The sequence below is a fragment of the Heloderma suspectum genome, chromosome 11 (assembly GCF_057233095.1).
Source record: "Heloderma suspectum isolate Gila_16-S chromosome 11, 16-S_ref, whole genome shotgun sequence".
Classification (NCBI taxonomy): Eukaryota; Metazoa; Chordata; class Lepidosauria; order Squamata; family Helodermatidae; genus Heloderma; species Heloderma suspectum.
Window position 1 is genome coordinate 18,760,668 of NC_139468.1, and position 133,663 is coordinate 18,894,330.

The 133,663-nt window shown below is 47.0% G+C and overlaps 2 protein-coding genes and 1 long non-coding RNA gene across 13 annotated transcripts; 1 reads left to right on the top strand and 2 right to left on the bottom strand.

Moving 5' to 3' along the window:
- Nucleotides 1-13,930: 13,930 nt before the first annotated feature.
- Nucleotides 13,931-66,499, bottom strand: LEO1 (LEO1 component of Paf1/RNA polymerase II complex). Of its 4 annotated transcripts, XR_014785346.1 has the most exons (17): nucleotides 65,469-65,650; nucleotides 64,319-65,110; nucleotides 61,397-61,501; nucleotides 60,312-60,406; nucleotides 58,312-58,457; nucleotides 52,732-52,816; nucleotides 51,394-51,488; nucleotides 50,591-50,725; nucleotides 48,648-48,783; nucleotides 45,948-46,134; nucleotides 44,370-44,467; nucleotides 40,177-40,384; nucleotides 40,005-40,070; nucleotides 38,997-39,057; nucleotides 24,138-24,198; nucleotides 17,422-17,549; nucleotides 13,931-15,105 (listed from the first exon to the last, which is right to left on the bottom strand). XR_014785346.1 is itself a non-coding variant. In XM_084817078.1 (13 exons), the coding sequence occupies exons 2-13, from the start codon at nucleotides 65,551-65,553 to the stop codon at nucleotides 40,277-40,279; spliced, it is 2,067 nt and encodes a 688-aa protein (XP_084673204.1). In that variant the 5' UTR covers nucleotides 65,554-65,661; nucleotides 66,420-66,499; the 3' UTR covers nucleotides 36,908-40,276. The 4 variants fall into 4 exon arrangements, 2 of the variants coding, with proteins under 2 accessions (XP_084673204.1, XP_084673205.1); XR_014785347.1 differs by lacking the exons at nucleotides 13,931-15,105; nucleotides 17,422-17,549; nucleotides 24,138-24,198; nucleotides 65,469-65,650 and adding an exon at nucleotides 66,420-66,499 and having other exon boundaries at nucleotides 35,886-39,057; XM_084817078.1 differs by lacking the exons at nucleotides 13,931-15,105; nucleotides 17,422-17,549; nucleotides 24,138-24,198 and adding an exon at nucleotides 66,420-66,499 and having other exon boundaries at nucleotides 36,908-40,384; nucleotides 65,469-65,661.
- A 472-nt stretch (nucleotides 66,500-66,971) lies between these two features.
- On the top strand, nucleotides 66,972-75,301 carry LOC146337100 (uncharacterized). Its single transcript, XR_014785351.1, has 2 exons — nucleotides 66,972-67,134; nucleotides 75,178-75,301. It is a non-coding gene; the product is annotated as an uncharacterized LOC146337100 (long non-coding RNA).
- On the bottom strand, nucleotides 72,412-121,298 carry LOC146337101 (tropomodulin-3). 8 transcript variants are annotated; one of them, XR_014785348.1, is made up of 11 exons: nucleotides 121,224-121,298; nucleotides 102,049-102,245; nucleotides 100,525-100,681; nucleotides 88,672-88,794; nucleotides 85,976-86,065; nucleotides 83,704-83,834; nucleotides 83,507-83,614; nucleotides 82,809-82,952; nucleotides 80,918-81,062; nucleotides 74,912-75,311; nucleotides 72,412-74,790 (listed from the first exon to the last, which is right to left on the bottom strand). XR_014785348.1 is itself a non-coding variant. In XM_084817082.1 (11 exons), the coding sequence occupies exons 2-11, from the start codon at nucleotides 105,937-105,939 to the stop codon at nucleotides 75,277-75,279; spliced, it is 1,179 nt and encodes a 392-aa protein (XP_084673208.1). In that variant the 5' UTR covers nucleotides 105,940-105,959; nucleotides 121,224-121,288; the 3' UTR covers nucleotides 72,412-75,276. The 8 variants fall into 8 exon arrangements, 7 of the variants coding, with proteins under 7 accessions (XP_084673208.1, XP_084673209.1, XP_084673211.1 ...); XM_084817082.1 differs by adding an exon at nucleotides 105,891-105,959 and having other exon boundaries at nucleotides 72,412-75,311; nucleotides 121,224-121,288; XM_084817083.1 differs by having other exon boundaries at nucleotides 72,412-75,311.
- Nucleotides 121,299-133,663: the final 12,365 nt, after the last annotated feature.

Here is a 133,663-nt window from a genome sequence, read left to right on the forward strand (position 1 = left end):
AAACAGTACTCTGAACGAGTGAAACCAGCAACAAAATGTGGCAGCATGTGGAGTGTCCCTGTTCTGGATGCCAGCCATGCCCGCTTCCATGATGCTCCATTCCATCCCCCCCGCCCAGCATTCCACGGCCACTGGGCACGCTCAGTCCTCATCGTGCTGCTGTGGGTCTCCCCATCCCCTTTAGGTGCCTCAATTACTATGGCGTAATCCAAGTGTCAGTGAAACTAGTTTTAGAGAAATGGTTGGAGGCCTTTAAAACCTGGGCTTTCTGCTTATATTTCACTTCAAGCTACAGTATGCTGACATTTATTGTGTTTTTGGCCCCACCCCTTCCTTTGGCCCTCCCACCACTGGGATGTGGCCCCCAAGAGCCTCTCTGAAATTCGGCCCTAGGGCTGAAAGAAGCTCCACACTGCTGCTCTATACACATGGAAAGCCGCCTTATCCCAGCTCCAGTAATGTGTCTGCCTAGCCCAGTATTGTCTCCTTTCAGCAGGGCTCCAGCAGAGATCTTTTCCATCACCTCCTACCTGATTCTTTTAACTGGTGGCCCTGGGGATCAAACCGGGGACCTGTCACAAGCAAAATGCACCCTATCGCTGGGCTAAACGTCTCCAGGTCCAACATTTCTTCTTCAGGTGGTTCTTGCAGGGCTGTGCATCTGGATTTCCACTGGCATATTTCCATATAACATAATTCATATAATATATTCATATTGTATTTTATATTAAAGGTCTGCATGACCTCCTGACCTAATAATGACCTAAAGTTTCTAGTTTAGTTTGTCAGAAAACATTTAGAGCTCCTGGAAGCCAGCATCTGCATCGGTACACAAGGTCTGTTGTCTGTTATAATAGTCAAAAGTTTGCTTTGTGTTGGAGACACAGCTTGCTAAACAAGATTATCCGATAGCTTCCAGGAACACTCTTGTGCTCATGGATTGCTGGTTGAATGAAAGAGTCCACACTGTTTCCTGCCTGGGAAACCACTGAACTTTGTAGCTGCCATTGGTTGCATTAATTTGGACTGTTCGAAAACATACATCCCAACTTTTGAACTGTATTTTTAAAATTTAAATATTATTTGGGTCAACACAGGATATGTACATTTCTTGCTTGAGCATACTAACACATCGAGCATATTTGCGAACCATTGCTCTTTTGCACTGAATGCTTCCTTCCGTTAGAAACTTCTCATGTATGTAATTCTAAAATATGATATTAAACTGGTTTTCTATTATGCACAATATTGTATTTTTAAAGGTTTTTAACCTTTGCAAATTGCCCAGAGAGCTGAGCTTTCGCTATTGTGCGGTATAGAAATGCAATAAATGAAATGAATGACATCAACATTAACTTTTCTTGTTTTGCAACATAGGTCTGTATGACATGACTAATGACATGACAACCCATGGTGAAACAAACTGTGGGTTATTTGGGAGCAAGCTGGCTCCCAACTACTTACCTGCTCCTGCTGCACAAAACAACCCAGTTATGCTACGTCCTCGGGCTGTTTAGCATGATGTGCGGATTATGAGTTGTTGGGGGACAAACCATGGATTCAGTTCTGGGTTGTTTGCCCTATTTGGCAATTTGAGAAACTGTCCTGGGCACCACCACAAAATGGCTGCTGGGGGCCGTATTGCAAAGGACAAGTAACCTGCCCAAAAGACTGAGTACAAGGCGGATGTGTGCGTGCGTGTCTGAGCCCCAATAAACTAAACAGCTCCTTTGAATCCACAGTTTTCAGCACCAACAGATCTGTATCTCACAGCAATCCCAGCTGCTGGTAAGGAAAGGTGTTACCTTATTTTAAAAAGCGGGAGGGGTTGGGCATCTTGGTGGGCATGAAGAAAGGTGTCCAGGCCTGCATTGGTGCCCACGGACACCATGTTACATTCCCCCTGGTATAGATTGTTGGTTTTAAAACTTTATATGCAGTTCTGAGAGACATGGCCTGAAAAGCAATAGGCAAGTGCAATCAACCAACCCATGGTACCAGAAAACAGGATAATCAGTCACTCAGAGGTACCAGGGACAGTGCATGCAGTAAGGCACAGAAGAGTCCTTGGCCCAGTTGGCCAAGCAATAGCATAACAATTCCACGCTGCCAGCCAACACGCCCATGAAGGGCTCTGCACCATTCCTCACACCACCCCAAGGCAGCCCTTACCAGAGATGTGTATTCCGCACAGGCTGTTGCTTGCTTCGTCAAGAGAAGCATTCCTCCTCAGGGCGAAGAGCCAGAGCGCGACAGGGAGCACATCACGTTGCACCATCCTCCTTTGGCTTGCTGGGCATGTAGCAGCCTGGCACGGAGAGGAGTGCTCTCAAGAAGCACACGGAGCTCTTCAGTGCAACGTGACTTTCTCAGGCGCTTCTGGAAATCCATCCTGAAGAGGGAAAGGGCTAGCGGAGCACTTTGGCGGGATGACGAGCTGATTGGATGCAAAGGGAAGCCAGGGCTCCTGTACCTTTAACAGTGGTACTGGAAAGAGAATTTCTGCAGGTAGAGATTGCTATGAGGAGCTGAGGGAAGCTGATTGCATTCCATGTTGAAAACCCACTTATTAAAGGTACAGGCACCCGAGGAAGCTGCCTTACCTTATCTACCAAGTTGGACAGTTGGTCCATCTAGCTGCTACAGGGGTGGGCAACGTGTGGCTCTCCAGATGTTGTTGAACTGCAGCTCACAGCCCTAGCCAGCAGAGCCAAGGGCGAGGGATGATGGGAGTTGCAGTCTAACAATATCTCGAGGGCCACAAGTTTACCACTCCCGGGGCTTTTCTACAGGAGGCTGTTTTATCTGCTGTATCTATTTTCGGTTTTATCAGAGAACTGAGCTCTGAGCTCAGCACAAAGAGCTTTTCCTTTTCTGCTTTTCCGCTACATGACTTCTAGGTGGCACCATGGTATAGAGAAATAATGTAAAAACACAAGTGGAAAAAATGTTTTCTTTTGCCTTCTCAAATAATACTGTGTTTTCTCCGCTCTAAAAAAAATCTCCAGAAGTGCTCTTTAAAAACAGAAGTGAAACTGGGGGTTATGTCATCATCTGAAGAACCCATAAACAACTGTGAGTAGGGAAGGATGAGTGCACAATAAATGCCTTGTGTAGAAAAACTCCTGACCTAGTTCACTATTATCTATAGCAGCCTTCCTTGATTGGGTGTCCTTCAGATGTATTAGGCTATAAACCCCATGGTTCCTATGGAATTTGTGATGGAACTTGTAGTTCAACACACCTGGTGAGCACCACGTTGAGGAAGAATGATCTACATTGACTGGCAACAGGTTCCCAGTGGGTCAGACAGGGGTCTTCCCCAACCTTACTTGGAGATGCTGGGGATAGAACCAGGAACCTTTTGTATGCAAAACAGTCCTCCTGTTCACCTTTGCATCTAGGTGACCTTAGGGAAGGATCCAGCTTTCATTGCTATATTTAGGCCAGGGATGGGCAACTTGTGGTCCTCCAGATGTTGCTGAACTGCAGCTCCCATCATCCCTAGCCAACATTGCCAATGGTGAGCGATGATGGGAGTTGCAGTCCAACAATATCTGGAGAGCCACAAGTTGGCAACCCTTGATTGAGGCCCTGTGGGCAGTATCAAAATTAAGCCTTCCTTAGCAGGGGCTCCCATGCCTTTAAGCATACGAGACAGGCAGAAATTCAACTGATGCAACGTTCCTCATCACTGAACCTCGATGAAGGTAAAAGCTACATCTGTTGAATATCTGCCTGGCCTGCACATGCTTAAAGGCACAGAAGCCTCTGTCAAGAAAGGCGGAAGGAACTGCAGACAAAATCAGTTGGAACAAAACAGCACAGGTCTGGTTTGGCCCAACTTCATTTGTTGTCCATACTTAAGCCAGGAGAATTATAATTCCTCTGACATCTAGGGTTGCCAGCTGCTAGGTTATTTTTCTGGGAGGGCTCCTGTGCCTTTCAAGCTGTCAGAAATTCAACTGGTATTTCCCATCAGCTGTCTCTGTGTTATTAAAAACGTCACCTGCTGGCTTTCTGATGTCATGCAGCAGTTAAGGCCCAGAAGCCTGAGGACAGACCTGGCTGAGTGGCAGGCTGCACTCAGCCAATCTCCTTGTCCCTTTGGCCAACGGAACCAGACAGGGCATCCTCCATGCCAGGGCCGGCGTCAAGGGTAGGCATGGCTGGGCTCCTGCTGTGGGTCCACACCCCAGCAGGGGCCCACTGACAACAGCCCCCTGGAGTTGCTCCTCCTCTTCACCACTGCAGCCTCTTCACCTGCCTCCCGCTCTGGCCCAGGCAATGGTGGTGGTGAGGAGGAGAAGGAGCAGGGGAAGCCACGGCCGGCTTGCTCATTGGCCCTCTGCCAAGCAAGCAAGCAAGCGGCAGCAGTGATAAGAGAGAGAATGAGGAACAAGAGCAGCTGGAGACCACAGTGGCGAGAAGGCCAACTCCCTGGGGGAGGGGGTCCATGGAGGGCGTCTTGCCTGAGGGCCCTCCAGCACCTGGAGCCGACACTGCGTAGCTCCTCACCACCTGTCCCACACCTGAATGAGCAAGCGGCCCCCTGCTGCAGTCCCCCGAGCTGCCAACGGGTCGGATAATACTGGCCTGGCCTGCCTGTGTGCCTTCAAGAGGAACCTGAGCGGCAGAAACAAGCAGGTGAGGCTTTACGCAGCAGATGTCTAAGCCTGATCACGGGCTCTTGTGTGGGCATCAAACTGCTGCTGAAGCCCCAATTACAGAGACCCTTCCAGAAGTGCTCAACCTTTGTGGCGCCCCATTTGCCCCTTCCTTTGTGCATCACGCAGGACCCTGCCGCTCCCCCTCCTGGCGCTCCTGGGACTCCTTGCTGGCTCTTCCCATGCCACCCTCTCCCTGCCTGCCTCGCTGTGATACCCAACGTGCTGTGCAACTACAAAGCTTGGGGCATAGGCCAGCTGTTTGCATGTTAAACCAAGAGTGGGGAATCTTGACCCTTCCAGATCTTGTTGGACGCCAACTCCCATTATCCTTGTCCATTGGCCATGCTGACGGGGCTGATAGGGGTTGAAGTCTAACACCATCTGGAAAGGTCAAAGTTCCCCACCCGCATAAATGCCATCTCGGTTCGTAAAGATGAGCCCTTCATTAACTAACCAAGAACTGTTTGCTTACCTGCAGTTCACACACCCACTACAGTCATGGTGTGTACGATGTTAAGTCAAGCAACTGAGGGATGGTTTCCACTTGTGTTGGCCCAGCTCCGGTGTTTGCAAGACCAGCCTGATGCTCAGAAATTGAAGAGGAGATGCTTTTTCCTGGCATGGCAATACAATAATGGGGAAAGCTTTACGTGCTTTATTCCTGTGAGCTGTTATACAGGGTAAAAGAGCAGGGCTGGCAGAAATGAAGGAAGGAAGGAAGAAAAAAAGAAAGTGAAAGAAAGAACAGTTGAGAAAGTAGGGACAGGAGCAGGTAAATGCAACTGACATCATATCCTTTTAGTGACCAAATAATGTGGTTTGCTTACAAGTCAAAACCCGCGTTATTTATTTAGACCCGCAAGGCTGCCTAATCTGGCCAGAGAAGCCTTTGCTGGTGGAAAGGCCCCCTTTCAAAATCAGCACCCTCTTATTGTTAATCTGCCCTTCTTTTTTAATTATTTTTCTTTGGAGGGGGTGTAAGCTGCTTGAATGCTTTCCCCTGCTAGGCACTGAAAAGGGCTGCAATACTCCATGCTCATCAGGGAACTGCTCATATCTCTGATCAGCTGTTGATCGGACATAAAAAGTTCTTTCCTGGGAGAGGGGGGCAGGGCTTGGGGTGAAAGCTGCTGAGTGATTCAGTCCTGTTTAGAGGTTCAGCATACGAGGCTGAAATCCCGCATCCTTACTGGGGCTTTCTGCTTCCAGTTTCTTTGTGGGATTACAATGGGCTCCTTTACACGGGGGATAAGTGACTTGAATTGAAAGCTTGCTTTCTCGGCAATGTCCCATATTTTCATTATACAGCACCGTCTAGTGGTTGTATTATAGCACAATGCCATCATTACACACTGCTGATATCTCGCATTAATGTTTTTTATCAGCTTATCTCCGAGCTTTTAAAAAGTGGGATAAAGCTCAAGAAGCACAGGAGACAATCTGGAGGTTGACAACATCAGGTAAAGGACCCACAAACTTCCACGAGTGGCCAATCATGAACATGCAATAAAAGCCTTGTGTAGAAATGCTTTTTGTTCTGAGGTTTGTCCTGCAGGGGACAATCAAAAGCAAGTCTTGACAGCAGTTCTGCAAAGACCAATTGTGCCGATTGGGCATACATCTGATGGAAGGAAATTCCAGAGCCAAGGGGCTTCCAGTGAAAAGGCCCTGTTCTTAACTATGGTTGGTTTTACTTCAGTGCTTTGGATGCAGCTATGAGCAGGTGACTGTGGGTGTGTGTCTGTGGATTGGAAGGAGAGCTATGAATCATTCAGAGTTGTGGCAGCTACTGTCCTCTATAGGTCACTCTGGACTCCTAGGAGACCTTAATTTACATCAAGCAGCATGCTCACGCTGGCTAGTTCTCTTGTGGCACATTTCTGTGCCCCAGCAGAGTCTGGAAATTACTGCAAAGGGAAGTGATTGATTGCCTGGAAAGATGTTACAACGGCCAGAGGATGGGGTGATGGAGAAGACTCCTGAAAAATAACAAAGACCTGTTTAACTGCTCATTTGAGCTTGGACAACAAGAAACTTGAGAATCAATCCTGGCTGCGGGGGAGCATTATGGCTGGTAATTTTTTTCTCCCCCAGGAAATATTTTCTCACCCCACCCCCAATTAATGTTAATTTGAAACATCTGGTTTTAGACAAAGTTGGTCTTTTGCTGGCTATGAGCTGAAATCCCTACTTTGCAATTGCACCCCCTTCTTTCCCCTAAAGCCTTTATTTGTGATGATTAAATGGATTCTCTAAATTACGAAGAGGGAATGGGGGAGTGTTTGCTCTTAATTCAGAGCCCCTGTTCCCCCACCCCACCTCCTCCTCCTGTCCCTACGGACCAGTTCTGGCACACAGCTCACTTCGTAAGCCCTTTGCATCTTCCTGTCACAATTCAGCAGAGAGCCGCAGATTTATTTGAAGTGCATCCATGAAAAGTTTTCATGCTCAGGGTCTTTTCAGTTCTTTGATTTGAACCATCCAAGAAGGTGAACAGCAAAGCAGAGCTTCTGTGTCAAGTGGAGCTGAGAATGTGTTTCCAATTTCAAGGTTGCCCAAAGTCATGGCAGTACATCAGCCAGTGGAGGCTGGTGGCTCCAATGTCAGTGGGGCAGTGGATCCACTCCGGGTTTCAGTCAGAACTCTAAAGGAACTATCCAAGATGTGGAAGCTCTGTTCTGACTGAAACCGAGAGCAGATTCACCGCCCCACTGACATTGGAGCCACTGGCCTCCACTAACATCAGCTTTCCTCAGTCTGATGCCTGCCAGTGTTGGACTATAAATCCCAGCATGCACCATCCAGCATGTCATCTAGTATCCTGTTTCCTAAAATGACCAGCCAGACCTTTCTGAGAAGCCCAGAATGCATGAAGACAACACAACACAACCCATCCCTCTCTTTCTTTGTCCTCTGAGTGACTGCAATTCAATGGTACACTCCTTCTGAACATGGAGGTTTCATTTGGCAATACCGGTGAATAGCCATGGATAGATCTGTCCATTGCAAATTTGTCTGATATCCTTTTAAAGTCATCCAAGCCGACGGCCATCACCATGGCTTCTGGCAGTGAATTCCGTTAATGAATAATCCATTGTGTGAACAATTTTTCTCTCTCTTATCTCCTGCACATCAATTTTATCGGGTTACCCAAATTCTTGTATTATTACAGAGGGTTTCAGGCAGGGCCAGCCCTACCATTAGGCAGAATGAGGAGGCCACCTCAAGTGGTGGATGCTGGGTGGTGCAGAGCAGCAGCGCGGTTTGGGGGCTCTGTGTGCCAAGCAGCTTGATCTGCTGCCTCAAGCCAGCTTAGTGGCTCAGGTGTGTGGATGAGACTGGCCCATCACTGAGACTGAATTGCTCATCTGGTTGGGCTGTGTAGTGGTTAGAGTGTTGGACTGGAGATCCAGATTCTAGTCCCCACTCAGCCACCAAGCTCTCTGGGTGACTTTGGGCCAGTCACCGACTCTCAAAGCATCTCTTGTTGTTGTTGTTGTTCAGTCGTTCAGTCGTGTCCGACTCTTCATGACCCCATGGACCATAGCACGCCAGGCCTTCCTGTCCTGCGCTCTCTCCCGAAGTGTGCTCAAGTCCATATTCATTGCATCAGTGATGCTATCTAGCCATCTCATCCTCTGCTGTCCCCTTCTCCTTTTGCCTTCAGTCTTTCCCAGCATCAGGGTCTTTTCCAGAGAGTTTTCTCTTCGCATTAGGTGGCCAAAATATTTGAGCTTCAGCTTCAGTATCTGTCCTTCCAATGAGCAGTCAGGGTTGATTTCCTTTAGGGTTGACTGATTTGACCTCCTTGCAGTCCAGGGGACTTGTAACAGTCTTCTCCAGCACCACAGTTCGAAGGCATCAATTCTTCGGCACTCAGCCTTCCTTACAGTTCAGCTCTCACAGCCATATGTTGCTACTGGGAAAACCATAGCTTTGATTATACGAATCTTTGTCGACAAGGTGATGTCCCTGCTTCTTACTATGCTGTCTAGGTTTGCCATAGCTTTCCTCCCAAGGAGCAAGCGTCTTTTAATTTCATGGCTACAGTCACCATCTGCGGTGATCTTGGAGCCCAAGAAAATAAAATCTGTAACTGCTTCCATTTCTTCCTTTTCTATATGCCAGGAAGTGATGGGGCCAGATGCCATGATCTTAGTTTTTTTAATGTTGAGTTTCAAACCAGCTTTTGCACTCCCCACTTTCACTGTCAACAAGAGGCTCTTTAAATCGTCTTCACTTTCTGCCATTAGGGTGGTATCGTCTGTGTATCGGAGGTTGTTGATAATTCTCCCAGCAATCTTAATTCCAACCTGTGATTCATCCAACCCGGCGTTTCTCATGATGTAATCTGCATATAAATTAAATAAGCAGGGCGACAATATACAGCCTTGTCGTACTCCTTTCCCAATTTTGAACCAATCGGTTGTTCCATGTCCAGTTCTTACTGTTGCTTCTTGTCCCTCGTACAGGTTTCTCAGGAGACAGGTAAGGTGGTCTGGTACTCCCATCTCTTTCAGAATTTGCCACAGTTTGTTGTGATCCACACAATCAAAGGCTTTAGCGTAGTCAATGAAGCAGAAATAGACGTTTTTCTGGAATTCTCTTGCTTTCTCCATGATCCCGCGAATGTTGGCGATTTGATCTCTAGTTCCTCTGTCTCTTCGAAACCCAGCTTGTACTTCCGGTAGTTCTCGGTTCACATGCTGCTGAAGCCTAGCTTGTAGGATTTTGAGCATCACCTTGCTGGCATGTGAAATGAGTGCAATTGTATGGTAGTTTGAACACTCTTTGGCATTGCCCTTCTTTGGCATTGGAGTGTAAACTGACCTTTTCCAGTCTTGTGGCCACTGTTGAGTGTTCCAAATGTGTTGGCATATTGAATGCAGCACTTTAACAGCATCATCTTTTAGGATCTTAAATAGCTCAGCTGGAATACTGTCATCTCCGCTAGCTTTGTTGTTAGTAATGCTTCTTAAGGCCCACTTGACTTCACTCTCGAGGATGTCCGGCTCAAGTTCAGTGACCGCACTCTCATGGCTATCAGGGACATTCAGATCTTTCCTGTATAGTTCTGTGTATTCTTTCCACCTCTTCTTCTCATCTGCTTCTGTTAGGTCCCTGCCTTCTTTGTCCTTTATCATGGCTGTTTTTGCACAAAACGTTCCCTTGAGATCTCCGATTTTCTTGAAAGAGATCTCTAGTCTTTCCCATTCTATTGTTTTCCTCGATTTCTTTGCATTGTTCATTTAAGAAGGTCTTCTTGTCTCCCCTTGCCTCTCCAGAGAGTTCCTCTCTGGAACTCTGCATTCAGTTGGATATATCTTCCCCTTTCTCCCTTGCTTTTCGCTTCCCTTCTTTCCTCAGCTACTTGTAAAGCCTCATCAGACAGCCACTTGGCTTTCTTGTATTTCTTTTTCTTTGGGATGGATTGAGTTGCTGCCTCCTGAACAATGTTACGGACCTCCGTCCATAGGTCCTCAGGCACTCTGTCTATCAGTGGCAAGGGCTCCTTGGAGGCCTCTCTCAGTCTAATCCAGTAGCCAAGTCCAGACACAGACAAAGGGATTCCTTTCAAAGCTTTATTCTTCTTTTACAACTTAACAACTATACCGTTTGCAACTAGATCTGAGCAGCACAGTACCTATGCCCTAAGTTGGAACAGTTGGTCCCCATTTGAAAGGGAATTACTGGCAGACCCCTGAACTTAAGGACTAGGGAGAGTCCCTCCCCTTTTCCCTTGGATCCTCTGGGCGCAGCCGTTGTTTGCGCATCAACCGGGCACTACGCCTCCTTTTCGCGCCCTCCATCTGGCGCCAATATCTGCGTCTGCATCGCACGTCCACCAAGTCTGCTATCCGCGCTTCGTTACTCCCTGGACTGCTATCTAAGCTAGGAATGTTGGTGGGAGGAATCTCCGTCAGCTGTTGGCCCTGGGAAAGAGGAGCGTGCTCCCCTCCCAGGAGCGACTGCTCTTCCTCAGAATCAGAACTACTCTGGGATTCTATGGGCTCAGTGTCCACCCTGACAATCAGGTCTAATCCCTTAAATCTATTTGTCACCTCCACTGTATGTTCATAAGGGATATGATTTAGGTCATACCTGAATGGCTTAGTGGTTTTCTTTACGTTCTTCAATTTAAGCCGAAATTTTGCAAGAAGCAGCTCATGATCTGAGCCACAGTCAGCTCCAGGTCTTGTTTTTACTGACTGTATGGAGCTTCTCCATCTTTGGCTGCAAAGGACATAATCAATCTGATTTCGATATTGACCATCTGGTGATGTCCATGTGTAGTCGTCTCTTGTGCTGTTGGAAAAAAGTGTTTGCTATGATCAGCGTTTTCTCTTGGCAAAACTCTCTTAGCCTTTGTCCTGCTTCATTTTGTACACCAAGGCCATGCTTGCCTGTTATCCCAGTGATTTCTTGACTTCCTACTTTAGCATTCCAATCCCCTATGATGAAGAGGACAACTTTTTTTGGTGTCAGTTCTAGAAGGTGTTGTAGGTCTTCATAGGACCGATCAGCCTCAGCTTCTTCGGCCTCAGTGGTTGGGGCATAGACTTGAATTACTGTGATGTTGAATGGTTTGCCTTGGAGTCGTACTGAGATCATTCTGTCGTTTTTGAGATTGTACCCCAGTGCTGCTTTTCCCACCCTTTTGTTGACTATGAGTGCTACTCCATTTCTTCTAAGGGATTCTTGCCCACAGTAGTGGATATGATGGTCACCTGAATTAAATTCGCCCATGCTTGTCCATTTTAGTTCGCTGATTCCCAAGATGACGATGTTCAATCTTGCCATCTCATGTTTGACCACCTCCAGCTTACCTTGATGCACTGATCTTACATTCCAGGTTCCTAAACAATATTGTTCTTTACAGCATCAGACTTTCTTTTCACCACCAGACACATCCACAGCTGAGTGTCCTTTCGGCTTTGGCCCAGCTGCTTCACTCTTTCTGGCGCTACTTGGAAATTCCCTCTGCTCTTCCCCAGTAGTATACTGGACACCTTCCGACCTGAGGGGCTCATCTTCCGGCATCATCTCTTTTAGCCTTGTGATACGTTCCATGGGGTTTTCTTAGCAAGAATCCTGGAGTGGGTTGCCATTTCCTTCTCCAGTGGACCACATTTTGTCAGAACTCTCCGCCATGACCTGTCCGTCTTGGGTGGCCCTGCACGGCATAGCTTATGGCTTCACTGAGTTACGCAAGCCCCTTCGCCACAACAAGGCAGTGATCCTTGAAGGGGCAGAGCATCTCTTGTTGTTGTTCAGTCGTTCAGTCGTGTCCGACTCTTCGTGACCCCATGGACCATAGCACGCCTGGCCTTCCTGTCCTGCGCTGTCTCCTGGAGTGTGCTCAAGTCCATATTCATTGCATCGGTGATGCCATCTAGCCATCTCATCCTCTGCCGTCCCCTTCTCCTTTTGCCTTCAGTCTTTCCCAGCATCAGGGTCTTTTCCAGAGAGTTTTCTCTTCGCATTAGGTGGCCAAAATATTTGAGCTTCAGCTTCAGTATCTGTCCTTCCAATGAGCACTCAGGGTTGATTTCCTTTAGGATTGACTGATTTGACCTCCTTGCAGTCCAGGGGACTCGTTGCAGTCTTCTCCAGCACCACAGTTCGAAAGCATCAATTCTTCGGCGCTCAGTATCTCTGCACCAGCCTAAAATCCCGCATTTAAAACAGGGCTTTCTGCTTCTGTTTCACATGCAGGATTATGTGAAACGGAAGCCCTATGAAGAGAGACTGAAAGAACTTGGGCATGTTTAGCCTTGAGAAGTGAAGACGGAGGGGAGATAGGATAGCATTCTTCAAGTACTTGAAAGGTTGTCCCAGAGAGGAAGGCCAGGATCTCTTCTCGATCATCCCAGAGTGAAGGACACGGAATAATGGGCTCAAGTGACAGGAAGCCAGATTCCGGCTGAACATCAGGAAAAACTTCCCGACGGTCAGAGCAATACAACAATGGAACCGATGACCTAGGGAGGTGGTGGGCTCTCCCACACTGGAGGCATTCAAGGTGAGGCTGGACAGTCATCTGTCAAGGATGCTCTGACCTGGATTCCTGCATTGAGCAGGGGGCTGGCCTCGATGGCCTTGAAGGCCCCTTCCAACCCCACTATTCTATGATCACAACAGACTCCCTTTACATGTGCTTCTCCCCCCCTTCTTCTCTCCCTTATCTGAGCCTTCCATATGTTTCATCGGTCTAGCTCTTCTGTTTGTTTCCTTTTTCCTGTTTGTTTCCTCTTCTGATGTTTCCTTTTTCATGGAGGGAACTCATGTGGAACACAAGTGGAGTAATTTGATACCTCATCATCTCCGATCTATTTAAAAATGGAATAAAGGTCATTTAGTGCAGGAGACGCCCTGGAGGTTGACAACATCATCTAAAGGGCCGGCAAACGTCCGTGAGCAACCGATCTCAATAGCAAGATAAAAGCTCCGTGTGAAGAAGCCCTCAGCCTGACCTACCTCAGGTGGTTGTTGTGAAGATAAAATGGGGAGGAGGAGGACTATGTGAGCTGCCTTGGTTTCCTTGCAAGAGGTAAAAAGACGGGATATAAATGTAATACATACATACATACAAAAATAAATGCATAAATAAAATGGGATGGAGGGCACCATCTTGTCCTTCACCTCAGGCAGCAAAATGACTGGGGCTGGCCTTGAATAACCCCCTCCCCGCTCCCTCTCTTTCTCATCCTCTCTCTCTGCTTTCTCCACGCCATGCATCCTCCCTCTCGTACGTCCCTGTCAAGATGCGAAGTTGGACCTCCTCAGCTTTGGCTCTCTGAATCTACGGAACCGGCAGCCCCTCAAAGACACCTGCGGATGTCTGTATCCTTGCTGCCTTTCTAAAAACAAAGCAACGGAAGCTGTCAGAAGTTCCACTCAGTCCTTGGCTCAGACGCGGACGAAATGGCCCAGGTGAGGTTTCTGTTTAACACAGATGCGTCACTCCCAGGCAATGACGGCATACGAAGGGCTGTCTTTAGGTTCCTTTTCATTCTTCTGCCTGCGCACGGCAGCAAACTATCACACACCGGGAGTTGCAACAGACGCTGAATCAGAAGGGAAGAGCCCAGGAGAGGAACTGGCATGTGACTGAAAAGAGAACACACCGACTTCTTAGCCTGCGTGCTTTCCGGCTCCTGCCTTGCCGCCCCGCCTCCTTCCCTGTCCAGTAGAAAGAGTGAGGATTTCATGTTAAGTCTGGCATGAGCAATCACGGACATGCTTTGTTTCTATTTTTTAGTTACAATTTGATTATTTAGTTGCTATATTTCTCGGCTGCCTTTCGGCCAAAACACTCAAAAGGATTTCACAATTCCTACATAGCAAATGCGCATGTCATGTATACAGATGAAGAAATGTGACAGTGCTATGTGTGCGCTTTTTGCAGCTGCACCACACTACATCTTACCAGCAAGTACCCAGGCTGCAAAAACATCCTACCACAACCTGGTGCCCTCCAGGGGTTTTGAACTTCAACTCTTATCCGTCAGCATCAGGAATGCTGGGAGTAGTCCAAAACAACTGGAGAGCGCCAAGTTGGGGGAGGCTGTTATAGGATTATGTCACATTACAAACAACAAGTTAGTTTCATTTAATTCCTATTCAAAAGTGCATGTAAAGTTTGAAGCAGCCTATCTGAAATTATTAGTTTGAAATGTTTTTTTTAACTGACTCAGTTGATGTTCTCTTATATTTGAAACTTGATCGTCAGCACCTTTACATGGATGTAGGTACTATTCATTGCAGTGGCATTTACTTCCCAAAAAATTGGGTTAGGATTGCAGGCTTAAAAACCACAGGGAATGAAAAACACAATTAATTTGGGTTTAGTTTCACTTGCCTCTTTGTTTTCAGAGCTTTAGCACTTTCAATTATCTATATCTATATCTCCATAAGGACTAGAATCTTGACATTCAATAAATAAGTTGCTGCTGAGATTCTTGCAATTCTACCAAGAGCTTGAGGTCCACACAAGCATAACTACCAACGCCTTGTTTCCCAACACATACAGTGCAGTCCTGTACAGGTTTATCAGAAGAAAGATCCACTGAGTTCAATGGGGCTTACTCCCAGGTAAGTGGTTATAGGACTGTGGCCTTGATTCTGTACGGGGAGTCTATATAAAGTTCCTGGCTACAGTAAAGGCAGAAGTGGGACATTTGAGGGGTGCCTTATTGTCTCTTCCTGAAGCTTCAGTTTGCTCAAGGTCTTTCGATAAAGATCTGATGGTCTCAGTTGTTTGTTCACACCCAAGATACAGATCTTTTAAAGTTTAGCTAGCACAAACAAATCCTTCCAGTAGTCATTGGTATGAATAGAAGTCAAGGTAATAAAGTTTGCCACAGTTTCAAAATCCGCTTATATAGAACGACGTGCCCTGTTGGGGCTGGAAGGAGCATGAAGATCATTGTTTCTGTGGCAAGAGATAAACAGGAAATGATTCAGCCAGGTATAACCGATACTTGGTGTCCAACATAGTTAAGCATAAATTATACATGAAACAAAGTACTTTCCATTTCCAATTCGCACAAAAGTCCCCCAGCACTTCTAAAGGAAACGTATCATATTTCAGGCTATGGTTCTTTTCAGGGCTTAATTAAAAGGGGCCAGGGGAGAGATGTTCAAGATCAAGGCAATCGGGAAACACCACCCATTTGGACGGGAAGCCTGTTAAGAGTTCCAAAGTGAGGAGATTAGGAAGCTGTTCTGTTCCAAGTCAGATCCTTGGTCCACCTAGCCCACTATTGTCAACACTGACTGGCAGCGACTCTCCAGGGGTCAGGTAGGGGTCTTTCCCAGACCTACCTGGAGAAGCTGGGGATCGAACCTGGGACCTTCCACATGCAAAGCAGGTGCTCTACCACTGAGTTACAGTCCTCATCTGGGCTCTTTGCAGTTGTGCAGTAGTGATGAAAATGCCTTCTGCACCTGCTCAGAAACACTCAAGCTTGTTCTTTTTTAAAAACAAAAATCTTTTTAAAAAATCATATACCATAAATAGTTGGGTTTGAGCCCAAGTGCTGAAAACAGGCTGAAGGCCAAACTGCACAATTCTCAGGGGATTGGTAGGGTGGCCATCTTTACAGAGGACAGTCCTGTATTTGAAAGTATCCTCTGTTTGAAGGGTTGTCCAGTCCAAGCCTAAGTTAAGGCACCCTAAGAAAGGAGACATTTTTCTCCTTGTCTCATAATACTAGAACCCAGGATCATCCCATGAAGCTGACTGGTGGGAGATGCAGGACAGATAAAAGGAAAGACTCCTTCACACAGCACAGAGTTAAACTATGGAATTTGCTACAACAGGATGTAGCAATGGCCACCATTTTGGCTGGTTTCAAAAGGAGGTTAGACAAATTCATGGATGAGAAGGCTATCAGTGGCTACTAGTCCTGATGGCTATGTCAGAGGCAGTGAGCCTATGTACACAGTTGCTGGGGAACATGGGTGGGAGGGTGCTGTTGTGCTCACTTCCTGCTCGTGGGTTTCCTGTGGGATGCTGGTTGGCCACTGTGTGAACAGAATGCTGGACTAGACGGACCCTTGGTCTGATCCAGCAGGGCTCTTCTTGTGTTCTTATGGGAGCAGAAAGGGGCCTTGAAGTTGCCCATCAAGAGTCAGCACCTTGACAGTAGATTGAGCAGGCACGTCGCTCATGGAGTCACCATCATCCCCACTTTATCTTTAAACTGGACAGCCTTTCACACCGTGGACACATTCAAATAGAGTTTATTGTTTGATTGAGATTTTGAGAAGCTGCCTCGAGTGCCCTTTGGCAGAAAGGCATCATGCAAATCTTTCAACCATATCAAGAACTTCAACCCCAATACAGATCTTATCCTATATAAGCCTTCTCACCTCACATCTGCTTCCTGGAGCGAATCCTAGGTGCTCTGCTGGGCTATTGCAGGTTAATTAATTAATGCTCATGCCAGCCTGCTTTAAAAAGACAAAAGGCGCTAGGCGCGCACCTGGCACTGCTAATCACCATGGTTAATGAAGCACCTCTTGCCCTGGCAAAGCGCGTCAGGCTAAGGGGTTATATCAGCTGGGTCACTTCAGGCTAAGAAGCATCACCAGCCTTTGAGATAAGCGTCCAATGAGATCCAACGAGATCCCAATGAGGTGCAAGTGCAACGCTTTGCTGTATTTACAATCTCGCGCTGCAAAATGGCATGAGAAGCCCATCATAATTGAACTTTTCTCAGCATGGGCACTGAAACATCAGACAATAGGGTGAGGCAAGACACTGGGGTTCTATCTAGCATTGGGGAGAATTCCCCCAGTCCGGCATGGCAAAAGCAAACAATTTCCCCCAAGCTTGGAGACAGTTCCTTTAGTCAGGGACCAAACTGGACTTTGTTGTGCCCACAATAATATCATTGGCAGCATGGCAGGGTCTCATCCAGGGCCCTTGGGCAAGACACCCTCGGTGAGCGCCCTCCCTCAGTGAGTCGACCTTCTCACTGCCAGTGTTGCCAGCTGCTCTTGCTCTTCATCCTCTCTATCATCATTGCGACCACTTGCTTGCTTGGCAGGCAGAGAGCCCGTGAGCAAACAGGCCGTGGCATATCCTACTCCTCCTTCTCACTGCCACTGTTGTCTGGGCCAGAGCAAGAGGCAGCTGAGCAAGCAGGTTGCAATGGTGAAGAGGAGGAGCGAGTTCAGAGGGCACTTGTCAGTGGGCCCCTACTGGTGTGTGGGCCCTTTGCAGGTGCCCAACCATGCTTACCCTTGATGCCAGCCCTGTTGGTCCTGCCTTCCTTGCCCCATAGATTTCACTGGGTCTGTTCTAAGCATGATTAAGTTTAGATACAACCTGGAGAGAGGGCCCATGTGTTATGTTGATAAATAAATGCCCTGTAGATGCAAAAGACAACATGTTTATTTCATAAAGACTTATGACCATTCCTTAAGTATTAGGAGGGCATAATTATTTCCCCAAAATATCTAACAGAGCCAGCCTTCCAGTAATGAGACTTTTCCCAGCACGTCTATTCAAAAATTATTCTAAATGGAAAGTTAAACACACACACACTCCTATGAGATTAAGGGGGAGAAAGATGATACAGTTCCCAATGGCTAGACAGATGGGGGAAAAAAATCAAATGAGATTTAACTTGGAAAAGTGCCAGTTGATATCATACATCTTGGGGAAAAATAATCCCCAAACAGAAAGATATCTAGGAGAACAGAAAGTGTGTGTGTGTGTGTGTGTAGGGCGACTATGTGTTCTGCTTTTTAGAGGACAGGCTTTTCTTTGAAGGTGTCCTCTCTTTGAAGGGCTGCCCAGTCTAAGTCCAGTTTAAAGATAAATAACTGTAAGAAGAGACAGAGACCGTAACAAGGGAGAAGAAAGAGCTGGGCCTTAAAGTTGCACATCAATAGCACCTGGACCACAGACTGAGCAAGGCACACGGGTCACCCAGTCTTCCACACTATGGTGCGATGTACTGTATTTCTATTTAAATGACAGTCATTACTTCTAATCTAAATATGCATCTATACCTATAAATCAGCATATGTAAATTTCACACAGATCTGTGTCCTCTGTTTTGGTGACACATTTCCTCTTTTTCCACAATACCCTACGGATGTCTGGGGATATCTAGAAATGTCTTTTAACTGAGGGTCAGACTAGACAAGATGCTGCAGTTCGGTTGATTAGTTCGATTAGTTTTGTTGATTAGTTTTGACTGAATGCAGGAGGGGGCACCGGGTGCCTCCAAGCAATTCACCTGGCCATTGCCTTACAAAGTTTCCTGAATGTCAGAGGTTCATCAACTTTGTATTCAAACAAACCTTTCAGCTCTGCTTGATATTTAAAGGGTACACACCCTGCTAAAGGCATTTATCCTCTGCATATAGAAACAAAGACTTCTGTTTGGTCTGCAGGGGAAAAAAGAGCTCTTTAGCACACACCTGGACATCACACCCAACCAAAACCATGCCTCTTTTCTACACACGTGTGTCCCACACTTGCATTTCTTGAGTACTCCCTGGCAGAACAGCATCAAGCAACGTGACTCCTCTCTGTTGCACTAAGCTTCTGAGTTTCCACCTTAAAGTTAATTTCACCCTGCAGGTTGCTTTAAGGCATTCATTGGATTGGTGACTTCATCGTTCTTGGGTTATTGCTAGCAGCTGGGTGTGGCAATGATGCTTTTTAAAAAAATCCTGAAAATAGATGTTCAATCAGCCTCCAATTCTTTGCCATTTCTTAAAATGGCAAATCCAGTCTTCCCCTTTGGTGACCTCCATATGGTTTGGACTACAACTCCCAGTATTCCTGACCACTGGCCATGGCAGCTGGGGCTGATGGGAGTCTACATTTTACGAATGTTGAACTGGTGCCTGAGTTTTTCCTCCTCCCTCCTCCTCCCTCTTCATTTTGTGTTGTGTCTTTTAGATTGTAAGCTGGAGGGCAGGGACTGTCTTATTTTGTTATTGATGTGTACGCCTCTGCTCTGTCATTAAACTATGGTCCTTTGGGGGGAGGGGGGAGTCCAGAAAAGAGTTAAATGAGCATTATCATGGAGGAGAAGGCTATCAGTGGCTACACATCACCTCTAATGTCAGAGGCAGTATGCCTCTTAACGCTGGGGAAGACGAACCAGAGGATGCTGTTGTCCTCACGTCTGGTTTGTGGGCTTCCCATTGGGGCATCTGGTTGGCCACTGGGGGAACAGAATGCTGGACTAAACAGGCCTCTGGTCTGATCTCTCCTGGCTTGTCTTATGTGCTTATGAGGCACAGGCCTTTTGCTTACCTCACTCTTTGTGTGAGCTTTGCCTTAGTTAGCATAAGACTGCGCTGATGAGGTTGAGGGAGGAAAGTGAGGCCAACTGGAGTGGAAAATATGGCATTCCTGTCAACTGACCTCGTCTGAGTTAATGACATTCACTGGAAGGGTTGTGGAAGTAAAAAAAATCCCCCAATCCAAACAAAAGAGACCTGATAGTCATTTCTTTGGGCTCATATCAGCCAGTTTACAACACGCTAAATCAGGTTTTTTTTTAGGGCTTTATGGAGGAACAGGGAAGATTAGGGGAGGCTGTAAACACAGAATGTTCTTGTCCTTGTGAAATTTTTAGAACCATGTGACCACTTTTTAGCAGGGAAATATGGGTCTTTTGTTTAAAAGTGTTGTGTGGAACTCTCCCCCACACCTCCCCTCCACCCAAGAAATGTTGGTATCAGCCTCTGCAGAAACACGTGAGACCTACGTGTCAGATACTGATCTGGGAAGATGCCAGTTTGGTCATGCAGAGGAAAGCTGCCTGCCCTTACCGCTTGGCAGCAGCTGGCAGTCATCCCTCCCTGTCACGTGCAACAGAGCATACCCTGGGTGCTGAAATCAACAGATTCGAAGGTCCAAAATTAGATGCAGGGCTGAACGCAGCAGAGGCAGCTTCAGAATATACACTGACACAGCCTCCCTCAACCTCTTGCCCTCCAGAAGTTTTGAACTTCAAAACAAACAGGGATGGAGCACAGACGGAGTTGGGCCCATGCAACCAACCCTATCAGTGGTGGCCTCAGAATGATGACTTGCAGAACCAGGCAATTAGAGGATTCTTGGAAAAGGAGCTTTGAAGAATTGCTATGTTAAATAAGCAGGTGCATTTCCCAGTTGGTTAACTTTACATTTCTGTTGCATTCCAAAAGGAACCGCCCAGAGGCAGATTTTCAAAGTGGAGAAATTAGAACAGATTTGGATAAATGGGAGCCATGTGGCAGCCACTTCAGTGTCCTTGTAACTGCCCATAGGGGTTACCAGGTCTCCAGCATCCAAAAGCCTGAGATGCAGACGATGTTATCATCCCCACTTGTCAAAAGTTCCCGGCGCTTTGACCCTGTGAGCCCTGGCTCCACTACACCAACTGCTCAAGCGGGAATGTTGCCACAAGCAGGAGGCTTGTTGATTTCATGAGACAGGGCCTGGCAGTGTCACAGGGAGGGAGGGACGGATCTGTCAATTTTGGTTTCTGTTTCTCAGTTTTCTAAACTTAAGTGTGGTTTGCCTCAAGCTTTGGGAATTTCTCCAGTCGTAAAAGCTCAATTTGTCCCAAAGTTTGAGAATTTTTGTTTAAATTTTGCATGAAAGTTCACAAGCATTTTGGGGCACATTCCTCCTAATTTATGCATTTTGTATTCCTTTTTCCCTAATACATACATTTTATGCAAGAATTTATTTTCAACATAGTGCATTTATTTCCTCCAATATACACATTTTGGTACGCATTTTTTAATTATAGAACTCCATTGCAAAATTTGGAGAAATGCAGATTTTGAAGCTTAACTAAGTTTCAGTTCGCATAGGGGTTCAAATGCACAACATTAGGTAAATTTGTATTAAAATATGAACTGAACGAATTGCTCCCCCATCCCTAGAGGTCTGCCAATTATTGAAAGAGAATGAACACCAAAACCTAAGATCTAGCAACCTGCACATGTCTAGTCTCCTCTGTAGTCTCCTGCCATGCAGGGAAGCACAGTGATTATGCTTTTACTTCTCCAGATTCTTGGCTGGCTGTGAAGAGGTGGTAAATCCCAGCTTCACCACCTTATTGGAGGCTACAGGAGGCTGTCTTGCCACGTCATTACAGGGGCAACATGGTATGATTCCTTGCAGCTCTTGGCCAGCGCAAACCACACCTGTATACTGGAATCCCTGTCTACTGAGACATGGGAGAGATCATGCCACAGTTTGCCCTTGCTGAGTAATGGGCTCCTGCTATGGAGCAGACCCCTTGGTTCTACCTACAGTTAGCTGTCCTACCCTCTGCCCCACCAGCCCCCATGGGCACCAGCCCCCACTGGCTGGCTCTTAAATTAAGTTGCTTCTCAAACTGTTTAGTGGTATCGAGAGTTCAGACTGAAGTGAATGGTCCAAACAGACGTAGGATGAATATATTATTTCTCACTTCCTTTCTGTGAGAATTGGGCCAGTATTAAGAGAAAAGGTCAGAAAAGGATTCTCAGCTGACTCATTCACAAGACAAGAAAGGAGCGTCCTTTTAAAACCAGAAGGGCTGGGTTTTTCTTTTGTCTTGTCCTTAGTTTAACCATTTAATTTGTCTGGCTTATCCTTTGCTTTCAGTAAGATTATCCATTCAAAGCTTTCTGATGGTTACATAAATGGAGACCAAGAAAATCCGACATGAAGCCAAGCAAGCTAGGTATGTATTGGTGAAAGGATTAGTGCCGTGCTCAGCCAAAGCGCACGTTTTAAACCCAAATAGCTTATTACATAAAATGTTTTTTCTCCCGCTGAACCTGGCGAGAGAGGGAATTGGGGGCATTCCATGGAACAAACAAGAAAAGCAACTGCTGAAATATTTACTAGGTTCAAGCCAGGAGCCTGTTCCGTCATCTGAGGGTCAAAATAAGGGGAGCACTAACTGACGCCAAGAGATTCTGCTACCTCCAGCCTTTGAGAGGATTTTGCTATAGAAACACAGCCAGGGCTGGCTCAGCTTTGGGCAGGTGCACTTGAATGTCAAACGGGGGGATGTGTTCTCTAGTTCAGGGGCCCTGAAGCCAGCGGCTTGAGGCAGAAAGTATAACCTGAAACAGCATGCAGAAAGTACTGGTCTCTTGGTAGGGTGGCCGCTCACACCTTGCCAAAAAAGAGGAAACGCATCACCAAAAAAAGATGACAAAAAAAGGACACGAAGGTGGAAAAAGTTTTCTAATTTACAGGTATAGGTAGTAAATTAGATACGATGACTGTCGTTTAAATGGAAACGCAACACATCACACCATAGCGAGGAGGACTGCAACACAGGGACATAGGAAGCTGCCTTACACTGAGCCAGACCATTGGTCCATATAACCCAGTATTGTCGACACTGACTGGCAGCAGCTCTCCAAAGATTTCAGGTAGCAGTTTTTCCAGGCCTACCTGGAAATGCCGGGGATTGAACCTGGGACCTTCTGCATCCAAAGCAGAGGATCTACCACTAAGCTCTGACCCTTTCCCAGGTGACCTGTCTACCACTTGAGTCTGCTGTCCAGGTGCGAACTATTGATGGGCCACTTCAAGGCCCTGCTCTCTCAGCTTCTTATGTTCTTTTAATCTTTCATCCAGACTAGGATTAGAAAGCCCTTCCAATAGGGGACCCCTTCAAATACAGGGCTGTCCTTTGTAAAGTAGGACACATTGCCTGCCTAACAGATAGGGTGGCCATGAGGGAAGGGCCGGGGTGTGGCCTGAGGGGACAATATTTAGCCAGCTACCATGCAGAAATAAATGGTAAATTCTCCCAGTGGTGAGATGTAAACAGTGGGGTCCGCCAGGTAGGGGTGCACGAAAGTCACTTACCTGGTCTTGCAGCTTGCTTCGCGGTGGGGGGGAGGCGCTTCGCTGCTCCCCCCGAAGTTCAGGCCGGGGGGGAGGCTTCCCACCTCGCCTGGCCGCGAAATAAAAAGTAAAAACAAAAAACGCCCCCGTGATAGGCTACATGACGATTTACGTAGCCTATCACGGCTAGATCTGCAAAGTCAGCCGTGATAGGCTACGTTAATCGTCACGTAGCCTATCACGGGTGACTTAAAAAAAAAAAAAGCACGTACGCAAATGGCGGCCCCCATAGGGAGCTGCCATTCGCGTTCCTTATTTGGTCGCTGTAGTCAATGTAAATCTTTACGTAGACTACGGCGAAAATAAGGGCAACACAAATAGCGTTGCCCTTATTTTCGCCGTAGTCTACATAATCTTTATGTAGACTACAGCGACCAAATAAGGAACGCGAATGGCGGCTCCCTATGGGGGCCGCCATTAGCCGTACGCGCTTTTTTTTTTTTTTTAAGTCACCCGTGATAGGCTACGTGATGATTTACATAGCCTATCACGGCTGACTTTGCAAATCTAGCCGTGATAGGCTACGTTAATCGTCACGTAGCCTATCACGGGGGCGTTTTTTAAAAAATTTTACTTTTCTTGGAATGGCAGCGGTGACAGCCAGTCGAAAGACTGGCTGCCGCCCCCGCCCCTGACGAAGACCTGCCGAACCGCCGCTGGGAGGGACATTCGGGAAAGGTAAGTCCCATCCCGGGGGAGGTTGCGGAGAATTTCTCCCCGAAACTACTTCGGGGGGCCGAATACGTTGGCACTCGGCCCCCCGAAGTTTCGGGGAGAAATTCTCCCCCATCCCTACCGCCAGGTATCTGTATCAGGACCAATGCTTTTCAACCTGTTCAAAAATGACTTGGAATTAGGAGTGAGCAGTTAAGTGGCTAAGTTTGGTGATGACACCAAATTATTTAGGTTGATTAAAACAAAAAGGGATTGTGAAGAGCTCCAAAAGAATCTCCCCAAACTGGGAGAATGGGCATCAAAATGGCAAATGCGGTTCAATGTAGCAAGTATACAGTGATGGATGTTGGGGCAAGAAATTCTAACTTCAAGTATAAGCGGATGGGATTGAGCTAGCAATGACTGACCAAGAAGGAGATCTTGTAGTTGTGGACAGCTCGATGAAAAAGTTGACCCAATGTGCAGCTGCTGTGAAAAAGGCAAATTCCATGTTAGGCATAATTAGGAAAGATATCAAAAATAAAACTGCTAATATCATACTGCCGTTATACAAATCTATGGTGTGACCCCACTTGAAATACCATATACAGTTCTGGTCACCACACCTAAAAAAGGATATTGCAGAGTTGGAGAAATGAATTTGCATGGAAAACATTTTGCATCACACAGGCTTTCCCACAGCCATATCAATTAGCAACTGCAAGAGGTGCATAAACACATCTTGCACAAGGGGATTAATAAGTTGCCATTGTATAGTTTTATCTGGTTAGGAAACAACCAAGTTTTTAATAAACTTCAGTTGAAAAGGCTAAGCTACAATGTGGTTCAAAGTTTGAACTGCATGATTGGGAGAATCACATGGCACCATTTTTGCAGGTGGTGGTGGAGAAATCAGCTGTTTAAATGCTCTTTGTATCAAACACAAAACTTTCTACATATATAAAATTTAACATACCAAGGAAAAGGCTAAACTAGAAACTGTCTTGCTCTTGAGAGAGAGTTTTCTATGTCCAGAGAACCACTTAATATTGAGAGCATGTAGTTCCCCCACCCATGCACTCACCCACTTCAGGGTCGACCCTACCATTAGGCAGAGTGAGGCAACTGCCTGAGGTGGAAGATCCTGGGAACAGCAGAGGTAACCCCCTGGCTATCATTCCCCTCTCTTGGAGGACAGCGGCCCCGGTGCAAGCCCTCTTGCCGCCAGAGGCAGCAGAGAACATATTGCCGCTGACTCACTGCGTCTGTCTTCCCTTTGCTGCTGCCACTGCCCACCCTCTCTTTACCTGGTCATGGGGGGAGCCACGTGGCTGAAAGAAGCAGCTGCAGGGCTCTCGTGAGACCCCCGCAGCCGCCTCTTCCAGCTGCGTGGCTCTCTGGATGGCAAGGCAAACAGAGAGCGGCTGGCTGCTCTAGAGAGCCCTGCCAGCTACTCTCTTGCTGCGGCAAATGCCGCGACGCGAGAACAGCTGCTGCGGCTCTCGGAAGCACCTGCTGGAGGCAGTGGGCCCTTCTGGGGGGCGTGGTGCAATTTGCTGCTCCTCCTGCTCTGCTGCCTGATGCAGATGCCTCATCCTGCTTCATGGGAGAGCCGTGTCCTCTGGGGAGGGGCCGTAGCTCAGTGCTAGAGCACACGCTTTGCATGCAAAAGGTGCCAGGTTTGATCCCTGGATGCTCCAGGAGGGAATCCAGCCTGAAACCCTGGAGAGCTGCTGCCAGTCAGTGTTGACAGTACTGGGCTAGATGGACCAAGGATCTGACTCAGTAGAAGGCAGCTTCTTATATTCCAGTCCTCGGCCCTCTAAGGTAGCGGGCCGCTCTCACGTGTGGTGGAGGGCCCATTGCCAGTGTGGAAGTAAGATTCAACTGGTGGTCCAATCAGCTTCTGTACATGGAATGGGGGCAGGGGGAGCACCATCTTGTCATTTGCTTCTGGCAGGAAAGTACCTCAGGCCAGCCCCGCCCGAGCCACCTCCATTCTGAAATGGTAGGATCCAGCAGTAGCTGCACCACATGATGCAACACCCTGATTCTACCTTTCAGCTCTCATTCACGGCTGCTACTTTGGAGACGTGACTGCAATTCAACTTTCTGGCAAACCTTGGGTTTTTAGGGCTGCGCGGTATCTGGACTAAAGATGCCTCCAGGATATCCTACCACAGCAACAAGTCTAAGCAGCTGTGGCGGAAGAGCTGCTGGAGAATACACCTACCGTCAGAGGTTCCCATTTTGAGAAGCAAGCTAAACAGATTTGTGGTCTGCCTGTATCGCTTTAAAAACAAGACCAAAACAAAACGAAGGCCAAAAAAGCAACCATGTATTTGTTTACTGCAGAAAAGAGTTCCCTCTTTCCACTGCAATGCCTGATATACCGAGAGTTCTGCACTTTCTCTCCCCATTTGGACAGAATGTTCTATTGTTAGATCAGATAGGAGCAAATAATAAAACTCTCTCTGGGCCATTTTAAACAAGCTTGCTTCTCTTGCTATTCAGAACAAAATCTTGCAAGAACTCAAGATGGGGACAAGGTCTCCAGCCAACCACCATAATATTTTCTCTAAAGACAGTTCACGTAACAGTGTTTGTGGCCATGATGTGTGGGGGACAGTAGATGTTTTGCTGCCTCAGGGGAATGACCAGACAGCCCCCCACCCCCAACCATTTGCAGAACCCAACCAGACTAACAGTTTCGTCTTATTTGACACTGTATGACGAGACGCTATCCACCACACCAGAGAGCACACAGCTCTGTCACAGAATCATAGAATCATAGAATAGTAGGGTTGGAAGGGGCCTAAAAGGCCATCGAGTCCAACCCCCTGCTCAATGCAGGAATCCAAGTCAGAGCATCCCTGACAAATGGCTGTCCAGCCTCGTCTTGAACGCCTCCAGTGTGGGAGAGCCCACTACCTCCCTAGGTAATTGGTTCCATTGCCGTATTGCTCTAACAGTCAGGAAGTTTTTCCTGATGTTCAGCTGGAATCTGGCTTCCTGTAACCTGAGCCCATGATTCCGTGTCCTGCACTCTGGGATGATCAAGAAGAGATCCTGGCCTTCCTCTCTGTGACAACCTTTCAAGTACTTGAAGAGTGCTATCATATCTCCCCTCAGTCTTCTCTTCTCAAGGCTAAACATGCCCAGTTCTTTCAGTCTCTCTTCATAGGGCTTTGTTTCCAGTCCCCTGATCATCTTCGTTGCCCTCCTCTGAACCCTCTCCAGCTTGTCTGCATCCTTCTTAAAGTGTGGTGCCCAGAACTGGACACAGTACTCCAGATGAGGCCTAACCAGTGCTGAGTAGAGGGGAACTAGTACTTCCCGGGATTTGGAAGCTATGCTTCTATTAATGCAGCCCAAAAGAGCATTTGCCTTTTTTGCAGCCACATCACATTGTTGGCTCATATTCAGCTTGTGATCGACAACAATTCCAAGATTCTTCTCGCTTGTAGTGTGGTTGAGCCACGTATCCCCCATCTTGTAACTGTGCATTTGGTTTCTTTTTCCTAGGTGCAGAACTTGGCATTTATCCCTATTAAATGTCATTCTGTTGTTTTCTGCCCAGCACTCCAGTCTATCCAGATCACTTTGAATTTTGTTTCTGTCTTCCAAAGTATTAGCTATCCCACCCAATTTTGTGTCATCTGCAAATTTTATCAGCATTCCTTGTACCTCCTCCTCCAAGTCATTAATACAAATGTTGAAGAGCACTGGGCCCAGGACTGAGCCCTGCGGTACCCCACTCGTTACCTCTCCCCAGTTTGAGAAGGTCCCTTTGATAAGCACTCTTTTGAGTCCGATTCTGTAGCCAACTGTGGATCCACCGGATCGTTGTTTCATCTAGCCCACTTTGAGCTAGTTTGCTCATCAGGATATCATGGGGCACTTTGTCGAAAGCTTTGCTGAAGTCGAGGTATATGATGTCTACAGCATTCCCACGGTCCACAAGGGAGGTTACTTGCTCAAAAAATGAGATCAGATTCATCTGGCAGGACTTGTTTTTGACAAATCCATGTTGGCTTCGAGTAATTACTGCATTGTTTTCAAGGTGCTTCCAGATGGATTGCTTTATCATCTGCTCCAGAATTTTCCCAGGGATTGATGTCAGACTGACTGGTCTATAGTTCCCAGATTCCTCCTTTTTACCCTTTTTGAAGATAGGAACATTAGCCCTCCTCCAGTCATCTGGCACTTCCCCAGTCCTCCATGATTTCTCAAAGAGAATAGACACCGGTTCTGAGAGTTCTTCTGCCAGTTCCTTTATTACTCTAGGATGCAGTTCATCTGGCCCTGGAGATTTGAACTCATTCAAAGTAATTAGGTGTTCCTTGACCTGTCCTCAAATACCTCACTGCCACTGCTCTGCGCCCTGCAGTCCGGTCCTGGGTGAGGGACATTAGTATAGGTCAGGGATAGGCAACCATTTTGGCCTGTGGGCACATTTGGCAATTTCAAAAACTGTCCTGGACACCACCACAAAATGGCTGCCATGGGAGGTGTGGCAAAGGAAAAGGAACCTGCCCCAAAGACTGAGTACAAGGCAGAGGTAGGGGCAGAGCCCCAACGCACTAAACAACTCCTTTGAAACCACAGTTTTCAGCACCACCAGATACCCATTTCATAGCAATTCCAGCTGCCGGCAATAAAATGCGTTGATTTCTTTTAAAAAGTGGGATCATAGAATCATAGAATAGTAGGGTTGGAAGGGGCCTACAAGGCCATCAAGTCCAACCCCTTGCTCAATGCAGGAATCCAGGTCACAAGATCCCTGACAGATGGCTGTCCAACCTCGTCTTGAATGCCTCCAGTGTAGGAGAGCCCACTACCTCCCTAGGGAATTGGTTCCATTGTCGTATTGCTCTAACAGTCAGGAAGTTTTTCCTGATGTTCAGCTGGAATCTGGCTTCCTGTAACTTGAGCCCATTATTCCGAGTCCTGCACTCTGGGATGATTGAGAAGAGATCCTGGCCTTCCTCTCTGTGACAACCTTTCAAGTACTTGAAGAGCGCTATCATATCTCCCCTCAGTCTTCTCTTCTCAAGGCTAAACATGCCCAGTTCTTTCAGTCTCTCTTCATAGGGCTTTGTTTCCAGTCCTCCGATCATCTTCGTTGCCCTCCTCTGAACCCTCTCCAGTTTGTCTGCGTCCTTCTTAAAGTGTGGTGCCCAGAACTGGACACAGTACTACAGATGAGGCCTAACATGTGCTGGGTAGGGGGGAACTAGTACTTCCCGGGATTTGGAAGCTATGCTTCTATTCATGCAGCCCAAAATAGCATTGACCTTTTTTGCAGCCACATCACATTGTTGGCTCATATTCAGCCTGTGATCTACAACAATTCCAAGATGCTTCTCACTTGTATTGTTGTTGAGCCACGTATCCCCCATCTTGTAACTGTGCTTTTGGTTTCTTTTTCCTAGGTGCATTAATCCCTATTAAATGTCATTCTGTTGTTTTCTGCCCAGCACTCCAGTCTATCCAGATCACTTTGAATTTTGTTTCTCTCTTCCGAAGTATTAGCTATCCTGCCCAATTTTGTGTCATCTGCAAATTTGATCAGCATTCCCTGCACCTCCTCCTCCAAGTCATTAATAAACATGTTGAAGAGCATTGGGCCCTACTGGGAGGGGTAGGGCATCTTCGTGGGTGCCAAGAAATGTGCCCAGGGGTGCACTGGTGCCCATGGGCACCATGTTCCCTACCCTCCTGGCTTTTTTTGCTTTTAAAGATGGCTTTTTTTAAAAAAAGGTCAAACTCTTGGGAGGCCAGATCCATGAAGAATAGCTAGAGAGAACCTCCATGTTCAGAGGCATTATGCCTCTAGGGTGGTCGCTTTCGCATCGCCCCAGAGAGGAAATTCAATGCCAAAAGAAGACACAGAGTTGCATAAAATTTGTACATGCTACTTTATAGGTATGGAATCAAATTTAGATATGATTACTATAATTTTAATAGAAATAAAATCCATCTCACCAGAGGGATTCTGACCTGTGTGCCTGCTCAGGCTGCTGACCAGTTACTAAATGTTGATGGGCGACTTCAAGGTCCCTGCTCTGCTCTACTGGCTTCTGATGGTTCTTTCTCTTTATACTGGACTTGGACTGGACAGCCCTTCAAACAGAGGACACTTTCAAACAGAGGCCTGTCCTCTGACAGCCCTTCAGACAGAGGCCTGAAAAATAGGACACGTGGCCACCCTATACGCCTATGAATATCACATTATGGGGAAAACTGACAAGGGACGGCAGTCACCTTTCTGCCCTGCTTGGGAGCTTCCCGTTGGCATTTGGTTGTCTGCTATGGAAACAAGATGGAAGGGGCCGTAGCTCAGTGGTAGAGCAGCTGCTTTGAATGCAGAAGGTCCCTGGTTCAATCCTCAGCATCTCCAGGTAGGACTTGGAAAGAACCCTGCCTGAAACCCTGGACAGCCTTTGCTGCCAGTCACTGTCGACAATACTGGGCTAGATGGACCCTTGGTCTGACTCAGTACGAGGCAGCTTCCGACGTTCCTAAGGTGCTAGGCTAAATGGACTTTCAGTCTGATCCAGCAGGGCTCTGATATTATTTTTGTTAAAGCCGAAGCATGGAAGCTTGATCTCGTTCCCTGAAGCACATGCCTTAGCATTTAAGGCAGCCTTCCCCAACTGGAGGAGCTCCAGACGTTTTGGCCTACAGCCCCCATAACCCCTGACCATTGGCCAGGCTGGCTGGTGCTAATGAGGTTGTAGGCCAAAACAAGTAGAAGAAATCTACTTTGTGTGCACAGAGACAGACAGAGACACCTATAGCTCTTTCACATCAGCGTGAGATGGTGTAGGTGTCTGGGCTGCAACTAGTTTTGTCAAGGGCCACTGCTGGCCCTACTAGTCATGCCATCCCACTAGCTGCCATGTTTTCCTTTCCTCTCTGCTTCCCTTCCTCCTCTCCCTGTCAGATGTTTCAAGAGTGCAAAGGAGCACTGGCTAACAAGGGACACATATGTGTATAGTTCCACAGGGAAGGAAGACTAGATAGAGAGGGGCAGACAGGCAGAGTCAAGCTTGCTTTACTCCTTATTGGCAAATTCACAAAAGCTACTAACCCATCTGCTTAAAATGTAAGGTATTGTGGTATATCAGCAGTCATGGGGAGAGGAGGGGGAGAAAGAACAAACCCTTTTCAAGTGTACAGAAATTTCCCTGCCCTGTCACCTACACATAGTTTTTACTCACTACAGGCGACTAGGTGAACTGGATAAACCATAAACATGTCTTCTATTAACCAGTTCATCTAGTTGCCTGTAATGAGTAAAAATTGTGTCTAGGTGACCAGGCAGGGAAATTTCTGTACTTGAAAAAGTTTGTTCTTTCTCCCCATGACTGTTGATATACCATAATACCTTACATTTTAAGCAGATGGGTTAGTAGCTTTTGTGAATGTATTGGCAAAGCTGCCTTCTTGCCTGCAGACAGCAAGGAGCTCTCGTTCTGACCCTTAATGCTGAAAGCTTCCAGCCACTTATAAATCTAAACTCTTGAAGCATATTTTATAAGATTTCCATACAGGCTTTATACATGTCTAGACTGACACCCCCCCCCCCGGGTTTCTAATGCTATTTCCATAGAAGCATAATCTCAAACCTGAAATTGTCTTATGCCTCATGTGGCTTCAAAGTATAGTTTGCAACAATTAAATTAAGCCCCTGGAAAGTATGCATAACCGAAATTGCTATGCAATTAACATTCCCCATTCTCCCAGTAATGCCCAGTTATCTGTGGCCTAGTTATAGCATAAAGGAGGTAAAAAGCTTCCATGCATGCCTATTCTGAAAACAGACTCAGCTGTTTCCCAATAACAGACACTTTCTGAATGACAGAAAAGAAAAAGCTGTGTTTTAAGAAGCAGCTTGTAGTCTCCTTATGCAACCTCCATGAGATCATATTTAATTCAGACAGTGCCCAAAGTTCCATTGTATTTATGTTTTCAAAAGAGAGGTATTTTACACAGACCATTTTCCAAAAAAGTAATCCAAAGAAGCCCCCAGCTTGGAAATGAGTGATGTTGTGTGCCGATATAAATTCTGAACAGAAACAATTGAGAACAATAGACCCCTTCCTTGTATTAAGCCAGCCACACACTTGGTCCATCCAGCTCAGCATTGCCCCTGCCGAATGGCAGCAGCTCTCCAGGGTTTCAGGCCAGATTTAATTCCCAGCTCTACCTGGAGATGCCAAAGATCGAACCTGGGACCTTCTGCATGCAAAACAGGTGCTCTGCCACTGAACTACAGCCCTTCCCCAAAGTACCTTGACAACAGGCTTTACTTACTTCTCAAACAAAAGCTTACAGCAGGCATGGCCAACTTGTGGCCCTCCAGATGTTTTGGCCTACAACTCCCATCAGCCCTAGCCAGCATAGCCAATGGCGAGGGATCATGGGAGTTGTAGGCCAGCACATCTGGAAGGCGACAAGTTGCCCACCTTTGGTTTACCGAAACAGGGATGGCTTCCTTGGTGGAAACGGTGCCCAAAGTCAAATGCAGAATGGGAGGTAGTGTCACTCAACCTCTACTGCTGGTGTGTAGTTCACCAAGCCAGGGAGGAGACAATGGGCCAGTCTGGATGTAATGCTAATCCACAGATTAGTATTATAAGAACAAGCCTAGCCTCCCCCAGACTTAAGCACTCCCCGCTCCCTCATCTCCCGGTCGTGAGGAAGAGTTTGGAAACTTCTGTGCCCGTGTTTGATTAACTGCAGTTTGCTGTGTTGTCCAAACCCAGACAAACTGTGGGTCTTACCTATGGCTAGTGGAAACTAGCCGGCTTCAAACCATGGTTTATGAAGCAGTCTTGTTTCTACTAACCATAGTCCGGATTAATCACAGTTTAGGGTTTGGATGACACACTAAACTGCGATTAATCTAAAATGGAAGGGGAAGTTTCTGAAGTCCTCCTCGCAGTCATGCTGGCGGACAAGAGGGGAGGGGAGAGCATGTAAGCTGGGGGCAGGCTAGGCTTGTTCTTGTAATGCTAAACCATGGTATAGTGTTACATCTGAATGCACCCAGCAACACTTTGGAGGAAACTCTGAACTTGCATTCAGCCCTCAAGCTGAAAGAAGCTCAACACCCCTGTGTCAGAACATCTTTCCAGACCTTTTCCCAATCACGTACATATCATAGAGGTTCCAAAGGTGGCAATCTATTCAGGTATAGGTTAAAATATCCATGCCATTGTTGGTGCCTTTTACAATCTTATAAAAGGGCCACTTGTTTGTGACAAATTGGAAAATATCAGCATATCGCGTAAAAAATCTGGAATGCACAAGGCCAAGCTGCCCAGAATAAATGTTGCTTTGGCATTTGCTATTTTTTCCAAGCCATCCTATGAAGGGACGTGGAGTGGGGGCGAGGGAGAACAAGAGCTGCCACACTGAAGTTATGCTTTGTTGGCTTGCGATCTCGTTGCTTCCTCCAAGACACACAACTCCCCATTCAAAATGCAACATGAGCCACCGGAATCTGGGGGAAAAATACAGGGAGAAAATGGCGGTTCTGTACTCTTCCAAATGGTTAGCATTTCACCGGACGGAGCTGGTATGCTGAGGCAGAGGGAGTGTTGAACTTGGACTGGCACTGAAATTCAGTCCAATTCAGTGATGCTTGGAGATCATAACTCCAACAGCCTTAGACAAATAAAAAGATTTTCTCGTGTTTTATCGCTTTAGAACGCATCACAGATGGGCAATCGCATGCCTTTGCTTAGACAGGATGTTCTGCCATCTACACGTCTCGGACAAAGTACAGATTTCACAGCCTTAAGGAAGTTACCTCGAGTTTTCTGCATCTTATCTAATCATTACCCTTGTGCTCCAGATAAACAACATCCTCAACCATCCACGGTCCCATCAAGCCATGTCACTTTCACCCCATTTGCATGACATGGATCCCTGTTTTAACCTCCAAGTCTGGAACCAGGAAAAACAAAGGAAAAAGGAAACAAACACTAGAGCACAGCTACAAAACATCAGAATCACATCAGTTTTGTAAGCCAAAGGTATTCAAATTGTGGCTGCAACTGTCCACAGTGCCTGCTAAGAGCCAGTGTGGTATAGTGGTTAGAGTGCTGGACTGGAACTCAGGAGACCTGGGTTCTAGTCCCCACTCAGCCATGAAGCTCACTAGGTGACTTTGGGCCAGTCACTGACTCTCAGCCTAACCTATCTCATAGGGTTGTTGTAAGGATAAAAAGGAGAGGAGGATCATGTCTGCTGCCTTAGGTTCCTTGCATGAGGAAAAAGGGTGGGATATAAATGTAATACAGAAATAAATAAATAAATAATTGTGAAACTTTTAACTGGAGATGCTAGGAGTTGAACCTGGGACCTTCGGCACTGAAAGCACACCCCTCCTCTATGCAATGTGCAGCTTCAAGGAAGTACTGAGTATGTTTCAAGGCACACTCTCAGATCATATGAGCCCAACAGGTTTGGCCAGCATTCTGGGTGAACTGAGTGTGTACCCTAGAACAAGGCTGGGCAGAAGGTAGATCTGGATCTATTGGTAGATCCCTGGGTGATCTACAGTAAATCGCAAAGGATTTCTGACTCCCAATTGTTTAACAATAGCAGCAATAAAATCACTCTACCCCCTGCTCACAATTATACTGCTGAAATAAAGAAAGGCTGGGGTAACCGGGAGTGGATTTTTGGGCTCCATTCAATTCTGGTACTCATAACAAATTCCTGAGCTCAGGATTCTTTAATTCTCAGCGTACGTCTTTTGCATCAGGCTCCAGTTGACAGATCTCAGGGTTCTAGGAAAAAATCAAACTAGATCCAGCGAGCCTGAAATTGCCCACTCCTAGAATACATCCCAGAATCCTCTACAAGGCTCTGCGTGGAGCATTTCCTGAAGCTAGATTTGTCAACCACTGCTGTAAGTTTAGCAAACCTGAGAGTATGAACAACAATATATCTCTTCTCCCCCACAGCTTACGTAAGTGTTCAGAATGCCCAGGCCTTGCCAGGCAAGCAGGAGCGACGCTGCACTGACCAAGACCGGTCTGCAGCTTTTCTGTAAGCTTTTCATGTTCAGGCAAGTGTAAAGAAGTGTGGCTTGAATCAAAAAGAGAACATGAGGAATTTAAAGTTCCATGGTCCTTCCGCCAAGGATTACCGGCAGAAAGCAACAAGCAGAAGTTTTTGCCACTTGAGAAAAGAGAGATGGAAAAGGGGTTTATTAATTATAAGACTAAGCTCCTTCTACCAAGCAACATTCAAAGCCTTTTAAAAAAACACGTTCTCCAGATTATTCTACTGACTATGTCTTTGGCTACAGACTGACAGCTTTATTCTAAAGGCCTATTCCAGCCTTCCCCAACCTACTGCCCTCCAGGTGGGCTGAACTGTAACTCCCATCACCTCCAGGAAGTATGGCCATATCTGGAAGGTATCATGTTGGGGAAGGCTGGCCAATTCACACATGATGCAATGGCCAAACCCAGGTTTGTCACCGAATGTACACTCCACTGGGAGGTATGGGCATCATGCCCATTTTTGTAAACACAGGTTTGTCCTTACTTAACATCTTCTGGTATACACTAACAGCAGCAAAAACCGTGGAATAGGGAATTGGATTGTCCCATTTTGCCTAATTGATGCATCGCAGCTTTAGCGTCTGTATCTGAAGCATCTATGGATCTCAGGTTACACCTTATTCAGCAAAAACTCTTGTTCCATGCCTATAGGACACCACAATGTCTCTTTAATAAGGGCTTGGCTATGTCAGCTAATTGCTGGAGGGGTGGTACAGCTAATGCTTCTTTTAACCATATGTTTTGGCAGTGCCCAGTAGCTGCCTCTTTTTGGGAGGAGATTATTATATGGATACACTTTGTATTGGAACCCTCTTTAATATTTACTGATGTACTTGTCCTCTTAAATTATCTACCTGCTTCCTTGAAGTTAATGCACAGTCAGTGCAAATGGATTCTCTGCGCCCTTTTGACAGCTAAAAGACTGATATTACAACATTGGAAGGATAAATGTTCACCTTGTATAATGCGATGGATTGAGGACCTAACAGCACTTTCAACATTTGAACAGGTGGTATACAGATGCCAACATTTGAATGGGTGGTATATAGATGAATGGACACTAATATGAATGTTAGTATTTTTCTTGACATTTATGTGTAATTCTTAGAAAGGTGGTATTTTCATACACACACACTTCAAATACATGCATTGAAATAGATAGATTCACTTCTATATAGCTACATTTTTTCCTTTAGTCTTTTTTGTTTTGTTGAAATTTTAAAATAAAAATTAATTAAAACATCAACATCAACAATAAACCTCTGTGGAATCAGGCCTAAAGCATGGCTAGACACAGAATGGCTGTGCTCAGTTATGCATGCAGCAGTCTATTAACTTTATTGTTTTAATGGAGTTTAAAATTGGGGCAGGATTGCATCCACAGCAATTAGAATGTATTGCTACCTTAACAGCATAATCCTATACATGCCTACACAAAAGTAAATCCCACCGAATACAGTGGGGCTTACTCCTAGGTAACTGTGTAGGGCTGCAGCCTAAGTATTCCTAATTTGATGCCACTTTAGAAAAACAACCTTACATTGATTGATGTATTTTGTGTAAGCTGCTGTAGAAATATTGTTTAAAGGATTAGATATAAAATAATAAAAATGGAGTACAGAAGGAGAAAGAGAGTGTGTGTTTACACAGTAATTTTATACCAGTAATTAACCCTGTAATTTACTATGTTTACTTTCAATGTTATACCAGTCAATTGTCCTAGGTCAATTGACATGGCTTGCAAATAATGAATTAAAAAAAATCGTGGGAATAATATCCTAAACTACAAGATTCAGGAGATCTCTATAACTCCCCCCGCCCCCCTGGCTATAATTGCCAAGGTTTCTGAGTGAGAAGGAATGACTGTAATACTAGTATGCCTGCAGCGGAGCAATGGCCTGAGAAAGACAGGAGAAAAACACAGAGGAGAAAGCAGGACATGAAGGTTACAAAAATGGACCTCTGTGGATTCAGCTTTGGGCTACAACTTGAATATAGGAAGGGGGGAGTCTAGCTTCTAAAAAGATTGAACATTAGGGTGGCCACGTATATATCGCAAAGAAGAGGAAATGTATCACCTGAAAAGACACAACAGTTGCCTAAAATTTGCAGATACTAATTTATAGGTATAGATGCAAATGCAGATACGATCACAATAATTAAAATAGAAAACAATCCATCTCACCACAGTGGGGAAGACAGTGACTCTACAACCTGTGTGCCTGTTGACGGGCAACTTCAGAACTTCTGTTCTCCCTTCTTAGGGCTCTTTTGCTTTAAACTGGACTTGGACAGGACAGCCCTTCAAACACTTTCAAAAAGAGGTCCACTGACAGCCCCTCAAATAGAGGACTGTCCTCTGTAGAAGAGGACACCAGGCTACCCTATGAAGATTATTTGTGTACTAGAAACGGAGGGTTAAGTAGCACACGCAGCATCACCGTGCTACGTCATGCCATATCAAGATAGCATTGTCTCCTACTCACCTGTAGTAAGACTCGCCTCCAGGTGAGTCGCTAAGAGCTCGCGGTTGCTTTCTTTTAGGCCACAACTGGCAAACCTAGGGACACCTGGACAGATGCTAGTAAAACCGGGCGTGGGTAGTAACTTCTGTGGATTGACTGCAAGGCTGACTTGCAAGTTCTTTGGTTGCCACCACCTTCCATTATGCATATAGGGTTATCGATGTGCATATTGTTTTATAGAGTATCACAAGCAAAAAGCAGGTCTCTGTCCCCAAAGAACTTACAGTCTAAATTTAGACATGGCAGATGGGGGATAACAAATGGAGAAGAGCGAGGCAAAGGAGACAGCAGATGAATATGCACAAATGTGGTAGCCGTAACACAGTGGCAGGCATCAACCTCCCAGAGAGAAAGAAAAAGAGTTAAAGAACAAAGGGGATTTCCACGTCCTGAGAATCATACCATTAATAATATGTTCCTAGCCCTTATGGCTTTAAAAGTGTGCAAGAAATGTCTATGATAGGTAGGGAAACTGTGGCCCTCCAGATGTTGTTGGACTCCACCTCTTACCATCTGTGACCATTGGCCATGCTGATGGGTGATGGGAGTTCAATAATTCCCAGGTCTATGAAAGTGCGGAAGTCAGAATTATGGGTCTGATAAACCAAAGTCACCGTGTGCAATTGCCCTGTGTAGAAGTTAACAGTGTCATGGAAACACACAAACACATCTAGAAGCAAATGCTTTTCAAAGCTAAAACTGTGAGCTGAAATCAAAACTGAAAACACTCTAAAAGCCAATGAAATATGCAACACTCACAAACATAATCTCCCACTGATGTTAACAGATTCCCCTGTGCTCACACACAGCAGACTTCCAACATGGAAAGGTCCTGGGAAATTCTCTGATAAAGCAGGAATATTGTACATCAGCCTATCCCAATCTGGTGCCCTCCAATTACGTTGGACCACAACTCCCACAATCCTCAGCCATTGGCCATGCTGGCTGAGGATTGTGGGAGTTGTAGTCAACACATCTGGAGGGCACTAGGTTAGGAAAGGCTGATGTATATTAATCTACATCAGGGTTGGGCAGAAAAGTAATCTCCAGTTGTTTTGGACTTCATCTCCCAGCATTCCTGACCGTTGGCCATGCTGGCAGGGACTTCTGGGAGTTGAAGTTCAAAACATCTGGAGATTTACCGCCTTCTGGCCACCCTAATCTACATTACATAACGAGAGCATGCCTTCTTCTCAGCCGTCTTCTATTCCGACAACAGGCGCAAAGCAATAGTCAAGTAAACTCATGAAGGGGAAGAGGATCTGTCTTTGCTGAGGTCACTCTGCTAAGTAGATTATCAGGTCAAAATTCCAGCAAGTTATAAAGCAGCATTATTTTTGAGAGACAGCGGAAGAAAAATCCCTAAGGGGACATGTGAACTTTTAAATGGTGCTGCAGTAACTCACAGGAAAGTCACAAGGAGAGTTTCTCATGTGTTTTAACTGCTCACAAGTTTAGGGCAAATTAATAATAAAAAAAAGAAAACATGAGTGTGTGTCCATCCAGCTTCAATGCAAAAAAAAAAAGTGTGCGTGTGTGGAGGGGGGCAAAAGCAACGTTTTGGACAGGCTACTGCGGGATGGTGAAAATTCTTCTTGAGAAAGCCAGGGCGATGATTGTGGTTTGGCATAGAGATGAGGGAGTTGAAAGAGCTTTGTTTCTTTTCAATTACCATGGATAGAGAGGGCTGGGCTTTAAATACGGCTTTTCTTGGTAGGTTGAGGTTCTCTTGGCTGGAAGACAAAGCAATAGTTTGGGCATTTCCACTCCTGCCTCCCTATAGTTTACGGCAGTGGCCTTTCCAGAACCCACACTTAACCTCAACATGTGTCCCACTTAATTTTTTTTAAAAAAATCTTATTTGGGTCTTTACTATATTTTGTTGGTTACTTTGGTCATTAATTTCATATCGACAAATGGGGGTCTGAAACAAAATGTTGAAACATATCCCCAGCCCCTTACAGGCCCCCAGATGAAAAAGATACAAGGTCTAAACTAAAGGAACCAGGAAATTCCAACTCCAGACAATACAGTGAGTTACCGTAGACTCTCCTATCTCTATAGCAGCCTTCCCCAATCTGCTGTCCTCCAGATGTTTTGGACTACAGCTCCCAGAATCCCTGACCACTAGTCATGCTAGCTGTGGCTGATGGGAGTTGAAGTCTGACACATCTGGAGGGCACCAGGTGGGAAGGCTGCTCCGTAGGGTCAGCATCCTGCCATCAACATCCTCTGCGTTTCAGAAGCCTGCAGGTCCTTCTCATGCCGTTTTGGGAGTTTAACATGTTCTTCTTTAATGGACGCACATATAATTCCTTAAAAGCTAGGGAGTCCCCACCCCCACATATGCAGCAACCACCACCTTATTTTTGAGTGGGATGGATAGATAGCAGTGGCTACTAGCCCTGATGGCTATATGATACTTCCAGTATCAGAGGCAGTAAGCCTCTGAATACCAGTTGCTGGGAAACGTGGCTGTGAGGGTGCAACTGCACTTATGTCCTACTTGTGGGTTTCCAAGAGAGGCAGGTGTGTGCACATACACAGAAAACATGCCTGCAGCATGTGGGAACCACTTCTTACAGCTGCTGCCAAAATCAGCGGCCCCACACCTTTTCCTCCCCCTGCTCCCTCCCCCGTCACATTTGGCAACGCAGAACACACAATGACACATGCTCACGCCGTGATCCAGCACCAACTTGGATTTGATGAATCCAATGTTTTCAATGGCGAACGACAGCCAGGCCTAGTAAAAGAAAAAGGTCCAACAAGAAGCTTTATTCATTTAGGAGTACACATATTTGTGCACGTTTCTTTTGTCAAAAACAAAAAATCCTCAGGGGTATACTTACATCTTGGCTGCAAAAGAACAGTACAGTCTCTCTCTCACTCTCTCTCTCTATATATATATGTATAAAAAAATCTACTGTCAAGTTTTAGACTTGCTTGACATTATGCATCCTCATCTTCATCTTCCTCATCACTGATCACATATTTCTTATGCTTCTTGCTTGACTTGTCATCGTCTTCTGCCTTCCTTTTACCGGAAGGCTCGCCCTCCTGCAGGGAAACAGATAAGTTTTAAGCCAAACTGAGCCTTTCGTTTCTGTAAGAGACAAAAATTCCAATCTGAAATCAGCCTTGCTCCAAGAAATGCTCCCAAGAAGGAGAAGACGCCTCCTCTGGTTGGGCTAGGCAAAGATGACTCTTGGAACGGCTTGCACACAGCTGATCTGAAGACACAAGTGGGATGGACTGCGGCTGATGAAACAGACAAACTTACAGCACAACCCTAAGCAGGCTGACTTAGAGGTTAAGGTCCTCTGAGCCAAAATGAGATTTAATGTCTAGTACACTGGTCCCCAAACTTTTTGGGACAGAAGGCACATTTGGAGTCTTGAGAGAGCATCGTGGGCATTCTTACAAAGTGACTGCCGTGGAGGCGGTGGCTTGCCCATTCATAACATGGCTGCCGTGGTGGGCATGGCCGGACACAAAACACTCAGAAGGCAAACGGGTGAGGTTAAAAGGAGCTTGCCCAAGAACCTAAGTCCAAGGCAGAAGTGGGGTCGGAATGTTAAAACACAGAACTGCCATTTCGAACCCAAATAAAGATGGTGCTGGGGGGCAGCACTGTGCTTTGCAGCATGCCAGCCTCCCAGTTCATGGGCACGCCGGGGCCCAGAGGCACCATGTTAGGAGACCCCAGCAATAGTAGGTACATTTAGGGTGCAATCCTATGGGGATAGGCGGCCGCCTCCGAACTTGGAGGTGACTGCCTATCCAATGCAGGGCAGGAGAAGCATGGAGGGGATCGTCCCCTCCATGCTTCAGCCACCCTGCATTTGCAGCTAGCTAGCCCATTTCGGCTGTCTAGCCGTGGGAAGGCCGAGTGGGGGAGGAGGCTGCCGGACAACACAAAGGATGTATCGTACCGGCATTTCCGCCTTCCCTGCCCTGGACCACCCCCCAGAACACCTCATTTTTGCTGCTCCACGCTCCTCTTCCGAGCGTGGAGGGTGGGGCCATTCCGAGCTGCCTGTGAAGCAGCGCGGGAAGCGGGGATGGTTGGTTCTCTGGGAACCGACCTTGGAGCACAGGCTCTGAGGTCGATTCCCAGAAACCCACATATCCTATGGCTGTCTAGCCGCTGACTAGCAGCCACAGGATTTCTTCCTTAGGGTTGCAGTTTAGTTAGGGCTTGCAAAGGGAGAGAAAGGAAGTAGCAGAATGCTCCCTATATAAAACACATTGCAAAGCTAGATCAGGCCCAGGCTCGAAGGTATGTGGGCAATACTAGGTCCTAACTCAGAAATCAGTTTGGGGAGGGAGGGGGCTTAATCAGAAGCCAAGGGAGGAGCCCCTCCCTTTTTAGTTCTGTACCTCCTATGGAACAGAAAGACCATGTAAATAGCAACTTTCCCACCCTCCGCACCTAAGGGGGGCAAGCGCCCTTGCGAACAAAGACATATCGCAGGAAGAGCAGGGGGCAACACAGGAGCGCTGAGCACAGCTTCTGTTGTGGCAGTGGAGCTGAGCACAGGTGCCAAGGATTTGAACGAGATGGCCAGTTCAACTATCCACGCTGAAACAAGTAGAAGAGATAGTTCATACGGCAGGAAGAGAGATTTCACGCATGGAAATCAAAGTAAAAGTGCATCAAAGCCATGAAACAGGCTACAAATGCAATAAAAGAAAATAAAGTTTTACAAAGCTGAATAAATGGAGGGTGTGTGTGTGTGTGTGTGTGTAAGACACTCCCGGTCTGGGGCACTGTTTGGTCTAGGGCTGGCCCCCGATTCAATGCGAGATCTATATACATGAATTGAGATCCCACTTTGCTTTACCAATGGCCCACTGCTCTAAATAGGTTTGAATTCCTGAAAAATGACAGAGCTCTTCAAATTGAATGAAGGCCATGTGTTGCCTGTCTCCACCCATCTCCTGGCTACCTCCAGTCCAGCTGAACTGATCTTGGTACAGAATTCTTCTTTTGTACTTCTGCCCAAATTCACTTCTCCACTTTGGAGCTCTTCCTGGAAATCTTTGCGAAACTCGGAAGCCTGTTTTACCCTACCCAGCCAACGCCGCTGGCCTCCAAAGAGTTATCCTCCGGGTCATTTTGGAGACCAACAACTTACCTACGGTTAAACGAGATGCAAACAGAAGCAGAAATGCCTGAGCATCCCCTAATTTGTAGCACATGCTGAGGTGCTACTCTTATTATTTATGTGTAAGCGCCCCCACGTGGTGTAGTTGAACTTCGGCATTCAAACTTAAACGGCTTTTAAAATGGAAGGCAAAGAAGAAAAGCAAAGCGTCAGCACAGGTGGTCCATCCCGTTCTCTTTTATCTACAGAGAAATGAGTAGTTCGAGACAGCAGAAAGAATCCTGAAGCCCAGGGGAACTGCTGATGATTTTGCTTTGATCAGCAGACCCTTCCCCTCCGCCACATCACTACCCGCTTTTGAAACCGCCCCCAACTTCAAAAGACGTTTGTTATGCAGCGTGGGGTGGGGTGGGGGGCTCCTGCTTGGGAAACACAAGATCACAGCCCCCTTGACATACTAGATCCTGGTCAGGAAGCAAAAACCTGCAGGGATCTGTAATTGCAGCATTAAATGGACGTTTTCCAACCGAGGCGGTACCTATTTATCTACTTGCAATTTCTTGCTTTCGAACGGCTAGGTTGGCAGGAGCTGGGACTGAAGACGGGAGCTCACTCCGTCACGCGGCACTCGGGTCTCGGACTGCTGACCTGCCGACCTTCCGGTCTGCAGTTCAGCGTCTTAACCACTAAGCCACCGCGGCCTCCACAAACTTGCTATCTTACACCAAATATTGCAGTCTAAAGATATTAAGGGTGTTGATAGGATTTAGGAGAGAAGTTTAGATACCCTTCTTGTGACCTGTGTGAATGCAAAACACAATACCTCCTCCCATGCAAAACATGCCATTGAAGTAGTTCACACAATACAACAACCCAGATTATGGGTTCAGAAAGAGTTGTTATTGAATCGTGGTTTGTTGTTGAATCATGGGTTGTTGCGTTGTGTGAACCCAGCCATGCTAACAAACCATGGTTCGTTAGCCACGAACGGCCCATGAAGAGAACCCATGGTTTGTTGTTGGACTGTGATGGAGTTTTCAGCCTGAATCATTGACTGATAGTGTTACTCTTCTTCTGCCCTCTGCTTTGTGTTTTAATAGCCTGGTGCTGCTTTAATTAGGCTGAAGGAGTTGGTTATGGGTAGCCTGGAGAAGAGACAATTAAAAGGCAGTAGGATAGCCATCTTCGTATATTTGAAGGACTATCACATAGAGGATGAAAGTAAACTGCTTAGCGATTTTGTTATATCAAGCGGTATACAAATCTTATTAATAAATAAAAATAAAATGAAGCCCTTTTGTTCTCTGTAGCTCTGGAGGATAGATCCTGAACCAAAGTGTTCAAATTGCAAGAAAGGGGATTTCAGCTAAACATCAGGGAGGACTTCTGCATGGCACGAGTTGTTTGACACTAGGACAAACTGCGTTGGAAGTGTGGAGGACTCCCCTTCATTAGAGGTTTTTAAGCAGAGGCTGCATGGCCTTCTACCTGGGATGCTGTAGCAACGGACTTCCTGCATTAGCAGGGGGCTGGATTAGATGACCTTTGGGGATACATTCCAACTCTGTGATTCTACTGTTTTGTTGATACTGGTTTTCTTGTGATTTCATGAATATGCATTTTCTCAATTTTGTACGCTACCCTAACTGCTTTTGCTAGAACAGAAAGGCAGGGTAAAAATATTTTTAAAAGGAATAATTACATTAAATCCTGAATATTCCCATTACATGGTATTCCCAATACATTACATGGGTGAAACAGAAAAACCATGCCCTAATCTCACAAGACACCGATTCACAGATGATGAGTTTGTTGGAGCTCGACTGATCTTTGATATCAAGTTCACAAGCATAGAGTGTTCTGTACATCAGACCAAAATTACAGCAAACATAACCGCATTGCCACCCGAAAGAGACCCCTGTGGCTTCTCTTACCTCATCACTGTTCAGCTTCTTTGCCTTAAGCAATCTCTGTGCTTTATCTTCATCTGAGCCTTCATCACTATCTGAAGAATAAATCCTAGCACGCTCCTCTGAAAGGGAAACATATGCATTACTCCTCAAGAACAAAGCTACAAACACAATCCAGCAAGTGAAGTTGACCGTAGCTTAGAAACGTGCCATTTGGAAGCATGTTCAAATAAAGCAACCCTGGGCCACTCGCTACACAGGATGGTTTCCCGACATGGAAAACATGTGCACAAGCAAGTTGTTATCAGTGACATGTATTTGCTTGTGACCATTGACTGGCCACTGCAAAAACAGAGAAGCAAATGTTCTGTGTGAAAACAACGTGCACTGTGCAAACGAAAAGAGAAAAGCTGGCTAGGGAGTTAACAAAGCAAAGCAAACAGCTGATAATGATGCCACCAGATGACAAGCTGGCCCAGACACTGTGTGATAAGATGGTCCCCTGACGGTGGCGGAAAGCTCTGCCTGCCCCAAGTCCTCCCAATGGGGGCAAGCGTGGGGCAGGCAAAGCCACTCCAACTGAGGCATGGTGTGGAGGAGTGCTCCTTCACCCCACGCCTTGGTCCGGGGGGCTTCGGTGCCCATGGGCTTTCCCTGGCTAGGGAAAGCCCGCACACATCAAAGCTGGTGAATGAGTCCAGACATCAGGGATGATGCCTTGTTGTCCTCCAGCCTGGGGAGGGGTTGGGGAGGGGTTGGGGAGGTAATCTGCCCGCCCCACCCAAAAACAGTCCAACACCCCTACATTCAATTCATTGAGATCAGCACTGTATCTTCCAGCAGCGGCCAGCTCAATGTGCCATGAAAATCCACAAAGGGTGCAAGATGCTGTATATCCACCCCTTCTCTTTGGGTCCCCAGCATCTGTCAGACAAAGACAGACTGTCACCCAAGATGGAGATGCACTTCCCACCACTGGTGGACCAGGAGATGGTCTGAAGGCAAGTGATGCAGCAACCTTGTTGAAGCTAAGCAGACCCAGGTCTGGTTGGCACTTGGATGGGAAGCCACCTGGGAACCCCACGGATGCCACCTTGAGTTCAGTGAAGGGTGGGTGGGATACAAGTGGAATTTTTTAATGGAACAGTCAAATCACATACACCTAGTCACATCTAGTAACTTTTCAGGGCCATTTAACAACCTATGGGAAGGAATCCAGGCAGGCCAGGCATAGTACCATTGGTAGCTTTCCCTGCTTCAGCTGGGCTGGGTGTTTTATTACATGGTTTTCAATGCACCCACTGGAATTTATCAGTGTTGTGAGCCACTTGGAGGACTCCTCCAAGTGGGATGCATGTCTACTAAGGGTGCATGTTTAGATGGAAAAATACTCCAGCCAGCCTGCGCTGGGAGTTGTGGGACTTTTCTCTGTCTAAACACACATAGGATTGCACCTTAAATGCATTAAATAAATTATTTTCGGAAGGAATTTTCTCACACTGCGTTTCAATACAGATATCCCTATCTGTGGAAAGCGGACGTTTAAATCCACACATCAGATTTGATTGAGCGAAACAAGGACTGCAGGCGAGGTGGGCGTACCTCTTATCCCGCCTTTATATCTGTTCTTTATGGCCGCCAGGCTGATGGCCTCTTCCCCTTCATCCTCTTCGTCGTAGCGATCAGGCTCCAAATAGCTGGCGCTCAACCCCCGCTGGTGCTGCTTCTCCCGCATCCTCCTCTGCTGGGACTCTCTGCGAATAGAAGCGCGCAGCCTCTCCTCCTCTTTCTGTGGGGGAAAAGAATGTGGTGTGTGGGTGTGCTGAGGGAGATTTTGCACGTGGAGCTTGGATTCCGCATTGCACTGCACCTCCTTGCAGCGGTTAAGGCTCCTTCCAAAGACCCTCCCCCTCCCCGCCCTGCCATTTTAAAGCCTCGGGCCTGGTTCGACTACCCCTGCAGCAGAGTGCGTGGAAGAATCCCAGTGTGGGAGAGTGGACCGTCCCACTTCAGACTGCAAGTGAGGGCTGTCTTTTCTTACTCACCTTCGAATGCTTCCCCACATTAAAATTCCCTGTCAGTTAAATAAGAGAGGTTTGCCAGGGCCCTACGTTGTATTCTTTCTGGTGCCAGGTGAAGACCTTTTTATATTCCTGGTATTTTAGCATTTTAGCTTCCCAATCATTTTCTCTTCCTACTCTTTTCCATAATCTTTTATGAACTTCAGCACACTCCGGAAGAGAGCGGAGGACAGGAAGGCCTGGCGTGCTCTGGTCCATGGGGTCACGAAGAGCCGGACACAACTGAAGAACAACAAATCTTTTAGCTCTGGTGTTTTAAATCTGTATTTTAAACCGCTGCATTGCTGCTAGGTTTTATTCTGGTTGTACTGTTCTATTGTGCTTTTAAGCCTTCATATTTTATACTGTTTTACGCTGCACCTTGTGGTTTTAATTTCTGTGAACCACCCAGAGAGCTTCGGCTATTGGGCAGTATAGAAATGAAATAAATAGATCTAATGCAGCAGTGGGACAGATTCTAGCACAACCCTGGGGCTGGTGTCAGGAGCCGGCATTGTTGGGCACCCGCCATGGCCCACTGTGGACCCCCAGAGCCTCCTGGCCTGCTGCTGCTGCTCCTCCTCCTCCCTGTAGCAGGGAGACAAGCGAGGAGAAGGAGCACCATCCTCCACTTGCCTTGTGCCCTCTGGGCATCTTTTGCGGACTGGGATCAGAGAGGGAATGTGAATGGGCAGTGGTGATATTGATGAGGAGGAAGCCGGCCCACTGCCCAGCCTGAGCCCTGCCAAGCTCATTTTCTATTTGCAGGGAGGCTTTTCGTTTTAAGCTCGCAGATCCTTCACGAACGTCATTCCCACACATTCGGCCTGAAGCAGGATAGCCCATTCTGCCTCTTCAGAACTCTGCTGCAGGTGTCGACTGGGCCTCCCTGAGTTCAGCAATGCATATGATTTTGAGGAGTGCATTTCTCCTTTAAGATCTGACACAAAATTATGCAGATCAACCCCATGCCACCCCCACGGGCTTTGCCTAGGTTCAGTCTGACCAGCTACAACGCTTCGGATCGAAAAGGAATCCCTGCTCCCTCCGACTCGCTGCCTAGAGACAAAGCGAGGAACACAGGAGGCTGCTTCACACCAAGTCAGACGGTGGATCCATGTGGCCGCAGCCTCTGCTGGAATGCAGATCCCAACAGGTTTCGACCCAGGTAACGCAGTCCTCGGCTGAAAAAAAGGTTCCCTTTCTTTGGTCTGCACCAGGGCTGCAGAACCTCTTTCAGCCAGAGGGCCAGATTCCATTTCAGGGGCTGCAATCCAGTGGAGGGCAGAGCCAAAAGTAAAAGGGGCAGGGCCAAAATGCCCCCAAATATAAGCACGTTAAGCTCTTCCTGCCAGCCACTAAGCCTTCGGAGAGGCATTTCAACCTTTTAGAATGGAGAAGGAATCGCACAAAAGCCGGGAAATCACCAAACAATTGGTGGCCAGGGGGGAAGGGGCGTGGCCGTCTGGGCAATTCCAGAGAGCCAGATTTAGCCCCTGGGACTGAACTTCTGCACCCCTGGTCTACACTGACCAGCAGCAGCTCTCGAGGGTTTCCGACAGGGGTCAGACCTACCCGGAGATTGAACCTCAGCCCTTCTGCGCACAAAGCCACTGAGCTATAGTCTTGCGAGGCTTAGGAAAGCAGTGCTGTCTTCCCTGCACGGTAGAGCTTGGCTTGTTTATCTGAGTCAGCTGGAGTTTTCAGCACTCTGTGGCCTGGATTATATAAACTGATCCATGTGTTGGAGAAGGAATCCAGTGGATGAATGTTTTTGTTTTTACACTAAATGCTGCAGCCTGAGTGCCAGAAACTGCCCATTCTTGCCTAGCGGTACCATAAAATGATTCATAACAATCGACTGCCAGGCTCAGATATTCAGTTTCATGGCATATGAGAAATATGCCATTGCTCTTATTTCTTCTGCTGAGATCTGATTATTCCTTGCTTCTCCCCTTTCCCCCCCTGCTGTTTACCGGCTCTGCCTGACTGGACTTATTCACTCCATTTGTTCCAAGCGGCCCATCTGTCACGCACAGAGAGGGCAATATAGGTTATGTCCTATGGCGGTTCAGACTCCTTTCTAGCACGACAGCAGCAAGGACTCCGTAGTGTTTGAGCAGCAAGTCCAAAGGTCCAGATGAGCCAAGCACACCAATAGCATTTTCAGAATTTGAAGGAGAAAAAAACAAAAAAGAGCAGCTTACGAGGCGAGTTCTGATCCCCACCCACAAATCTGTACCTTAATCATTTCTGTGCGCTGGGACTCTGGATCACGGCCAGCCATTGGTAAAATGCGGATTTTTTGCGTCTTTGAACATCTGTCCGCAAGTGAGAGTGTCATCTTTCTGTGCGTGGCGCTGTCTGTGGAGTGAGGCCTGTTGAAGAATTGTTCTCAGGTTAAAACACTTCTTTCAGGGAATGTCAATTCTGAGTGAATAACTACAGCCTGCCATTAAATAAATACCACTAAAGCGTTGGTGGTGGTTGGAACCTGAGGCCCTCAAGGTGCTGTTAAACTCCAACTGCCATCAGCTCTAGCTAGCATAGTGAGAGATGATGGGAGTTGTAGATTCAAGTAGATCTGGAGGCCCACAGGTGCCACCTTTGCATTAGAGAAAGAACGCGTACCAGCTCTCCATTAAAAAAAGCCAAAGAGAAAACTACCACAGAATCACTTTCCAATTGACGTTAGCCCTCAGCTGCTACCAGCATCCCCTTGCCCACCCTTTATTCACTGCTTCTCAGTACAGAAATTATTATCCTTCAACCTCAGTCCCCTAAGGAAGAAAGGATTTAGTTAATTCCATTCTGTGTTTTGCAGAGAGCTTCGGCTATTGGGCGGTATAGAAATGAAATGAAATGAAATAAATAAATAAATAAATAGGTTGTAAGGCGTCTTTCGCTCTGTCGTCCACTCATTGACAGAACTGGATTTTTACCACCAGAATTTCATTCTATTTGTGCTAATTTGCATTAGTGCTTATGCGCACCTGTGCTAAGGTGCATTAGTTAATGCGAATTAGCACTAATGTGCATTACTTAATGCGCATTAGCACATTTGTGCAAATCCTGCCCCACTCAGTGAAAAACCAGCCTGCAAACTTATCAATCCACGTGACTCAGAAAAAGCTGGTCTGCTGTGGAATCTGCAGGTTGAATTCATAGAAACCTGAACTCACTGAATCCGTTGCGGATTTCCCCAACATCCCTATCAGTCCTCTGATCACCACACCGCCTTCTGTTTCCTTCCTCACAACAGGCACAATCCACTAAAGCTTCTTCGTTTCAAGCCTTTCCAAAATGCATTTGCAGTTCTGCTAGCTAGAGCAGGCTGATGCACAACTGCGCAACTCTGATTCATTTCAATGAAATCCCTAGCGGACTGTGCCCAACATGCAGAGTGACCATAGCTCAGCAGTAGAGCACATGCTGTACATGTGGAAGATCCCACGCTCAAGTCCTGGCATCTCCTAGCAAAAAGAGGAAGTAGCATGATGGGAAAAAGTCACAATAGGCAGTAATGGGCTAGATGAACAAACAGCCTCAAGATTTGGATGCTCTGCCTAGAACGTTAGATAAACTAAGCAGTTTGAAGGAGTTATTTTTAGGCAAGGATGTTCTCACAGAATTTTGGTTCTAGAGCCATACCTCACCAGTAGCTCTACATGCACAAAATCCCAGATTGAACACTTGGCATCTCCAGATAAAGGATCTTAGGCAGAAGGATGGGCAAAAGCTTCTGCTTAACACCTTGCCAGTCAGAGTTGCTCAACCAATGGTTGGTATTTATTTATTTACAACATTTATATACCACTCCACATCTAAATGGGTTTCTAGAGCAGTGTACAATAATAGAAGCAGTAAAACAATATTAAATGTGTTTTAAAAAAACCCCAATAAAAACATGGCTGGCCAATCAGGGAAGGCTTCTTGAAATAAAAAATGTGTTCAGCAGGTGCTGGAAACAAACAATACTGGTGCCTGCCTGACATCCAGAGGCAGGGAGTATAAAGCAGTTATGTCTGGGCTTTCAAACTGAACAGCTGCAGCTCTTAGCCTGGTGTGTATCTAGGCCCTAGGCAACAGTGAATGTTAATGTTAAGCCACCTTGTGTCCTGTTTCACATTGATCACCATTCCATGCTGGCTGGTGTCTGGAATGCAATATGAGCCAAATGCTTACCTGAAGGTTAGTTTCGTCTTGAACACAGCCTGCCCCTGAAGACCCGTTCCTTGTCTGATGAAGAGATGGTTGTGATCGCCCTGTAAGGGGGCTTTATACACGTCGAAGACTTCATTCCCTAAATGCAGTGACATGCTTCAAAAGGAGAGGGGAATGGTTCCCATTAGTGTACAAGCCAGGGGCCTATTTGCTTTGCTTATAATTGGAGGAACAGTAATTACGGTAAAGCCAACAGCCAACTTCTGTTGGTGTATTTAACGGCCCATTATAGCCACATCTTTCCCTCAACTGTTTTCTTTCACCGTGACCATACTGCTCCAAACCCTTTCCCCTGTGTCTAGTTTTACTTAGGCAATAAGCCTGAGAGCAGGAGCCTGAAACATTTTTTTTAATGGACAGTGCCAATTTTATACAAGAGATCTAAAAATATATCATGATCTGTTTCTAGGACCGAGCTATCCCATAAAGAGCCACAACAGCATCTGCCTCAAGAGGGTAAAAGTCTCAGAGACAACCCCTTAAGAACCACAGACATTTTTAGACAGACATCACAACATTTGGCAGAAAATGTGAACGTCTCTAAAGCTTTTTCCTCTGAAGCAGTGAATGGCAATTCCTGATATCCCCAGTGAATGGCAATTCCTGATATCTCCAATGATGCGCCAAAGCCTGATATACAGGGGCCAAAGAAGTGAACCTGGGGGAAATATATGTGAATGAGAACTCGGATAGGACCTCTAAACTGCGCAACACGCTGCTGCAGTGCACAAGAACAGGCCAAGCAGTATCAGGCATAAACTGACCTTCCGTCAGACCATTTGACTATCCGAGCGTTGCTTTCCCGAACTTCGCTTCCTTCCTCATCTCGCCGCGTGCGCCAACGGATAGTGTTCTCCACCTGTTGGGACACAAAGTTGCCATGTGTACAAAGTACTTCGTGAATAAGCCGTCAGGCCTCTGCTTGCAAGAAATACAGTGGGGAGTGGGGACAGGGAGGAGAGAATACTTGCAGGAATGCCATCGATGGCTATTCTGGCAAATTGCTGAATTCAAGTCTACACTATTTAATTAGTTGCACTGTACCAGTTGAAAATCCTTAATATGATGCCCATGGGACAGCAAGAGAGTCCAGTATTCTGCGAGGGAAGGGTGGCTCTGGGCCTTTTCTACAAAACCTTGACACAATTCCACAGTCCTCACAGTGAAGCTTAGAATAAGTATGTGTAACTGAACCAAATGGATGTTTCCCCTTGCCCATTTACTGTCATCTCCATCTTGCCTCCCCCCTGCCCTGTTGCTTCCCCTGTGCCTAGTTCTGGATTGTAAGCCCCTTGGGCCGGTGACTTACTTTCTTCTTGCTATGGTGTAATATGTGGTGTGGCATTTGGGCATCAGGCCCAACCTCTGCCTTGTACTCAGTTTCTTGGGCAAATTATTTATCTCTGAGCCTCAGTTTGCCTTCCATGAAATGGGTATCTGGGAAATGGGTATTTTGATCTGCTTTATGGGGTCAAATAGGTTCAAGCCCAATCTTTGCCTTTAAATTAGTTTTTTGGGCAGGTTACCAGTCCTTTGATGACTAGCCTGGCCGGCATGGCAGCCATTTTGTGACTAGCCACACTTCTCAGGCAGCCATTTTGTGATGGTGCCCATAATTTTTTTTTTTAGTTTCCAGATGGATCCATGGCCCGTAAAAGGATGGTGATCCCTGGTTAATATTATCATGCACTTGCACTGTCATAGTGCTATAGATGTCAGGCCAAATCTGGATTCTGTATACCTAAGAAGAGTAATCTTTTGCATTTATATAGCACTTTGAATACTACAGTACTTCATATCCATTTATCACAGCATTCCTTGCAACAAAGCTGTCAGGTAGCTTGGTCCCCATACTGCTCTCTCTCTCTCGTTCTCTCTCTGTATGCGTGATTGCTTAAGGCCACTGACTTGACCATAGAAGTGAAATCTGAACTGGGGATTTCCCGGTTAACCATTTCATCTTTAGCATTTATGCTACACCAGCTCTCAAAGAATAATTGACATCATTTGCAAGTCTTAAAGCAGGATGATGGTTTCAGGGATTAGTCTGTGTGTGTGTGTTGGGGAGGGCGGGGAATGACATGTTGAATTTAAAGCTATACCTTCAGCTTTAACCTTGTTCTGCCTTCTTCATCAAGCATCTCTTCATCTTCAAATTCATCCTCATAATACTGAGGATCAAACGGCCTGCAATAAAGTAAGAGCATGAGAAGAGTCCCGTTGGATCAGTCCAAAGGTCCATCTAGTCCAATATTCTGCTTTCCACATTGGCCAACGAGATGCTTTGGGGAAGGCCAGAAGCAGGACATGAGCAAAACAGGGACCCTCCTGCTTGCGTTTTCCAGCACGTGTCCTCTGATACTGGAGGTAATATATAGCCACCGTGGCTAGTGGCCATTGATAGCTTTTTCTTCCATGAATTTCTAATCCCCTTTTAAAACCATCTAAGGATGCATCCTATACATGTTTAGACAGAAAAAAGTCCTACAACTCCCAGCACTCCCCAGCCAGCCTTAGTTTTCAGCCATCACCATGCCTCACACTAGTGAATTTCATAGGGCAATAGGTTACCATACAAAGTTTCCCTTCAGCGCAGAACAATTATTTAATAAAAGGTATAGGATCAGGACTGGATTTTCCACATAAAAAAATGTGTGCATGGCAGTTAAGTTCACATCCACACCTCTCTACTTTATCCTGGTGTGTGTGTGTGTGTGTGTGTGTGTGTGTGTGTGTGTGTTAAGTTTCACACACTCGAAAACCCAGTTAATATCTTCCACTAAGACAGAAGATCTCAAAAGGTGTCACATTTTGAGTTTCCTTGATAGAATTCTATTTATTTGTTTAGGAGACATATATCCCACCTTCCTGTTCGACAACAGGCCTTCAAGGCGACTTACAATATAAAATAACATTCAGGTACAAGCCCCTTCATGGATCACTGCCTTGTTGTGGCAAAGGGGCTTGCGTAACTCAGTGAAGCCATAAGCTATGCCGTGCAGGGCCACCCAAGATGGCGGAGAGTCATGGTCATGGCGGAGAGTTCTGACAAAATGTGGTCCACTGGAGAAGGAAATGGCAACCCACTCCAGGATTCTTGCCAAGAAAACCCCATGGAACGTATCACCAGGCTAAAAGAGATGACGCCGGAAGATGAGCCCCTCAGGTCGGAAGGTGTCCAATATACTACTGGGGAAGAGCAGAGGGTATTTCCAAGTAGCGCCAGAAAGAATGAAGCGGCTGGGCCAAAGCCGAAAGGACACTCAGCTGTGGATGTGTCTGGTCTGGTGGTGAAAAGAAAATCCGATGCTGCAAAGAACAATATTGTTTAGGAACCTGGAATGTCAGATCAATGAATCAAGGTAAGCTGGAGGTGGTCAAACAGGAGATGGCAAGATTGAACATCGACATCTTGGGAATCAGCGAACTAAAATGGACAGGCATGGGCGAATTTAATTCAGGTGACCATCATATCTACTATTGTGGGCAAGAATCCCTTAGAAGAAATGGAGTAGCACTCATAGTCAACAAAAGGGTGGGAAAAGCAGTACTGGGGTACAATCTCAAAAACGATAGAATGATCTCAGTACGACTCCAAGGCAAACCATTCAACATCACAGTAATTCAAGTCTATGCCCCAATGACTGATGCCGAAGAAGCTGAGGTTGATCGGTTCTATAAAGACCTACAACACCTTCTAGAACTAACACCCAAAAAAGATGTCCTCTTCATCATAGGGGATTGAAATGCTAAAGTAGGAAGTCAAGAAATCACCGGGATAACAGGCAGGCATGGCCTTGGTGTACAAAATGAAGCAGGACAAAAGCTAATAGAGTTTTGCCAAGAGAACATGCTGATCATAGCAAAGACTCTTTTTCAACAGCACAAGAGACGACTCTACACATGGACATCACCAGATGGTCAATATCGAAATCAGATTGATTATGTCCTTTGCAGCCAAAGATGGAGAAGCTCCATACAGTCAGTCAAAACAAGACCTGGAGCTGACTGTGGCTCAGATCATGAGCTGCTTCTTGCAAAATTTCGGCTTAAATTGAAGAACATAGGGAAAACCACTAAACCATTCAGGTATGACCTAAATCATATCCCTTATGAATATAGAGTGGAGGTGAGGAATAGATTTCAGGGATTAGACCTCACAGACAGAGTGCCTGAGGAACTATGGACAGAGGTCCGTAACATTGTTCAGGAGGCAGCAACTCAATGCATCCCAAAGAAAAAGAAATGCAAGAAAGCCAAGTGGCTGTCTGATGAGACTTTACAAGTAGCTGAGGAAAGAAGGGAAGCGAAAAGCAAGGAAGAAAGGGGAAGATATATCCAACTGAATGCAGAGTTCCAGAGAATAGCAAGGAGAGACAAGAAGGCCTTCTTAAATGAACAATGCAAAGAAATCGAGGAAAACAACAGAATGGGAAGACTAGAGATCTCTTCAAGAAAATTGGAGATCTCAAGGGAACGTTTTGTGCAAAGACGGGCATGATAAAGGACAAAGAAGGCAGGGACCTAACAGAAGCAGATGAGATTAAGAAGAGGTGGCAAGAATACACAGAAGAACTCTACAGGAAAGATCTGAATGTCCCTGATAGCCATGATAGTGCGGTCACTGAACTTGAGCCGGACATCCTCGAGAGTGAAGTCAAGTGGGCCTTAGGAAGCATTGGTAACAACAAAGCTAGCGGAGATGACAGTATTCCAGCCGAGCTATTTAAAATCCTAAAAGATGATGCTGTTAAAGTGCTGCATTCAATATGCCAACAAATGTGGAACACTCAACAATGGCCGCAAGACTGGAAAAGGTCAGTTTACATTCCAAGTCCAAAGAAGGGCAACGCCAAAGAGTGTTCAAACTACTGCACAATTGCGCTCATTTCACATGCCAGCAGGGTTATGCTCAAAATCCTACAAGCTAGGCTTCAGCAGTATGCGAACCGAGAACTACCGGAAGTACAAGCTGGGTTTCGAAGAGGCAGAGGAACTAGAGATCAAATCGCCAACATTCGCTGCATCATGGAGAAAGCAAGAGAATTCCAGAAAAACGTCTATTTCTGCTTCATTGACTACGCTAAAGCCTTTGATTGTGTGGATCACAACAAACTGTGGCAAATTCTGAAAGTGATGGGAGTACCAGACCACCTTACCTGTCTCCTGAGGAACCTGTACGAGGGTCAAGAAGCAACAGTAAGAACCAGACATGGAACAACTGAGTGGTTCAAAATTGGGAAAGGAGTACGACAAGGCTGCATACTGTCACCCTGCTTATTTAACTTATATGCAGAGTACATCATGAGAAATGCCGGGTTGGATGAATCAGAGGTCGGAATTAAGATTGCTGGGAGAATTATCAACAACCTCCGATATGCAGACGATACCACCCTAATTGCAGAAAGTGAAGAGGATCTAAAGAGCCTCTTGTTGAGGGTGAAAGAGGAGAGTGCAAAAGCTGGTTTGAAACTCAACATTAAGAAAACTAAGATCATGGCATCTGGTCCCATCACTTCCTGGCATATAGAAGGGGAAGAAATGGAAGCTGTGACAGATTTTACTTTCTTGGGCTCCAAGATCACCGCAGACGGTGACTGTAGCCATGAAATTAAAAGACGCTTGCTCCTTGGGAGGAAAGCTATGGCCAACCTAGACAGCATAGTAAGAAGCAGAGACATCACCTTGCCGACAAAGGTCCGTCTAATCAAAGCTATGGTTTTCCCAGTAGTAATGTATGGCTGTGAGAGCTGGACTATAAGGAAGGCTGAGCACCGAAGAATTGATGCTTTCAAACTGTGGTGCTGGAGAAGACTCTTACGAGTTCCCTGGACTGCAAGGAGGTCAAATCAGTCCATCCTCAAGGAAATCAACCCTGAGTGCTCATTGGAAGGACAGATACTGAAGCTGAAGCTCAAATATTTTGGCCACCTAATGCGAAGAGAAAACTCTCTGGAAAAGACCGTGATGCTGGGAAAGACTGAAGGCAAAAGGAGAAGGGGACGGCAGAGGATGAGATGGCTAGATAGCATCACCGATGCAATGAATATGAACTTGAGCACGCTCCGGGAGAGAGCGCAGGACAGGAAGGCCTGGCGTGCTATGGTCCATGGGGTCACGAAGAGTCGGACACGACTGAACAACTGAACAACAACAACAACAAGATTAAAAAAGAAAGAACGAAAGAAAGCACTGATCAAAGTGAAATGGTAACTAACTGTGCATGGCAGCTGCATCTTTAGCACATGGAAAATGGTTGTGGGGGAGGGGGTGGAAGAAGAGGGGAGGAAGCTATATTTAAGAACTGCAATTTGAACTCGTGGCAACTCTTTCTTCCCCGACAAACCCTGTTTAAAGGGAGGGTTTCTATCCTTATCTTATACCCTTAATAGGCATGTGACTGAGAGAGACAGAGAGGGAGGTTATGGGCGGAAACAGAAGAGAGAGTATGTAGAAATTAGATGAATTGTCGGAACAGCCAATATTACCTCTGGGCACTTAGTCGTAGTACTGCACCCAGAGCTTTCTTTCCCACTGATCTACTCCTATGAAGCTGTGGGAATAAGATCAGAACTGCTGGATTGGACCCTTCTTCCTTAGCCCCAAGGTCACTATGACACTTCCAAAAGGATCCCTTTCCACTGCTTTCCTCTCCCACTGGACTCCCACAAACTTAATCTTCTCGAAACTCCAAATAATGAAGGAGGGACTGTGACCTGGTTTCCTATCTCTGTGAGGCACTAACACAGGGTTTATTTAGCACGCCTAGGATGACTGCTTTTGTCTTTGGCTGGGGCAGAGTAGGGGATGAATCAAAGAAACAGAGGTGGAGCAGAACCACACAGTCCTATAGCATGTGTTAAGATCCTGGTGGGATGGTCTATTCATTTATCACCATGGACAATTAATATAGGGAAGGCACTAGCCCAAGGATCCACAAATGTACTCGCCAGCTTGCCACCGGCAAGTGCATCTTTTGCTCTGCTGAGAAGACATAAGAACCTAAGAAGAGCCCTGCTGGATCAGACCAAGGGCCCATCAAGTCCAGCATTCTGTTCACACAGTGGCCAACCAGCTGCCTATGAGAAACTGCCAACAAGACATGAGAGCAACAGTACCCTCCCGCCCATGTTCCCCAGCAAATGGTGTAAATAGGCATATTGCTTCTGATACTGGAGGCAGCATATAGCCATCGGGACTAGTAGTCCTTGACAGCCTTTTCCTCCATGAATGTATCCAATCCTCTTTAAATCCCTCCAAATTGGTGTCCATCACTCTGTCTTGTGAAGTGAATTCCATAGTTTAACTATGCACTATGTTTAACTATGTGCTGAAGACAGGACTGAAGAGTGTGCCACCACTCTCCTGTGCCCAGAGAAGCAGGAGGACCCTCCTTGATGCCACACTGACCCCAGAAGCACAAGAGAATGGCAGCAGCTCTCGTGAAGACTGCCCTGAGCCTTGGAGACTACATGCAACTTTGTCAGTGTCTGAGGATTCATACATGAGAGGAGCTCCCCATTCATCTCAGCTCGGATAAGACCAGGGATGGGTGACTTGTAGACTAAAACATCTGGAGGGCCACAACTCCCATGATCCCTCCCCATTGGCTATGCTGGCTAGGGCTGATGGGAGTTTTACTTTGGAATTTGCAACCACAAGATGTGTTGTTGTTTTTTTACCTGGGTTCCACACTGAGGAAGTTGGGAAGCTTCACGAAATACAAGTCGTTTCCCAAGTCTGTGTTCACTTTTGGAATCTCTACTTCTATCCGCGTTTCTGGAATAGGCTCTTCCTCCTGCTGATCCTCATTCAACCCATTCTCATCCTAATGAAGTGGCAGGGTAAGCAGAAGAGGGAATAAAAGGAAGCAAAAAGGAACAACAACAACAACAGCAACAACAGAACTCCCATGCTATATTCCATACACTCGATTTAAGATACTGATGTATGTAATTGGCTAGACCAGCCTCCCACAACCTGGTGCCCTCCAGATATGTTGGACCACAGCTCCCATCAGCCAGTATGGCATGCTAGCTGAGGATGATGGAAGCTGCCATCTGACACATTTGGAGGGGGCCTGGTTGGGGGAGGCTGGAGTACACAGAGCGCACACATCATCAGAAGTACCTCTGCTCAGAATGTTAACCTAAGGAAAGAGAGGAAGGGAGGCCAGCAGATCTCCCACTAGCCAAAGGACCAACAGCAGCTGCGTGCTTTCTTTGGATCCCTCCAATCTAGCCCATAGGTGGCTATGTGCCAAACGGGCACTGGCTGATGTGGGGAAAGTCCCCTCATCCTTTTGTGTCTACTGAATCGTCACCAGAAAACGAGGATCATGGGGGCCATCAAAAATGCTTGTTTTCTAACCGTGTGTGTCCCTGAAAGACAGCTACCCAACAAGTGTCCATCTTCCTCTGCAGTGCTCATTCCACAGTGGCGTATCTGGAGGGTTCCAGGGGGCATGCTCTGTTTATGTGGGGCAGTGATGAGGTGCAACAGACCCGGCCAGGGTCTGGTGTGAACTGCACGAGCGCCCTAGAATAAGCCCCAGAATGCCTTGCAATACGGAGGGGCTCTGCTGAAAATGCACGGGGCTTCTTTGGTTAGATGTCGACGTGAAAAGGGTTCCTTCAAAGGTGGTGACCAGGCGAGTGATTAAATACAAGACAACCCTTGCCTAAAAGCAATACTTGTATGACTTTTAGTCAAGGGTATAGGCTAGTATAGCTGAGTCCTAGGCACATTTACTTGGAATTAAGTTCTGCCGAGTTCACAGTTCCACTTGCTCCCAAGTAAGCATGCCTAGGGCGTGTGGCCTAAAAGGAGGAAAACATTTTATCTTGGGCTATGCATTCCCAAACTGGATATACTTATCTAGCAACACTTTGCAAAAGCATCAAGAATGTTTATGGGGTTGTAACAAAGAATACAGCAGCGTACGGTAGTCTTATTACTAGAGATCTACCAGACTGATTTTGCTCATTTTTGTTTTAAACTGAAGATTGAGCAGTGTAGACATGCAGAAAATTGAAACTTCGAAAAAGTTCAAAGCTCAAGCTTTGGGCAGCTTGGGAAGGGGGAAGGGAGAGGGGATGAGGCAAAGGGGAGGTTAATGCATATGCCCCACACTGTGCATTTAATGTAACATGTGTGTATGCACATGTAGTCATGCTTACTCCTGGGAGTGCTTAGAGTGCTGGGCCAATGAAAGGACAGGCACAGGATGTTGGAAAAGGGGCTGTAGAAAAGTTAGTTGGTGACAGAGGAGGAGAAAGAGAAGGTGAGAAGAGCTGAAAGGATACCAAATGGAGAACAGAGAGAAAAATCTTACATCATGTGTTTTCGACCTCAAACCTCAAGAAACGGTAAACTATCTTTTTAAAAAGAACGACTTTTTTTGTTTTCACCTTTGCCGGTTTATTTGTAGTATATTTATTTTAAAAGTGTAAAGTTGTCCAAGTTGCAAGGGAAATGGGCAAACTTATTTTTATCCAGTCATTCTCAGACTACTAGCCCCTGTGGCGACACATTAGATTTGCACTAGTCCGATTAGATGATGCAAAAACATGAAAGGATTAACATCTTAGGAATCAAGTTGTCAGCTTGATGTTCCAAGTTAAATCCTACACTGAGCGGATAGTGCACTGCCCTCACCCCAAAGACTGACAGATGTACTTACAATAGGTTGCCCTGGTGTTGGGGGTTTGTCTTCTCCATCACTCCCTGAAGAGATGTCATCTGCTCCTCCAAACAAATCCATCGCATCCCTATTATCTTGACCAGGAAATTAGACAGAAAGGTTATTATTTTGTCTCTTTCAGATGTATAAGGTAGGTTGGGAAACAGGAGAGATCAGGCCGAGGTTTTTAAAAATGTACCTTATTTATAAGTATCATAGAATCTGGAAGGGACATGAAAGCTACCTATCCTTACACAGAAAAATGTAGGAATGTATCACATACAAAACTAAAGATGACAGACAGAAAAGCCAGAGTGGTGAGGGGGTTAATGTTGGACTTTGATTGGAGACCTAGGTTCAAATCCCAGCTCATCCACAAAGGTTATTGGGAGATACTGGGCCAGGCACACACACACCCTCACCATAACTTACTTCACAGGGCTGTTGTGAGGATTTTTTAAAAGGGGGTCATTTACTGCATTTACATCCTGCCTTTCCTTCAAGGAGCTCAAGGTGGTGTACCAGCTTCTGCCCCAGCCTTTTTGTCCTTATAGCAACCCTGTGAGGTACGTTATGGTGAAACACTTGTTACTTGTTTTTTACTTGTTTTGCTTATTTTTTAAAAAGGTGTCCCTATCTCTCTTTCCTTACTAGCAGAGTGATTTTTTTTTTTTAAACCCCATACCTTGACTAAAGTTAGCTAAAGCCCTCAAGGAGCAGTCAAAAGGTTTTCAGGTGCTGGATCCAGGCCACAGGCCAGCATGTGGCCAACCCTGATTTCAAAGAAGTCTTCTGCTAAAGCATTTGACATCCTTTGAGCCCTTCCTAGAAAGCAACTGACAACAGATGACCACAGATCTTGCAGTGAGAACTCTCGCGGCAAGAAACACCGATGACCATGGCTCAAACCCACCCAGAGATTGGTTGCATACATCGCCGCTGCAGTTTTCAGGTTACAGCTTTTTGCTCTGCCCCACTGGAGAGATGTTCTCCAGTGGGGAAGACCAAAAAATTGTAAGGATAGCTTGAAGGCATTGCAAATCTAACCCCAGCTCAAGCGGAAGGCGGGAAGAGGTGCTGCTTACCTTTTTGCCCTTCTGCATCACTATCCATTTCGGAATCCGAAGCAATTGGTTTCTTACGCTTCATCTGCAGGACTTCGTCATCACTGTCACTGCCTCTTGCAGATTCTGGGAAAAAAAATATCTATCTTTTAACATTTCAGTGGGAACCTCTACGCTTCCTAATATTGCATATTTTACTAAGGGCACAATCCTATGGCCGCTAGTCAGTGGCTAGATGGCCATAGGATTGGTTGGTTCCCAGAGAACTGCCTCTCTGCCCCCTCCCCCACCACCTCATAGGTGGCACAGATTGTCCCTGGGCTCTGTGCTTGTAAAAGCAGTGCGGAGTAGGGCAAAAGGGGGCAGGGAGTGTGTAAGTGCTGGTACGATGCTTCCTATGCATTGTCCGGCCTCCCCACCCCGCGCTCCGCTGTCTAGCCGCGAATGCAGGGTGGCTGGAGCGCGGAGCAGACAATCACCTCTGTGCTCCTCCTGCTGTGCATCGCATAGGTGGTCGCCTCCGAGTTCAGAGGTGTCCCTCTCTCCACATAGTTTGCGCCCTAAGTAAGGGGTGAAGAACCACAGCCCTGCGGGCCAAATCTGACAAGCCTGGGGTCCCAATCTGGTCTGCTGGGGTTCCTTAGATGGCCCCTTTCCCCCAACTGCCAGTCATTTGGTGGCTTCCCAGCTTCTGTGCCATTTCCTTCCCATTTTAAAAGGTTGAAATGCCTCTCCTAAGGCTTGCTTACTAGCAGTAAGAGCCTCAAACTGGAATATATGCTGGTGTTTTTTGTACTAGCCCCACCCCCATTTTGCCCCATTCATCACTGGAATGTGGCTCTTGAAAGCTTCTACAAAACTGAAGTCAGGCCTTGAGCTGAAAGAGGTTTAACAGCCCTGATCCACACCCTGAATAAAACACGGGCCATGTTCATACGCGAGTGAGTAGGAACAAACTGCAGCAAGACCCGGGCTTCTGCCGCACAGCCAGGGGGAAAAGTTCAGAACTTCCACCTTTGCTTAACTGCAGCGGCAAACTATGGTCAACGTTAACTATGGTTAGTCTAGAATAAGACAACTTCAAACCGCCGTTACTGATGCTGGCTTGTTTAAACTAGCCATAGTCGAAACTAACTACAATTTCAGCTCTGAACAGTGCAGCGAGTGGTAGTTAATCAAAAGCAGATGCAAAGGCTTCCCAGCCCCTCCTCCCAGCTGCATGGGAGATGGAGGCGGGGGGTGGGCATGAGAGTCATTTCATTCCTTGTCAATTCCCATCATGCTGAACTGTGGCTTAGCATGATGTACAAACTCGGCCATAGTAGAGCAACATCACTTTGAAGAATAACACAGGCACTTCTGGAAGCCTGCTAGTACTGTTAAAAAAAAAAAAATCTTGGTGCCACACGGAGATGATTGGGGCAGATGCAGAGGTTTGAGCATCTTTCACTTCAAGGGTGGGCAACCTGCAGCCCTAGAACTGTATGTGCCCATTAGCCTAATTTCAAAAACCCTCTGCATGTGAGCAATTCAGTCCCTTGGCAAGAGTGATCTGTCCCTTCCTTGGCAGCTAACTTGACAGCGAGGAGGAACAAGAGAGAGAAAATGGGGAGAAGAATGAGAAAAGGCCTGAACTACTCCTTTTGGTTCTGGCCTGCCCACTGCTGACTTCGGCCCCACCCACCATCTGGCCCCTGGCAAATTGCCCATAAGGGAATGTGGCCCCGGCAGACAGAAAGATAAGGCCCCCCTGTGCCTACTTGGACACGAAGCTTCCTGGGTAGGCAATTCAGCAAGTCACCATTTTTCCATTGAAACCTACCGTACTGGGATGCAGCGAGAATAAACTGATGCTATCATAACCTACCCTGAGACTCTGGGAGAGTTTGTAAACAGAAAGAAGAGTGGTCAGCTATGAAATCCAAATCCGAAGACGTTCTCTTCAAGAACAGGCTACAGAACACTTAACTGGGGCAAAGGAAAATTGCGATCTTAACCTTCGAGACAATTAGGAGGCTGTAGCTCAATGTTTGAGCACCTTGTAGCGAAGCTTATGTGTGAGTAGCTGGTTGGGAGGGGGCGGGATGGGACGTGGCTGGTTACCAGGGAGACAGGAGAGAATGCTGGGGAGCTGTGTCAGTTGGAGTGGGCAGTTGGGAGAGGAGGGGAAAGGGATAGGCCTGGGGAAAATGGGAGCTCTAGTGTTAACTCTGCTTTGAACATATGAGTTATTTATGCTGTTGTTGGAGAAGGCTATCAGTGGCTACTAGTCCTGATGGCTATATGCCACCTCCAGTATCGGAGGCAATTATGCCTGCTGTTGCACACATGTCCTACTTCTGGGTTTCCTGTGGGCACCTGGTTGATCACTGTGTTAACAGAACGCTGGATTAGATGGACCTAGATGGACCAGCAGGGCTCTTCATATGTTCTTATTATTATACTGAGTCTTTTTCATACTTCTTATTCACCCAAAATACTTTGGTCCTATTAACATAAGGCAGTAAAGCTGACCCAACTCCTTTTTTTGAGAAAAGCCCAAGAGTGTGCTGTTTTCTAGACTGAACCCACACTGGTAGGGTTTGAATTCCTCCCCCACCCCTGGGAACTATTTATTTTATAACCTCTTTTGCATTCAGAAGGTCTCTGGCACCTCCATGGGAAGGCTGAGAAACATCTCTGTCAGAGATGGTGCAGAACCTCTGCCAGTCAGTGTAAAAATGCCCATCAGCTCTTTTGGACTACAACTCCCAGCATCCCTGATCATTGGCCATGTTGGCTGGGGCTGATGGGAGCTGGCTTGGCCTACAACTCCCATCAGCCCTAGCCATCTTAGCCAATGAGGAGGGCTGATGTGTGTTATAGGGTAAAACATCTGGAAGGCTACAAGTTGCCCACTCCTGGCTTAAAGTCCTAGTCCTGCATGTTCCCAATTTATCCTACCAGATTTATGCTCATGCTCCTCTTCATCCTCCGAAAGCCTACGCTCTTCATCGTCGGAGTGCTGGGGCCTCTCGTCATCAGAGTTCTGTAGCTTCTCCTCATCCGAATGCTGTGGCCGTTCATCGTCATCGTCCGAGTTCTGCACATTTTCTTCATCTGAATGCCGGGGCCTTTCGTCTTCATCGGAATTCTGTAGCTTCTCCTCATCAGAAACCTGAGGCCTCTCTTCATCATCCGAGTTGTGCATTTTCTCCTCGTCTGAGTTTTGCAGCCTCTCTTTATCGTTGGAAATCCGAGGTCTCTCCTCGTCATCCGAGTTCTTCTCCTCCTCGTCTGAATGCTGCAGCCTTTCTTCATCATCAGAGTTCTGGAGCTTCTCTTCATCGTCCGACTGATCGCTTTTGTCTTCCCTCCCCCATTTTTCGTCCTCCGAGTGTGCTTTTTCAGATCCTTCTGCCTCGGAGTGGTGGCTGCCTTCTTCCGACCTGTGATCCTCATCCTCATCCTCATCGCAAGCAACTTCCGAACCACTGTGCTGGTCCATATCCGACTGGTTATCTTCATGTTCAGAGTGTCCTGAGCCTTCAGAGCGATTGTAGGACCGTTCAGACCGGTTGTCGCTGCCACTGTGGTGAGAAGCACCATCATCCTCACTGTCATCACCAAACAGTTCTTTATTACTTGGTTTTAAAGCCTCTCGGTCATCATCTCTGTCACTCTCACTGCCAGATATATTACTAACAGAGCCAGCATTCTCCTGATCAGAATCTGAATCAGATCCAGAATCAGAATCTGTTAAAAACAAACGAACACAAATATTAACCAAACGGGGAAAAAATAGACCAATACCATTTTACTGATAGTCCATCTGCCTGAATGAAGCGAATTCATCAGACAAGAAATTAACCAATGTATTGGACTAGTTTTGTTTGTCTGAACTACTGGCATCTATGAAAGTTCATCATAACAAAGCACAAGTCCAGTGACAGTTCCAATTACAATACAATATAAAAAGAGAAGGAATGGTGATTGAAAGATAGATGAAGTGGTGAAAACATTCCCGAGGGGGTCTCCTACTTGGGGCTGGGTTATTTCTATTCTATTGCATTAAGAACTACTGTTATAGGCCAGCTGGTAAATAGTGGCTCACCTAAGCCCGATTCAGGCGTTCTGAAGCTGAACAGAGCAAACACGCCAGGAGAAGCAGCACTCCAGCTCCGCTGCCCTCTGTCCATGCATTGGTTGCCCTCAACTCATGGAAGGCGACACCCTGAGGAGCAGAGCCACCTGTCTCTGTGGCGGTTCTCCAAGCGAGGCGTATTTTCCAGCATTCTGGAAAACGACTGACAAAGGTATGTATGGGACAAATATGCTAGTAAAAACAGTTATGCGCTACTAACTTCGGTCACTAGTCGTTACTGACCCCCTCAACAAGAACCAACGGGATTAGGGTGATCCATGCTGGCTTTTTTGAAAAAGGGTGGAGGTGAGATAAGCAGGTATGCTGCCTGAGATTCTTGGAGGAAAGGAAGGGAATAGTAAGAGTAATAAAATAGGAGTGCCATCCTATGCATATTTAGACAGAAAACAAGTCCTAGAACTCCCAGCATTCCCCACGGGAGCGCTGGGAGTTGTAGGACTTCTTTCTGTCTAAACATGCATAGGATGGCACCCTAAGGGTTGTCTCCCATGTTAGCCCTACTTACAGCCATTACAATGAACGGGGCTTAAGCTAGTCACGACTAACCGAAGCCCCAATCATTTCAATGGGTCTACTCTAAATAGGGCTTACATAGGATACAACAGGTCGAGTCACCTCTTCCCCCATTCCCCGATGAACAAGGCTGGGTTGCGATAAGGCACTCTGCACATGCCGAGATGAACTGTTTTCTTTCAGGAGAAGACGCACTGAGGCTACGCTCCGAACCCGGGCAGAAGGAGAAGCTTCGAAGGAAGGGGGGGAAGTGTGCGGGGGGGGGAGGAGGGGAGCCGAGGATGCCCCCCGCGCATGCGCGATCCGATACCCTAGCGCGCGGCGACGGCCCCCCAACCCAACCCAACCCAACCCAACCCAACCCAACCCAACCCGCCCTCGCGGCACCTTTCTGCTCCGGCTCGGTGTCGGCGTCGCTGCCGAACAGCTCCTCCATGTCCGCCATCCCGAGAGGATCCGTATTCCTCAGGCCCGCCCCGCGGACCCGGCGGAAGACCGACGCTAGGCCGGAAGAGCGCGTCGCCTACGTGACGCAAACAAGCCGCGACTCCAACGCACTAAAAGAGGAGGGCCTCACTCATAGGCGGCCCTGTCCGTTTTATTTTTTTTTTAAAACCCAACACTTTTTTTTTAAGCCCTCCTACACAGATAGAAGAATTAAAGCGACGTAGTCTGAAGTTCCGGTAAAAAGACAAAGAAGCCGCCATTAGCCGGGGTTCGGCTCAGTCGGTGCCGCTCTACCCGGTGTAATCTCTATGGTGGGAGCCCCCTACGCTGGCAGGCGAAAAGCAGGCCGGAAGTGCCCCTGCGGGCGGCTGAGAGGGGTTGCGTAGAGATAGGCGCGTGTAGAGCCGCGCTACGTACGGCTGAAGACGATTCCTAGTTCCTTAACCCCCCGCCCCCAAAGCGGAGGTGACGGGTACCGTTCCGTTCATGAATATTAGAGAAGGGGAGGAAAACGAGCAGCTCACCGCTCAGGGCTCGGCCTCTCCACTCTCAGCCTCAACGCGGACCCCCCCCCCATCTCTCCCTGCACTACCTCTCACGCAGGGATGTACAGATTTGGTAAAATCTGTTCCGTCTGGGTTTCGCCGATTGCCAGGTACCTTCCGTCCTGCCGTCCGCTCATTGACAGAATCGGGTCCCCGCCCCCCCACCCCAGTTTCCCAACTCTGTGCGAATTTGCACTTGCAGAAATGTGCAAATCTCTCCCCCCCTCCCCCGCGCAAATCCCCTCCAAATTGCGCATTTTCATGCTTTAGCCTATATGGGGGAAATGTGTATTTTTGGCCAGTGTTTTTTTTGAGTTGTACGTATTTCTCTACGAATACATTTGCATAAAATTCCGGAAAGTAAAAAACCTGGTTCGCGCGTCTGTGGAATCCGTGCAACTTGGGAAAGGCAGGTCCGCTGCAGAATATGTGGGTCAGATTCATAGAAACCTGAACTCATTTGATTCCACTGTGGATTTCTCTGGCATCCCTGGCTCTCCAGTTCAGTTCAGTTCCACCTTCCACTGCAAAGCTCTGCTCCCATCCCGATGCACAGCAAACAAAACTGTGCAGTCGGATGCTGGAAAACAAACTGCACCTCTCTCTCTTCATTATCAACTAGCCTTAACTACAGCAACAGTAGCTTTCATCTAGCCATTCCAGGGAGGTCTCTGCTCACACCCCATGGCTAATTTCAAGGTGACTGTAGAACAGGTGTGTAGAACCTCTCACCCCTAGAGCCAAATTCCATTTGGGAGAAGATGGGGGGGGGCATTCTAGTGCTGGGTGGGGCCAAAGGCAAAGGGGCTGGGGCCAGGAAACAGCATATTTTAACTCGAAGCATTTACTGCCAGTAACTAAGCTTTAGGAGAGGCATTTCAATGGGGGAAAAACTGCACAACAGCTGGGAAACCATCAGACCATCAGTAATTTGGGGGGAAGGGGGTGGGGTTACCTGGGGGAACCCTGGAGGCGGGGATTTAGCCCTCAGTTCTGCCCCCTTGCTCTAGCACTTCTGTCCCTCTTCTTTTGGAATCCCTGTACCTTTCAAACCCTTTTAGGAATATATCAAACTATTTCACTCTAGTGAGGATTTAAAAAAAAATCAAATACATTCTGAAGCACTCCCACATGTAGAGAAGCTCAGCCTTCAACAGTGCAAATTTTTTTCCAGAGGGGTAGCTGTGTTAAGTCTGTTGCTGCAAAAACAACAAAAAAAGTCTTACAGCACCTTAAAATGCTGGAGGGAGCAATCTTATGCGGAGAGGCGGCTGCCTCCAAACTTGGAGGTGACCGCCTGCCTTTCCAATGCATGGCAGGAAGAGTGTGGAAGGCATCTTCTCCTCTGTGCTCCAGCTGCCCTGCATTTGTGGCTAGAAGGCCAATTTCTGCTGTCAGCTGCAGGACCTCGGAGTGGGGGTGGGGAGGCCGGACGACACATAGGAAGTGTTGTACCTTCACTTCCACACTCCCTGCCCCTGGAAATGCCCCGTTTTGTCTCTGTCCGTGCTGCTGTTGTGAGCCTGGAGCCCGGGGATATTCCGCACCACCTACGAGGAAGCAGCGGAGGGTACAGGGAGGCAGTTCTCTGGGAACTGACCTCGGAACGTAGGCTCTGAAGTTGGTTCCTGGAAACTGACCAGTCCTATGGCCATCTAGCCGCTGACTAGCGGCCATAGGATTGCGCCCTTAAAAAGATTAACAAATTTATTAGGGCATATGCTTTCATGGACTAGTCCATGAAAGCTTAAGGCATAATAAATTTGCTAGGCTGTAAGGTGCTACAAGACTCTGTGTTGTTTCTGAGCAAAATTATGTAACTTGTCAAAGCATCAGATATCAAGGCGAGGACTTGGAAAGAATATCCTTCAGAGCATAAGAGGCTGAACATCATGTACTTGTTAATAACTGAATGGGTTTTACCACAACTGGCCTTCATAGAGGCCAGAGTACTCTCTGTGGGCTGTCAGCAAGACAGAAACACACACACACACAGGCTGAGTTGTCCATTTTCCTCACAAGGCTGGTCGTTACTTCCCTGGAGATGCAGACTTCTCGACCAGTCACTGTTCCTAGAAAAAGATAGTGAATAGTCTGCTCTTGCCAGAAATGGTATCTTTACAAACCAGGAGTGGTGGTTTGAACTCAAGTGTTTTGGTACAGATCATAGTGTGATTGAGGGTTTTGGCTCATGTCTAGGGATGTACGAAAGTCACTTACCTTTTTGAAGAGTGACATTCGCGGTGGGGGGGAGGCGCTCCGTCCCTCCCCCTGAAATTCTCTCCGGCCGGCTCCACTCCGCGGAGATTCTGTGGAGCCGCCGGCCGGGGCCACCCGCAGCCGGACATCCGGCCTCTGGGCAGCCTGCAAGGACGCAAATGGCGGCTGCTGTAGCCGCCGCCATTTGCGTCCCTGTATTTTGCCGTGATAGGCTATGTAAATATTTATGTAGCCTATCACGGCAAAAAAGGAGAAAAAAACAGCGGACTCAAATGGCGGCCGCTGTAGCCACCGCCATTTGCGTCCGCTGTTTTTGTTTTTTGTTTTGCTGTGATAGGCTACGTAAATACTTCAGAGGCGTGTTGGGTGGTGACCCGAGAGAGGGCCTTTTTTGGTGGCCGCTCCTAGACTATGGAACTCCCTCCAAGGGAGGCTAGCTTCACTCTGTCAAAGCCTGCTTAATTCAAGAAGGCCTTGGACATTTAAGTGGGTCTGTTGGGCTGTGTGCTGTTTTAAGGTCTTATTTTTTTCTGTAATTGTTAAATTTTTATTGTACTTTAATGTATTGTTTTAATCAATTTTAATTGCGTAAGCTGGCTTGTCATGTTTTGGTAGAAAGACAGGGTACAAATCATAAAAAAAAATTCAAGCATTTCAGAAAAAACAAAACACATATGGTAATCTGTACTGGAAGCCTAGAAATGCTGGCATTTGTCTTGTTTGTAATGACCCTTGAACTCTAATTTCTGACTGATAAAGGATTGCTTTCCAAATCATGTGAAATAACCCCACATGAAAAAACACCCCCCAAAAAACCTTTGTGGAAATACTTTGGAAAATTATCGTTGGGATACTTTTATTACAATAAAGACAGCATACAGTGCTGACATTCTGATATTTTTCCGTTCATGTTTCTTCAACAGAAACTTCAGCCAGAACAGACTCTATAGTTTGCAGCTTACAAACGTATTATTTGTATCAAAAATAACAAGAGAAGATAACATTTGTAAACAGTATGAAGTGTAAGCACATTATTTTGTAGTATAATAGGGAAATATTTTATTCAAAGTCTTAAAAGTGGAACCTAAAGACAATCAACAAAATATGAGGTTAATTATGAGGACAAGTGCATATTTTGAAACAAAAACCAGTCCCCCGCACCCAGAAGAACCATTCATCAGACTGTTTAAAAAAAAGGCACAAAAGCTTCACCACTTGGGAAACCGGCCCAGTTTTGTATTGATTTCTGAACCATCATCATATGTAGAGTTACAGCCCAGGTGCCCTTAAATGCAAGCTTAATGAACTTGAGTTTTCCAAATATTCAAAATCATATTGGATTATAGTTCCCGACTCAGAAGCCTTCATTTTCTATAGAAGATGATATAAAAAGATACACACACACAACCAGAATTGTTAAAGCGTCTCCATGTCACCTTGCAGATATTCCTTCCGTCTGTCTCAGAGGGACTGGTTTATGGCTTAAGTAGTTCCATGATCTCTCCTTGCTCAGTGATGGAGCAGGTTTGTTGAGAGTTAAGGATGCCTGCTTCTCCCTACTTGGACAATGCTGATGTTGCTGGACTCTTGCAAGCTAGCTACCAAACCATGCGGACCACTGGTTTTTAGGTGCTTCTATGCTCAGACCACCACGATGCAGGCGGTTAAATCTAGAGAGGGATGGACAACTTGTGGCCTCCACATATTGTTGGACTACAACTCCCACCATTCACCACCATTAGCTATGCCTTCTAAGGCTGATGGGAGTTGCAGTCCAATATCATCTCAAGGGGCACAAGTTGCCCACACTGCATCAAGAGCAAGGGTAGGAGAAGGTAGATCTCCAAATATTTGGGACTTCAACTCCCAGCATTCCTGATGATTGGCCATGCTGGCAGGGGCTTCTGGGAATTGGTCCAAAACATCTAGCGATCTACCTTCTGCCTACCCCTGCTCTAGAAGGTGAAGGAGTGTTACATCTTAATTCTTTCCTTCGTCGTTAACCAAACTCTTCATGCTTGTAGTCGCAACGCCAGCAAGTCCAGAATCTGATCTGTCAAATGCGACAAATCCTGCTCAGCTGACAATGTCGACTCCACCCCGCCCCAACAGAACAGAGGGGAATATTGACTGATTTGTTTTTGACAACTTTTTAATAATATTAGGCACTATAGAAATTAAAGAACAACCCACCCAGGAGAGCTGATGCACAACCCCTGTTGATCCTAACGTGGCACATGTGAGCTCCCAGACCAGCCCCGCTGAAATGAACGAAGGCGATGCAGTAGCAGTGCTGGGTGGATCCTCCCACTCCTGGTTGTGGACAGTGTAATACAGTACAAGCGGCTGTCATGCTTTGGCCAAGGTAGTATAGCTCCACCTTTTTGAGAGAGACAGGGAGCAATTCTGCCCATGCATGGGTCATGATTTCCAATGACACGTGCACACAACATACCCAAGGGCAGACTGCTGCCCTTTCTAAATGTAAGTTGAATCCAGTGGTGGCCGCTCCACGGATGGATTTTCAGCCCTTCCCCCGGCAGCCCAGTGCCCACCCTCCACATCTGCTCCTGTGGGTCCTCTGACCCACCACAGCAGATTGGGGAGGGCATTGGGTGGGGAGCGGACCTGCAGGGAGGAGGATGAATGGCTGAAAATTGCCTCCCTCCCTATTCCGCTGGCGGACATGATCCGCCAGCAAAGTGACTACTACTGGATATAACCCTATATATGCATGCAGAGGATGGGCACTCAACTTGTAGGATAAAAATAAAAAACATACACCACACGTTGTAAATCAGGCCTGTGAGTTTGCACTCCCTGGGCCCTATCAGCATGCCTGCCATTCACTGTGGCCTTCCAGGTCTTTCAGAACCCTGTTTTTGTGATCTAGCAGAACTGGGTCTATCCAGCATCTTGCATGCTGTAAATCTGAAAGGCCTTTTGTAAAAAGTTGAAAGAAAGAAAGAAAGAGAAAAGGAGCTGTGTAATTTTTGGTTTTTTTTCAGAATAACTCAGGCCAATATTTTAAATAGTTACATCATATTTACGCCCTTAGAACTTTTCAAATGCATTTGTTGATACCAGGGCCATTTTTGCCTTGTTGCTGCGGCTGCTGAAGGGATTGTTTTTAAAGTTGTACATAAAATAGATTTGGTTTGCAAATGTTTTCTTTTTTTTTTTAAACGAACTAACCAAGAAGGATTTCTTAGGTGGGGACAGCAGAAGCAAAAATATTAACATGGTTCATACATGCATCAAGTTGGAATGCAAACATCCTTTTGCCCTATAGTAGCTTTCCTCACATCTGCCACCCTCTAGACATGTTGGACTACATGGCTGATGATGGGAGTTGTAGTCCAACATATCTATTACGGTGCCAGGTTGGGGAAGACTGCTCTGACCTATACAGGAACGCACAGCTTTTGCTCAGGTGCTCAGTGCATTGACTTGGGAGAAAGTCCCACAGATTCCAATGGAACTCCCTTCCAGATAAAATGTATGCCATTCCTCATCCTTATTTGAAGAGGTAATGTTATAAAAAAAATAGCAAATCAGAGTCCAGTACCAAGTGATTATGAGAATGTATGCAACACTTCTATCTTTAATCGAGATGCTTGCATCACCCCCTTTTGTTCTGTCCTGTGCAATTTAGTTTCATGCTTGTCAAATAGCAGTCAATGGCCCAGTTCGCACGAAACGCGGCTGTTTAATAAGCCACAATGGCTCCAGTAACCACCCTGCATATGCCGGGGGCATGCCCCCTGATTTCCCCTCACTTGTTACGTCCGAACCCGGCGAGGTTGGGTGGCTTCGGTGGTTAACAAACTACCAAGCAACCCTACAACACAGTGTGAGTTCTGGGTGGTTTGTTAACCACCCCAGCCACCCAGCCTTGCCAGGTTCATACATAATGACAAGGCATGCCTGGCCGGGGGAATTAGGGAAATCAGGCAGCATGCACAGGGGTGGTGAATAACCCACCATAGCTTATTAACCACCCACACATGAGTGAACCCAGTCAAAATGTTTTGCGGTAAATGAAGGAAAAGAAATGCCATGCTTAAAATGGGGGCAAGTTTGTTATCCAGTTTTTATGAAGACAGAACTCTGAACCTAAATGGATTTGGAGGTTACTCGTGAATCGTATTCCATATACAAAATGGGTGCAGTCCACCATACGCTGTTCTACTGCTTGTGTTCCATGTCCTTCACCATGGCATAGGCCTAGCCAGATGGTTTGTTTCCAATATATACCCATCTCAGGTCATATATTGTGGAGTCATCCCATGCATTTCAGCCGTGCACTTCATTTGCAAATTGCCAGGTGCTCCGCAACTGTTTTAAGACTAAATGTTCCTGTGCGTGTTAAGGATGTTGCAGAATAAGGGCTGGTTCCAGGGTTGAGGGGGCCCTTGGCCTGCTAAGTCGGGGACCCCCTCTGGGTGTAGGCTTACCTGGAAGCAGGGGTCAGCCATTAAAAATTTCCCACAAGGTACCAGCAAATCCATTGTCACCCTGGGGGATTGTGGGAAATTAAAGCGGTTACCCCCAAGTGGAGTCAATTTAATTTTACCACAATGCCTTAGTGGCATGCTATGCCAGGTGCTCCAGGGCATTGTGGGACATTCAAAATGGTGGCTTATCTAACCCAGCTGGCTGGCTCAGGGCAAGCACTGCTGATGGGCCTGGCTGAGGTGCTTCAGTCACAAGCCCTGTCAGGTGCCTGACGGTGCGGAAACTGGCCTCTGTAGAATGTGCGACATTTCTAGAAAATGCACTATGCCATGCTTGTCAAAATGCACAGCCCCGGGAACATACGCAACATGGCCGCCATGAGAACAAGCCACACAAATAGGGCTTCCAAAGCACCCGGTAGACTGCTGCACCATGCTAGCTCGCTGCTTCATGGCTCTGGAGCTATGAGTCTGACACGCCATCACTGACATTTAAACAATAGCTCTCTATCTACATATCATCTTTAAATACCAAGGAACATAAACCAACATGATGCTGATGAAACTGGAGGGCGGGGGGGGAGGTCTATAAATACATCCAGTTCAGACATAACAGAACAAAGTGCTGAAATGTCGGGTTCTGCAAGTTAACAGAAAAATACAAGCCAACCAAACACCCTCAATTGCCAAGGCTGTAGGCTTAAGGCACCCCATCTCTGTGTTAGTCAGCTTAGCTCACCTCCAGGAAGGTAAAAAAGTAGAAGAACCCCTTAAAGTGGAATCATCTTCTCTTAAAAAACAAAGTTTCAAGCTTAATCTCCATTATCAAGAAAGCGTTCTAAAAAATGGTCAAAGTTACGGAGAAAAGGGGTATCTGCTGGAACCTTGATTTATCATCATCATCGCATACAAACAAGGTGGATGAAGTAAGTAGTCAAAGCCTTTTGTTCTTCCGTTGAAGGACACCCCCCCGGTGCTGCCCCCAGCATCTAAAACATTGTTTTCAAAATATACAAAGCCCTGGTGCTTAAAACAGCGACTCCAGGTTTCCTATCAGAAAAACTTACTCCCTATGGGTTTAAACCAGTCCTCCCCAACCTGGCACCCTCCAGAGGTGTTTGGACTACAACTCCCATAATCCCCAGCCAGCATGAACTGTAGTCCAACACCTCCGGAGGGTGCCAGGTGGGGGAAGACTGGTTTAAACCACTGATCATTGCCTGCATATTATGTGGCAATGATTGCAAGCTACTCCACAGATTTCAGAATGGCCATTTTTCTTTTCTGGAGGACCGCCCCCCCGGTTTTGGAACGAAAGAGTTTTCAAGAACCGATCTTGGGTGGATGGGGGTTACAAAGTTGCAGACATGGTGTGGATATCACGCATATCGATATAAATTTACAAACCAACAAAAAATACACCCACGAACAACACACAACAGGAATGGCGATTCCAGTCTTTTCCCTTCTACCCAGGTAAGAAGAAATCTTGGGATTGCCGGAGCCCAAGCGGAGCAGAGGCACCTCGAGGAGCTCCGAATTCTCCACACTGTGCGCATCTGGCAGCGGGAAGGTTTATTGGTGATCTCCTTCCACTCTTCTCTTGCGAACTGTGCCCCACGAGGGGAGGGAGAAACACACACAACAGCGGTGTAAGTTTATATCACGTTTCAGTTATTAGGAGGATGTGCATTAATAGTCAGGAGCTGGAAGGAGCTATCGTCACAACAAGATTGTGGCCTAGGATTCTACCACCGAGTGGGGTGTCACTTTATTTACTATAGGTAGGGTCCAAAGTTGCGACGAGGCACATCTGCTCGCCCAAGGGGACCCCTTCTCAAATTCCACCCATTTCCACCCTCCTACTGCAGTTCCCCACCATTCCAGACAGTCCCCTGACCTTCAACAGCAGATTTTGTGGGGAGGGATGACACAGTGGCTGCAGTGAGGAGGGAAAGCCCCACCGTGCAAATGGAACTCTGTTCACGCTTCTCTGGATCAACCCCCGACGTTGCCGTGAGTCAAATCCTAATATTCTGAGGAGCTTTAAAACCAATTGCAATGTGGGAAGGGGGGCGCAAAAGATGAAAGCCCCCACTAGATGCTTGCACACCCTTCATACACCTGAAAGGGCTCACTGGATCGCAGCCTATGGTTGTGAGCCAGTACAACTATATAGCTAGATGCACCTATTTGCTGCACCTATTTGTTGTTTTGCGTTCCCCGTTTCATCACATTAGGCCTAACCTCAGCAACTGGGACGCCAAATTTTGCTGAACCTGAAGAACAGCTTGCAATGTGGTAATGGCTGGGTTGGTGTGGTTAAATCCCCCCCCCCCGATAAAAACACAATCCGACCCTGCTGCTTAGGCCAGGGGTGTCAAAGCTCCGTCCTTACAAGGTTCCTCAGATGGCACCCCTCCCCTGGCCGCAAACCCACTTGATGTTATCTAGCACTCTTAAGCCAGATCCAGAGCCTTGCTACACCAGCACAACCTCAACAGCACATCCCAAAACACGGTGTTTACACAAAAGTATTTGGTGTTTACACGGTGTTTACACAAAAGCCCAGCAAACAGATTACACTGGCACGAATTTGTGGGATGGTAAGAACACAGCATGGTATTAGACCATTAGAGGAATGTACTGTGCTTCATTCCTCATGTCTTGTTTCATTTTTAAACCACGCAGTTGTAATGGGGAAGATTCATGCCAAAACTCACTTAAATCTGATAAAACTCAAGATTAATGGCCAGATTCTGTCTATGCAACTCTCTGGTCCTTTTTGCTCGGGCCAGAGAACTGTGTAGACAGAAGATGGCCGTTAATCTTGAGTTTTATCAACGTGCTATTCCATAATGTGGTGGAGGGAATGAAAACTTTCAGACTTGGCGCTGTAGGAGTCAAATGGGAGGGATGGGCAGCATGAGCCAGTACATCGTTCTAGAACAATAAACCAGGATTTTTCGGAATCCTGGCTTACTGTTTTGTGTGAATGCGGACAATGTTTCCTGTGTCTATCATCTATGCTTCAGAAACAGAAATGGATAGATCAGTAACACTTCTTTAATTGGGTTGTTGTTGTTCAGTCGTGTCCGACTCTTCGTGACCCATGGACCATAGCACGCCAGGCCTTCCTGTCCTGCGCTCTCTCCCGGAGCGTGCTCAAGTTCATATTCATTGCATCGCTGATGTTATCTAGCCATCTCATCCCCTGCTGTCCCCTTCTCCTTTTGCCTTCAGTCTTTCCCAGCATCAGGGTCTTTTCCAGGGAGTTTTCTCTTCGCATTAGGTGGCCAAAATATTTGAGCTTCAGCTTCAGTATCTGTCCTTCCAATGAGCACTCAGGGTTGATTTCCTTTAGGGTTGACTGATTTGACCTCCTTGCAGTCCAGGGGACTCGTAAGAGTCTTCTCCAGCACCACAGTTTGAAAGCACCAATTCTTTGGCGCTCAGCCTTCCTTACAGTCCAGCTCTCACAGCCATACATTACTGCTGGGAAAACCATAGCTTTGATTAGACGGACCTTTGTCGGCAAGCTGATGTCTCTGCTTCTTACTATGCTGTCTAGGTTGGCCATAGCTTTCCTCCCAAGGAGCAAGCGTCTTTTAATTTCATGGCTACAGTCACCGTCTGCGGTGATCTTGGAGCCCAAGAAAGTCAAATCTGTCACTGCTTCCATTTCTTCCCCTTCTATATGCCAGGAAGTGATGGGGCCAGATGCCATGATCTTAGTTTTTTTAATGTTGAGTTTCAAACCAGCTTTTGCACTCTCCTCTTTCACTCTCAACAACAGGCTCTTTAGATCCTCTTCGCTTTCTGCCATTAGGATGGTATCGTCTGCATATCGGAGGTTGTTGATATTTCTCCCGGCAATCTTAATTCCGACCTCTGATTCATCCAACCCGGCGTTTCTCATGATGTACTCTGCATATAAGTTAAATAAGCAGGGTGACAATATGCAGCCTTGTCGTACTCCTTTCCAAATTTTGAACTAATCAGTTGTTCCATGTCTGGTTTTTACTGTTGCTTCTTGATCCTCGTACAGGTTTCTCAGGAGACAGGTAAGGTGGTCTGGTACTCCCATCATTTTAAGAATTTGCCACAGTTTGTTGTGATCCACACAATCAAAGGCTTTAGTGTAGTCAATGAAGCAGAAATAGACGTTTTTCTGGAATTCTCTTGCTTTCTCCATGATGCAGCGAATGTTGGCGATTTGATCTCTAGTTCCTCTGCCTCTTTGAAACCCAGCTTGTACTTCCGGTAGTTCTCGGTTCGCATACTGCTGAAGCCTAGCTTGTAGGATTTTGAGCATCACCTTGCTGGCATGTGAAATGAGCGCAATTGTGCGGTAGTTTGAACACTCTTTGGCGTTGCCCTTCTTTGGAATTGGAATGTAAACTGACCTTTTCCAGTCTTGCGGCCACTGTTGGGTGTTCCAAATTTGTTGGCATATTGAGTGCAGCACTTTAACAGCATCACCTTTGAGGTTTTTAAATAGCTCAGCTGGAATACTGTCATCTCCGCTAGCTTTGTTGTTACTAATGCTTCCTAAGGCCCACTTGACTTCACTCTCTAGGATGTCCGGCTCAAGTTCAGTGACCGCACTATCATGGCTATCAGGGACATTCAGATCTTTCCTGTATAGTTCTTCTGTGTATTCTTGCCACCTCTTCTTAATCTCATCTGCTTCTGTTAGGTCCCTGCCTTCTTTGTCCTTTATCATGCCCGTCTTTGCACAAAACGTTCCCTTGAGATCTCCGATTTTCTTGAAGAGATCTCTTACAGCCCTAATTTTTGGACTAGGTGAACACAAGACTATGCTAGCAGTCTTTTTTCTTCTGCTCACGGTACTCTCAATGGGCTCTGATCACATAGTTTAAAATAGTCTTCCCCCAAGCCAGGTCCCTTCAGATGTTTTGGACTACAACTCCCACTATCCCTGACCACTGGCCATACTGGCTCAGACAGATGGGAGCTGTAGTTCAAAACATCTGGAGCCATCAGGTTGGAAAAGACTAGAGAATGACAAATTATTCTGCTGTCAAAATATTGATGCAACTTCTGAGGTGTGTCCTACCACCAAATCTGAAATTGGTTTTAGAAAAAAATTATACAGTATTTTGATTAGGAATGGTTTATGATCCTAGCTAATCATGCAGTTAGAAATGAATTCCAGCTTAGGCCCCTGGTGAATGAAAATAGGCATGCAGGAGAGACCAATAAAAACACGGAGCAAAGATGCACACACCCATACAGAGACATAGATATTAGATTTTTAAAGTTATTTCTCTCGCATTGCTCAGTATCCAAGTTGGGCATTTCCAATAACCTGCTTCAGAAGCTTCAGGGCTGAAGAGACGAAAGGGAATTTGCAGAAATTTTTACTCCCATACGCCAGACTAGGAAAGCAAGAAGAGGAAGAAGGAGAAGAAGAAGGAGAAGAAGAAGGAGAAGAAGAAGAAGAAGAAAGCAAGGTATCAATAGATAATAAAAGATAGAACCTCCAGCAATGAAAAATAATAGCTGGGATTAGGGGCAGGAGGAGAACAGGAACGTTTAAGACAAGAAGGGAGGCTTCTTGATAATGAAATAAACAGAAGAGAAGGAGCAAGTCCAGGCGGCTCTTGTCAGTGGGCTTCTGCTGGAATGTGGGCCTTCAGCAGGTGCCCAACAATGCCTACCCTTGATGCCGGCCTTGCTCCTTCCCACAGATGCCTTGTATTCACTGGCCGCTTCTGGATGATCATCTCTCCGCTTATTAAGCCATGATAGGCACGAGTGTTTTGCCTGCACACGCAGCCCCTTTGCTGCGAGCTGTAACTAAGCAAAGAAGTGTCTAATTAATCACAGTTTCCTGTGTCACCCGGATGGGAAACTACAGTTACTAGCTTTGGAACAAGCCAGAATATTAAACTACAATTTAAAGTTGGTTTAATATCCTGGTTTGTTCCGAAATGCGAAACTGTGCTTCATTAGAGGCTTCCTGGTATAAATCATGGCTCACGACAAGGGGAGAAATGAAAAAGCTTTGTGCATGAGCAAAAGCCTGTGCATGTCTCAGTTTAAGAAGCTGAGATATGATGGTTCAAAGTGGCTCAGCCCACCACCAAAGAGATAAGGTAGGATTTCCCATTCAATGGTTTCCATTCAATTAATTTTTGTGAACCACCCAGAGAGCTTCGGCTATTAGGCAGTATAGAAATAAAAAGATAAATAAATAAAACAAATCCCCACAAATCTGATCCTATGATAAGGAGAAAGTGGATAGAGAGAAGTTTCTCTTTCTCTCTTGCATAGTAGTGGAACCTGGGGTCATCCCATGAACCTGCAGGATAGAAGACGAAATTAAAGATTTCTTCAAACAACACCTAGTTAAACTATGGAATTCGCTACTGTGATGGCCACTCAACATGGATGGTGTTAAAAGGAGATTGGACACATTCATGGAGGATAAGATTATCCATGGTTACTAGTCATGATGGCTGTATATTACCTCCTGTATCAGAGATAGTATGGGGCTGTTCACACAACATGCTAACCCACACAGTGGTTGAGTGTGGGTTGTTTTGAACTGTGGGTTGTTTACTGAACCGTGGGTTAGCGTGTTGTCTGAATGCAGCACTTTTTCCATACCATGTTGTCTGAATGGAGCCAGGACAGCTTGTGAACCATGCAGTGTGGCTTGTTAACCACCCTGAACAACCCAACAACAAACCATGGGTTCTCAAGGTGGCTTGTTCGAGAAACTAAGCCACACTGCATGCTTAACAAGCCACCATAACTGTGTTCAGACAACACGCTAAACCACGTTGTTTCAACAAACAACCCACGGTTCAAAACAACCCACACTCAACCACTGAGTATGGCTTGGCGTTTTGTGTGAACAGCCCCAATTCCTCTATGTACCAGTCATTGGGGAATGTGAGCAGGAGGGTGCTGTGGCACTCACGTCCTACTTGTGGGCTTCCCACAGGCAACTGGTTGGCCACTGTGGGACCAGAATACTGGACTTTATAGGTCTTTGGTCTGATCTGGCATGGCTCTTCTTATGTCCTCGTGTGAAGTTGAGAATATTTGAAAGAAATAAGTGAGGAGGCCTGATTTTTTTTTTTAAAAGCAGCAACTTTACTTACAATTCCTGGTGATGGGCATATTCTTATTAGAATGCAAAGTAACAACAACCAAGCTCCCTTTGTAGCAGAGATAACCTTACCGAAATCGTTGTTTTTTGTAATTGCATTCGCTGCTCTGGTTCGTGGTCCCTGTTGTGTGAAGTGATATCCGAACTTAAGAATCTTTGTGTTTTCCTCCAGCATCTTGGCAATCTCCATTTCTGCAGGCGTCCCCAACTGCTGCCTCTGTGGAAATCAGCAGTCATCAGAAACCAGCTGACGCCGGCCATGTGCAATGACAGGGTGTCTCGAAGTAGGGCTGCTGACAGTCAGAGGATGGTGGATCAGGAGGAGCACAGCCGAGATGGGAGCTGGGGGGGTGCCTTGTCCCAGGCAGCCGAGGCGAGACTGCACGGCATATGTGGCAATGATCTCTCGTGTCTTAGAGAACAGCCAAACCAAAGACAGCAATCCAGCTCAAAGGCAAGCTGTCTTGCACTATCATTAGGTCATGCTCTCTTGGCCCCCTCCTTCCTCATGCACACGCACAAGAAGAGAGGCTTCAGTCTCATGCCTTTAATTCACTATCAACAGGTTCATTACAGATGCAAGTCCTCAAAAGACTCTCCGGCTACAAAGGAATGGCAACGGGGATCCAAATGGGAGCTACGATGTTGCCAGCAGTTTGAAACTCGACTTGCTGGCTGGAAGAACTTAGGGAAGGATCCCTCTCCTTTCCAGTGATGCTCCCCTGTGTCGACCCTCATGCATCGCCAACTGGGTCAACCGTCTGAGCTCCACCTCTAACTTTTCCCTCTTCGTTCTGCGCCGCAGTCTAGCATCCCTCAGGTCACATCCCGCACTCTCCTCCTCCTGGGTTCTCACGGGGGGGGGGGGGGGCACGCCTTCAGGCCCAGCCATCTGGGTGTTAGCATCCTGAGAAGCACACCTATCCATATCTGAACTCGCTCGGGGAGATGCCTCCCCCAGTTCTGGCTGTTCCCCTTCTGAATCTGAACTACTAACTATCTCTATATGCTCAGAATCAATCCTGACACATTAAGGGCTGTGATAAATTTTCATCATGTGATTAACCCCCCCCCCCCATGCTTTATACCAAGGCTGGGAAACCTTTTCCCCCCATCGAGGGACATATGCCCTCAGGGTAATCTGTCGGAGGCTGCATACTGGCACTGGCTGGGATGAGAACCAAAAATGGGCGGAGCTACCTCCCCCCCCCTTTACCATCTTTTCTTTCTCTCTCTTTTCCTCCCCCCGCTCTGTACTCACTCCCCCCCTCCCTCCCTCCCTCCTCTCTAAGGGTCTTTTCAAGCCTGACCATTCAGGCCTGACCATTCATAGAACATTCCAGAAACACTGAAGTAGATAAACTCTAACACCATGGCTGAATTCCAAAGAGCTCCTTAGACTCACACCCAAGGGGCTTGCACTGACAAGTCTTAGGGGCATATTATTGTTGTTGTTATTATTATTTAATATTACATTTATATCCCACCTTTTTTCCTCTTGCAAGGAACCCAAGGTGGCTTACACGCTCCTCCTCCTCATCTCCACTTTATCCTCACAACAACCATGTGCGGTAGGTCAGGCTGAGAGTCAGTGATTGGCCCAAAGTCACCCAGTGAACTACATGGCTGAGTGGGGACTAGAACCCGGATCTCCCAAGTCCCAGTCCAACACTCTCACCACTACACCACACTGGCTCTCTTAACCACCACACCACAGTGGCCCTTTGACCTTTCTTTCCTTTTAAACACCTGCACCACATCACAAGCGCTTTCCAATTATATCAGCATCATGGCAGAAAGACGTGGCAGCTCTTTGCAAAAAAAAAGAAGTCTACAGCCCTCCCCACCCAGCAACTCTCTCCCTGAGCTCACAGAGCTAGTTTCCAAACAATGTGTTGGCCCTTAGCCAGCCTATCTTTAGATCCGTAGTGTGAACTGTGCAGAAAGAAGAAGTCACTGTTACCTGGTTATCGATTTTGATCTCGGTCAGGGTTTCGTTCTCTTTGAGTGCGTCGACCAGTGCCAGGATGCCCACTCCGGTGATGAAATTGGATTCGAAGTTTAGACTTGTCAGTGTTCTGTTGACCCTCAGCATGTCCGCAAAAGCCTTGAAACACAAAGGAGCATCAAAGAAATAAGGCAGCATGGAAACCAAGAAAGAACACAGCAATCTTTCCCAACCTGGTCCCCTTCAGAAGTGTTGGTTAAGACCTCTCTCTTTCCCCAGGCATTTGGCGGCACATGATGAGTTTTTCTCGGTCCTGGATGTGTCTTTAGTTACGACTGACAGTTCAAAGTTGTTTTTAGTTAGATGTTGTTTGTTTATATTGTCTGTGTGCTTTTATGTAAATGGATTTTAAACTTTTTATATTGTACGTAATGTTTTAACTTCTGCAAACCGCCCAGAGAGCTTTGGTTATGGGGCGATACAGAAATGCAATAAATACTACTAATACTAATAATGCTACTATAATTGGCCTCCCTCACTCCCAGCTGTCACTAGTAGCAAAATTGAGTCTCTCACTTTTATTTATTTATTTATTGCATTTCTATCCCGCTGTTTTTCCTCTTGCAAGGAACCCAAAGCGGCTTACATTATCCTCCTCCACCTCCATTTTATCCTCACAACAACAGCCCTGTGTGGTGGGTTACAACACTTACAACAGCAACGGGGTCATTGCTCCGAGTAGCTGCAAGGCTGAAGCTCTTCACGCAGGTATTTGTTTCCAATGCCCTGGCGAATTCTTTCAGCGTTGGAATAGGAATGTTCTCGAATTAAAATAAAAAAGACGACACCATTAATATGAAAACGGCTCTCGAAAGCAACATTTCTGTACTCTTACCCGCTCGACAGTTACCTTAATGTTGTTCAGGTTCACGTCAACCAGGCGAGGATCATTCTCTTTAATCCTCTGCAAACTCTCCTCTACATTTGTGGGATTCGGTGGCTCATCAAAGACCGGGACCATCTTTTCGCCTTTGACTACATCTGAATTAACAGAGAAGGGACACACATCCTATGAACTCATTTATCACTTACATCACAAACTGTCAGGAGCTCCCTGGTGGCCTTTTTCAGTAGACTCCAATAGCCAACTCAAGACACAGACGAAAGGATTCTTTTCAAAGCTTTAATCCTTTTACAACTTAATGACTCTTTCAGATGCTAATCACCAGCGACTAAAGCAAGGAACAGCAGAGTGGCCTAAGCTTCGAATAGGCAGTTGATCCCTGTTTGAAAGAGAGTCACTTGAAGACCCAGAACTTATGGGCTAGGGAGAGATCCTCCCTCTTTCCCTTGGGTCCATGGGAGGCGGCCGTTGCTTGCGCGCCAAATGGGCGCTACGCCTCCTTTCCGGCGTAGCCCTCCATCGCTCGTCGCTATCTGCGTCGAGCATCTAGCAAGCCTCATTCCCGCACTTTCTCATTGCTAGGATCACTATCTAACTCAGGAATGCCGGCAGGAGGAATCTCAGCCAGCTGCTGTGCCTGTGAGGGACGAGCTGGCTCCTCTCCCACGGATAGCTGTTCCTCCTTAGAATCAGAACTGCTCTGGGGCTCTATGGGCTCAGTTTCCACCCTGACACAAACAATACCAGTGCTAGTCCTTAAATGCAGGCTCGGGTGAAGCAGCAGCTTTTTCATGCTTTAGGAAATCATTTTGAAGTGACATCTTGGTTCTTATCAAATTCTCTTAAATGTACACAATGACCTGGTTCACATGACCACCGCAGCCCACTGTGGCTTATTAACTACGGTGGGCTGCAGCACCCATGGGTATCAAGTTGCCAATCCAAGCTGCCACTGCTGCTTCTTCTTTCATGTGCACCTGGTGAGGGTGGGTTGTCGGGGTGGATGACAAACCGCCCCCAAACCATGGGCTGTTGTAGGGCTGTGGGTGGCTTGTCAACTACCCCGACAACCCACTGGCGCCGGGTTCGCACATAACAAGAAGCTGTGGCGGGCTCCCTCTGTGCCCTGAATATTCAAAATGGCGGCCGCAATGGTGATGAAACCACCCCCGGGGAAATTCGCGCACCGTGGCTTCTCGTTACATGTGAACCAGGCCACTGAAAAAGAATTATCACATCCAAAAGCTTGTGACTTATATAAGAGCCAAAAGGTTCCTTCTTCCTTCCTTCCATCCGAGGAAGAGAGCCTTTGGATCTAACTCAATATTTCCAGAAGTGATTTACATATTTCTTATATTTGCAGTTTTTAAACAACATGTACGTTTAGCCATTTATGTTGTTTGCCAAATTTTTTCTTATTTCTTCCAGGATTTTGCAAATAATATACTCTGAGTGCCTCTACACACTGAGATTTAGAGGGTAGCTACTTGTGAACGGGCCAAATGGTAGAACGCTCTCTCTACAGAGGCGTCTACTTGGTTGATTTTTTCAGTGCCAGGCAAAGAACTTTTTATTCTCTCAGGCCTTTAAAAAGTATTTTTTAACTCCGTTTGCTTTGTTTTTAATATGTTTCCTGCTGCATTTTAAAATAATCTGCTCTATGTTTTTAGCTATTTATCCCTTTCAAATGCTAAATTTTGTTGTTGCTTTTAAAACAATATTTTTAAAGCATTTTATTACTGGTTTTATTACTGGTTTATTGTTGTACCTTTCATTATGTACATTTCCTTGAGAGCTTCAGCTATAGGGTGATTCATAAATTGAATAAATAAGCAAACATGAAAAAAAAGAAAGAAGCAGCAGCAGCAGCAGCTTGTGATGATCTTTCTTCACCACATTACTCAAGTCTCCTAGGAGAAGTGACTTTAGTGTAGTGGGAAGTTTATAGCCAATAATAACCTTATTTCCCAAACCTGCACTTAAGCAGACCACCGTATGTTCTTTAAGTCTCCACATGTTCACTATAAAAACCTTACAGCTTATATCATCTTATCCAAGTTACCCAATGGCCAAGAACAGAATGCAGGGTTGGATCGAAACCACAGGCCTGGTTTGAACATAACAGTGGCAAATTGTGGGTTAATTAACCTATGACTTGCCATGGCTCATGGCTGGCATGCTCCGCAGAAAATTGTAGGCTAAGTAACCCACAATTTGCCCCCGTTACATGTGAACTGGCCCACAGTGTTTTATTTAGACTTTCAGCGTGAATACCCACTCGAGAAACCTTCATTGCCGACACCATTGCTGCTTCCTATGATGTCACACAGCTGGGAGTTGCTTATCAAGTTGTGCATTCCAAGAATAGCTATCAGGAGAGAGAAAGAAAGAAAGAAAAATACAGTTAGGTTTTGAGGTCTGCCGCTTAACTTGCGTAAGACGTGAGCTTGCAGCAGAATTTCCCAAATATGAAAGTCATTATTACTGCTGCTATTTTTTATACTGGGGTGGGGAACGTGTGGCCCTCCAGATGTTGCTACACTGCAATTCCCATCACCCATCACCACTGGCTACACTGGCTTAGGGCATGGACAGGGACTTGTGCTGCTCCTGGGCGTTGACTAGAACGTTGCTCTGATCCAGCAGAGCTGTTTGTGGGTTCTTGGCAACATACTGGTGGGCCCCTTAGGCATACGGAGACATGAGGCTTCCTTATACTTTAGGATGCACAAGTACTCTTTGACCCCAAAACAAGTTGGCCCCCCTGGAGCATTCCACTCGAACCTTAAAACCCCTTGGGAGGGCCCTTCAAGAGCCATAAGAACACTCAAGGGTCCCCGATTCCCAGTGGGTTGACTATCATGACTTTGGACTCCAGTAGTCTCAGAGGCTGAGGAACCAGTAGTACCAACAGAGGATGCACCAGACCTGAGCATCGCTGCAGACCCAGAGATCTCCAAGCCCAAGCTGCTAGAGACCACCCCCGAGCCCAAGACCCTCAAGCCTGGAACAACAGCGGCACCCAAGCCTAGCGCCAGCACCCGCATCTCCAAAAGCTCCATGATCCACGGAGTCGGTGTGCCAATGCCGGAAGCCGACACGAGCTCCTGGAGAAAAGGAGGAGTGTTCCAGGCCAGAGCCTTGGCCCTTTAAACCTCACCACTCTGTAGGAAGGGGACGGAGTCAAGGAGGGGCCTTCTGCACTGAAGCATGAAAGGCCTCAGTCTGGTTTCACGGCCTTGTTGGAGCACGTTGCTCACTGGGAGCTCTCGGAGATGCTGCGACGTCCGGCCTACTTGGCTGTCCTGAGGCCCGGAAGCTCCTGACCAGAACACCAACACTAGGCAGGGAAGGGACTGAGTGCTCCTGTCCCTTCTTTGCCAGCCTGCTGCATTCCTCTGCCAGTTGCAGAGGAGAGAGCTGCCCTTCCTTCCCGGCCAGCACAGAAATGAAGCGCGTCCCCTTTTGTCTTCCGCTTCTCTGCACGGAGACCGCCTCCCTCCATGTGGAATGGCAGAAAAGGTGGTGCCCTGGAGGAAAAGGTTTCCGGTAGCGGCTTCCCTCCGTAGGCAAGGTGCCCTGTTTTCTGCCGCTCTGTGTGGAAGGAGCCCCTTTTCTGTACCAAGCAAGTGGAAACAAAGGGGGGTTGGCGTGTGCATGTGAGTGCCATCAGGATGGGAGCCTGCTCGACATGAGTCAGGCCTCCTGCCTCAATTTTTCTTATAACATCAAGCAGGGCTCTTGCTAGATTGAGCGACCCTAAATTGATTTCTCACAACACCTTTACTTACAGGCCCGACCCTACCATGAGGCAGAGTGAGGCGATCGCTCACTCAGGTGGCAGATGCTAGGGGCACCAGCAGCTCCCTAGCTGTTCCTAGGAACATAGCAAGCTGCCTTGCACCGAGTCAGACCATCGGACCATGTAGTCCAGTGTCGTTGACATGGACTGGCAGTAGGTCTCCAGGGTTTCAGGCATGATTCTTTCCTAGCCCTATCTGGAGATGCCGGGGATCAAACCTGGAACCTTCTGCTTGCAAACCATGTGAGCTATGGCCCCTCCCATCCCATCTGAGTGCCCCAGCCGTTTCCCTCTGTTGGAAGACAGATCTATGCATTTCACATGGCCTGACTATGGGCCCACTAAACTAGACTACTGGCTCAAGTATGGTGGAGGATGTTATCCCACCACTCATGTTGAAATAAGGTTTATCTGCCAGTCTAGCTGGCTTCTGTACGTGGAACGGGTGGGGGCGCCATCTTGTCCTTTGCCCCAAGCAGCAAGATGTCTTGGGCCGGCCCTGGTTACTTACAGTCAGGCCATGTAGCCCTGGAATGTTTACTCTGATGGGCTTTCCCAGATCTCAGGCGGGGAGAAGTCTTTCTCACTGCCTACTGCCTGAACATTTAACTGTGCGTGCATGCACACGCCAGGGATTAAACCTGGGACCTTCTGCATATAAAGTAAACACTCCACCCCTGAACTTTTTCCAGATCTTCCCTTGCACAGGGCATAGGGAACAGCCCTAATGAAGAGGTGTTTTGCAAAAGCAGTAGGCAGGAGAGGCCATGCTGTACTCAGAGCAACCTTGCAATTTGCAAGGCAAATGTGCTTGCTGCAGCGAACATGTCAGGTGTGCACAACACAGATGCATGCACACACTTCTTTAAGCACCTATGCACACACATAGGGGGATCCTCGCTTAAGTCAGGGTTCCCAGATACCAGAACATGGCCGTTTAAAGAAGTGTATTCATGTGAGTACTTCAGCAGGACTTTTGTGTACCTGATGAAGGAAACTGTGATGGGCACACAGAAAACTAATTTTTCATGTTAAGAAGTATGGAGTGACCTTATTTTATTTTTAAATGGTCCAGGTCTCAACACCCTAAAAGACTGGTAGTGGGAAATGTATATATTAAGGAAATGTGTGCTTTAAAAAAAGCAAAACAAACAATCAAAAAACCCGCCAACCTGCAAGGTCACAGAGTTCAGTGTCTGTAGCACTTGTCAATGCTTCCTCCAGTTCTGGATCAAGAGTCACCTTTTCTTCTGTGTAAGACTGGACTGGCTTCTGTTTGGGGATAAAAACTTTCCCTGTTCAAATGAAGGGGAAGAAATGTTTTAAGATAGGATCAGTGCTCGGTGTTTTAGAGTTTATAGGATTAATCTTGAGATTGCTAAGCTCCACTTAGCATTAGCTTACAAAGATGCTTCTTCCCCCCCCCCCCACCCCCAACACACACTGCTAAGAATGAGGCTCTCTGGCAATGCTATCTGGAGCCTCTCCTATGGGGATGATGCTACAAGGCTTTTAGCTAGCCAGCCACCTACAGTGATAACCGGGTTCCCATGTCATTCAGCGCTAGGAATGGAAGCAACCCTTCTCCAAGAGGGAAGCTCTCTGGACACACAAGAGGAGATAGCCATTTGGTTTTTAAGCTGTAGAAGGCCTCAAAGAAATAGCCTGGGGACCAGGCCTTCCCTGAAATTTCTTGAGTTGCACAGATTCTGCAGACTTGCCGACCATTTTTGTTTTTTATTTTCTGGAATTTAATTGTAGAAAAATATGTAAAATTAAAAAACACCAGCTGAAAATACGCATTTCCCCATAGGCTGAAGCATGAAAATGCGCATTTTGGGGGCATTGCATATTGGGGGGGATTTACGCATTTTTGCAAGTGCAAATTTGCACAAATTTGGATTTGCGCAAATTTGGGAAATGGGAAAAAATTCGATTCTGCCAATGAGTGGACGACAGAACAAAAGGCACCTGACAATCTGGGAAACACAGACGGTATGGATTCTATAAAATCTGTACATCCCTAGTTTCAGGCAGGACTTTTTCCAGCCCTATTTCGGAGAGATGCCAGGGGTCAAACCTGTGACCTTCTGCAGGCAAAGCAGGTGCTCTACCACTGAGCTGCAGCCCTTCCATGGAAAAGGGAATTGCAGAAACAGCTGTCAGCCTTCCTTCAGAGCTCTTTTCCAATTGATTTTGTTTGTCTTGCATTTACTCTCATGTCCTCACAAGTCTGGGCAAGCGCGAACCCTGATCTTTCAAAATAAAGCAATAAGGTAGAACATTTCATGACATCTGAACCCCTTTCGGCAATGTTGCAAATGCTGGAAGCCAGCAGAGGGCTCTGGGGATGGTGTTTCGATGGCACAGAGAACGAGGACTTGGATATCATAGCATGGATTCAAACCCCATCTCCGCCCTAGACTAGCCTTCTCCTTCTCCAACCAGGTGCCCTCCATATGTTTTGGACCATGACTCCCAAGGTTCCTGACCACTGGCCATGCTGTCTGGGGCTGATGGGAGTTGTAGTCCAAAACGTCTGGAGAGCACCAGGTTAGGGAAGGTTGTCCACTCCAAGAGTCAGCAGCTCTCCGGCAGAGGCCTCCCCCATCGCCTGCTTCTTGATCCTTTGAGCTGGAGCTACCAGGGACTGAACTGGGAGACCTTCTGCATGCAAAGCGGGTGCTCTCTGCTGCTGAGCTCTGGCTCATCCCCAGCATCTACACCACAGCACACAGTTAAACGGAGGAATCCACTTCCAGAAGACATAGTGACGACCACCACTTTGGATGGCTTTAACAGGGGCTAGACAAGGTCATGGGGCAGAAGGCTATCAATGGCTACTAGTCCTGATGGCTATGTACTCCCTCCAGAATCAGAGGCAGCATGCCCATGGACACTAGTTGCTGGGGAACATGGGTGGGAGGGTGCTGTTGCACTCCTGTCCTGCTTGTGGTTTTCCCGTGAGCAGCTGGTTGGCTGCTGTGTGAACGGAATGCTGGATTAGATGGATGCTTGGTCTGATCCAGCAGGGCTCTTCCGTTCTGACCAGCCTTGCCCCACCACCTGCCCTCCTGATACACTGGACTGCAAAACCCATTGGCCATGCAGACTGGGAATGATGGGAGCTGCAGTCCAACACATTTGGAGGGCACCAGGTTGGAGAAGGCTGACCTACACACATGCTGCCTTCTACTGCCAGACCATCGGTCCATCCAGCTCTGACTGGCAGCAACTATCCAGGGGCTCAGGCAGCTGCTGGAGACTGAACAGGGGCCTTCTGCCATGCAAAGTCCCTGCTCTACCGCTGAGCTCTGGGAAAGGCCGTAGCTCAGTGATACAGCACCTGCTTTGTATGCAGAAGATCCCAGCTTCAATCCCCAGATTCTCCAGGTAGGGCTAGGGAGGAATCCTGCCTGAAACCCTGGAGAGCCGCTGCCAGTCCGTGTCGACAATACTGGGCTAGATGGACCAGTGGCCTGACTCGGTATAAGGCAGCTTCCTACGTTCCTAGAGGATCCAAATCTGAACACGATGAAGACGGCAGCTATACCTTGCACGCTCTTTTCTTTCCTTCTCTCCTGATCCCTCTTCTGTGTCCGATAACAGCCTTCACAATAGCTTTGCTGCTCCTTCCTCTTAGTGTTATTCTACGTGGTCCGCAAAAGGAAAGGCTCCAGATGACTAAAAACAGAATGGGCTCTGCCAAACGGTCCTCCAAGGCAACTTACTCAAAATGCACATGCTGTCACCCTTCAGCAACAAAATGGCGAGTGCACCAAGGAGGGAACCCCGGATATTTTCCCATGAGCAGCTGCCAGCCCCCAATCTTGCACTTTTCCTGTCCATTCATTTCCGCAATTAAACCTGGCGCTGCAGAAGAAATGCACACAAAGGACGGAAGCGGCTCCCCCTGCAACGCCTTCTCACTGCCCCATCTCCCCCTCTTTCTCTCTCCCAGCCAAAGTATTCCAGCTTCTCCAAAGGCTCGAAATACTGTACGCAGAGCAGTTTGCTGTGTACTCGAAAAATGCTCCTGCAAAAGCGTAACAACCGTGCCATCAATTTATTCCAAGCACCTAACCTGAACAGCCCCACCAAAGACCATTTCTATTGAATAAAACAGCTGCTGTTAATAATATATACTTTCTGCACAGAAAACACGTATGGAGAGGTATTGGCCTCCCCTCCCAGTTCTTGCTGGAGAAGAAAACAGTGGCTTAGATTGCACGGAACAAAACCCAGGCTTTTTTAAAACCCTCAGTTGTTGGACACATGGCAGCGTGCCGATGCACACTCCCTGATCATTCCCGCTGCAAGCGGGAGCGGCTAAAGAACCCAGGGACACTCTGTCCCTAGGCTGCTTAGCATGATGTGTCAACCAGGAACTTTGGCTTGCCAGGGGAGAGACAAGCCAGAGTTCCTGGTTCACACATCATGCTAAACAACCCTGGGATGGAGCGTTATATCCATACCAATGTGCTGCTGTGTTCACAACAACCCAGGATTTTTTTTAAAAACGGGGTTGTTGGGATGTGCGAACTGGGCCAGTTTGTATTGTTCAGTCGTTCAGTCGTGTCCGACTCTTCGTGACCCCATGGACCATAGCACGCCAGGCCTTCCTGTCCTGCGCTCTCTCCCGGAGCATGCTCAAGTTCATATTCATTGCATCCGTGATGCTATCTAGCCATCTCATCCTCTGCCGTCCCCTTCTCCTTTTGCCTTCAGTCTTTCCCAGCATCAGGGTCTTTTCCAGGGAGTTTGTATTACTACAGTTTGTATTACTACCTTTCTAAGTCAGCTTCAGGGTGTGTGTGTGTGTGTGTGTGTGTGTGTGTGTGTAGGTAGTGGCTCTGACCAAACTGCATACATCCAGTGTTATCTCGCACTGCTCTGGCCTTCTCAGATGCTCCAGGAAAATTAACAGCAGCAGCCCTGCTAGGGTAACAGGTTCTTGCAGACCTCAGGAGGTGGCCCCCTTCCTCTTGAAACACTAGCAACAGGGTAGCCACTGAAAAGAACACAGAAGTGACGGAGCCCTTGCTGGGAGAGCACTTAACAGCACAATTCTATGCATTCTTACGTAAGTGTAAATCACGCTGTGTTCAGTGGAGCTTGCTCTCTGCTAAGTGTATTTAAGACTGCAGCCCAATGGTCAAACCAAATGTTACACAGCAGTCTCCGGCTGGTTTTGTTTTTAAACTGAAAAGCAGCCATCAGAGGCTGCAAATTCCATGGGCGCATGAGACTGCTTAAGCCTTCCCCCTCCAGCTTGTTATTCTGCTCAAAATGGTCTCCTTCCGCCCACCCCAGCACACCTGCAAACTGCTTTTCTGCCCCTGGTGGAAAACATATGGTGCATCTTTTCACCACATCTTTCTCACCAGGGGCAGAAAAGCAGTTGGCAGCAGAGAGGGATGGGGGTGAGGCTATTTTGAGCAGCACAGCAGCCGGAGCAGGGAAGGATTAAGCAACACCGGATGGCTGCTTTTCCACAGGTGGAAAAAGAACTTGGGGAGGGGATTCTGAATGGGGAAAAAGCAACAGAAAGAAAAAAATTAAGCACCCCTCTGTGTCACCCCCCGACCCACATGAAATGCGCAGCTTCCCATGGCTGCTTTTCAATGCAACGAACAAACCAGACGACCGCTAAACACACTTGCCATGCATCGTCTCCTTTGGCTAAAGATGGCAATCCTAGCCGATTCAGACGTGGTTATGAGCAACAGGAAAGCTGTTTTAAAATAAATAAAGGATAAGAGGAGGAGGGGAGGCCCGTGTACAAGAAAAAACAATAGAGAGAAGAAAATGGAGAAATCCCGGGGGCCTACAGAAAAAGGTTTATTGTAGTACTTTTATATTGGGCCAATATAAAAGTACTACAATCATCCTTTTTCTATAGGCCCCCGGGATTTCTCCATTTTCTTCCCTCTATTAAAATAAATACAGCCTTTCAATTAAAAAAAAATTAAAATAAAATGAATCATTTGCCAACCTAAGTTGGGAGTAAGTGCCACCAAATTTGGTAGGACTTGCTTCCAAATAAGTAAGCACAGGCCTGGGCTGAATGTTTATGAAACAAACAGCTAGCGCCCCCCCCCCCCTTCAAATGCTGCAATCAGATCTATTATGGTCTGGTGTAGCTGCTCCCTGCTACAGAAAGGGACCCTGGTGCAAATGCAAACTTGGCTCCCAGGAGCTAACAGCAAGCCTTCACTTGTTCAGACCCACCCTTCTTTCTGTTTGGAGAAAACTCCAGATTCCTTTCCAGGTACTGAGCAAATACTTTAAAAACTTAAGCTTATTGTTCAGTCACTCCAAGTGTAAAAAAAATAAAAATAAATCTCCAGTCTTTGGAAACAATGACTTCATGATTGGGAAGCGGGCCAAGTGAGCTCTTGGAGGTTCCTCTTCCTCAAGACCTATCAACACAAACATCGTATGAAAGACACATCTGCGCACGAACTCGCGCAACAGCCACGGACATCGTTTTGCTGATAGGATGGGAACATGTCATTGATTTAAAGATGCCGTCACGTGGGAGAGAGAAGACTCGTTTTGCTTATTTTGAAAACCAGAGGAACACGTCCAAGTCTAACAGCTTAGCATAAGAGCATCAAGAGCGCCAGGACGCTCACAGGCCAAGTAGAGTTGAAGTACGTACACAAACAGTGTTTAGAATGAAGAGAAAGAGATTTGCATGGTGTGGTGGAAGCGGAGAGGGAAACATTTTTCTCCCTCTTGCATGATACCAGAATCCAATGGGGTCATCCAACGAAACTGAGTGGTGGGAAATTCAGGACAGATCCACAGACGTCCTTCTTCACGCAGCGCAGAATTAAACTGTGGAACTTGTCGCCACAAGTTTTGTTCCCCAGCAGCTGGCGTGCAGAGGCATGCTGGCTACTATGCCGGTCCTCTTCATAGCCGTTGAGAGCCTTCTCCTCCAGGAATCTGTCTAATCCCCTTTTAAAGCCACCCACGTTCACGGCCATCACTATGTCTTGTGGTGTCAAGTTCAAATACTATCAGAATGATTAGACAACATTGAGAGAACCATAAAAGTACAAGAGAGAAAATACTGGTGTATTAATGCTGTGGGAATTATTTGAAGTAAAGCCTAGCAAATCTACAAATAATTTGTAAGCCACAGGTCCAGTTCAGTTGCCAAGGACAAACCATGTTTTGGTCATCATCAGGGCCATGCCTCGGGCTCACACACTCCCTCCTTGCATCATGTATTTAGATTCTTCCCCTCGGTTTCTGGTTTGCAATTGCTATCCATATTGGCCAAACTACAGTTACCATATTGGAACCTATGGCCCGCCTGGTTCTTGTCGGACTACAACTTCCATCATCTCTGACCATTGGCAGTGCTTGCCTGGACTGATGGGAGCTGGAGCCCAACAACATCTGGAAGGCCAAAGGTTCCCCAGTCCTGCTATAAAGCCATAATTTGCCTCTAAGCTAGAACTGGAAACCCACCATGGGCAACCTACAAATGCAAGATATGGTTTCCGATAACCGTAGTTTGGCAGTTTCCAATGTCATGGTAAACTATAGTTATTCTGAACCAAGAAGCAAGGGAGATCATCTGATTGCATGGGGCAAAGAGGGGAGAAGGAGAGCTCAAGGCATGGTCCTGATAGCCAAGCCTGGTCTAAACCAGGCCATCACCATATTTCAGTGCGGTGTATTGGTGAGAGTGTTGAACTGGGAGCCAGGAGATCCAGGTTCTAGTCCCCACTCGGCCATGGAAGCTCACTGGGTGACTTAGGGCCAGTCACAGACTCTCAGCCCAACCTACCTCACAGGGTGGTTGCTGTGAGGCTAAAATGGAGAGGAGGAGGATAATGTAAGCCGCCTTGGTTTCCTTGCAAGCGGAAAAAAGGCGGGATATAAATGCAATTAATTATGATGATAATACCCCTTCATGGATCACTGCCTTGTTGTGGCGAAGGGGCTTGCGTAACTCAGTGAAGCCATAAGCTATGCCGTGCAGGGCCACCCAAGACGGACAGGTCATGGCAGAGGGTTCTGACAAAATGTGGTCCACTGGAGAAGGAAATGGCAACCCACTCCAGTATTCTTGCCAAGAAAACCCCATGGAACGTATCACAAGGCTAAAAGAGATGACGCCGGAAGATGAGCCCCTCAGGTCGGAAGGTGTCCAATATGCTACTGGGGAAGAGCAGAGGGTATTTCCAAGTAGCGCCAGAAAGAGTGAAGCGGCTGGGCCAAACCCGAAAGGACACTCAGCTGTGGATGTGTCTGGCGGTGAAAAGAAAATCCGATGCTGTAAAGAACAATATTGCTTAGGAACCTGGAATGTCAGATCAATGAATCAAGGTAAGCTGGAGGTGGTCAAACATGAGATGGCAAGATTGAACATCGACATCTTGGGAATCAGCGAACTAAAATGGACAGGCATGGGCGAATTTAATTCAGGTGACCATCATATCTACTACTGTGGGCAAGAATCCCTTAGAAGAAATGGAGTAGCACTCATAGTCAACAAAAGGGTGGGAAAAGCAGTACTGGGGTACAATCTTAAAAATGATAGAATGATCTCAGTACGAATCCAAGGCAAACCATTCAACATCACAGTAATTCAAGTCTATGCCCCAACCACTGAGGCCGAAGAAGCTGAGGTTGATCGGTTCTATGAAGACCTACAACACCTTTTAGAACTAACACCAAAAAAAGATGTCCTCTTCATCATAGGGGATTGGAATGCTAAAGTAGGAAGTCAAGAAATCACCGGGATAACAGGCAGGCATGGCCTTGGTGTACAAAATGAAGCAGGACAAAAGCTAATAGAGTTTTGCCAAGAGAACATGCTGATCATAGCAAACACTCTTTTCCAACAGCACAAGAGGCGACTCTACACATGGACGTCACCAGATGGTCAATATAGAAATCAGATTGATTATGTCCTTTGCAGCCAAAGATGGAGAAGCTCCATACAGTCAGTAAAAACAAGACCTGGAGCTGACTGTGGCTCAGATCATGAGCTGCTTCTTGCAAAATTTCGGCTTAAATTGAAGAACGTCGGGAAAACCACTAAACCATTCAGGTATGACCTCAGTCATATCCCTTCTGAATATACAGTGGAGGTGAGGAATAGATTTCAGGGATTAGACCTGACAGACAGAGTGCCTGAGGAACTATGGACGGAGGTCCGTAACATTGTTCAGGAGGCAGCAACAAAATCCGTCCCAAAGAAAAAGAAATGCAAGAAAGCCAAGTGGCTGTCTGAGGAGGCTTTACAAGTAGCTGAGGAAAGAAGGGAAGCGAAAAGCAAGGGAGAAAGGGGAAGATATACCCAACTGAATGCAGAGTTCCAGAGAATAGCAAGGAGAGACAAGAAGGCCTTCTTAAATGAACAATGCAAAGAAATCGAGGAAAACAACAGAATGGGAAAGACTAGAGATCTCTTCAAGAAAATTGGAGATCTCAAGGGAACGTTTTGTGCAAAGACGGGCATGATAAAGGACAAAGAAGGCAGGGACCTAACAGAAGCAGATGAGATTAAGAAGAGGTGGCAAGAATACACAGAAGAACTATACAGGAAAGATCTGAATGTCCCTGATAGCCATGATAGTGCGGTCACTGAACTTGAGCCAGACATCCTAGAGAGTGAAGTCAAGTGGGCCTTAGGAAGCATTAGTAACAACAAAACTAGCGGAGATGACGGTATTTCAGCCGAGCTATTTAAAATCCTAAAAGATGATGCTGTTAAAGTGCTGCATTCAATATGCCAACAAATCTGGAACACTCAACAGTGGCCACAAGACTGGAAAAGGTCAGTTTACATTCCAATTCCAAAGAAGGGCAACGCCAAAGAGTGTTCAAACTACCGCACAATTGCGCTCATTTCACATGCCAGCAAGGTGATGCTCAAAATCCTACAAGCTAGGCTTCAGCAGTATGCGAACCGAGAACTACCGGAAGTACAAGCTGGGTTTCGAAGAGGCAGAGGAACTAGAGATCAAATCGCCAACATTCGCTGCATCATGGAGAAAGCAAGAGAATTCCAGAAAAACGTCTATTTCTGCTTCATTGACTACGCTAAAGCCTTTGATTGTGTGGATCACAACAAACTGTGGCAAATTCTGAAAGTGATGGGAGTACCAGACCACCTTACCCGTCTCCTGAGAAACCTGTACGAGGGTCAAGAAGCAACAGTAAAAACCAGACATGGAACAACCGAGTGGTTCAAAATTGGGAAAGGAGTACGACAAGGCTGCATATTGTCACCCTGCTTATTTAACTTATATGCAGAGTACATCATGAGAAATGCCGGGTTGGATGAATCACAGGTCGGAATTAAGATTGCCGGGAGAATTATCAACAACCTCCGATATGCAGACGATACCACCCTAATGGCAGAAAGCGAAGAGGATCTCAAGAGCCTCTTGTTGAGGGTGAAAGAGGAGAGTGCAAAAGCTGGTTTGAAACTCAACATTAAAAAAACTAAGATCATGTCATCTGGCCCTATCACTTCCTGGCATATAGAAGGGGAAGAAATGGAAGCAGTGACAGATTTTACTTTCTTGGGCTCCAAGATCACCGCAGACGGTGACTGTAGCCATGAAATTAAAAGACGCTTGCTCCTTGGGAGGAAAGCTATGGCCAACCTAGACAGCATAGTAAGAAGCAGAGACATCACCTTGCCGACAAAGGTCCGTCTAATCAAAGCTATGGTTTTCCCAGTAGTAATGTATGGCTGTGAGAGCTGGACTATAAGGAAGGCTGAGCGCCGAAGAATTGATGCTTTCGAACTGTGGTGCTGGAGAAGACTCTTACGAGTCCCCTGGACTGCAAGGAGGTCAAATCAGTCCATCCTAAAGGAAATCAACCCTGAGTGCTCATTGGAAGGACAGATAATGAAGCTGAAGCTCCAATATTTTGGCCACCTAATGCGAAGAGAAAACTCCCTGGAAAAGACCCTGATGCTGGGAAAGACTGAAGGCAAAAGGAGAAGGGGACGGCAGAGGATGAGATGGCTAGATAGCATCACTGATGCAATGAATATGAACTTGAGCACGCTCCGGGAGAGAGCGCAGGACAGGAAGGCCTGGCGTGCTATGGTCCATGGGGTCACGAAGAGTCGGACACGACTGAACGACTGAACAACAACAACATGATGATAATAATATCCCACGCTACAACTGAATGTTTTAGACGCATTCACACACCAAGGTTTATAGCACTGCTACAATGGTTCTGTTCTGCAATCAAGAAAATGAATAGATCACCAGCCTTGAGCCACTGGTTTCAAAGTAGTTCCGCTAAAGGAGGTGTAAACCATTCAAAATGAAAGCTGGGTCTTGAGGATTATAGCCTAGAAGTTCATATACACTGGACTTGTTGTAGCACAGGCGGAGTTGGCTTGGACTGGAGAACAAGGCAATCATCGCTTTTGGAAACAGGCACTTTGAAACGCAGCGTATCACCTCATGGACGCCAGTGGCAGCCACCAACTAACCCACTTCCGTTCTGGTCAAGTCTGAATACAGCAGCTTGACCAAGGAGGCAGCATCAGGTAGAAAACCACCCCCCCCCCCATCTCTGGTGCTCAAGCTGTACAACACTCACTTGCAGCAGACAAGGATGTTTACACGGCATTTCGACGTCCACAGGCCTCTCGCCACAAAGCTCCCATTGTCGAATTAATGAAATTTACATTTTTAAATGCCATTCCATGAAAGGAAATGTGTTACGTCATCCTTCTCCTCGAGCAGCAGCAGCTCATTGTATGTTACACCAGCAACTGGGGCAGGGCAAGACATTCAAGCTACAGCAACTCATTTTTAAAAAGTGCTTTGTTCCTTTCAGAAAGGTGGCTGCCTTTATGCCACTTCCTCAGAGCCCAGGACCGAAAAGACCTCCGTTGCATGTGTTTTACATACTGCATGTCTGCTAAAATTCCATCAGCACAATCCTACATGCTTGTTTGCTCAAGCCTTGTTCAGGCGTTATTTAAATGTGTAGAATAAACATGTGAGGGGAAGGAGCATTCTAGTTCTGGCCCACTCCTCATTCATTTCCGTCGCCCTGTACTTGTGGAGGGGGACAGTCTCAAGAGGAGGACCTCCTGGATACGTGAAGGCTCTCCACATGAGCCAGAAATACAGATTTTCCAGCATCCTGGCTTATGTGGAGAGCTTCCACGTATTCAGAAGGTCCTCCTCTACGGACTGCTGCACGAGTACAGGGCAATGGAAACGTGTGAGGAGGGGGCGGGGCTAGAGCGCTCCTCCTCCTCACGCATTTATTCTACACAGTTAAAGAACGCCTGAACGGGACTTGAGTAAACAAGCGTACAGGATCTCAGTTTTGGTGAAGAGCCTCCATATATTCAGGTGGTTTTCCTCTTCAGACCATAACCCTCCATGAGTACAGGGCAACAGAAACATGTGAGGCAGGGTGGGGATAGAGCGTTCCTTCTCCTCATGTGTTTATTCTACACAGTTAAAGAACGCCTGAACGGGGCTTGAGTAAACAAGCGTATAGGATCTGCGTTTTGGCTCATGTGGAGAGCCTAGCCAGTGTTGGAAACAACGCCACTCTGCAGCTCCTGAATCTTGTACCCTGACTCGTGTTTGGACCTCCGTGTTATCAACTTTTGGAGTTCTTCCTGACACTGCCTTTTTGGAACTCTGATTATACTTGACTGATATCCCGTGCATTTGACCTTAGCTACGTCTCTGATGTCTCTCAGGATAATCCATGTTTGCCTGTGTTTGCCTAGGTTAGAGACTTACCCAGCCAAAGCAGGAAAGCCCTTCCCTTCCACCAGACACATCAGCAGGTGCCCACTCCCACATCCGATTGCCTGGGTGCCAAATCTGCGTGATTCTTCCCCCTCAAAAAGAGAGGGGCGGGAGATCTCGCCTTTGTTTGACTGGTCATGCAGTGTAGACTGCCACCTGCATGGCCATGTGTGTGTGTGGGGGGGGGGGGCGGAAGGGAGCAGGGCGCACTCGCACAACCAAATCTGGCTCAGGGGGAGCACATACCTTTCTTTTCTCCTGTGTATGGGACGACGTCTTCAACATCTTTGTGCTCCAATGCTTGTTTCTCCAAAAACGAAAGAAGCTTCTCTCTGTCGAAAGGACCCGAGGGCGTTTTGGAAGTCTGGTCCTTTTGCCGGAACCCCGCTGGGAGCAGTGCATTCTGCAAAAAAAAAAAGGGGCGGGTTATATCTGTTACACAGAGACACACTCAGTTAGCCAAGGGATGAATCCCCCCCCCCCGCCCCCAAAGCCAAACATTTCTTAAAAAACGCCAACCATTTTTTGGCAAGAGATTAAAAAAAACTGGGTTTTGTATTTATTTTTTCTTTTATTATTAACATTTATCTACTGCCTTGTCTGCTAGAAAGACATCAAGGCAGCGTACAACAATGTAAATTGTTGCAACAATAAAAACAACAGTAAAAACATTTTTTAAAACCCTACACATTTTAAAAGGCCAGATTGAAAAGATGGATCTTCACATCCTTCCGAAAGGCCACGAGAGTGGGGGCCAATCGTAGTTCTTGAGGGAGTGCTTTCCATAGTTTGGGGGCAACCCAGGAGAAAGCCCTTTCACGTGGGCTAGACAAATGGGTGTCTGTGGGTAATGGTGCCTTCAAAGGGGCCGGCAGATCTTAGTAGTTGGGCAGGCTCATAGCAAGACAGGCAGCCCCTTAGATACCTGAAAAGCAGAAGGCAGCATGAAGTGACTCTAGGTTGCCCATCCCTGTCCTATCGCAGAGAGAATTATTATTCATTTTCTTCCAGAAATGGTATTACGTTTAATTTTATTACTGATTATTGCACCACTTGGTCATTGCAGCCAGGCGCTGGAACTCTTTTCCTTTCCCTCCCTTGACTTCTGTCATCCTACCAAACCCTTTTCGTTTCAGAAGGCCTTTGCAACAAGGGAGAAATTGATAGGAATTGGCTATATCTTGCTGCTGCTACTTTTTGACATCTTGTGCTGGATTTACCCTGGAGGCTGAGCTGCTGTGATGGGAGTTGGAGTCCAACCGTATCTGGAAGGCCACAGGTCCCCCCAGTGCTGCATTAGGACTTGCCTTCCAAGGGAAAAAAGTGTTTGTGCTTCAGCCGTTAAGGCCGTCCTCCCTGACCCAGCACCCCCCAGATGTGATGGGCTACAACTCCCATCGTCCCCAGCGGGGTTCTCGAGGCCACCAGGCTAGGGAAAGGTGCATCAGAGTTTACAAACATAGCGAACTGCCTTATGCTGTGTCCGATCTTTGGTCCATCTCAGCCAGTATTGTCGACACTCTCTAGGGTTTTGGGCAGGATCCCTTCCTAGCCCTACCTGGAGATGCCGGGGATTGAACTGGGGACCTTTTGCACGCAAAGCAGGTGCTCTACCACACTGAGCTATGGCTCTTCCCTGTTTGTGGCTCACACAACAGCACTAATAGGGGAACTCACTCCACCCTCGCTTTCGGTGACCCAACCCCGTTTTGGGATAAGCTCATTACGAGGCGCCTTGAGCATTGGTTGTCTAGCTAGCCCAAGACACACCTCTGGGTCAAGGTCATCAAGTACGGTTTCCAGTTGTTTCAGCTCCTCTTCCGTCAGCTTCCCCAGGATCTCATCCTCGTCAAGGTCCTTGTACTTCTCCAAGTCTTTCCGAAAGGGGAGCGCCATCACAGCGGCAGGTGAGAAGCTTGTCAAACGTCCAGCAGGGCTGGCAGCTTCGCGGCTGTTCTTAAATGGAACTGTGAGAAAGGGTGGAGGGTGGGGGGAGAAGGAAAAAAAATCGCATTCAGCATTAGGGGCATTTCCTAATGCAAAATGTGGTCTCAAGCACGGCGTGCGCACTGAATGCAATGCCCTTGAGCTACAAGCTTGCACGATGATGTACAGCAGCAGAAAAAAAAATCAGCACTGCACTAATATTATTATCATTATTAATTATATTTATACCCTGCCTTTCCTCCAAGGAGCTCAAGATGGTATACATGGTGTCATCGTCCCCCCCCAAAAAAAATTTGATCCTCACAACAACCCTGTGAGGTAGCTTCAGCCAAGAGAGTGCGATGGGCCCAAGGTCACCCAGTGAGCTTCCCGGCTGAGCAGGGATTTGAACCTGGGTCTCCGGAGTCCTAGTATGACCCTTTAACCACCTCCCCACACTGGCTAAGGGGAAGAGCTGATCCTCTCCATCAGCCTTTTCCAACTTGTGCCCTCCAGAAGCCTTGGACTGCAACTCCCATTATTCCCAGCCAGCATGGGAGTTGCAGTCCAACACATCTAGAGGGCACCAGGCTGGGGAAGGGGGCGTAGGAACAGAACGACAGTGAGATGTGCGCAGCTTTTCGTGAGAGGCTCATGCATCTTGTATTCAGATAGCGGTGCTCGAGTGCAGAATGCAAAGCGAGACTCGACCTTAAGGGCAAAGTCTGATATCTCCTGTCTTAAGTTCAGCTCAGGTCACCTCTCGGATTTCTGCTCAATCCCAGCACCTACATGCATTGCATATGAGCCGAACATCACTGAGCTCGAGAGAAAAGGCATAAATTAGTCTCCCTTTTCTCTACCATCTTACACCACCATTTTTTTTTTAAAGGGCTACTTTGGCTTAGGCCAGTAACGGAATATGTAAAATTCATGGTTAAGACTCCAATGGGATGCCCAGAGACTGGGGGCGGGCGACAGGAAGCAGAGAGGTTATCTACTCTTCCTAGCTATAAACCCAGGTCCTAACCTTAGCGGTGTATGAAGAAACTTTGAAAGAGCATTTCTTATTTTTCATGCTCAAGATCGTTTTCACAGCTTGAACATGAAGCTTCCACAAAGATGACTGAAGCTGCATGCTAAGTAACATGCAAGCACAGGGATACGAGTCAGCAACAATGACAAAACTATTTTCCGCTGAGTCGCTTGCGTTCTAATGCTAGCTCTCGATCTGGTAAAGAGATGATCTCTACCTGAGACTCTGGAAAGCCGCTGCCAGCTGGAGTTGGCAATTCTGGACTAAACCAACAAAATAGCCTGACCCGGAAAGGACAGCTTCTCAACATCACATGTTTTTGCCCCAGGTTTGATCAGTTACATAGAAAAGCAGAGTCCAACTCAGTGACCTGGTTTGCACCATCACGGCAGTTGAAACAAGCCACTGTGGCTTGTTCCAAACGCTGTGCATGCCGGGTCTCCGCCAGCTGCATTTCCCCAGTGACCCACACCGGTGCAGCTTTCTGTACTGCCTGAACATAGACGGCATGGCTTGTTTGGGGTTTCTGCCTACACCAAACAAGCGATGCTGCTCGGGTTCGGATGACATGAAAAGCTGCACCGGAGTGGGTCATTAGGGAAATCCACATTGCAGCTTGATCATGCACACCGGGCCAGCGTGTTTGACAGGAGATCATATATTCAGCTTAAAAATTAACAGTGCAGACTTCACGCACTTGGATTAAATTAAAATTTCATTTTATAAACAGGTTTCTTTTTAAAAAGAAACCCTTAACACAAATGATGTTAATGGGCTTCTAAAAAAAATTAATCCATCTTTAAAAAAATATTTTCTTTAATCCATTCTTTCATAAGTGGCACAGTGAAGGCACCTTAAATTGTAAGCTGGCACATGTTGTAGCACTCCCATATTTACTTCAGCACATGTCAAACTTTCCAAGGACCCCTTCAGCCCACCTTCTTGATATCCCTAGGTGCTTTAGCTGGTTGGGCTGAAATTGGTGCATGTCAAAAGCATGCACCAATTTCAAATAAATGTGAATAGGATCGGAGTGGAAAGATGTTTCCCTGATCTAGGAAGGCAATGCTTTCCCCATCCTACTGAAGCTGGAGCTAAAATATTTGCAAGATGATCTCAAAGAAACAGAAAACTGAGCCAATGTTATTATGGGTCTTATAAAATACTGTTCACTTGCTTATCTTACAACGTGATATATGCCACCTTCTATCAGCAATGCCCTTCTGCATTCTACAAAGGGCAAATAAGCCAGTCTCTACTGAAAAGAATAAACAGACACAAATCTAACATCAAGAATAGCAATATTCAAAAACCAGTGGCAGAATGCTTCAGCTCCCAGGATACACTGTTGCTGACCTTGAAAAGGCCATTGCAGAACAAAGAAGCTTCAAAGGAGATTAGAAGAAATTGCCCAGTTAGAATTCATCAACAGGTTTAATTCTATCACCAGAGATTTGTATCGGGATATGTTTTTTTTTTTTTTTTAATCACACTACATGTGATAACTGGCTTACCTAGTGCCATGATGTGTGCGTTATCAGCAACAACTGCATTGTGAATTACCATTGTTAATAACGTAATTGTCACTGTCAGTACTTTCTGCATTTAATTTTCTTTAGATCTCACTGCTTACAAGTCTTCACCCTCTACCTGCAACCATATGTACTATATTCTTCCCCCCTCAGCGCCACCACGTGTACTGAATATAAACCAGAAACTCTTCATGCATCTGATGAAGAAGGAAAAGCTTACGCCAGAATAAATGTGTTAAATCTTTAAGATGCCACAATTTTTTTTTGTTTTTGCTGCAATAGATTAACTCAACTATCTTCTGGAAATTGGTTTTCTTTTAAAGTAGCCTGTTCCTAATTGAGATAAAACAGCATTATGAAGTACCTCATTTTTCTGCACTGGATTTCATATCCTTTCTACTAAAATATCTTCTAGAAATATTCTCCCCGAAGCAGGGAACAGTTCCTTACATACCACTGGTGTGTGTGTGTGTGTGTGACCTGTCTTAATTTTTCTTTCGCTGTTGCGTTATGCACACACAAATAGCCATTTCAGCCACAAATAGCATATACCTCTTATCATTTCGCTCCTATTTGACTGTGGAACAATGCAGCCGTTTCTACATTCTACAGTGCCAAGTCCAATGCTGCTGCTTACTCAACTCTTTTAGGACTTTTGCTTAAAGAATTCTTTGAACTCCGTTGTTTACTTTAAAGGAAATGCCAAATTACTTGGTCTCAGCATGTGTCACCACTGGACATTACGCTGCTTGTGCTCTGAAATTGAACGTGAGACCTTTTGGTTACTTGCTCCGAAGCACAGACATATTTACTGAAATATATAATACGTAGACATCAGAAACTCGGTAATTTGCCAGTAATTCTTAACATTTGGGAAGGAGAGTGGGGAACGTCAGAGAATGTCAACATCTGCTAGTAAGTCAAGAGCCATTAAGAACTTCTGATAAAGGTCAACATTAAATCTATTTTTACAGACTAGAGCTTACCCACATGCTGCTATTTTTCATTAGAGACACCCCCCCACCCAAGTTTCAGTACCAAGCATCCCACATAAAGTAGGGATGTGTGAGAAATTCACTCTGTCGAGGTTTTTTTTTCCTTTCAAAAAATGGATTTACCCAATTCACATCTGGACCCAAATGCGATTTGCAGTTGGAAATTGCACATTTCTGAGCTTGCGATGCGTTCTGCAAAACAAAAAATGCATTCAATGTGTGCACATTTGAAAAATGTATGCAAAAATAGGCTTTAGTCAACGAGTGCATATGTCCAGAAAAGCATACATTAATGAGCACATAGTGAAAAATGCGTACAAACTTTCGTATGGTTGAAAAAAGTTAGCAAGTTCATGCGGAAATGGAACGGAACAAGCTTGACCTCAAAAAACCCAACTATCTCACAAGACCGAGACTGATAGATCTGTCCAGCCCTCATACAGCGTGGAAGTGGAAGGTCCCCGACACACACAAAAGCATCAGACTACCAGTAGAGTACCACTGGTGTCTTGTTCAAGGCATGTCTACGACAACCAGAGATGACCCAGAGGGAGCTGTCAAGCAGGAAGTAGAGGTCAAGGCAGGGAGACAGAGCAGATGGAACGTGCCAAAAGTCAGAGACAGAGAAGACACCAAGAGGCAAAACCACGGAAGGCTACAACTGACCAGGCAAAGTCCCAGCCTGAACAGGAAGCTGTTATAGACTTTCCTGCAGAGGAGAACCAATGGCCAGCCTGGGTGGACAGAGTCCCTTCTGCAGCAGAGTGTCAGGATCTGCGTAAAGGTGCCCCATGTAGTGAGCCTCTGAAATGCAGGGGGCAACTTCTCAGTAACTGTCAAAACAGACATTACTTTAAATCTGTGTCTACCAAGTATGTCTTTAAAAAAAAAAAATCTACGGTAGGTGCAGGGCCCCTGGTGCAGATCTTAAAAGCCCTGCTATGCTAGGGTCCCAATCCAGATCAGGGGTGCTGTGCCTACTCTAGAGTAAAAATGAAGGGGGAACATAGCTGCTACATGCACATTTAAAGTAATGTACGTTTTGGCCCTAAAGTACCCTCAGGTGCTTGACCAATTCCATCCACTCAGGCTCCTCCTGGGCAGGAAAGGGCTTCCTATTACAGTTGAGCCCTGGTTGAACAATACGGTTTTCCTGAGCTCTGGCATGTTTCTGTATCCTTGGTTCTAACTTCTGGCTTGCTTCTGAAGCCTGCCTCCTGGCCAATGGCTCCTGGCTCTCCGGAGACTGCTGCAAACAGCCCAGCCCTGACACCACAAACCCTTTACTGTCTCAGAAATGCTCAGAATACTCTTTTACGTCCCCCCTTTCCCTGGTTTCCCACCCCCACTCCCCGCCCAAGTCAATCAGCATTTATAAGAACATAAGAAGCACCATGCTGGATCAGACCAAGGGTCCATCTAGTCCAGCATTCTGTTCACACAGTGGCCAACCAGCTGCCTACAGGAAACCCACAAGCAGGGCATGAGTGCAACAGTACCCTCCTGCCCATGTTCCCCAGCAACTGGTGTACGTAGGCTCATTGCCTCTGGTACTGGAGGTAGCACATAGCCATCAGGATCAGTAGCCATTGATAGCCTTCTCCTCCAGGAATTTGTCTAACCCCCTTTGAAGCCAACCAAAGTGGTGGCCATCACTACATCCTGCGGTAGCAAATTCTGTAGTTTAACTCTGCGCTGTGTGAAGGAGTCCTTCCTTTTATCTGTCCTGCATCTCCCACCAGTCAGCTTTTTGGAATGACCCTGGGTTCTAGTATGATGAGAGAGGGAGAAAATTGTATCCCTATCCACATTCTCCACACCATGCATAATTTTGTAGACCTCTATCAACGCTCAGCCATTATTGAGCTTTTTAGGTGCCCCACTCCTTTTCAGGGTCGCTTTTTTCCTAAATATGTTTGTACTTCTGGGAACCCTGGGTTAGCCCAAGCCTGTCGTTACCTCCCGCCCTTGTGCATGGCTGGTGGCTGGTTTTGTTACATAAAGGTCCATATTGGGAGGAGGAGTTCACTGTTACTATATACCAAGCAAGGGTGCTAAACCTTGTTCCAGGGCATAGTCTGAAGGCACATGAGGCAGCCACCTTGCTGTTTGGAGGGGAGACAACCTGGGAACCACATGTAGCCAGCTTGAGTTCCACAGTGGAAGAAAGGTAAGATATAAAGGAAATAAATAAACCTTTTCAGCCTGAGGGCCAAATTCTATTTCAGAGAAACTCTCGGGGTCCGCATTCCGCTGGTGGGTGGGGCCAAAGGCAAAAGGGGTGGAGCCAAATACAAACAATACCAGCAGATTGTAGTTTAAAGCACTTACTGTCAATAACTAGGCTTTAGGAGAGGCACTCCAGCTTTTGAGAATGGCAAAAATAGTTGTGTGAAAGCCAGAAAGCCACCAAATGATCAGCAGGTGGGGCTAGGGGAACTCTGGAGGCAGCGGAGGCTGGTGGCTCCGATGTCAGTGGAGTGGTGAATCCACTCCGGGTTTCGGTCAGAACCAGTCTGAACTCTAAAGGAGTGATCCAAGGTGGACTGGGACCCCAGGGTGGCCAGATTTGGCCCATGGTCCTGAGGTTCAACTCCCCTGGTATATAGGGTACCCAGTCAAATTGTTGGCTGCAGGACTCCAGAGAAACAGCTACCAGCCACATGAGTTCCAGGCTAGCACACTGATATAGGCCGATCGCTCTCCAAATGCGCAATCTCGCATCAACAATTCAGTGCTTCGATTTCCATCCAACAACACAAATTTCTGCAGTTTGCTGTGTCACTCCCATTGGAACCTTCCGCTTCAGATGTTGTACTTTTGCAATGGGAACAGCGGTTGGTCTCGTACAGCAGGCAACCAGAACTTCCTACTCCGAGCACACAAATGTTCTCTCCCTCTTCCCGAACGCCTTTCAATTTGGAGCCAGTATCTTAAAAGGAAATGGCTTCCTGCAACTAATTACCACGGCACCATTAGCTGCCAAGCTACGCATCCATTTGCCAAGTCACCATTATGCTGTGCTTCCCTCCCCTGACAACCCCTTTCCCTGCATTGTGCAAATCTGTTTATAATCATACAAGAATGCAATACTCGGAAAGGCGGGGAAGAGAACCTTCACAACATGAGCGCAATTGATTGGATATATACGGAGAACACTAAAAAAAAAAAAAGATAGGTTGTGACATGCATGGTATTTCTAGCCTTCTTGTTCTCCTCTCCCATTAAAGGTTGCTAGCTGGTTGTTTTTAACCCAGGCTGAAAGGGGCTGTAAGTGCTGTTTTTAGTTCAGTGTTATTACTCGCAGGGCAATCTCACGTTTGCATCCATTCCAACGAACTCATCTACACCAAACGAGCATGGGGAAAATTGGTTTGTTCTCTCTGCAAGCAGGTGAAAATACCAGCCTTTATCACACAACCAGGTGATCCAATCATCGGTCCCATTGCCACTGACAGTTGGCGGCAAAGCTTCGTCTTCTCTTTCTCTGAGGGTCTTCCAAATCACATGGGATGCGCATATGACAGGCTGGACAGAATCCAAACAGTTGGCTGGCTGGCTGTGTGGATTGCACGTCATGCTGAGGATGCAGCTAACCCACCAAGCACTCATCAGGTCTCGGCTGTGGCTCAGTGGCAGAGCCCCCACTTTGCATGCAGAGGTTCCAGGTTCGATCCTGGCATCTCCAGGTAGGGCTGGGAAAACTCCTGCCTTTGAGACCCTGGAGAGCCGCTGCCAGTCAGCGTCAACAATATTGGGCTAGATGGACCAATGGTCTGGCAAGGTATAAGACAGCTTCCAATGTTGGCCCCTGCTCCCATGCAGGACATTACTTAGGAGGAAGTTCATTGAACTCTATGGGGCTTTCTTGCACGTAAGCAGGATCAACCTTGCTGGGCTTGCTCTGCTTTTTCGTCTACTCCAAGCTTCCTCACCCTTCCAGATGTTTTGGACTTCAACCCCCATCACCCCTAGCCAACACAGCCAATGGTTAATAATTTCAGGAGTTGTAGTCCAAAACATGTGGAGGGCACCAGTGGAGAAGGCTGGGCTAGGCAGTAAAATACAGGGGCCAAATGACTGCATATCACCAGGATGGCACCCCGATCCTAGGCAAAGTTAGTCTGGTCTAATTATACACAGGATTTGGGAGGAGCTGGGGGGGGGCTGTTTGCAGTGGAAAAAGAAGGAGGCAGAGGCTTGTTTGAGATTTGTGGCTTGGCTCGCTTCATTGCACATTGCACTAATCCAGTCTTGAGATTACTAGGGCCTGTCCCACTGTGGCCAAGCTACCCCTGTCCAGGAGAGGCCACAGCTGGCGAACCAGCCGAGGCTGGTGAAAGGCACTCTGAGCCGCCGTGACCACTTGGGCCTCCAGCGACAGTGATGGCTCTAGAAGGAACCCTAGGTTACGAAACTGATGTTTCAAAGGGGGCACAACGCCATCCAGAACAGGCAATGAGCCTTGCTCCTGGACTGGGGATCTATTCACACACAGGGCCTCCATCTTCCAGGATTCAGCCTGCTGACTGACCCTCATCTAGCCCATTACTGAGTCTAGGCACTGATCCAGGACTTGCACAGCCTCCCCTGATTCAGATGTCACAGGGAGACAGAGCTGTGTGTCACCAGCATACCGATGGCACTTTGACCCAGATCCCCTCATGACCGCTCCCCGCGGCTTCATGTAGATGTTAAACATCTACACTGAAGTACAGTTGGAAGAGGACAAAAATGCTATAAACGTAGGAGGCTAGATGATAAGCGCAAGCCCTCACACTCAACAGGTGAGCACACACGACGCCAGTCTAGGGAGACCGTTTCCTTAGAACCCACAAGTGCGTAGCTAAGGCCAATACTTGGAAGGTCCATTGTACCACTCGGCAAGTCGAGGAGTAGTCCTGAGGGCTATGTGCTACCTCCAGTACCAGAGGCAGTGGGTCTATGTACACCAGTTGCTGGGGAACGTGGGTGGGAGGGTGCTGTTGCGCTCATGCCCTGCTTGTGGGTCTCCTATTGACAGCTGGTCGGCCGCTGTGTGAACAGAACGCTGGACTACATGGGCCCTTGTCTGATCCAGCAGGGCTCTTCTTAGGTTATGTTGAGTAACCCTTCGAGGGAGGAAAAAAGAGGCAGCAAATCTATCATTTTCAAAATAAACTGTAACAGTTTATGTAGTTCTAGATTTTACAACACTTTTTGCTGCGAACTCAAATCAGCGCAAGGCAACTGATAACGTGAGGTGGGACTGGGAAGGGAAGTCTGTGATTTATGGAAGCACGCCATGTTGGTTCCAGATTTGGGGGTGGGGGCACTTGGGACAGATGGCGATCCGTGGGGCCCCCTTGCTGAGTGGAGCCACCACCGCTTCCCTAACACTGCAATTACTGCCCATCCGTTTGCCCACCCGCTCTGGGCCCAATCCACACAACCACATGTGGACGATGCTGTTCCACCTCCTCACTCGTTATTCTGCGCATGCTCAGAGACAGCAGGCGATCGGACAGCAAGGAACAGGAGGTCCAGCAGGCTCAAGGAGGCAGCAGTCGTCATCCCGCACTGTAGTTTTATGGACCTCAGCATCTGCCTGACTATGTTGACCCCTGACGCCAGCTCTCGAAGCATAATGAAAGGGAGGGACTAGAAGCGATTCCAGCTAGAAAAGTCCTGCTCCGCTTACTGCAGGGTGGACAATGTGTGGCTCTCCAAATGTTTTGGCCTACAACTCCCATGATCCCTCATCACTGGCTACGTTAGCTAGAGCTGATGAGAGTTGTAGGCCAAAACATCTGGAAGGACACAAGTTGTCCATCTCTGGCCTATTGGAACCTTTGGAGTTTTCAATATTGGTTTTCAATATCGTAGGAACATAGGAAGAAGCCTTTTACAGAGTCAGACTTTTGGTCCATCTAGTTCAGTATTATCTACACCAGAGGTAGGCAATTTGATACCCATGGTGCTGGTATGCCCCCACATACCTTTCTTTGTGCCTGCCTTGGTGTAGGGTGTGCGTGCGTGCGTGCGACTGAGAGACAGAGAGAGAGAGGGGAGGGAGGGAGGGAGCCGGAGTGTCTATGGCTTATTATTATTAATTACATTTCTATACCACCCCATAGCTGAAGCTCTCTGGACAGTTTACAGCTCTCTGGGCGGATTAGCCTGGGTGAAAGAGAAAAAGAGATGGGGAATGTGTTTGCTGGCAGATGGGGGCAGGGGAGTAATAGAGTTTCCCTTCTCTGAAAGAGCACTGGAAACTGGGTTCAAAGGACTTCCTTTGTGGGTTGGGGCTCAGATCCCACCTCTGCCTTGTACTCAGTCCTTCAGGCAGGTTACTTGTCCTTCATGACTAGCCACTCCTCCCATGGCAGCCATTTTGTGGTGGTAGCAAGGACAGTTTCTGAAATTGCCAAATGTGCCCATGGGCTCAGAAAGGTTGCCTACCCCCTGCTCTACACTGACTTGCTCTCCAGGGTTTCTAGGGAGCCTTTTCCAGCCCTACCTAGAGATGCCAGGGATTGAACCCAAGACGTTTTGCATGCCAAGCATGTGCTCTACTATTCTTTCAGAAGCACAACATGCGTTCAAGTTTTCCCTGTGCAACAATGAGGGATAGAAACTTGTTTTTTTAAAACACACACACAGGACCTTCCTTATACCAGGGTCAGACTATTTGTCCTTCTAGCCCCAGTTTTGCACACTCTGGCCGGAGCCTCGGACAGCGGTCTCTACATGAAAGATGCGCTTCTCAGTCCCTTGTCTGAGAACATAAGAGCAACCTTCCTGCAGTAAAGAAAGGAAGCACTGCTATTTGTCTGGAATTAAAACCTAAGTAAATATTTTAGCGGATGTATGCAAAATGCATGTACTTGGGACCCCTCGGCCTCAGGCACTTCCAAGGCTACGAAGAAGAGCCAGCAGCAGAGTTATGGAGCCCTCATTGTTTTTCTGGTCACAAGTTTCTCGAGGGAGTGTGTGTGTGTGTGTGTGTGTGGCACTTCTGATCGCTGCAAACCAATCCCCATTGCTCATATTTTAAAATAGGAACATGACATCAGAGGCAAATGGATGGAGCAGTTTAGGGCCAGAATGCTAACAAAGTTAAGCTTGATCATTCTTCCCTTTGCTTGTGCCTTCTTCCAATGAGCCTCTGGATGAACCTAAACTGGAGAAGGGAGGGACCTGCAGGCAAAGTTTATCAATTTTCCACCATCAATCAGAGGCTTGAAACTGGTCCAGCTGCTTCAGAGAGAGTAATTCCAACCTTCTCCCCAGAGAAACCGCACAATGGCAGCAGTGTTAACTCTTCCCACACTGTAGACTGCATAATAAAACATGCATGATTTAATAGTTATAATAATTAATGATATTAATATTATTATTATTAATATTATCATCATTAATATTATCACTACTGTCATTATTATTATTATTAATAACATTATTATTGCTGCTGCTGCTGTTATTGCTACTGTTAACAACCAGAACAAGCAGGACCTGAAACAAAATGTTCAGTGTTCCACTCATGTCCCCTTTCAGGATATTCCATTCCATTTGGCCCGTGTGCTCAGTCCTCATTGGGCTGGTTTGGGTTTGCTTGGGTTTTTGCCCAATACAGGTTCCCCCCCCCCAAAGTTTTTTTCTAAATCTCCAAACCTCGGGGCTCCCCTGGTTACACAGCCATAACTCAGCACCCAAGCTCAGTGTGAGTACATATGACAGCACCATCCACATGCAGGACGCTTTACAGAATACAAGATGGCAAGCACCAAGAAGCATCCAATTTAATGTTTTATTAAAAAATGGGAGAGCCAGCGTGGTGTAGTGGCTAGAGTGTTGGACTGGGAGCTGGGAGATCCGGGTTCTAGTCCTTACTCAGCCATGAAAGCTCACTGGGTGACTTTGGGCCAGTCACAGACTCTCAGCCCAACTTACCTCACAGGGTTGTTGTTGTGAGGATAAAATGGAGAGGAGGAGGAGAATGTAAGCCGCCTTGGGTTCCTTGCAAGAGGAAAAAAGGCGGGATATAAATGCAATAAATAAATAAATAAATAAATTATATAAGGGACCCCCAATGGGGGTGGAGGGGGGAGGTATGCGGACGTTTATAGCGCAGCTGCAGCTAGGCCATATTGAGCCACATATTGAGTCTTGTTGCAAACACAAGGGAATTCGCCTGTTACTTGTTCCTAATCATTTGCACAACACCCCCCACTCACCTCCCCACGAACAAAAGCCAACCAGCCAATAAGGAACCCAAAGAAAGCTTGTAGATCAACACTGTCATGCAGAAACGAGGTTAAGCCAATCTGATGTGGCTACACGACGACATCACAAAGCCAAAACAGAGTTAAGGAAATGCTTCCTGCCCTCGCTCTGAATAAGCAAACATTTTCACCTTATTTTGCCGGTCACCATAAACCATCCAATAAAGAAAATATTGGCTTATTTTTAAAATCAACAATAAAAAAGCTATCTCAAGCACACACCTATTTTAAAGGTTTGGTAATATTTGGTGATCAGCAGCCCTAGAGTTTGCTTTGCTCTGAGTGCAAGAGGACGGCACGCACCAATGTTGCCAGAAAGGCATCCGAAACAAGAAAAGTAGAATATGGTAAGTTCAGATATCCTGGCCAAAGCGCAAACACCTTGGAGCTCATGTAGTTCCTCACCTTCACACAGTAACATGTTTCTGCCTCTCTTATAATACTAGAACCTGGGTCATCCCATGAAGCTGATTGGTGGGACATTCAGGACAGATAAAAGGGAATACTACTTACACAGTGCATAGTAAACCAAGGGATTCACTACCACAGGATGTAGTGATGGCCACCAATTTGGATGGCTTTAAAAGGGGGTTGGACAAATCCCTGGAGGAGAAGGCTATCAGTGGCTACTAGTCTTGATGACAGCATGCTACCTCCAGTATCAGAGGCAGTATGCGTACATACATTAGTTGCTGGGGAACATGGGCAGGAGGGCGCTGTTGCACTCGTGTCCTGCTTGTGGGTTCCCGGTAGACAGCTGGTTGGCCACTGTGTGAACAGAATGCTGGACTAGGTGGACCCTGGGTCTGATCCAGCAGGGCTCTCCTTATGTTTTTAGCACATGCCATGGTTACATCGAGGCTGGACTTACTACTGCAGCCTTCGCCATCCTGCTGCTGTCCAGATGGGCTGAACTCCAACCCCCAGACTCTGGGAGGTGATGTCCAACACATCTGGAGGGCCCCAGGTTGGGGAAGGCTGCAGTGATGTAACATGCTCGGTCCCAGATGCGCTTGCAAAGGTGCTCACAGGGACACCAAAGAGGAAGCATATCCCGCCCAGTTTGGAAGAGCTGCACTGGTTACCAATATGTTCCAAAGTGCAGGGTCCAGCCCACCTAAGGGCTCCCTCCTCCCATGCCATTCTGCCTGACTCCTAGGATCCGATGTGGACACCCTTCTTTCTGTCCCAGCGCAGCCTGATGCAAGGACTGTGGGATGTGCAAGAGGATCTTTTCCATGGCTACATCCCAGATGTGGAACTCTCCCGCAGGACACTCAGCTGGTCCCTTCCCATTTTACTTTGAACCACGTAGTTAAGACGGTCTCGCTTAGTCGGGCCTTGCTGCATGGCTTCATACCATGGGTGGGCAACTTGTGGCCCTCCAGATGTTTTGACCTAAAACTCCCATGATCCCCCAGCATTGACTAGGGCTGAAGTTGTAGTCCAAAACACCTGGAGGGCCACAAGATGCCCACCTCTGCTTTACACCAACTCTGATGTTTTCATTATCTATTGCATCTAGAAGGGTGAAGGCTTGGAAATAACTGGATAAAATGGGGGAAATTTGGGAGTGGGGGGGGAATATTTTCCAGCAAATTTTCCAAAACCCCTGGGGGGAAAAATGTTTTCCTGTGTGTGCCCATGTTCGAGCAGGACACAGAAGGATAATTAAATCAATATTTACAAATAGCAGAACTTTTGAGTGCTGGGAGGTTGAGTTTGCCAAGCTCTCCACCTCCATGTAACCAAGGCTCTTTTATCCAAAAGTATGCTCTTCACGCTACCTAGCTTTCAGAGTTGCTAGCCTTAGTAGCTGGTGGACAAATTGTTACCCTCCCTCTCTCTGTCCTCCCCTCCCTCTACTATCTCCACCAATACAGACTATATGCTCCCTCAGGCAGGATCTGCACTCCCTCTCCCATTTAAAAATAAATAAATTGGTAGAGCGGTATACACATTATATGCATTATAATATTAGATGGTGCTATGCACATGAACAAAGGGCTGGATGCGCCAGATCTCGTCTGATCTCGGAAGCTAAGCAGGGTCAGCCCTGGTTAGTATTTGGATGGGAGACCGCCTGGGAATCTGGCTTCCTGCATGGAGCAAGGAGTTGGCCACGATGGTCTTGTAGGCCCCTTCCAACCCTATGATTCTATGAGATCTATGAACCACAACAGATAAAAACTAATACTAGAACCAAGAAAGAGAACAGGCCTTCTGCATGCATAGGGCAGTATAAACAGCAAGATGGACAAGCCCCTGCCTAGAGGCGCTTATAATCAGAAAAAAAAGTGGGGAGGGGCAAGCAAAGGGAACCTAAGAGGAATGCATGCAGGTAAGGTTACACATACGTCGGCTTTGTTTCAAGGGCAGGTGCCACAGTACAATGGTAGAGCACCTGTTTGGCCTGCAATAAGGTCCCAGGTTGAAATCCCCGGTGTCTCCGGTTGAAAGAATCAGGCACCAGGTGATGGGAAAGACCCTGGAGAGACATTGTGTGTTCTGGATAATAGGAACAACTCCGCATACTTCCAGACACTAGGGGGCAATAGAGAACGTGATGCATCAACAGCTTGTCTTGTTTATCCCCCTTGTTGTCCTGTAACTTCCAGTTCCTTTTTCCTGCTCCCTCTCCTTCCTCTCCCTTCCTCTTCTTTCTCCTCTTGCCTCTGCAACAAGTAAAATGCGGTCCCTCCAGAGAGAAAGCAAGTAACCATATCTCATGCCCTCACTTACTTAGACTCATGCAGCCAGTGCTAGTGGGTTTTTGTAGTTAAACAGTATTACATAACCTGCTCTGATAATGTGTATAAACACACTAATAAAGTAGGTTGATTTGAACTTCTAAACTGGCTTTAGCCTGAGTTTATTGCCTCCAATACTAAATGATGTGTTGCCACACTTTCTCTATATAAGGCAACTCTGCTGTAAGTCACACCAGACTTTCCAACAGTGTGGCCATCTGGGGAAGCCCAGAGGTCCAGATCTGGTATCTAGGTGTGCAGGATTTGGCCTACAGTCTTGAGGTTCAACACCCTTGTGCTAGAGGGTCCAACTGAATTACTTTTCTTCCCTCTCATCTTAGTGATTCTAGATATCAAGGCCGGAGTTTTAAACCTTCATTTCTATATATTGTCCTGAAATCATTGCTCGCCTACCCCCAACAGCAAGAACATGTCCCTGGGGAAATTGGGTCATGCTAGCCGGAGGCTTCCTGCAGCTCACAGCTGTTTCAGCTGCAAGCAATGCCAGACATGCACGACTCAGAGCATCACTGACAAAACCCTTAAGCACCCCACATCCAGCATCCCAGGAACTAAGAGAGGCACAAGCACGCCTGCCTCCCCTTTCCCTTCCCACAGTAGATCATCATGATTCTGATTTAAAAAGCAGACAATTGCTCTATTTTCCAGAACCGTCCCACTGAACTCTACACCCCGGAGGCCAAAATAAACAAGCCAGCCTAGGAGATGCCCCAAGTATTATGGAAACATTTTGAGTATGTACACATCTACAAGGCAAACAGAGCCCCCAAGGGAACGATGTCATTCATGTGCCATTTCTGGACCGAGACATACCTTTCAAATGCTCTTATTTCCTGTTTCCACACAGCTGTGCTGCTCTGCTCAGCACCGGAAACGCCTTTGCATTAAAGCGACGGAGCACACCTAACCCTTTATTAGTCGGGCTGTGTCGGACAAACATTCTTTAATCATGACACTTTTTAGAAATTACAGACCTGTGCAGCGCTGAAGTCACGTGGAATGAAAACAGCGCATTTGACGTTGCAGGAAGATTAAAATACAAACAAACACAAAGGGATGTCTGGGTTTGGCAAGCTACATTTCCCCCATCCTTTGGTTACAATTTCAGGAATGTTTCGAAAGAAAGGATAACTTTTGACATTCTTGAACTCTCCTGGATGTCTGTTGAGAGATTAAAGCAGGGGAGGGCAATTTGGGATCCTCCAGATGTTTTGGTCTACAACTCCCATCAGCCCTAGCCAGCAGAGCCAATGGTGAGGGATGATGGAAGTTGTAGGCTAAAACATCTGGAGGGCCACAAGTTGCCCACCCCTGGATTAAAGGGATATCAATGACAGCTTTTCAGTGCCATAGCGATAAAACCTCAATGTTACATTACATCGTTGATTTAATTTGAGTGACCTGTACCCTTCTAGCTGTTGTTGGACTCCAACATGAGCAAAGGGCTGGATGTGCCTGATCTCGTCTGATCTCGGAAGCTAAGCAGGGTCAGCCCTGGTTAGTACTTGGATGGGAGACCGCCTGGGAATCAGGCTTCCTGCACTGGGAAGGGGGTTGGACCCGATGGTCTTGTAGGCCCCTTCCAACCCTATGATTCTATGTCTAACTCCCATCAGCCACAGCCAACATGGCCAATGGTCAGGAATCATGGGAGTTGCAGTCCAATATCATCTGGAGAGCCACAGGTCACCCACTTTGGGCATAGCTACACTACAAGCTTAGGGTGGCTGTATGCCATTTAAAAACCATCACAGCAACATCCCTGCAAGGTAGTCAAGGCTAAGAGATCAGGACTGGCACAAGGCGAGCTTCATGGCTGAGTGGGGATTTGAACGCAGGTCTCCCTGGTCCTTGCCCTCTACACCACAGTGGCTCTCATATTCAAGTTCTCTGCCACCGGTGGGGACACACTGGGAGACCTTGGGCAGGCCACTTTGTCCCTTATTTTGTAAGAGAGCCCCGTAGGATGCTGCCTCACAAGGTTGTTGCAAGGGCATGCACCACAAAACACTCTGCACATGACATGTGCTGGATTAACAAGTATAAATCCATTAGATTAGCCTTCCCTGACCTGGTGCTCTCCAGAAGCCTTGCACTACATCTCCCAGACTGTGCATTAGATTCTTTTAGGATGCAATCCTAGGCATGTTTAGGCAGAAAAAAGTACTACAGCTCCCAGCATGCCCCAGCCAGCCATGCTTTTTTCTGTCTAAACATGCCTAAGATCGCACCCTTAGTGCATGTGCGCGCGCGCGATGCTCATGCTAAATCTAGCAGCCCTTGGTGTAAATCAACACCAACAGGTACACACTGCAAGTTCAGAGTAATCCAGATGAGCCGTATGATATGGGCACGCCGGAGCATCAGTTCCACAAGGCGCTCCAAACCCAGAAAGGGATCTGTACACAGAAGTCTCCATGTACAAGGTGATTTCCCTGGCAGGACTGGGATCAATGTGCAGCGCCAGTGCCAGGGGTCAGTTTCACCAGGAACCTGCTGAAGCCCATACCACGACAGGGCCCCCACTGCTGCTCCCCCTCCCCCACCCAGAGACCTCTGGGCCTGCTCCTCTTCTTTGCTGATCCCCCTTTTCACCTCCCCCCTCCAACAGTGCAAGCAATGCCGAGAGCAAAAAGAAGGAGCAACGAACTCCACTTGCCTTGCGTTTTTCCTTTGGGGCAATGGTGCAAATTGGCCTCATGACAACAGGGCAAACAAATAAACATGCATGATAGGGGCAAGGTGGTGGGCCTACTCCAAAAAAGGGACCCAGTGTGGGCATCTATCTCAAGTCTCTCCCCCACCCCCCTAATTTGGAGGTGACACTGCAAACACGTTCAAGGTGACAGCGCTGTCTAGCAAACTTTCACATCAAATACCCAGATGGGTGGGGAGAAATGCCATTCGATAACTGAAATTAACCTGCCCATGGATTAACACCCTTTCCCCTGAAACAACAAACCTTTCACATTCTAGTTTATCTTCTGATATGCAGCACCATAAGAACTGTGCTCAGATAGATTGCTTAAGGGGGGGGGGGAGACACGTTAACAACATAGGAAGCAGCCTTATTAACTAGGTCTACCTCAGTATGAGCTGCAACTGCTTTGCCAAGTTTCAGACAAGGGTCTTTCGCAGGCCTACCTGGAGATGCCAGGAGTCGAACCAGGGACCTTCAGTATGCAAAGCCTATGCTCTGCCACGAAGCTACTTCAGTGGCAGGAATTCACTTTCCTTTCTCCACTGCCCCCACCAGTACAGAGGTAAACAGCATCCATTTCTCTAGTCCAGGCATCTTGATACCAGCCAGATATTTTGGACTACAGCTCCCATCAGCCCCAGCCAGCTTAGAAAATGATCAGGGAGGACACCAGCTTGCCTACTCCTGGTTTAGACCAGCCGGGAGTGCAAACATGAAAAAAGAAACCAACCAGTTGTACGAAGCAGTCAGGTGTATGAAAGAGCAAAAAGTTCCAAAGCAAAGGCACACACAGGCACACACAGACACAACGCCAGGCACCGCTCCAAAGCACTTTAAACCAACTGCAGACCAAAGCCTGGATCCATGCTTAGCTAGAAAGACATTTATGTCAGTGCTAAAGGTCAGAAGCACAACCCCACTGCCGCCCTGACCAGGAAGATGCACTGAAAATAAAAATGGGACGCTCCAAGCACAGCCAATACACACCAGGCTCAACTCAGGCAAGTTTTCAGAGAAGGAGGAAGTTTCCCTGCCCCGGTGCGCGGGGAGAAGGCTGGGCTTGAATGACAAGTCGAAGAGGGAGGAGAGGAAACCCTGCAGAGGGGAGAAGAGGTGGTCATAAGTCTGTGCACTGTGACATGGGGGTGGGGTGAGTTTCCTGGGTGTGGGTTGATCATGTTTTCAGAGAAAGAGCTGTAGGGAAGGGAGGAAGAGGTGGGGAGGCAAAGAGAGAAAGAGAAGTGGAGTTTTTGCCTCCCACACAAGCCCAAATCCAGCTCCTCCTCGTTACGGGATCCTTACCACTGCCTTTTCCTTCCTCCTCTCGTTACTCCCAAACAGCAGCTACACAGCAACTCAGCCTCCCTTGCAGCGCCCTCCAACCAGGCGCCCTCCAGATGGGCGGGACTACATCCCCCATCATCCCCAGCCAGCGTGGGCATTACAGTCCAATCCATCCGGAAGGCGTCGGGATGGGCGGGAAAGCGACCCTACATCCAGGATCGCCGTCCCCGGCTGCAATTACAAGCCCTTCCAGACCAGGTCCTGCTACCGCAGTTTCCCCCTCGGCTCCCTTTTAAAAAGTTTGCTGAACTCGCAACCGAAGCGGCGGGCGCAAGACCGGCCCCGCTGCAAAGACCGCCACCCACAGCTCAGATCCCGCCACCCCACCGCTTGCCACGCCAGGCGGGCGGCTCCTCGGCGACCGCCGCAGACTCACCCAACCCGAAAGAGGGCTCCCAGCCCCGCTGCCCAGCCTCCGACAGTAGCAAGGCTGCGGTTGCAATCTCCGCCCGGCCACTGCGCCTGCGCGCCCTCTTGCGAGCGGGCCGACGCGAGGGTGCCCCTTGGCCTCATGGGAGTTGTAGTCCGCCATTGATGTCGGCTGCAGTCCGCGGCAGCAGAAGCGTTCAGGGAATTTATTTATTTATTTATTAAATTTATTAATCGCTCATCTGACTGGTCACTCAGCCACTCTGGGCGATCTACAACCCACCATAAACAATTTAAAACAATAAAATTTTACCATGATTTTTTTTTAAAAAAAATACCCTAACCCACCCCAAATGCCTGCCTGAACAACCACGTTTTTAATGCACGACGGAAGCTCATTAAAGAGGGGGCATGACGGAGTTCCCTAGGGAGGGAGTTCCACAGAATGGGGGCCACCACAGAGAAGGCCCTCTCCCTCGTCCCCACCAGTCTAGCTGTCCTGGCTGATGGGACAGAGAGAAGGCCATCCGAGGCTGATCTTGTTAAGCGGCCTGTCTGGTGTTGCTGGAGGCGCTCCTTAAGATAGGCTGGGCCGGAACCATATAGGGTTTTAAAGGTCAAAACCAACACCTTGAATTTGGCCCGGAAAACAACTGGTAACCAGTGCAACTCCTTCAGCACTGGAGTGATGTGATCTCGCCGGCAGCTGCCTTTAATCAGGCGAGCCGCCACGTTCTGTACCAGCTGCAGTTTCCGGACTGTCTTCAAGGGTAACCCCACGTAGAGCGCATTACAGTAGTCTAAACGAGAGGAGACCAGGGCATGTACTACCGATGGGAGCAGATGGTCGGGAAGGTAGGGGCGCAGCCGCCGTATCAGATGGAGTTGATACAGCGCTGTCCGGCTCACAGCTGACACCTGAGCCTCCATGGACAGCTGGGAGTCCAAAATGACCCCCAGGCTGCGGACCTGGTCTTTCAAGGGTAGCTGTACCCCATTCAACACCAGGTCAACATCCCCCAGCCTCCTCTTGTCTCCCACCAAAAGTACCTCGGTCTTGTCAGGGTTGAGCTTCAGCTTATTGAAGAGAGGGGAAAGCCCCGATCAGGTGTCTGCTCGTCGCGCACTGACCCGGGGTTTCCCAGTTGCTCGGCCTTCCTCTGCCAAATGCAACGAGTGGTGGTTTTTCATGCGCGGAAGGGGTTGCGGTGAACGAGCCAAGGCATAGTAGAGAAAATCGGTTTCAAATTTCTATCCTCTCCCCCCGGCAAATTAGGGTGCAATCCTATGCATGTAGCCCCCCCCCCCCAAAAAAAACACACACCTCCTATGCATATCAAAAGAAAATTCTATTCATGACAAAAAGAAGAAAAAGTCCTACACCTCCCAGCAAGTATGGCTGGGCCATGCTGGGAGTTGTGGGATTTTAAACATGCGTAGGATTGTGCCCTCAATGAGCCATAACTACTATATACAGGCTGATTTCAAAGTGCTGGTTATTACCTTTAAAAAACGTGAAAGCAGCCTTCTCCACCCTCCTGCCTACCCGATGTTTTGGACCGCAACTCCCATCAGCCCCAGCAAGTGTGGCCTACAGTCAGGAATGCTGGGAGTTGTGGTCCACAACATCTGGGGGGTAGGAGGTTGGAGAAGGCTGGTTTAAAAGGTCGGGGCCTAAACAACTGTCTTCACCCATTCTGCCCTGCCCAGACAATTCTGTCATTGTCAGGGGCTCTGCTCACATACCTGCCAGTTAGAACAGCTAGGCTGGCAAGTTCAAGAAGCAGGGCTTTCCTGGTGGTAACCCCTCTACTTTGGAACTCCATTCCAAAAAGCCGTTGGTGCTGACTTTTAAGAAATCTTTAAAAATGTATTTGTTCAATCTGGTCTTCCTGAGTAGATGAGACTGGAGGACAGCCTGCAGAGGAAGAATCACAGGGGAACCTACATGAGAGTGAGCAAGAGGCTGAAGGTCAGTCAAACAGAGGCGATGAAACCCAGGCCTACAACAACAAGAGAAGAGTGGTAGTAGTGGCAGACTCCTTGCTGCGTGGGATCGAGACCCAAGTATGTCGTGAAGACCCGTGGACTGGACAGGTATGTTGTCTCCCGGGAGGACGGATTAGAGACATGACTGAAAGGTTGCCTGCACTCATAAAGCCCACTGACAGGTATCCCTTTCTTCTCATCCATGTGGGAACAAATGATACCGCCAAGCGGAGCTACGAAGAAATCACGTCAGACTTTGAAGCTTTGGGAAGGAAACTCAAGAACTTTGGGACCCAGATAGTTTTCTCATCCATCCTTCCAGTAGTCAGAAGAGGGATAGAAAGGGAACAAAAAATACTCTGGGTGAATGACTGGCTAGGAAGGTGGTGCTGACGAGAGAGATTTGGATTCTGAGACCACGGGCTATACTTCCTGGAAGATGGGCTGTTGCACCTCACAAAGGATGGGAAGAATGTGTTTGGCCACAGTATGAAGAACTTCATCAGGAGGGCTTTAAACTGAATCCTACGGGGAAGGGAGATGTAATGTTGGGGGTAACAATGGACGTAGGTGCATGCACTGCAACGGAGAGAACAGCTCTGATAGCGCCCAATAATAGTCTTCAGACACATGTAGGAAGAAAGCCAGACTATGAAGCACATGGTCTTCGATGTCTATATACTAATGCCCAGAGTATGGGAAACAAACAGAATGAACTTGAACTCTTAATACAGGAGTGAAATTATGACTTGATAGGTATAACTGAGACTTGGTGGGATGACTCTCATGACTGGAATACAGCAATTGAAGGATATAACTTGTTCAAAAAGAACAGGAGGAACAGAAAGGGAGGTGGGGTTGCACTGTATGTGAAAAATATATATCTCTGCACAGAAATACAGGAGGATGAGCTTGGTAGCCCCATCGAGAGCATCTGGAACAAAATAAATGGAGCAAAGAATAAAAGGAACCTGGTGGTTGGAGTCTACTACCGGCCACCCAATCAAGGAGAAGACGAGGATGAAACTTTTGAAAAGCAAATAGCCAATGTTTCAAGGAAGCATGATGTAGTAGTAATGGGGGACTTCAATTTCCCCGATATTTGTTGGGAGACAAATTCTACAAAACATGGCTCCTCCAGGAAATTCCTGACTTGTGTGGAGGATAACTTCCTCTTACAGAAAGTAGAGGAAGGAACTAGAGGATCGGCTATCCTTGACTTGATCCTAACCAACAGAGATGACTTAGTGGATAAAGTAGCAGTTACAGGAACTCTGGGGGAAAGTGACCATATTGTACTTGAGTTCTTGGTTCTAAGGGAAGCAAAACCCAAGTGTAGTCAAACGCGTACCCTGGATTTTAGGAAAGCTGATTTTAATAAACTCAGAACAATGATCAGTAAGGTTCCATGGCAAGCGACGCTAATGAGAAAAGGAGTCCAAGATGGGTGGGAGCTTTTAAAAAAGGAAATTCTCAAGGCACAATCACAAACAATTCCAACAAGAAGAAAAGGTGGAAGACAACAGAAGAAGCCAATGTGGCTTCACAAAAAGCTTAGGGATGACCTGAAAACAAAAAAGGACACATATAGGGAGTGGAAAGAAGGCCAAGTAACAAAGGAAGAGTACAGGCAGGTAGCACAGAATTGCAGGGATGGCGTCAGGAAGGCTAAAGCTGAGAACAAGCTAAAAACAACAAAAAGGCTTTCTTCAGCTACGTACATAGTAAAAGGCAGAGGAAAGAAATGGTTGTTCAGCTATTAAATAAGGATGGCAAAACAATAACAGATGACAAAGAAAAGGCAGAAGTGCTCAATTCCTACTTTGGCTCAGTCAGTCTTCTCCCAAAAGAGGGTCTATGAGCCCCCTGGCAAAGGTAAAGTACAGGCTGAAGGGGCAGGATTGCAGCTTGAGATCGATAGGCATATGGTCAAGGAACACCTAATTACTTTGAATGAGTTCAAATCTCAAGGGCCAGATGAACTGCATCCTAGAGTCATAAAGGAACTGGCAGAAGAACTCTCAGAACCACTGTCTATTCTCTTTGAGAAATCATGGAGGACGGGGGAAGTGCCAGATGACTGGAGGAGGGCTAATGTTGTCCCTATCTTCAAAAAGGGTAAAAATGAGGAACCTGGGAACTATAGACCAGTCACTCTGACATCAATCCCTGGGAAAATTCTGGAGCAGATGATAAAGCAATCCATCTGGAAGCACCTTGAAAACAATGCAGTGATTACTTGAAGCCAACATAGATTTGTCAAAAACAAGTCCTGCCAGACGAACCTGATCTCATTTTTTGATCAAGTAACCTCCCTTGTGGACTGTAGGAATGCTGTAGACATCATATACCTCGACTTCAGCAAAGCTTTCGACAAAGTGCCCCATGATATCCTGATGAGCAAACTAGCTCAAAGTGGGCTAGATGAAACAACGATCTGGTGGATCCACAGTTGGCTACAGAATCGGACTCAAAGAGTGCTTATCAATGGAATCTTCTCAAACCAGGTGGAGGTAATGAGCGGGGTACCACGGGGCTCAGTCCTGGGCCCAGTGCTCTTCAACATTTTTATTAATTACTTGGAGGACGAGGTGCAGGGAATGCTGATCAAATTTGCAGATGACACAAAATTGGGCGGGATAGCTAATACTGTGGAAGACAAACAAAATTCAAAGTGATCTTGATAGACTGGAGCGCTGGGCAGAAAACAACAGAATGACATTTAATAGGGATAAATGCCAAGTTCTGCACCTAGGAAAAAGAAACCAAATGCACAGTGACAAGATGGGGGATACGTGGCTCAACCACACTACAAGCGAGAAGGATCTTGGAATTGTTGTCGATCACAAGCTGAATATGAGCCAACAATGTGATGTGGCTGCAAAAAAGGCCAATGCTATTTTGAGCTGCATTAATAAAAGCATAGCTTCCAAATCTCGGGAAGTACTAGTTCCCCTCTACTCAGCACTGGTTAGGCCTCACCTGGAGTACTGTGTCCATTTCTGGGCACCACACTTTAAGAAGGATGCAGACAAACTGGAGAGGGTTCAGAGGAGGGCAACAAAGATGATCAGGGGACTGGAAACAAAGCCCTATGAAGAGAGACTGAAAGAACTGGGCATGTTGAGCCTTGAGAAGAGAAGACTAAGGGGAGATAGGATAGCACTCTTCAAGTACTTGAAAGGTTGTCACAGAGAGGAAGGCCTGGATCTCTTCTCGATCATCCCAGAGTGCAGGACACGGAATAATGGGCTCAAGTGACAGGAAGCCAGATTCCGGCTGAACATCAGGAAAAACCTCCTGACTGTTAGAGCAATATGACAATGGAACCAATTACGTAGGGAGGTAGTGGGCTCTCCCACACTGAAGGCATTCAAGACGAGACTGGACAGTCATCTGTCAGGGATGCTCTGACTTGGATTCCTGCATTGAGCGGGGGGTTGGACTCGATGACCTTGTAGGCCCCTTCCAGCCCTACTATTCTATGATTGTATGATCTATGATTCTATGACTAGAGAACTTGTTCATATGTTCCATGCTCAACAGCAGGCCTGGTCCTACCGTTAGGCAGAATGAGGCAGCTGCCTTGGGGGCAGGTGCCGGGGGGCAGGAAGCAGCGCCAGGTTGTTAGAGGATAGAGCTGTGTGTGCCACTGTGTCCTGCCCTTGGCCCCCTAAACTAGCCTGCTGCCCACAGTTGTGATGGAGAATGCTGTCCCGTTACAAGTGTTAAAGTAAGACTCTAGTATCAGTCCAGTCAGCTTCTGTACATGGACTGGGGTGGGTGGGTGCCATCTTATCCTTTGCCTAGGCAGAAAGATGTCCTGGGCCAGTCCTGCTCAACAGCCTCAAACTTGGTTTAATTCCCTCAGATCTGATATGGCTATATTTGTTTATTTATATATGCTTGTTTCCTGTGCCTTTATCTACTTTGTGAGGGTATATCTCTGAAAAATAGGATATAAATATATTTAATAAACACTCAACAGTCAGATTTTCCTCTTTCTCCAACTGGTGTGCATATGTGTGCTTGTGCAGTGGACAGCATATTGTTTTCCATGGTTACTCAGAAGTCAATCCCACTTTGTCCAGTAGATCTTACTCCTAGGTTAGTGTGTGTAGGAGTGTAGCTTTGTGAACTGCCCTGAAAGCTTCAGTTATTGGGCAGTATTGAAATGTAATAGATGATGATGATAAGCTTAAGGCTGCAATCCAATGGGAGTCAGTCTCATTGAACTCAGTGGGACTTACTTTTGAGTAGACATGTCTAGGGTTGCACCGTAAGGCTGCAATCCTACACATGTTTACTCGGAAGTAAGCCCTGCTGAGTTCGATTGGGTTTGCCCATCCCAGTTAAGTTAGTCAAGCAGGGAAGGGCAATTTGTGTCCCTTCCATTTTTTTGGCCTAGAACTCCCAACAGCCCTCGCCAGCATAGCCTATGGTGAGGAATCATGGGAGTTGTACGCCAAAGAAAGTGAGGAGAGCCACAAGTTGCCCCCTCCTCAAGGACTGAAGTCTTAAAGCATAATCCTACACATGTCTACTCAAAAATAAGTCCCACTGAATTCAGTGAGGCTTTTTCCCAGGTAAAAGTGAACCAAACATGTGCTACGTTTTTGTGTGAGGGCTTAGTTCAGGATGGTAGTGGGAGAATAATAAGCATATTTGCTGTTGTGAGCCCCTTTCTGACTGTCAACCATGTATGTGTTTGAAAACTGATCAAAATTCACTCAGGGAAACAATTCTGCCCTCACCAAAAGATGGACAAACTCCATCCACAAGAAATGTCCTGCTTCTGATATATGGACAGTATCCATTCCAATTCTGAAGAGGAGGCAACCCTAAATGAATCTAACATATTGTTAAGGTCAAGGTTAGTTCCCCCCTTCTCATGGGCTTGGAATGGGAGAGTCCAACATGAAAGGCAAGTCTATGTTAGAGCCCTTTGTTCTGCCACGTGAAGCATCCTCTGTATGGTACACAGGGGTGTGGGGTGTGTGTGTTCTGCTACAGATCTCTGCCTGGGTTGTAGAACAGCTGTGAGAGTTTCACTTGAGAGTGATCAGGGTGAGAGGTGCCACAGAGCAGCTGTTGAGTGCTTCTGGCACCCTGCCAGTGGCTTGAATGAAGAGGGACTTTTGGATGCCCAGAGTATGCCCGCCATTGTGCAGTGGGTCTATTATAATTCAGCAGTTCTCCTCAGGGGGCTGGCCTTTTTGCAAATTTGCAGCTAAAGGCTTGAGCAAGGCAGCCTGATTGAAAAGCTCCTTCTTCAAAAGGCAGCCTCCGCTTCCTGAAATCCGAAATGGAAGAGTGGAGCCACGATTGAAAACAGAGCAACTCTGAAGGCAGTGCAAGATGTCAGAAGCGCACAAAAGAGATGTGCCGTTAGTGGTACTGCTCAGGCCTCTGTAATAACTAGAACAGGGACTCAAAAAGCCCCTTTTGCAATGCCCAAGGAAAGGGCCAAACGAAATGCTACATGGGACTTCCGTGATTGCTCTAAAAAGGGGTATTAGTTGTCGAAACAACGGGACCTGCAACCGCATGTTGCACTGCAGCAGGCTGCCGTTCAGGATGGCAACCAGCAAACCCATTTTTCACGACACTACATTCAACCGCCACCGTCCCGTGTGGTTTTCCCCTTTTGGTATTCCAGCTTTCCGTGGTTACTGAGCATGCTTAGTCTGGTCTTAGGTTTCCTCACCCCTTTCATTTTCCCCCTAAAGATTTTTTGTATTTCTGCAAATCTTGGGATTTTTTGAGCCAGATGATAATATATTTCCCTCTTGTGCATGGGCAGTGCTGTTTCGGCTACATAAGGATCTTCACTCAGAGAATGAGTTTGATGATAGCATATATAGCAGGGGTGTTGAATCTCTTCCATTCTAGAGAAGCTTTGGGGGGGGGCACATTCCTGTGGTGGTGGGGGCTGAAGGTGAAAGGGGCAGGCCCAAAGAGACCAGCATATTTCAGCATGAAGCTCTTCCTGCTGGTCACTAAGCCTTTGGAGAGGCATTTCAATTTTTTACAATGGGCAAAACACTGCACAAAAGCTGGGAAACCACCAAATGACTGGTGTTTAAGGGAAAGGGTCAGAGGAAAGGGGTGGAGCTAAGGGAAGGGGGTGGGGACAACTGGGGACCTCCAGGGGGCCAGATTGGGACTCCAGGCCTGAGGTTCTGCACCACTGATATATAGGATGGGTAAATGAGCATCTGTGGTCAGAGGCAGTATACTATTGAATACCAGCTGCTGGGGGAGGCTTATTGCTTGTGAGCTACCCAGAATCATCTGGATGGTCAGTGTGGGAAAAAAGGATGCTGGAGTAGATGGATGTTTGCTCTGATCCAGCAGGGCTCAGCATGAGGTGGTGCAACTGCCTGGAGAGGCTGGATCACATCTGGTTAGGCTTCAACAGACCAGGGCTGTCAGGACCTTGGACAGGGGACTGGCTAACCCTCACCCACAGAAAGCAGTTGTCTCAGCAACATGCAGAGGCCTTCTGAAGCTTTATGAAGGTCTGGGCCTGCTGTTAACTCTGCCCACTCCGAGGAGCTGTCTCCTTCTTAAAGGGCCATTGTCCAGTCCTGCAGTTGCTGGCTCCTATGCCATGGAGGCTGTGAGGACTGTATCAGTAGGATGCTCTCTTGAGTCCAAGAAGGTGGGCAAAGCCACGTCCTCTGGCCTGGAAGGTCCCGGAGTAGCAGGTGATGGGTTGCTGGATCAAGTCTCCTCCTCAGAGTCCTCCTCTGAGCCAGAGTGGGGATCAAGCCTGGATAACATGGCAAGAGGGGTTTAGGAGTGATCTTATTACCACTCAGAAGGCAACGCTGAAGATAGGATTGCATCAAGAGCTGGATGGAAATTTCTATGTTTGTAGGTTTCTGTGTCCAACCAAACCCAGTATCAGTCATGCAGCTAGTTCTTCTGCAGCTGCCTAGAACTGGCACAGACAGCTACAGGATGATATTCATCAGCTTGTCAAGGAGATGTTGATGACAAAGAACTCCCAAATCAAGTAGGAAAGGGCCTTCCTTCCAAGACTGTGGAAAAGATGACTGCTCAGTCCCTGGGCTGTGGTCCAAATAGGAGCCCTGTGAGTTAGAGTGACCAGAACAGGGCCGGGAGAACAGACTGCATCATTTGAGAATGAATAATTTGGTTAGTGTGTCAGAGCAGTTTCTTGGAAAGGGCAGGGAAGAGACTTAAGGTGCATGGCTGGCTGGGGAATGCTGGGAGTTGTCGTACTTCTTTCTGTCTAAACATGCGTAAGATTGCACCCTTAGTAAATCAGCCTGTGCCAATCTGGGACCCTCCAGGTGTGTTGGACTGCAACTCCCATAATCCTTAGCCAGCATGAGAGTTGTCACCCAACATATGTGGATGGTCCTGGGATGGGGAAGATTGTAGTAATCCTTAATTGGTCACTAATCATATATGTAGGCTCAGTCTGGACTGTCAATTCCTACAGTACAGAACACAGAAATCTGCATCCTCCCACCTTCACTTGATTTTCATAGAGTAGTAGGTTTAGCTGTCTGCAACTCCTGCTGATTTTGGAAAACAAAAACTACATGGACTTACCATGTTAGAATGGCTTCAGCCTGGGAAACAGATACAGATGTAGCGGAATTAGTGCCGTGCCAAAAATTTCTCCCACATTTCATTCTCATTCCATTTGATAGAAAAGAAATGGCTTTCAAAAAGAAATTCAAAGGAGGAGAAATTTCAGAGAAATTCTCATGGGTTGGTTCTGGAGTTCTTGTTCTTACCTTACTTACGAGGTGGCTGAGGAGTGTGCATGAGTGTCCTGACTGTCATTGTGCAGTAATCTCTGTGGCAACCTGTAGCCTCCTCGGCTTCCCGCACTTCCGTTAAAGCCATCATGACGAAGGCATCATGAGGCAATTCCTCCCATGGGGGTTTTTGGTTCAGGAACTGCAGGTGGCCTGGGAGGCTGCAGAGCAATGGAAAAATGTGTAATCGAGAGAAAACACACACAGCACCCTCGGCCACCTCTCAGTGATTAGGTAAGCTCAAAAAGACCACCCAAAGACATTCAAAATTCTGCCTCAGAAAAGTAGAAGCCTCAACTCAGTTGATGCTGTTGCCACCTACAGAAGCAATGCAATAAACCAAAATCCCTTAGGAAGAGAGAAAGAACCCAGTGCTGCAACCTCTGCCAGTAGTGAGTCCTATCTGTGAGAAACGGTTGGAGAATTTTTCCTTCCCTAGGAGAAATTCGTTGAAATTATCCCCCCAATTTTTCTGCCCACAAATCGGCTGGAGAATTTTGAGAGGCACTTTGTGCACAGCTCTAAGTGGAACATGCATTATAGTATGTGGAATTGATAAGAATGTATTGTATTCTGTAGATGTGACTAGTTCTGTGTGTGTGTTGTGAGATAGCTGTGAGTAATGGAACGTATTCTTGGAAACGAAGGAAAGCTGCCACGAGGGGGTCGGTCAAGTATTGGAAGCAACAAGCTGCTTAGCTTAGCCCAGATTCCTTCATCTAGTTGTTACTGGTGTCAATGGCAGACTTGGCTATGGTAAGAAACATGGGAATGGTGGTATGACCAGGTCCGAAACAAAGGATGAAGTCATTGACATCACAGGGGTTATAAAAGCCCAGGGTTTGATTTGTTTGGGAGAGAGATCCTGGGAGAATGAGAAACCCGTCATATGTGTTTACGCTGGCTTCGCCCATAATGCCTTCTATTTAGGTAAATATGAAAATTTGATATTGATTGTTAGATTGAGAGGAACCTAGGTTTTACTATGTTAACAATATGCTTGCTACTATTTTCATTATGCTTTTAGTGATTATAACTTGTGTGTATTTAGGGATGTTTGTAATCTGCTTCATCTTAGCTAAAGCTTGTTATTCTCTAAAACTGTTTGAGCAATAAATATATATTATTTAATACCAGATTTGTGTTGTCTGGCTTGAGAGAAGTTTCAGGGACCACTACCCATACATTAATTCTTGAAGCCCAAACCCCTTGGTAAAGATTTGTAAATCTATCATGGAGTGAGGTCTGTCTTTAAAGCCGTTGTATTCTCTCTTGATCTGGTGAAACTCAGATACACCTGTTCAAGTTTGGGAAACAAGCTAGGTGGATGGAGCGGGAATTGGTTACTTGTCTCATGGAGAAATGAATAATTTTGACATAGTAGATGCGTTTTCGTTGCATTGGCAGTTTTGAGAAGTGAGCCCTTCTACAGAAAAGTAGATACAGAAGTAATTTGTTTTCACTTACGCACATGTATGTATATTTCTTCACAAAATATTCGTACAAATCTGAATTGCAGAGGGAGGAGCTAAGATGGGTGGGAGGGGCTTGGATGGGTGGGGCTTCAAGTACCAGAATTTTATGAGGAGCCTCAGCCACCACTGAGGCTGTTGCTGGTGCTGTTGTTATTTTAAAGAGCAATCCTATGGTCTCTGGGGGAGCGTCCTAGGGACCACAGGAATGCTGAAAAGAACTCTTGCAAAGTTGGAAACAGCACTCCGACCTCAGAAGAGGGAGTCGGAGTTCCGCCTCTCCTCCCCCGCCCCCTTGCAGCTGGTGAGGAAGGAAACGAGCCAGCAGCCCTCCGAGGTAGGAATGTTGGAGAAATCCACAACGGAACCAAATGAGTTCTTATTTTTATGATTCTGCAGTGGACTGGCTTTCCCCCATTGGGTGGATTCTGCAAACTTGTGGCCTGTTTTTCTAATCTTCGGGAAATTTCATCATAGAAAAATATGCAAAAACTAAACAAAAAAACACCTGGCTGAAAATGTGCATTTCCCCCACAGGCTAAAGCATGAAAATGTGCATTTGGGGGGGATCAGCACATTTTTGCACGTACAAATTTGTGCCAATTCACATTTGCACAAATGCGAATTTGCACGATTTTGGAAACTGAAACCATCCATTTCTGTTGATAGGCAGACAATGCAACAAAAGGTGCCTGACAACCTGCAAAACACAGAGCGGATTTTATACGATCCATACATTACTACTCCAAGGTCAGAAATCGGCCTCTGAGAGGGGGAAAGGGGGGCGTTCTGGTGGGTGAGGAGACTTGAAAGGCCAGGATATGAGTTATCCTGAGCCTCCTCCAGCCTCCTTCCCTCCCCCTCCAAAGTGCCCCTGGGCTGAAAAACCCATCTAGCAAAAATCATGAAAGGCCGAGGACGGGGAGGTGAATCATAGAATCATAGAATAGTAGGGTTGGAAGGGGCCTACAACGCCATCGAGCCTCCACCTCTCCTTCAGCCCTGCTGGCTTCAGCCCTGCAGGGCATACAAACCTTGGAAGCCTCCAGCTTTGGAGGCTTCTGAGCAGTGAGGGCACAACTGATATGACTGTGCCCTTAATGTGGGTGTCACTTTTCCATGTAGGCATATATCCAAGCCCTAATGGGTAGAAATCCCAATGCAGCCAACCCCACCCTGGCGCTCTC

What these genes read in the sequence shown, in the direction of transcription:
- LOC146337101 (XM_084817080.1), bottom strand. Translation starts at nt 105,939, where the DNA reads ATGTGCAATTTCCAACTGCAAATCGCATTTGGGTCCAGATGTGAATTG. An exon ending in ATACACAGGAGAAAAGAAAG is followed by an intron (nt 88,795 to 100,524) that starts GTATGTGCTCCC and finishes TCATTTGAACAG; the next exon opens with GGAAAGTTTTTATCCCCAAA. An exon ending in AGATCAAAATCGATAACCAG is followed by an intron (nt 81,063 to 82,808) that starts GTAACAGTGACT and finishes TGATTTCCACAG; the next exon opens with AGGCAGCAGTTGGGGACGCC.
- LEO1 (XM_084817078.1), bottom strand. Translation starts at nt 65,553, where the DNA reads ATGGACAGAGGGCAGCGGAGCTGGAGTGCTGCTTCTCCTGGCGTGTTT. An exon ending in AACGCCTGAATCGGGCTTAG is followed by an intron (nt 65,111 to 65,468) that starts GTGAGCCACTAT and finishes TGTTTTTAACAG; the next exon opens with ATTCTGATTCTGGATCTGAT. An exon ending in GGAGCATGAGCATAAATCTG is followed by an intron (nt 61,502 to 64,318) that starts GTAGGATAAATT and finishes TTTTTTTCCCAG; the next exon opens with AATCTGCAAGAGGCAGTGAC.